A 144,179-nucleotide genomic window follows, 5' to 3' on the forward strand; every position below is an offset into this window, starting at 1 on the left:
ATTCTCATGGGTGATTGCCTTTGGGACCCTTGAAGATCGAAACTTTATGTGTCCCAAGGTTTGCTAGACTATTCTCATGTTTCGCAAACCTTGTCTAAATTCACTTGTTCGAATATCAAAGCTCTGTGTTCGCTTTATGAATTGATATTTGAGATGATGAATTAATCATTATCAAACCCTCCGCGTTCGCTTCCACAGTTTGATAATAATTAATTCATGTTAAAGCGGTGAATTTAGATTAGGAATTAAGGTAACATATAATTAGGGTTTAAGGCTTGGATTGATTCGGATTACGTCATTAGACTTATCCAACAATCCTAAGACAAAGAAGTCTACTCACTCATGTTCATCGTAGACATGGGGGAAGAAGAGAGAAAACGGTAAAGTAAATTGCAAGGAAGGAAGTAAATAAAATAAAGACTTTTATTGAAATAATACTTAAAATATTCAAAGGAAAGGTGAATTGTTTATGATGGAATGCTGCTCTATTTATAGCTTTACAATTGACTTAGAAACTAAGCAACTACAAAGGCAAAATAGTAAAGCTGCAACGGAGTAACTTGGGCTTGAAGAAAAGCAGCAAAAGTGGCTTCTGGAGGTGGCACGGCCGTGCCACATGTTGGCACGGGCCGTGCCAAGCTTCTGACTTGGTGGAATATATTTTTGCACCATATTTTCGTATTTTCGCACTGTATTTGCTCCAGTCCTCTTTCTTTTGCTCCAAGACACCTTCCACCATATATTCGTTCCTAAAATATAATAAAAAGCAATTTGAAGTAAAATATTCAAAAAGGAAATAAATATGCAATAAAATAAAATCAAATCTTTAATAAAACTAAACTAAATAATGCATTAAAATAGACTAATTAATGACTCATCACCTACTTAAGACAAATTTTATTCTCTGTGGTTGCCTCTTCGGAATGCTATGGTGATAAGTTTTCCATGGAGACTTTCAACCTCGTTTTCTTGCTCTTGTGCCTGCTTAACCGTGGTGTTGCAGGGGTGGTGGTGGTGGCGATGCGTAGTGGTGGTGGTGTTGAAATGTGGTGGTGGGCGGATTAGTAAAAGGGGCGGTTGGTGTTGCTTAGGTGAGGAGGTGGGTGCTTTTATGGTGGTTGTCGTTGTGGGTGATTCCTTTTGGAGACCGCCTCTGTTATTCGGGTCCATATTCATTCACGCTACCTCTTGTTTGAGTTTAGGGTGGTTAAGGTGTTTAGGGTGTTTTTGAGGGCGCGTGTCCTTTGAGCTGAGCATTTTGTTCCTTTTTGATTGATGTATGAACCACGACAATCTTACTTTGTGTGGGCCGATTACTTTTGCTTCGAGATCGGGAGTTTGCATCTAGCTGCAATCTTGTTTGGCTGACATTCTCTGGTGGACCGGGGGTAAGGGGTGCTCGTTTGTTTGGGTTATGAAGTCTGGTGGGCCGATCACTTTTGAGTCGAGATCGGGAGTCAGTTCTTTGTCTCAAGTTTAGTTTTGGGCTTTTATGGTGTTCTTTCAGTGGTCCGGAGGTTGTGAGGTGGTGGAAGCTGGTTGATATTTAGAATAATGTCTCAGGTTAGGGGATGCGGCTGGAGTGTTTCATTTAGAGGGGGTTATTTTGGGTTGAGTAGTGATGATGGGTAGTTATGTTTTTTTTTCCCTTCTTCAGTGGTGGTTTCGTGAAGGGGTCTGCTTTTAGGTGGTGATGTTGTAGGGGTTTTTATTGTGTTTATTTTTCGGGTGTTCCGCCTATTTACGGAGCCTTTCGTTTGTATTTAATGTTTTTATAAATTAAAGAACAATAGTTAATTTAATATTTTTTCCTCAAATTGAGCATCAAAATTTTAAATGCTTTATATTTGTCTTGAAGCATAATGACCCTGGGGTTCTTTTTTCCTCAAATTGAGCATCAAAATTATTTCCTACAAAGGTCCATCACGGAAACTACCGACTAAGGCCTTACGGTTTTGAACCTTGTCTTGGCTATAGTAAAATAATATCACAAGAAAGGGGGTTTGTATTGTGACCTATTAAAATTTAGCAATAAAAATTTATCAAGTAGATACTTGAATTATATTAGACTGTTTGTAGTACAATAAAAATGTCATGGGTGTGAAATTGAAAATAAAATGAGATATATGAAAGAAAATCAGACACAAACACTTAGATTACTCCTGGACCTATACAGTCACTTTCTTTTCACCACTTTGAGAAACACAATAGTCTTAACTAATTTTTACAACTATTATTATACTAAGTGATCCTTGAAGCCTTTTGTTGCTGCTTTAGATCTGTTTGTCGCCTTTATAAATAACATAAGAAATAGAGGTGCTGCTGCATTTTTGCTTTTGTTACACAAGGTGAGAAATTCTCAAGTTGATGAAAGAGTCGCTAAATTTTTTTCCTAGCTTAAAATCCAGTGACAGGATTTTTGCTCAATGGATAAATGGCTTTCCTTCTTTGCATTCCCTTGTTTTCATACACTCTTGAGGGTCATATTGGAAGAGAATAGTTGTCAACATAAAATATGTAAAATGTAAGACAACTTGCTATTGAATGATGTCATGAATAGTGTCATGCAAATTTTGTTAAGAGTCGTAGCAATATAAACTCTACTTCTTTGATGTGTTGTCTACTTCTCGTAAGCCCAAGCTTTGTTTAGCATAGGTTGTTTGACAGCATCTATGATTTAATTATTTTTCTACTTTGTAAAATATATTGTATTATTTATGATCTTTTTGTAGCAGCGTCTCTGGAATCTTAATTGTACTTTAGTTTCTCAATGATCTTGATAAGTTAATTCTTCCATTAATTGCAAACTCTTTGCACCTAGGACTAATGATTAATTTTTCCACTTTGTCTTTGGTGGGTTGACATTTGCGAGATTCTTTTCAAGGATGAAAATGAATATGATCCTGAGAAATCTGATAATTGTGTTTGCTTTGTAACATGTCTTATAGAATTCACTCAAGAGCATAAGTTATATACTCGATAATATTTTTTTTGACAGTCAGAAAACTTCATTCATTCAAAGGCAAAAAATAATACAATCGATTAAGAGTTGGGACATTCCCCACACCCATAAATAATTGAGATTAGACCTAACAATCAAGATAGTAGGATACATCCTAACGATACATCTATAAAGTTCAGAAAACAAAAGGGCAACAATACTCCAAAAACAATACCCTAACAACCAGACTAATTCCTTCCACCTATGGTCCAAGATCACCAAACTTTTGAGATCCATAGTCTTTGATGTCATCCAACTCCGGAAAAATGATTGTGCTGTTGTTCGCGCATATTGACTATAATTGGTCTCTGTGATAACCAATACAACCATACGTTGAAAAGTCCTATGTGAGGCTGAGAGGATGATGAGTTTGCTGATTTTTAAGAATCATGGACATAGCTAGTGTAGTTTTATCAAATATAGAAGGGATTCAATCATATTCTCGTATATTTTTTTTTTTTTTTTGAGATTATAGTTTTATCAAGTATGCTTGTGGTTAAATATAATATAGAAGGGATCCAATCATTCATTTATATTCTTTTTCTAATATTGTTTTCCTTGTTTCATCATTGTCTAAATTTGATGAAAGATACATGGGAGTTGAAATGAATTCTGAATCATTTTCGTTTTGCTTTATATGGAAACCAAGAAAAAAATCTAAGTTCTCACAATATACTCATACTCATTTCAAATTCACTTTGCATGAGTTTTGAAATTCCTCAAACATTTTTTCATTGGTGGCTCGAGAATTGATGTCATCAAAATATACTTGCAAAATTATTAAAAAACAATTATTTATTTTTCTGAAAAATGCAATTTCAATATTTCCTCTTGAGAAACCATTTTTTATTAAGAACATACTTAATATCTCATACTAACCTCTTGGAGGTTTATGTAAGTACACCTCCTCATATAGATAACCATTCAAAAAGTCACTTTTTCCTTCCATTTGAAAAAGTTTGACACATTTATGGGATGCATATACAAGTGATTATGGAATTCTTGAATCCCCCCTTAGTCTTTGTTGGAAATTAAATTGAGAAATTATTAGTTTATAACTAGTCTCATTTTCTTTAGGATTTAATAAAGTAGAACATAACCCCATGATGAATCACTTGAAGTTTATTTTAATGTCCCCACAATTCAACCGTTTACAGCTGCATGATTCACTTATTAAGATGAGTTATAGCCCTAAATTCATATGTAGATTCAATTATATTGAAAAAGAAATTCGCAACTTCCTTCCTCCAATGGAATTAGGGTCGTCAATCCTAATATGCTATAGAGACGGATATGGCAACCATAATCAAAGAGGTTTAGTTGCACATGACATGGTAACCAACTACATTACAAAACAATAGAAAAACATACCCTAGAAAGAACAAGAGGAGAACAGAGATCCTCTTCCTTGAAGCTCCTGATGCTTGACCATTGCCTTGTACCGCTAGCTTTCTGAATGAATAAAAGAGTGTGCAAGGGTCTCAGTTTATAGTGCATGACTACATAGAGGTTAAGAGAGTAAAAATAGAGTTTTTCCACCTAAAAAGGCTTGGAAAAAAAATCTTCCTCGTCGGGCCCATGTGCAGGGAGCATGGTCTTGTGTAGGGTGCATACTGGATTTCTTTTCATTTGACTCATAGTAATTCACTTTTATCCTAAATCATGCAACTTCATAGCTGTTTTGACTCTTTTTAGTAAGAAATCATGTAAATCAGCAAAGCAAGACGTCTCATGAAGTATGAAGGATATGAATAATAAAGATCAATGGTTGTTATAAGTTTTTTTGAAGGCAATACAAGTTGGGAAAATTCATCTCAACTTCCAAGGCATTTCAAGACGAAAGAACGCTCAAAAATGGACGAAAATTGAAAAATCCACACTTAGTTTACTGCCTCACGCTCCCCTGTAAATTGGACAGCCTTGGGGTCTGCCTCATGTGCCCCTGTGACACAGTCAATGCACCCATTTTCTTTTCTATGGGTAAAATGCTTATTTTGCTTGTTTTCCAAGTTAGATCAGAGGAAAAAGCCAAATTATTATCTCTTAACTTCTAAGCAATGCTGCACTATAAATAGAGACCCTTGTACACATTTTTATTCATTTGGAAATTTGGAGGTTAAAAGCAATGGTCAAGCATCCGGAGCTTCACAGAAGGGTTCCTTCCTCCTCTTGTTCTCTAGTATATATTTCTTTTCTTTTCTTCTTCCTCCTCTTGTTCTCTAAAATGTTGATATTAGGGTTGTAAAATGAACATCTATTTATTTGTTGGATTAAATTAATTTAATTTTTGTATTCATTATAATTAGAGTTACATTTTCTTTTCATATGTTTCACCGTTTGAGTCTTTTATAAACTAGGTTAAGGTTCTTCTACTAAGTCTTGTGCTTCAACTGAAACGATACATAAGATTTTTTCTCAATAGTCTTTAATTTATTAGGTACCCCTAGGTTTTGAGGTTAGACATCATCATTGAATGTATTTCTTCATCTGACAATGTAGAAAACACACAAGAAGTTGACATCAAAGGATATGTTCATGGTTTTCGTAATTGAGTTATGGAGAAATCCAACATTTGTAGGAATTAGAATATTCTTCCTACAAATTAACCATTGTTTATATAATCCTTAGTTCTTAAGTAAGGTGTACTTTGAATTAATCCAACGAAGAAGATAGAGGGGATTCAAAGAAACTCTAATCCTTGCCACTCATCAGAATCAACCAAACCTATCGCATTGTGCAAGATAATTCAAAACTTGAAAACCCCTTATTCTCTTTTAACTAGTGTAGTGATCCATTCTAAGCACATGATGGCTCGTCGTGACTCAAATAATGACTTTCATATTTCAATATATATATATATATATATATATATATATAGGGGAGGGATATTTTGACTCCAAGAGTAAGTTTAAAATCTTACTCCAAATCATGACTCTCTATTTTCTTTTCATCTAACGGTTGAAACCATTCATTTATTTCCTTGGCGTGAGCAAAAACTACTGTAGTTTTCTGAAAAAACAAAATGTTCTTCTCTATCATCATCTTCCTTGTAGAAAAAACTGTCCGTTAATTTATCAAAAAATAATTGGCTTAAGCCTTTGAAATTTTTAAGGGATTATTAATTTATTGATGAAATTTTTATGGGATTGTTTACTAAATCTATCCATTGCATCTTTGATATCTTCCAATTCAAAATAAAAAATCACAAATCAATTGTATGCTAAAACATCCTTTCCATCCCACACGACAAAGATGTACATCAGCGATTAATGTACCATATTGTGAAAAATAGATTGAATGTTAGTGCTTGTGGTGGCGGTGGTTTTTGGATCTATAGATTTATAACAGATTTAGTTCAAGTGTGGTATTTTGTTCATAAAATCGTGCCAATACTACTGCTTTGTTCATTAACTAGATTAGCTAGAGAGGTGAATTCCCTATAATATTGAGCAACAAAATTGGTTTGATACAATTTAAACACAGAGCACCATAAAACTTTCGATTCAAAGGAGTTTGTATGAATATATCTATGGCTATTTCCAAAACCTAATCTGCTGCACTTGTGAAGGCGCACCAAAACCTAATCTGCTGCACTTGTGAAGGCGCTCACCGGGTTTCAGTAAATGGAGGGGGAAAAAATTCCATACATGAGCAATAATTACTTATTAATCACTACTTAATCATAGCCATTAACTAATAACAACATCAAGGGTCATGATTTGGAGTAAGTTTTTAAACTTACTCTTGGAGTCAAAATATCCCTCCCCATATATATATATATATATATATATATATATATATATATATATATATATAACTAACATGTAGTTTGATGAATAATAGTTAATATGAATATTGAGATTCATTTTGTCAAAAAAAAAATGAATATTGAGATTCTTAAATATTTTTCAAGACGATTTTTTAAAATACAAACCAATTATAAAAAATAAAATAGTACAATGTACCAAGATATCTGTGCCATTTTTATAAATAAAAGCGTTAAATATGTTTTTGATCCCTATAAATATACCATCTTTTTGTTTGAGGCCCCCTAAATTTTTTGTTAGACCTTTAGTCCCTCAAATGTTTTCCATCACTACTTTTGGTCGCTACTATTTAGTCCACTTGTATCTACCCGACATATTTTTTAATGAAATTTTCTAGAAATGTGTAGAATATTATGACAATTCCAAAAAAATTGATTTTTTTTAACATAACATGAATTAAATATGAATTTTTTAACACCAAAAACATAAAATTCATATTTAGTTCATTTTTTGTTAGAAATTCTAATTTATTTGGCATAAAGTTTTATAATATTCTACCAATTTTGGGAATGTTTCATTAAAAAATATGAAGTCTAAATATGAGTTGACTAAAATGTAGGGATCAAAAGTAGTAATGAGATCATTTAGTTCGTTGTTAATAAAATATAACTTTTTTTAAAAGAAAAATATAACATGTTATTATTCGGTTAATTATAATTAGCATGTTTGTAGAGTGCATTGAACTACTTTATGAAATTACATGGAAGCATAGATTTAGAATGGCTAAGAGATATTCCAGCAAAGGAAGCAAAATAAGTCTATACATCTATGTTCGTTTGCAACTTTTCTTTTTGCAAGTGTTTTGCCAACTTCATAACCATTCACCATAAACATCATAATCATTCATCATCTTAAACATCATAATCATTCATCATCTTAAACATCATAACTTAACGACTTGACTCGACTATGCAACTCTTCGTCTTAAATCATCTTGACTCGACTATGCAACTCTTAATGTCTTAAACCATCTTTGATCATCATGAAAATGCAAATGCATGTGATGCCAATCTAGGGCATAAGCCCTCATCGTCGTTGAGCATAAATATACTCCTAGGGCATAAGCCTTCATCGTCGTTGAGCAAAAGCTCCTAGGGCATGATCCCTCATCGTCGTTGAGCAAAAGCTCCTAGGGCATGAGCCCTCATCGTCGTTGAGCAAAAGCTCCTAGGGCATGAGCCCTCATCTTTAAATGAGTATGCATGGACTCAACATCTTACGTCTTAAGAACTTCATGAACATCTATGACATTTTAACATCTTAACATCTTGACAACATAACATCTTAACAACTTGATGACTTCATAACGAACGACTCGACGACTTAACAACTTCATATCATCTTAACGTCTTAACATCTTAACATATTAGCATCTTTAAACATCATATATAATTCACATTAATACTCATATAACAATATCACATTGATAATATTAACAACAACATGACAGCACGCAATTAATTCATATCATATCAGCATATAATCTATTCACAACATTTCATCATTAATGAATGAGCAACAACAACTTAAACATCTTAAATATTCCACATAATACATATATATTAACATCATATTAATAATAACATTAATCATCTCAATTCAATAATAACAGCAGCATGGCAGCACAGGAAACAACATCATAGTATAGCAAGATGAAACAATAATCAACAACATCTCAAACATCTCATATAGTTCACAAAAGCATATATATATATATATATATATATATATATATATATATATATATATATCATTATCTCATTACTAATAATCTCATTTCCAAAAATTCACCTAATCTCATGGTTCTAACCTCAAAACTGATTCTAATTATCATCCTAATGATTATCTAAGGTCTGTACTGTAACAACCATATTTGAAAATATCTAGAATATTCAAAAGAGTGCTAATATTGATATTGGATACATTAATTATACAATAATTGATACAACGTTAAGTCTTGAGTCTAATTACACCAACATTCCAAAGTTCTTATGTTACATTATTACACCAAATTTTTCTTTTGTCACAACGGAGTACAATTACAACATAAATATATCAACACGACTCATAATGTAACATATGCATCCTTAATCCACACCATAATAGCTCCAAAAGAACGCGATCACTCCAAGACCTTTTCTTTACCTTTACCTCGTGAAACCTGTGAACCTGAACAAAATAAGGAGTTGGATGAGACATAATGCCTCAGTGAGTTCTTCCTAGCCCTAGGCTAGTGATAACCTTGGGGACAACCTACGGTTACCACGTGTCTAAAATACAACATGTCGGTTGATTATACGTGTGTGGACATTTTGTCTAGACGGATGTGCACACTAGAATCCATCTTAGATTCCTTGTAACATGTTATAGGCTTTACTAATATCATACGTGTCATGGCAGTGAAGGGAACCTAATTCCACTTTGCTAAGATACGCTAAATGCACCGAAGCCTACACTTAAAATTCATGACACAACCTATACCGGACGAATAGGGAACCTAAGTTCGTCTTTGACATAATATTCATTTCATATTCTAATCCAATACTTGCTCATGTCTAACATAATCATAATCATGCATGGTCATATTCGTTAAATCATTATGTTAGCGTGAATCAAACAAACATTATCTTGGTTCTTTTCACGGAGAGCCCAGGGTGGAGTAACCCCGAGAACTATCCCATACATGACCGATGTATGTACATCAGACTCCCTCGGTGTCGTGCGGGTCCCTTACGGCTTGAATCGTTCCCCTTAGATCGAGAACCTCTTGCATCCCCCTAACGTGGATAACAAGAGACACGAGCACCTACATCTTGTATTAATCATGTTCATATGCATACATATTCATACTTGTTCATAGGCGTAGAAAATATTCTTCGCTTCATATCATACATAAGTATCTATTCATAATAATACTCGCTAGGTTCTTGCAAAGCTTCTATCTATTCTCTTGACCTCTAGGTCAAGTCTCTATGTTTCCCATGTACACTTACTTCTGCCCATTCTATCCAATAATGCCTTTCCTAGAGTTTAGAACGTTACATGAAGTTAAATATAACATCTACCTTTCCATTATCATTCAACCAAGGAGGTCTAGGGTTTCTTGATAACTGTCCAAGCATAAGAGAGTTCTCTTTGATTGTAAAGAAATTTGAGTATGCAAACAAATGGATTAATAATGCCCCATTAAGAACAAATCAAAGTGGCAAAAGTGAAGGTTATAATGTTGTTTTAAAACTGCAGAAAAGTTCACACTTCCCGCAAGCTACGCTATTAGCGAAGAAATTTCCAGCCATGCCAGAATTTCGCTATTAGCGTGTGCCTCTGGAAGGTGCTGCAGATTTTCGCTATTAGCGTGGCTCAAGCTATTAGCGTATTTCTTGAATGTTTTCTGCAGATTTTCGCTATTAGCGTGGCACAAGCTATTAGCGTAGATTTTCTGCAGATTGTTTTCGAACTTCATGTCAATCCTTATGCTTGAACCTGTTATGATTTCTAAACTGCCAGTGAACATAATAGACATGGTATATTGCCAGGCATAACATAAAAACACCATAAACAAACTTAATCTCTTGATTGAATCATAAGGGTAAACTTTCATGTACCATCTAGACTTAAATCAAATATAAGCTATCACAAACATACACCCATAGGATGGAAATCTATCTAAGAACTCACTTGAAGTGTTGAGGTTGGTTTCAAGTCTTCCTATAACAAAACCCTAGATCCACTACTCTTGATTGAGGAAGAGAATAGGATGAAGATGCTTGCTCCTATACACCCAAAGTTCACTTGATTACTTGCTCATGAATCTTGAACAACTTTGAGCAAAAGATTGAAGGAATGGATCGGCTTTCTAGAGAGGGAAGAGAGCAAGAAAAATGTTTGCAAAGAGAATCTTGAATAAAAAATGAAGATTTTGAGCCTAAATCCTTTATATAGTCCTTAAACTCCAATGACTAATATACCCTTCTGCTTAAACGTACACATTATTCGTTTTCAGATAATTCGTTAGCTTCCAATACGCGGGATGTTACATTCTACCCCCCTTAAAAAAATTTCGTCCTCGAAATTTAGAATATACCTGAAAACAGATGCGGATACTGGTTCAGCATTTCTGATTCAAGTTCCCAAGTAGCTTCTCCGTCTGGCGACCCCTTCCAAACCACTTTCACTATAGGAATCTCTTTGTTCCTAAGAGACTTGACATCACGGTCAACTATTCTTTCTGGTTCCGGCTGGAACGTCAAATCTGATCTTAACTCAATAGAGTCTATCCAATTGGCTGAAAAGGATCCTGAATAAACTTCTTCAATTGAGATACATGAAACACATCATGCAAGCCCGACATAGCTGGGGGTAAAGCTAACTGGTAAGCTACTGGCCCGATACGTTTGAGTATTAAAAATGGTCCTATATACCTAGGACACATCTTCTTGGTTCTAAAAACACCTCTCAAACCCAGTTTAGGCGTAACTTTTAGGAACACATGATCACCTTCTTCAAACTCTAAAGGTCTTCGCCTATTGTCCGCATAACTTTTCTGATGACTTTGAGCTATTCTCATCTTCTCTTGTATTGACTTAATCTTCAAAGTCGTTTCTTGAATGATTTCTGGTCCAATGATGCTCTTATCTCCAACCTCGGCCCAACACAAAGAGGTTCTACATTTCCTACCATACAACGCTTCATATGGTGTCATCCCAATACTTGAGTGATAGCTATTGTTGTAGGAAAATTCTATCAAAGGTAAGTGATGGTTCCAACTCCCTCCATCTTCCAAAACACAAGCAGGTAACATGTCTTCTAAAGTTTGGATAGTCCTCTCTGACTGTCCATCCGTCTGTGGGTGATGCGACGTGCTCAACTTCAAACGAGTCCCTAAGGCCTTTTGAAAAGCCTTCCAAAAATGTGAAGTGAAGATAGGATCCCTGTATGACACAATGCTCACCGGAACCCCGTGTAACTTGACAATTTCTGAAATAAATAATTCGGCATACTGCGATGCTTTGTAGGTAGATTTAACTGGTAAGAAATGAGCTGACTTGGTTAATCTATCTACAATCACCCATATCAAGTCATGACCTTTCTGAGTACGAGGCAATCCTCCTGCAAAGTCCATAGTAATGTGTTCCCATTTCCACTAAGGTATCTCTAATGATTGTAGCATACCAGCTGGTCTCTGGTGTTCTATTTTGACTTGTTGACAAACAATACACCTCGCTACAAATTCAGCAATATCCGTTTTCATGCCAGGCCACCAGTACTCCTTTCTTAAATCTTGATACATCTTGGTAGCTCCGGGATGAATTGAAAAACTACTCTTGTGTGCTTCATCCAAAATCAATCTTCTAAGCTCTTGATCATTTGGAAGAAATAACCTTCCTTCAAACAACACTACTCCATCTGAAGCTATAGAGAATTCTGGGTGAACACTTCTTTTCTGAAGTTCTGAGTCAACAATCTGAGGCTGTACGATTTTGGACCGCAAATCACATGAAACTTCCAATCTATGTAACCATATACCATCATCATCCTCTGTGACCTCAAGATTAAGGTCTCAAACCTTCTCATACATGTTACAAGTGTGCATCATTACTTCGGCTTGAGCCATGGCTTTACGACACAAAGCATCCGCCACAACGTTGGCCTTTCCTGGATGATATTTCAAATCAAAGTCGAAGTCTTTTAGATACTCCATCCAATGTCGTTGCCTCATATTCAAATACCTTTGATCAAACAAGTACTTTAGGCTCTTGTGGTCACTAAAAAACTCAAAACGTACTCCATACAAATGATGCCTCCATATTTTCAAAACAAAGATTATGGCTGCCAACTCTAAGTCATGAGTAGGATTGTTTTCTTCATGCGTCTTGAGCTGTCTAGATGCATAAGCTATCACATTATTTTCTTGCATAAGTACACCACCTAGTCTCTTAGACGATGCATCACAAAATACAACATATTTCTTTTCCGGGTCAGGTATGGTCAAGACTGGGGCCTGAGTCAACTTCTTCTTCAGAGTTCTAAAACTCTTCTCACATTCTTCATCCCACACAAATGGCACATCTTTCCTCATGAGTCGGGTTAAGGGTAGAGCAATCTGAGAAAACTTCATGATGAACCGTCGGTAATATCCGGCTAATCCCAAAAAGCTACGAACTTCCGAAACATTCTTCGGTCTTGTCCAATTTTGAACAGCTTCAACTTTTGACTGATCAACTGCCATACCTCCTTGAGAAATTACATGACCAAGGAACTTGACCTCTGACAACCAAAACTCACACTTGCTAAACTTTGCATATAACTATTTTTCCTGAAGGATTTCCAACACTATCCTCAAATGTTGTGCATGCTCTTGCGGATTCTTAGAATAAACCAATATGTCATCAATGAAAATAATAACAAATTGATCTAAATAGGGCTGAAAAATCCGATTCATGTAATCCATAAAAACTGCTGGAGCATTGGATACACCAAAAGGCATTACCATCCAGACCTGAGATCAATTTTAGAGAACACAGATGCCCCCTTAAGTTGATCAAGTAAATCATCAATCCTTGGAAAAGGATACTTATTCTTGATAGTCACCTTGTTCAGTTGACGATAATCAATACACAGCCGCATGCTGCCATCTTTCTTCTTAACTAACAAAACCGGTGCACCCCATGGAGACACACTAGGCCTGATGAAATGCTTCTGAATAAGCTCCTCCAATTGAGTTTTCAATTCCTTGAGTTCTAGGGGAGACATTCTGTAAGGTGCTACCGACACTGGTTCGGCTCCCGGAATCAAATCAATCGAAAACTCAATTTCTCTTTCCGGTGGCAAAGTAGTAATATCAGCTGGAAAAACATCCAGTTACTCACTTACAATAGGAATATCACTTGGACTCAAGTCTGACTCGGAAGTCACAGTGAGCATGACATAAAAACCCTTATCTTGTGCACAAATAAACTGAGCCATCTCGTATGTGTGCTTAATTAATTCTGACAAGGATACTCCTTCCACCGTATTACTGGTTGGCATGTAGATACTCTTCTCGGCACATCCTATATATACATGATTTGCTGACAACCAGTCCATACCTAATATAACATCAAGTTGTTTCATCGGAAGACATATTAAATCTATATAGTACGTCTTGCTAGATACGATGATGGGACAATTCTCACAAACATAATTTGCTACTATACTTCCGTCTGTGGCCATGGTTACCTTCATAGGGGGATTTAATAACGAAACAGACAACTGAAGAGCTTCAACACATTGAAATGAAATGAAAGAACATGATGCACCAGAATTAAATAAAACATTAACAGGATTCTGACCAAGAAAACACGTACCACCAATCAAGTCTTCATTTGCCTGTGCCTTCTTACCATCAAGGGAATACACTCTACCTTTACTCATTGTAGTACTTACACCCTTGCCCTTATTTCCTCTAGTTGGACAATCCGCCACATAGTGCCCTGACTGGCCGCATGCAAAACAATTACCAGAGCCTACCCTACATTCTCCCTGATGAGCCTTACCACACTTCCTGCAAGTTGGATAAGTTCTAGGTGGAGCTGTATACTTTCCTCTAGTTGGAGAACCCTTGGGTTTCAGCTTATCATGATACTTGTCAACAAAGTTACCTTTATTCCTCCCACTTGGCCCAGAACTTTCTCTAGCTGCCTTATCGAAACCTCTTTCGGCCTCCAAGCTGTTATGCACCATCTCGTCATAATCTGTTACCCTTTGCTGACTTACTATAGCATAGAGTTCTCCCCGCAAAGCATGCTTATATTGGTTAATTTTCCACATCTCATTACTCGCATACTCGTTGTGAGTAGAGTAATAAGATAACTCCTCAAACTTCTTCGTAAAATCTGTCACCGACATATGACCTTGCTTCAAGTGGAGAAATTCATGTTCCTTCCTGACCTTGTATGACAAAGAAAGATACTTCTCTTTCATCACTTGTTTGAAATTCTCCCAGTTTAAATCTAACCCATTAGTCTCCATCCTACGCCGAGCAGTTTCCCACCAATCAAGCGCTGCACCTCGGAATTGATTCGTTGCAAAAACCACCTTTTCTGCCTTGGTACAATTAACCATCAGAAAAATCTTTTCCATCTGCTTGATCCACCTCTTAGCTTCAGGTGGCTCACCGCTACCATCGAACTCCGGGGGATGGTTCCGGTTAAATTCTCGAAAAGTTTGATTTCCCACAATGGGAGGTGGTGGAGGGGCTGATGATAAACACCTGGACCTTGCTGCATAGTTGCAGCCCACTGCTGCTGAGTCTGAGCATTCTGCTGCATCTGCTGCTGCATCATATGCATCATCTGATGGTTTTGTTGCATCAACTGCGCCCACATCTGAGCATCAGGGTTAACATTATCCTCCTCATTCCGATTAACTCTTGGCCGACCTCGTGCCCTTCGCGCTCCAGACATTATCGCTCTAACTGTCATATTTAAGTCAAAGTGATCAGTTTCAACCAAATATAACAATGAGGACAAATATCCAAAGCTCAAAAAGAACAACTACTTGAATTGTACTCTTAATGACCCAAGGCACGATCTGAATCGACCTGCTCTGATACCAATTGTAACACCCATATTTGAAAATATCTAGAATATTCAATAGAGTGCTAATATTGATATTGGATACATTAATTATACAATAATTGATACGACGTTAAGTCTTGAGTCTAATTACACCAACATTCCAAAGTTCTTATGTTACATTATTACACCAAATTTTTCTTTTGTGACAACGGAGTACAATTACAACATAAATATATCAACACGACTCATAATGTAACATATGCATCCTTAATCCACACCATAATAGCTCCAAAAGAACGAGATCACTCCAAGACCTTTTCTTTACCTTTACCTCGTGAAACCTGTGAACCTGAACAAAATAAGGAGTTGGATGAGACATAATGCCTCAGTGAGTTCTTCCTAGCCCTAGGCTAGTGATAACCTTGGGGACAACCTACGGTTACCACGTATCTAAAATACAACATGTCGGTTTATTATACGTGTGTGGACATTTTGTCTAGACGGATGTGCACACTAGAATCCGTCTTAGATTCCTTGTAACATGTTATAGGCTTTACTAATATCATACGTGTCATGGCGGTGAAGGGAACCTAATTCCGCTTTGCTAAGATACGCTAAATGCACCGAAGCCTACACTTAAAATTCATGACACAACCTATACCGGACGAATAGGGAACCTAAGTTCGTCTTCGGCATAATATTCATTTCGTATTCTAATCCAATACTTGCTCATGTCTAACATAATCATTATCATGCATGGTCATATTCGTTAAATCATTATGTTAGCGTGAATCAAACAAACATTATCTTGGTTCTTTTTACGGAAAGCCCGGGGTGGAGTAACCCCGAGAACTATCCCATACATGACCGATGTACGTATATCGGACTCCCTCGGTGTCGTGCGGGTCCCTTACGGCTTGAATCGGTCCCCTTAGATCGAGAACCTCTTGCATCCCCCTAACGTGGATAACAAGAGACACGAGCACCTACATCTTGTATTAATCATGTTCATATGCATACATATTCATACTTGTTCATAGGCGTAGAAAATATTCTTCGCTTCATATCATACATAAGTATCTATTCATAATAATACTCGCTAGGTTCTTGCAAAGCTTCTATCTATTCTCTTGACCTCTAGGTCAAGTCTCTATGTTTCCCATGTACACTTACTTCTGCCCATTCTATCCAATAATGCCTTTCCTAGAGTTTAGCACTTTACATGAAGTTAAATATAACATCTACCTTTCCATTATCATTCAACCAAGGAGGTCTAGGGTTTCTTGATAACTGTCCAAGCATAAGAGAGTTCTCTTTGATTGTAAAGAAATTTGAGTATGCAAACAAATGGATTAATAATGTCCCATTAAGAACAGATCAAAGTGGCAAGAGTGAAGGTTATAATGTTGTTTTAAAAATGCAGAAAAGTTCACACTTCCCGCAAGCTACGCTATTAGCGAAGAAATTTCCAGCTATGCCAGAATTTCGCTATTAGCGTGTGCCTCTGGAAGGTGCTGCAAATTTTCGCTATTATCATGGCTCAAGCTATTAGCGTATTTCTTGAATGTTTTCTGCAGATTTTCGCTATTAGCGTGGCACAAGCTATTAGCATAGATTTTCTGCATATTGTTTTCGAACTTCATGTCAATCCTTATGCTTGAACCTGTTATCATTTCTAGACTGCCAGTGAACATAATAGACAAGGTATATTGCCAGGCATAACATAAAAACACCATAAACAAACTTAATCTCTTGATTGAATCATAAGGGTAAACTTTCATATACCATATAGACTTAAATCAAATATAAGCTATCACAGACATACACCCATAGGATGGAAATCTATCTAAGAAATCACTTGAAGTGTTGAGGTTGGTTTCAAGTCTTCCTATAACAAAACCCTAGATCCACTACTCTTGATTGAGGAAGAGAATAGGATGAAGATGCTTGCTCCTATACACCCAGAGTTCACTTCATTACTTGCTCCTGAATCTTGAACAAGTTTGAGCAAAAGATTGAAGGAATGGATCGACTTTCTAGAGAGGGAAGAGAGCAAGAAAAATGTTTGCAAACCTAGAGAGAGAAGCTTGAATAAAAAATGAAGATTTTGAGCCTAAATCCTTTATATAGTCCTTAAACTCCAATGACTAATATACCCTTCTGCTTAAACATACACATTATTCGTTTTCAGATAATTCGTTAGCTTCCAATACGCGGGATGTTACATGTACACAATTTCTACATCAATCTAACAACTTTTCATCAATTAATCCTCAATTCTCACTCAAAACCCTAATTCTTCAATCTCTCAAAAACTCTTCCTACAACTTGTTAAATCTAATCGTTAGAATCATACACATAATAAAATTGAATGCTAGTCTCACCCTTACCTTAACAATCGATGCAGCCTCTTCTCTCTTCTCTTTGTCTTCTCTTCTCTTCTCTTCTCTTCTCTTCTCTCTAAACCTTGTTTTCTCCAAAAACTGATCGTACGTTCTATGTCTTTCTAAACCTAATTTCTCTTATTTATAACTCCTCATCTAATTTCTCTTACACCTCAAAATTACTCTTTTCCTCATAATCTTATTTATTTCTAAATTAAATATATATCTCTCCCACTTAATAATATTAATACACCTAATAACACATAATAGCATATTTCATCAAAATATATATGTATATAATATTTTAACACCAAATAACAAATATATCTCTTCACTGAATAACAAATATATTTTTACACCAGATAACATATATATTTCCACACAAAATAACAAATATATTTCTACACCAAATAACATATATATTTCTTCTCAAAATAACAAATATATTTCTACACCATATAACACATATATTTCTTCACAAAATAACAAATATATCTCTACATCAAATAAGATATATATTTCTTCACAAAATAACAAATATATTTCTACACCAAATAACATATATATTTCTTCACAAAATAACAAATATATCTCTACATCAAATAAGAAATATATTTCTACACATAATAACCCCACAATTTAATATTTATTTTATTTTCGAATCTTATTTTATTAAACAATAAATAAAGTCACAACGTCTCATAAATTTCTCTAAAATCATATAAATCACATAAATCACATCGATTATATAAATATAATCTAAAAACTCATATAAATCACGTCAATCATATAAATATATCTTAAAACTAATTTAAAATAATTAAATAATCGAAATGAGCGTTACAGTTCAAGGAGTCTTTTTTATAATTTTCTTTTTATTATTTATTATTATTTTTCATTTAACTTTATCCAACACACACAATATTCATTTCAACGTTATTTTTCTCTCTCTTCACCAAAGAAGTTCTGGAAAACTCTCCCAACCCTCTATCAAACCCTAGCCGCCGTAACAAATTTTATGGCATCCCTCAATGTGTTTTCTATCCACTGTGGGGATTACCTTTGGAGGTGGTACAACTATAACTGAACTATTTTGTTACAAACGAGTAGAAGTTAAAAACACATATATAACTACATAGAAAACTTCATAATCAAACTCTTCAGGTTGTTTTTCATCTTTTAGTTATCCATATATTTCTTTGATGTTTGTTGGAGAGATAAGAACATTGTTCAACTTTCCTGGAAAAAAAAAACATTTCCATGATCACAAAAATGAAGTTGAAGATGAAAATGACAAATAATGAGATTAACAAAAAAGAAAAGGTGCAGTAAGGAATTTGTGTGTCTGCGTATTATTGATTTGGTTTTTTAACACAAGAAAGTATGTATATGAAAGAAAGTAGAAATATGTCAAAACATGTATTTTGTGTAGATTTTCTTTCAAAAAATATTTTTTGACAAATTAGTTGTTATATATTTTTGAAAACAGCAAGTATTGCTTGAATCCAATAGAAATGAAAACAAATAAAATAAAAGGATCATTCACTTACCCGTGTATTTTCATCAATAGAAATGAATAATTTAAAAAGTCAATTATTTCTCTTTTCAAAAGAGCAAGTATTTATTTGTGTAAAAAAAAAAACAGCAAGTATTTCTCTTCATTTACTTACCCGTATTTTTTGTTATTTTTTTGTAGTTTGATGGAGATATTAGAAGATCATTCAACATTCCTGCAAAATAACATAAGTTGAGATGGAGACAAAAGCTAAACAATAATTATGAGAAGAAGAAAAAATGTAGATGATAATAAGAAAGAGAAAGGACAAGGAAAATGAGAGAAAGATGAGACAGAGAGTTTTGAATGATAAATATAAAGTGTATTTGAAATTTGAAATTCAGAATTTGGCTCCAATAATATGTATGAATCAAAATCTAATTTATTGGGTTCCGTGTCAAGATTTTGGAATAGTGTAATCTGACAAAAAGGAGATTTGAACCAAAACTTTGGTATCTCTTTTTCCTCTCAAAGTACACGGTAACCTATAGTTAGGATGTAATGTGAATCACTTTTTTTGTGTGCAACTTTACGGAACCAAACCTTTTCTTTAGTTACATGACATCATCTTAGCTAATTTTGGTAATTTGGTAGGTTAAAGACAGATTTTACCCTTACTTTGGTGATTTGTCAAATAACCAGGCTGGGGCAGTAATAGGATTTCCACAACATCTTCTCTTCTTATATTAAGAGAGAAGAGAAGAGATGCATCATGACTCCGGTCCAGAAGATGGATCTGTTAACATGAATATCCTTATAACAAGCATCTAAAGTAACTTTCTCACGTAATCAACTTTCTCAACTGATTTACTAATTTAAAAATAAAATAAAAATATTTTCATCAAGGATTAATTAATCTGTAGGTCCCTAAACTATTTGGGAATGCTTAAATAAGTCCCTAAATTAAAGAACGTTGTAATTAGGTCCTTAAACTATTTTAATTTTTTAATTAGATCCTTACATTAGAGGACTATTAGTCAACTGTTAGTCAAAATATATTTCTCTGCCATTTGATAAATTCAAAATACAACAAGCCAAAATATAATTGTCTTACAAAATAAAGTTTAAGCATCCCATCCAACCAGATAACAAACAATGTGACCAACTTGGTTACATCTTGAACACCTCATTATTGTTCCAACTTTTGAAGATCTTGATGGGTTTGGATTTTCATCATGTTCCTTCCTTCTTAATTTTATTGGTCGTCCAGGTTTCACTCTATATGATGGGGGGATAATTTTGTCCATGTTTAAAGTTGGCCATAAATTCTCCCCATTAATTGGATTAATCATTGGTCTATAATAACATGCCAAGTAAGCTGCAGGTGTGTAATAGTTGTGATGAAATCCGATGGGTCAAGTTCTTTGTAAAAGATAGTAGCTGCATATGCATGCCTACATGGTAGTCCGCTAAGTTCCCAAAGTCTACAACTACAACTACCAATGTCCAAATCAAGGTGAGAACTACGTTACCCTCTCTTGTTTAGGGGGTAATTACCCTCTCATGATATCAACCAATTAAAATGTAATATGCATAGACAACATTAAATGTCAAATAAATGAATCAATTTTTTCTAAAAATAAAAAAGTTAATCTTAATCATAAGGTAACTTTTAATACTTTTAACTTTTATTTAGAGTAAATTACACTCTCCTCCCCTCTTATGTTAAAATATACACTTCCCTCCCTTTAAAAATAAAATCTACACTTCTCTCCCTATAAGATGCTTGAATTACAACTCTCTCCCTTAATAATTAAATATGCACTACACTTTAATCTATTTTAACATAAATAAATATTTTTATGATATATACTAATTTTGAACCACCATTTAAGAAAAATAAAGTCATTTCTTTATAATTTAAATATCAATGGTAATTAAACTTAAATATTTTGCTATTAAGTTTATAATTTATAGTATAAAACTAATTTTTAAATAACCATATTTTACTGTATTTAGTAATTATTGTAATTTTATTTTTTGGTTGTTTCATATTTTATAATAGGGTTTAAAACTATATGTTAATGTAATTGTGAATAAAAAATAGCGAAAAATATGTATTCAAATTTTGATTATGTTAAAATAGACCCGCAGTACTTTTTTTAGTGTGTTAGATTATTTTTATTTTTTGCTAGATTATTAAAAAAAATATTGAGGAAGTAAAGTGTAGATTTTAACATAAGAAGAGAGACAAATGTAATTCAAGCTTCTCTTAAGGGAGGGAAATGAAATGTTTTATAATATGTTTGGAATAAGGGGGAGCGGAGTGTATATTTTAACATAAGAGGGGAGGGGAGGTAATTCAAGAATCTTTGAGGGGAGAAGAGTGTAATTTACTCTTTTATTTAATTATATTAAGGTGTTCAATCTTAATTAATTTACACTACAAGACTTATAACAAATAAAAAGTTTACATCAAATTTCTTTAATCTGGATGTCCTTAAATTCATCACTTACATTCATAAAATTTTTTCCATTCCACAACCCCGAACGTGAGAAAAAAAAAACATCTCCTTCATTCAAATTTCTTCTTTATTCTTCCCTATTGATCAATTCTTGTTTCTTTTTCGTTTTCTTCCCATTTTGATTGTTCAATTTTGTCGTTCCAAACTGCTACAGTTTCAAATTATAGTGAGAATTGTAGTTGTTTCTAGAACCGCGTCAGGTATCGTGACTTTTTTTTTTATCTAAGCAGCCAACCTAATAAAATCTGCTAACACGCATAGACCTGCCTCACTATCAGCCAAAGCCTTTAAGTCCAAACAAAAGAACAAAAGCCTTATGACATAACCATTTCAGCAGCAACCGAAAAAAATGCTAGCAAACTCCCAAAACATCACAGCGGCAACACCTGCTAGCAATCCTTAAAGTATAACGGATGACTTACTCAATTGTTATAATTAACTACCTCACAACCATGAAAAATCAAATCAAAAAGAAAAATCAACTCATCATACCTGACGTGGATATGGAAATAACGGTAATTCTCACGATATTTGGAATCAAACGAACGACGACGATTCTCACGAAAATTGAAAAATGCGGCAGTTTAGAACGACAAAATTGAACAATCAAAATGGGAAGAAGAAATTTTATGAATGTAACCGATAAATTTAAGGACATTCAGATGAAAGAAATTTGATGTGAAATTTTAATTGTTCTAAGCGAGTCTTGTAGTGTAAATTAATTAAGATTGAACACTTAGATATAATTAAGGCAAGATTACATTAGGGGTCCTTTATCTTATTTTTTTTAACAATTTGGTCATTTATCTTTATTTTTTCCCGTTTAGATCCTTTATCTCTCTTAAAAGCACATATACATCTTTTTTCTCATTTTTTATTAAAACATACATAATTTTATTTTTAAAAATATATTTTTATTGAAAATGAAAAAAAAATCCAGAAATATGATGAAGATGTTCATCATCTTCGTCTTCTTCTTTTGAATCTTCATCATCTTCTTTAAATAAAAAAAATTCTACTAAAATATATCTCCAAATATCGTGAATTAATGTTATATTCACCTCAAATCTTCTTTTAAACACAAAAATCAAAACCTTAATTTCACAAATGTTGCAAGGCGGATGGTGGAGGCTTAGTCACTGGCGGAAGGGTTAGGCTTTACAAAAGTTAAGATTGTTCTGGAAACAACAAAATTGATGTGCAAAGCTGCTCTCAATTTTGGGGTTATTTTTATGCCGGGTTTGAATATTGAGTTAGAAAATAATAATAATAATAATAATATACGGTGTGACAATTTATATAACTATTTTTTTTTTTTGTGATGAAACTAAATCTCTTTTCTATAGGGTTTTGATTTTTGTGTTTAAAAGAAGATTTGAGGTGAACATAACATTAATTCATTGATTTTTCTGATTCAATGAAGATGATGAAGATTCAAAGAAAGAAGATGGAGATTATGAACATCTTCATCATATTTCTGGATTTTTTTTCATTTTTAATAAAAATATATTTTAAAAAATAAAATTATGTATTTTTTTAATAAAAAAAAGAGAAAAAGGATGTATATGTGCTTTTATGAGAGATAAAAGACCTAAACGGAAAAAAATAAAGATAAAGGACCAAAGTGTTACAAATAAATAAGATAAAGGATCTATAATGTAATCTTGTCTATAATTAAATAAAAATTAAAAGTATTAAAAGTTACCTAAAATTGATTTTTTTTTTTTATAGAAAAAATTTACTCATTTATTTGACATTTAATGTTGCCATTGTATATAACATTTTGATTGGTTGATATTATGAGAGGGTAAATACCCTCTAAACAAGAGAGGGTAATCTAGAAAAAACCCCAAATCAATGGTAAATTTCTCATAGTTACCATTGTAAATATGTTCCACCTGAAAATTTATTCCCTCCTGACCACTTTTGTTTCCAAAACCTTGAATTAATAACATCTGTATCTAGTTCTTAGGTTTTCGCAAAATCTTTCTTGTGTACTTATCCCCTTTAACTCTTTTCTCAGCAAACCCTTCCATCTAGTAACATCTAATCCTTTCCATCATAGTTAGAATTGGTTTGTCTCTGGTCTCCAATATTCTTCCATTAAAAGCTCCAAATATGTTATTTGCGAACATATCACCCATCGGGTAAAAACTGAAATGCGACCGAGTCCACAGCTTCGAATCCAATGTCATGAGAATCTGGTGCTACTCAACAGTTGAAGGGGTGTAAAACCCCACAAACTCATAACTTAAATGAGTACCATAACCAAACTCTGAATGACTTGACTGTTACTTAATTCCAACAAATAGATAGAGTGGATTCCTACCCCCAGTTGTAACATACTGATCTCTGCCATACTGATGTTCTTTTACCATATTGTTTGTTACTAGATTCTGAAATGAACTTCATGATATTTTGACATTAACCTATATGAGACCTTCTAATCCACACGACACCATACTCTCCAAATTAAAGAAAGAAAAAATGGATCAAACACATAAACCGTCCGTAAATATTCTGATATATAAATCCCCTGAAATTAAAATACATGAAATAAAATAGGAAAAAATATAGTAAAATTCAAGAAAATAAATATGTCTAGCAAGTACAGCAAACCACAACAACCTAGCAAGTAACAACGTTCCAAATTTATCGGATGTCCGCGAAGGGCAATCTATCAAGTAGAAATAAGAAAAGGTATTCTTGTATTGACGCATCGAAACTATGAGGACTCTCTTGATTTCAATAATCTTTGAAAAACTTTTGTATCCTTCACCATGTTTTTTCTGCAACCGAACATCCTGTGTTCACCTATGCAGTAGGTCTTTGAATAGAACTAGTTTCAATTGAAAACACACACTGTTAAGTTAATTCCAGGATCTTGTATTAACCTTTCCAACACATTCACATTATTGGCCTTGCATGAACTCAAACAAGCTGTTCATTTTTAGTTTACCAGACAAATAAATCATCAAGAAAAAAGAAAGTTAATCGTTCAGACAATTTCTTCAATAATTTAAGGACAGATGCCACTAAAAAGGAAATAAGAAGCAATAAATTCACTTCTAGAATTAATTCACCTATTCTGTCAAACAGACAGACAGGGACGAGGGAAAAATGCAAAGGAATTAGACACGAGATTAGAATTCTATCTATCGAAACAGTAAGGGGAACAGAAATATAATAGGAACAATAATATAGTAAAATGCAAGAAAATAAATAAGTTTAGCAAGTACAAAAAACAACAACAAAACCATATCCCTCTAAGTGGGGGCCTGTTACATGGATCTATGACACCATAAATAAGTCTAACAAGTAGTAATAAGCAATAGTGTTTCCTTGTTATAATAGTCTGCGACTCTTGATTAACATCCTGCAATCACCTATGCAGTAGGTCTTCAATAAAATGAATAATATCTTTGAAGCAAAACAACTATAAAACGCCTGCAAATGAAACACCAAAATATAAAAAATTCATTTTCAGATTAATCATTCAACAAGAATAAAAACAGTTATATTGTCAATAATTGATTTTCGGGTTAATTATGTTTCTAGTCCCTATAAAATAGCGACCTTGTAAGTTTAGTCCCTACTTAATTTTAATAGCATTTTTAGTCCCTAATTTTGTTTTTCTGCACTGAGTATTAGTCCCTACTCAATTCAAATTTGTTTAATTTATGCTTAAACTCTTAAATTTTTGAACAATTTTTTGCAGACATGTTTAGAACATTACTAAAAGTTCGTCCGCAAAAACTTATCGCAAAATTTGATTTCTACATCCAGATTTTATTACTTTTTATCTTTAACTTTTGTCGTTTTAAAAAATTCATATTTAATTCATTTCATGTCATAAAATTCTAAATTTTAGTAAACGAACCTTTCATAGTGTTTTAATCTTGTCTCAAAAAAATCGTTCAAAAATTTAAGAGTTTAAGGATAATTAATCAAACTTTGTTTTAGCAGGGACTAAAATTATAAGTAATTTTTTTTTATAGGGACTAAAAATGCTATTAAAATTAAGTAGGGACTAAACTTACAAGGTCGCTATTTTATAGGGACTAGAAACATAATTAACCCTTGATTTTCTTGGCTATAATATCATTGTATTCTTCTGATAAGGTATTTGGCTTGAAAAATACTTAGTAACATGTAGTAGGTGTTCTTTAGACCTAAGATATCAGGTGCAGGATTAAATGTCCTCTTGCTTCATGCTTATTATTTCATCTAGACTAACAACAATTCAAGTAACGTCATTGCTTCTGGAGGCATAAATATTAATAGTTTCATCTTTTTAATTCCACAAAAAATAAATCACTTATAAGATTAATGATATGATGATTAAGTAGAAATGTAAACTAGTCTAAATGAGTAAAGCATAAAATCTGCCACCAAAATTATAGTGAGGTAACTAACTAAGTTTAAAAGAGTAATGCATATACCGCTTCTTTGGATATGATTGCAAGCTCCCTAGACTTAACGCCTTGTTTAACAAACTCCCATGCTCCTGCAATTTCAAAAACAACTCAATTTTTCAATATGCCGCGAACGTGTAAAAGATTTCTTACACGGTCAAGCAATCACATTTGTTGAATCATTGCAAATATCTACTTTAATAGTTGCGTAGTGTCAAAAGCATAACGAGTATACTAATTTTTCATATGAATATCAATCATCACAGTTTTCACACGGCCTTGAGAATTCCATTTTCCACAATAGTACAATTCAACTTAAATACTACACCAAGGTCCAAGCATCTCATACTACCAGATGTGACTTAGGCCTCACGTCTCATACGAGTATACTAAACTAATTTTACTACTTGAATTGATAAATAAGCCACACATAAATATTATTAAGTGAGTGTTTGAAAGAGCTTATTTACAATTTACAACTTATTTGAATTTATATAAGCCCTTGTCGAAGTGTTCGGAACATGACAGAACTTATAAAAATAGCTTATAACATGTTTAACAAGTTCAACAATGTTATCAAGATCAACAAAAATGGCACATGAAAACACAGAATCAACAACACTCATTCACCTAACTCAAAAACAAAATCAGATTGCAAAGGTAACAGGAAAACAAAACACCCACATTTGCATGTATCATCTCAAACCCTTTCACAAACAACCACAAAATGACGGTTAACATTCCAACAACAAAACTAAAACAAACACATGCAAAAAACAAACACACCCATTATCAAAAAACACAATCTTTTTCAAAGGGGTATCCAAATATACTCCCATTTTACGATTTTGAGAGTGAAAAAGAAAACCCTATTTGAGAGGGTATAAAAAAGAAACAAAAACAGAGAAGGGTTAGAAAAATGAAATTATGAAACCAAGACAATCTATATCTATCTTTAAAAAGTTTCACCTTTCGATGAAGCAAAACTTTGCCGAGGGTGAGTTTTGACGCAAAAAGTCCACCATTTCAGTAATTATCCATGAAGATCGGAGCGCTTCTATATTCAACGACTTCAAGTTACGCATGGAAGGGAACTCAACCTCAAATAAACTATGAAAGCGGGAAAGAACCTAAGCAATCAGGCAGGAAGTATTAGGATCAGAGTTGCAACAAGTCATATTCTTGATAAAATTTAAAATTACAATAAAAAAAAAGTAGCATTGAGTATAAAGTACCTTAAGAACGCAATAAGTGACGGTCAAAGATTCAATATTAGCAAGCTCAACCAGCAAGTTGAATAGATTTTTCGGGTTCTCCTCGAAACAAGTGCAATACCGTAGATGAATATTTAGATGTTTGATAGAAGAGAGAACGGTCTTGGTCTTGCTCCCAACAAATTTTGGAATATAATCAGCACCGTTAAAAACAAAGGAATGAAGTATTGGAGCACATAACTCGAGTCCGAAAAAGATTTTGAAATCGGGTTTGGTGATGGTAGAATAGCAACCAGACATACGAGGATACATATGTATAGTTAAATTGACAAGCTTGGTACATGAAATGCGAAGGTTTTGTGCATTACCCCTAAGTACACAGCGTTCAATGGTCAAAGTATTCAACATGTTAAATGTGGAAAAGGGGTCGACGACAGAACCATCATCGTTACAACAAAAGGAAATGTGCTTTAGAGAGAGAGTGGTTAATGCTGGAAAATTGAAAGATTGAGAATGAGAACATGGAAATATTTGATTCCAACCATAGGGAACCGTTAGATCGTTACCAGTAAGACTAAGAGAGGTTAAAGTGTGAGATGAAAAGAAACTGGACGGAAGAAGATTAATATGGGTGTAATGGATTTGTAAGTGTTGGATGTTGTGTGAAAAGGCGTATTCGATAATCTTTTGGTATAGATTATGATCGATCATTTCGTGCAAAACAAGAGAATGGATATCGGTAGAGTGATCGCGAAGAGACAACAACATAGATAGAAACTGTTCAAAACTTTCGTCGGTACTAAATTGATCAACACTTAACGTAAGAGTGGAAAGAGTCTTCCAGAGATTGATCCATCTTTTGGATAAAATGCAAGTTTGAACTGCCTCTTTAGCATTCAAAAAGGAGAGTATGTGAACAAGAAGACAGTCGGTCAATTCACTGATTCTGTCCTGAATTTGGATGTCGTCCCTACGTTGCCTCTTACTTTGCCTTCGTGTCTCGGCCATTGTTGTCTGACAAAAAATATGAATTGTACAAGAAAATAAAATTAATAAAATTAAAGAGACGAAATTGAAAAATAAAAACTATATAAAAAGAAAGATGATGGGAGGCCAAGTTGGATGGATGGATACCTTGCACGCTATAAAGCCTAACGAGTGACTTCTAGGAAAAGAATCGTCTCGATCGATTGATTAGTTGAGGGAGGAAGTGAGAATAGACAAATGTGTTTGCGCAATTGAATTTTGATTGATTTATAATACTTTTAGTGGGCTTGGGCCTTGTTCAACTTTTGTTGGTTGGAAGGATAGTTTTTTCCATAAATTAAATTGCTTTACATGCCCCTCCTTTATTACTATTTTTTACGACAATCTTTAAAACATATATGGTTATTAAGTTAACCCAAACTCAACTAATCTTTAACTTTTATCATTAAAAAATATGAGAATACTTGCTGTGTTTAGGATATATTTGATTTTTACTCATATATTATTATTCTTATACTTGGTTTTTGGTGGGTTAGCAATCTGATAGTATAAAACTATCAAACTCGTATTGTATTCTCTATTTCCAACAAGACCTTCGACACCCACTATTTTGTTTTTTTTTATTTATTTATTTTCAATTTTCTTCCCTATCTTCCAAGGAGAAATTTGTTTCTTGTTATATTTTTTTTTGGTTCCCTAATGATATTTTCCCAACTTGATGGAATAATTTGCACTCTTGTTTCTTGTTGTTTCTTGATCTTCACGGTCAATTTTCTTCATGTTATTTTTCGTTTGTCGTTTCTTATTCCCAATTCATTGAAATCAAGTTAATTACTAACAATAACATAACAGTTTGATCACAATTTTTTTTAGTAAACGATATGCCATATAATTTCCTGCACTTGACTCTTCTAAAGAAAACAATTTAATTTAAAGTAATTCACTAACCACCAATTTTTCGATGTTCAAATATACATTCAATCTATTAATCATCCAAATTGTGTTCTAATGTACATGATTTTCAATTGTTCAAATATACATCATATCAATTAATCAATTAGTGTTCAACCTTACACCTAATAACCGTATATAATAACGTTCAAGAATGTTTTTTATTTTTCGGTGGATGGCTAATGAGTTGTGACAAGTTGTTGTATTCTTTAATCATCCATTGAACGAAATAAATCACATTTGAATTGCATTAACCATATAAATTGTTATCAAAATAACACAGTAACGTTCTTATACTTAAGTTTACTTGTGTAAGGTTTTTTCGCTGCACTTGTTACCTGTCCTTATTTCTTCCCATATATCTCTAGTTAGTGATATCTCTCTCTCTCTCTCTCTCTCTCTCTCTCTCTCTCTCTCTCTCTCTCTCTCTCTCTCTCTCTCGGTGTGTGTGTGTGTGTGTGTGTGTGTGTGTGTGTGTGCTTGTGTGTGTCTATATACACACACACACACAACACGCGCGTTCATATTTGTTAAAGTGGTTCTTTCCATTATCGAAGTTGTTGAAGAAGAGAGCAGAAATTAATGGTAACATTTTTAGCAGAATTTGAGGGATAGACATCATCATTGAATGTATTTCTTCATCTGACAATTTAGAAAACACACAAGATGTTGACATCAAAGGATATGCTCATGGCTTTCGTAATTGAGTTATGGAGAAATCCAACATTTGTAGGAATTAGAATATTCTTCCTACAAATTAACCATTGTTTATATAATCCTTAGTTCGTAAGTAAGGTGTACTTTGAATTAATCCAACAAAGAAGATAGAGGGGATTCAAAGAAACTCTAATCCGTGCCACTCATCAGAATCAACCAAACCTATCGCATTGTGCAAGATAATTCAAAACTTGAAAACCCCTTATTCTCTTTTAACTAGTGTAGTGACCCATGCTAAGCACATGATGGCTCGTCGTGACTCAAATAATGACTTTCATATTTCAATATACATATATATACATATACATACATATATATATATATATATATATATATATATATATATATATATATATAACTAACATGTAGTTTGATGAATAATAGTTAATATGAATATTGAGATTCTTAAATATTTTTCAAGACAATTTTTTAAAATACAAACCAACTATAGAAAATAAAATAGTACAATGTACCAAGATATATGTGCCGTTTTTATAAATAAAAGGGTTAAATATGTTTTTTGGTCCCTATAAATATACCATCTTTTTGTTTGAGGCCCCCTAAATTTTTTGTTAGACCTTTAGTCCCTCAAATGTTTTCCATCACTACTTTTGGTCGCTACTATTTAGTCTACTCGTATCTACCCGTCATATTTTTTAATGAAATTTTCTAGAAATGTATAGAATATTATGACATTCTCTCCAAAAAAAAAAGATTTTTTTAAAATAACATGAATTAAATATGAATTTTTTAACACCAAAAACATAAAATTCATATTTAGTTCATTTTTTGTTAAAAATTCTAATTTATTTGGCATAAAGTTTTATAATGTTCTACCAATTTTGGGAATGTTTCATTAAAAAATATGAAGTATAAACTTGAGTTGACTAAAATGTAGGGATCAAAAGTGGTAATGAGAAATTGTTAGGGGACTAAAATTCTAGAGTGATATATGCATATAGACCTACTCGTTGTTTCAATGACATAAGGTCAGATATTTATACATGAATATAGACATAGTTTGGGCTACATAAACGCCGATTGTTATTTGTTTTTATTTTTTACAAAACTAATGGTCTAAAGTAAATATTGTATTTTTGGGTAACAACGATGTAAAAAAAAAAAAGTTCCGCGTATTGTTATACCTGAAAAGCGCATCAATAAAATACGCAACTTTAGTTTTCTAAATTATAGGAACAACAATTCTAAAACATAGCCAATTATAAAAATTAATAAAATAATTATTTTAAATTAAATTGAAAATTAGTTTACATGAAAAAATACATCTCACAATATTTTTATATTTAAGTTATTTGACATATAAGTAGGCATAAATTTAATGTAATTTTAGTATGTATTGTAAAGTTTTGGTTATGCCGGCTCTCGATGGCCATTGTGCTGGTGGATTTTGAATTTTTAAATTTAGAATCTGGTAACGACACTGCTTGCTTACGTTGTGGTTCGATCTGAATTGTTTTAAGATAAATCTCATTGTTGTTGTTCCTTTTTGTGCCGGTGATTCCTTAAGATCTAGTTTTTGTTGCATAGATCGGCAACGACCGCCTTGTTGGTCGTCGTCATCGGTTTTGTTGTAAAACATGTTCTCGTGTTTTGTGTTGTTTGTTTTGAAACCCAAAGGGACATGTTGTTTGTTCTAGAGCTTATTGGTCCAATTGACTAGAAATTGTTATGAGTTTGCTATTATTTTTATTAGTGATCTATAGGTTTGTGGATTTGTTTTTTGTTGGCGGCCAGATACTTTTTTGTATAAAAATATTAGACCGGTGCTAGTTTCAACTATGAAATTGAAAAGCTCAACTACCTGACTTATTTTGCCTATTTGGAGTTTCTTTCTTATTTCTCTTGATGATTTATTGTTGGAGTTTTTCTCTTGATGATTTATTGATCTTGACGGGACTTAATTGTATTGATATTAACTTATTTAGGATCATAACAATACATATATTAAGTAAGATCTTGTTAGCACTGCAATTTAATAACAAATATTGTATTTACTAAGAGAGATATCTTAAAAACATTGGTCATTTGCTATTTATCATTGGCATAGAAATCTTGGAACCAACATTAACACTAAACTATTTGAAGGTTCTAAACATATGCATATCAACTAGGATAGTAAAATTTATGCAGAATAGTCTCATCTATGAAATGCACATCTAATGCACTATGTGTTTGCTCTATTAGTTCCTACCAATGTTGGTAATATTTCTTCAGTTCATTAATAAGTACACAATTTAGTTGTAAAGCTTTGGAAATGAAAATTATACTGGAAGAGTTCAATACTAGCCATCTGTATGTAATTATAAATATTAATTTCTACGCTATATTAACTCACTCGTCAACAAGCTGAACGAACCTTGGATACAATTGTTCATCACGTAATCGGTTAATTTCTGAGACTGTTAGTGTTGAATCCAATGACAGATGATAAACATTGGATAGTCAGAAATTCAAATACAAGGAAGGGGGAGAAAGAAATGAGATAGGAAAAGATGATATAAATTCTGAAACATTTTGTGAGAAAACGTTCTAGCAAATCCTGATAACCTATCATAGTAGTGTATTATGAGGTTTGAAAATTCTAACTTCATAGGTAATGAACATATATTATTCCCTCCAAACTTTCATATGACAATAATTAAAGGCTTTCTTCAACTAGTTATGGTTGATTAGATGAATTAAGAATCACAATTGTATTCTTTCTATCACAAACCAACTCTTCAACAAGTTCATATTAATATCTTTATTGAAGATTATATTAGACATAAGCTTAAGCAACACTGTACTAGGATATTACAAATGTAAACAAGGAACATCTGATACATAGTTGGGTTTGGAATCTGAATACGAACACATTATTAGATTGATTAAGTTAAACAGGAAATGGACCAACAAATTATTTTCACATGACATAATAATCTTTCACTTCTAGTATCAAATATAACACACATTCCATGTGGTTCTTTTATCATTGCAACAAGTTTGTTATCTTCTATAAATGTGTTGTGACCACGTCGATGTCTATAAAAGCTTTCCTTGTCTTTAATAAGAACCACATGCATGATAAGTTTGATTTTACCGGTTCATAATGGTATGGATCAAGATTTGAGCTAAACATTATAAAATTTGTGCAGCAATTATCAGGGATTTTAATAAATATACTAGTGACTTGGTTTAAAAGCTTAAGATTAATTCTAATTTTAGAAATTCAAATCAAAAACCATTCAGACCAGGCTGCCCATATTTGTGAACTCTATAAAATGTAATGCTTGAAGAGAGAATCAACAACTATATCTATGTAATAAATGAGAATATCATATCAATTTCTCTTGTTATAAATACAATCAACCATTAATTAACAAAGAACAGTAAAGTCACCAATAAATAGAACAATCATAAAATGTACTCCCTCCGTTTCACAATACTTGTCCATTTTGAAGAAATTACACATACCAAGGAATCAAATAAATGTTGTCATTTTTGATGAAATTCTTTGTGTTTTTTCTATAATACCCTTACTCATTTATTATTTCATTCTATTATTTCTCTCTCTACAATAAATAAGTAAGGGTATTATTGATAAACCAATAATTAATGTTGCATTGAAACTTGAAAGGGACAAGTAAAATGAAACAAAATAATTCTCCAAAATGGACAAGTATTGTGAAACGGAGGAAGTATTAGAAAGGGCTTAGGCCATCAACGTTATAAAAAAAATAATATTAGAAATAGAAATTAACATAAAATTGAAATTGAATCTTAAGTTTAAGTGACAAAGCACCACATCTACATCCTTACATTAAAAACAAGGTGATACCAAACTCTCATGGTAGACTCCAGGGTTAATCCAACCATTCATGTTTTGTGTATTGGACTCTTAAAAGTACCATTTTTAAAACTATAAACAACCAAATACATTTTTCGGTTACCCATTGACTTACATTCCATCAACATTTGGTCATCCTCGGAAATTCATATTGGCTTGGTACAGGGATAGAAGAAAGGATCTTCCATGTATGAAACACAAAACAATTTAATCCAAGACTTTTCATTTCCATACTCTTTCCTCAGCCAAATACTATAAAACACACGACTACTTGAAGAGATACACAAACAACCCCTCAACACACCCAAAATCACATGATATACATCTTTCCCTCCAAAATTAGGAGGCAAAAGCTTTCGATGAGACTCGTTCACCAAATCAACAGAAACAACACGACAATAACCATCCGTATACACTAACCAATTAAGTGCACCACTAACGAATTTCAATTCATGCGATCCATCTATCGGAACATGGAAATTCAAATCTCCCTTAATCATTCTCCAAGAATTAGTACCCACAGTGTGAACCTTTGTTTTAATTTCGAGAAAGGCATTACCACCATCATAGCCAAAAACAACAACCACCTTATAATTATCAATTAAAGGGTCATAACCAAAGCCATATGCAATATAAAAGAACTTTATTGAACTTTTTAAAGAAGGTAATTTTGAGAATTTTCTAATGGAAGGGTTCCACAAAATAACAGAGCTTCGGTTGATAACCAAACAAAGGATTCTGTGGCAAGAGCCGACAAAAGAATAACATTGTTGTTTGAAAGGGAGATGGAGTTGGGTGGCGTTAATGGTAACAGAGTTGAAGATAGAATGAAGTGGATAAGACAATACATGACATTCATCTATGGAGGTGGTTAAGATGAAGTGGTGGATGGTGGTCGACAAGCGAAGGTGTTTCTTAGCAAATTTGGAATCCAAGATAAGGATATTGAAGTATTTACAGAGGCATCGAAGTTGAAGGAGGAGCTTCACCGGTAGTCTACGTAGGATTTCAGTGATCAGATCAAACGAAAGATTGGGGCAGTGGCGGTAATGTATGGGTTCAAATTAGGGTGGTCAGTTGTCGTATGACAATTAGGTCACACGACTTTTTTTTTTTTTTTTGGTTTCAAGGTCACTCGATATTTGATTTGGGGATTATGATTTACGCTGAAAAATAAATATAGGAAATGATCAAAACGGGCTCAAACCCATGCAACAAAAAACAAGGAATTCTGCTCTTCTCCCACTATTCAGGAGGGGGTAAGACTGGAAGCATTCACTTCGTCCCAAAACTATTGGTTTTGTCCCGGCTGAGGCAATATCAAGGTATTAAGGCTCAACTTCTTCCTATGAGCGACACCTTTCACCCTATGATTTTTTCGAAACTGAAATATCGGTTCAGTCTGTCGATGTGTGTCGATAGTCTACACCATCCACCCTCCTTGTGTCTTTGCGGTTGAGTTGGCAGTTGATTTGATCCAGTTGGTCCTTTAACCCGGAGAGCGTGACATCAGTGCAAATCCTTAACATATAGGGTGGTATTCCCCTGTTGTGGTAAACGGCAGATAGCATGATGTTCGGATCAATGAGAGAAATTTTCATGGTTTTTTTGGTATGGTTCACTGCTTATGAAAACAGACACACTTACTTAAAGAAGTTTTTGAGAGTCGTGGACCACAGGAACAGTCGGTGCAATGTGAATCACACAAAAAAGTCTTGTACATAAGATTTTCGGATTATATAACCCAAAATATCGTTCATCCTACAAAGTGTGATGTTACGTCATTTTCACCCAATATTGAAGCATTTCGGATTCTATAATCCGAAAACTTTGGAAATTTTTCGGATTATAGAATCCAAAACATGTCAAAGTTTTGGACGGTTACTTGCTCAGCAAGAGTAACTCATGGAACATGTGTTTTAAAGAGTTTTACCAGCTTTAATGGCTGGTAAAACCCTTTGAACATGTTTTTTGACCCATAATTAAGAGTAGTTACACTCTATGCAACCAATTCTTCACAAATTTCCCCTATAAATACCCTTCAATCCTTCACAATTTCTCACTTCGTCATCTCACACTCTCTCCTTCTCTTCCTTCTATAACAATGTGTTTTCATCGTTGGCGTTCATACAAAAAATAAGCGCGGTTCATCTGGGTGCGAGGTTGATCTTCTTGGGTGTAAGGTTGACCTTCAAGGTCTCTTTCGCCCTCGAAAGGAAACAAAACTTAACCCACACACACACACCATCTTTTTCTCCTACCCCCTCCATCTTCATGCACCATAGCTTTTCCTTTAGATTATAAATAGATTAGCATTAGGTGTTTGAATATTTTATGTAATAATCTTTAAGCTTAAGCTTTATTTTATTGTAAATGTATTGATATATTCAAAAAATGAGATTTAGTTTGTATCATTTTGTCCTTTTAAGTTTGTTTATATTTACATTTATTTTATGTTTTTGTCCTATATATTTATGTCATTGAAATAATATAAACTAGTGTCTATTTAAAAATCTTTACAAAGGTATTTTTAGAAGAAAAAAATAGGACGCATGAGAAACTGATAGGGTGGAAAAAAGGTATAGTATTCTCTTATAACCTTTTGTAATATTAAGCTATTGATATTATATGATACATTAACCATTTTTATGTTATTCTCTCTTTCTTTATTTCTATTTGTGTTTATATGAAATCCCATGACCGCTAATGGCTGATTGCGTGAATGCATGAATTTGTTACAAACTCGTAAAAGATATTCTAGAATTAAATCAATTAAGTTAGCAAATCAAAGAGCTTATTCCATCATCTATACTATATATAAAGAAAATAACCCCTTTCAGCACTTTTGGATTGACTTTTTCTCTTTCCAAAAATGTCCCCAATTTTCAATACAAATAACACATGTAACAAAGAGAAAAGAATAAAATTAAATATTAGAAAAAAATATAACAAACACGATATGAATATATATATATATATATATATATATATATATATATATGTTTTTTTTTCTTTATCATTTAAAAAGTGTAACAAACTAGATGAGTATATTTATACTTACTTTTTTATTATCCCAATTATACCCTTAAAAAACTTTTTTTTTGGTCTATTAGCCTAGTGACTGGAGCTCACACAATTAAATGTGGAGAAGTGGGGTGTCCGGGTTCGAACCCCGACCCCTGCATAAATTATGCAATGTCCCTACCAACTGAGCTAAGTTCACGGGGACAACAACTTTTCCTATACTAAAGATGGTTGTTGGTGTCATTAAAAAATAGAATTTAGATTATATTTTTTTTGTTATATTGTTGGTGTCATTGAAATAGATAATCATGGTTATTTTTGGTTTGTTAAAACTTGAACGTTACCACAATAAAAGAACAGAAAGATAGAAAATTAACTCTTTTTTTTTGGGTCAAGTAGCCTAGTGGCTAGAGCTCACACATTTTTGGGTCAAGTAGCCTAGTGGCTAGAGCTCACACACATTTATATTTTTAGTTTTAATCAAAATCTCATAAAAAAAAACATTGTTCATACTTTTCAAACGTTACCACAATAAAAGAACAGAAAGATAGAAAATTAACTCTTTTTTTTTGGGTCAAGTAGCCTAGTGGCTAGAGCTCACACATTTTTGGGTCAAGTAGCCTAGTGGCTAGAGCTCACACATTTGGGTCAAGTAGCCTAGTGGCTAGAGCTCACACATTTTTGGATCAAGTAGCCTAGTGGCTAGAGCTCACACATTTAAATGTGGAGAAGTGGGGTGTCCGGGGTTCGAACCCCGGCCCCTGCATATAATATGCAATATCCCTACCAACTGAGCTAAGCTCACGGGGGATAGATAGAAAATTAACTCTATCGAAATAAATACATGTCTAAAGCATCCTATCGAGACATATTTATTCATTTGGATCAGTTCTTGGAACTAATATATTAATATATTATTAATAGATAGAAAAATTTCGTGGTAAATACAATATTAAGAAGAATTTTTTTTGTGTTACCTCTTTTTTTAGTATGCCTAAGAGACAAACGCAAGACTTGAATATTTTTTAAAATTTATAACTAGTTACAAACCCGTGCTTCGCACGGGGTGGATTGCTTTTTTCGGTTAATTTTGTTGGCAAACACATATTTGTTAATACGCTTAAAAGTAAACTGATTCCAAATATAGATATTACATGCATATAAATATAATAAACCATGATCCATAACATATCAAATCCTAGATAGGTCTACCATAAACCATGATCCACCCCCTACTTTCAATATGTAATATTTTGTTCTCATGAATGATTGCTTATAATGTTTATGCTTTTGGGAAAAATATTATATTGGATGGATAAACTGCGAAATAACAGATATTTATAGACTATAATAGATGAAGACGACTTGTCACGAGTAATAAATGGAAAATGGGAAACTATCACCATGTTAACATAAAATTGTCTAAGTCATTTAACTTTAAATTGTAACCGAAATAACAAAATATTGCTTTTGCAGCATGCATTCATGAGATTATAGCTAAAACAACTTCATAATCGGAAAATTTCATTTACAAAAAACTTGCTAGTGGATGCGTACATGCTCAACCCACATCTTTGTTGGTGGATTCTCCAAGTCAAAAATCAATTTGTCATCTTTTTTCAAACCCCTATCGATGACAAATTTATGCCATTCACCACACATAGACTTTTCAGTATTCCTTCTTCCGGCAGTCCTTATTTTACATTTGTAAATCTTGTGAGTTTCGACATCTTCGAGTTTCATGCGAAGATACTTTCTTTTCAATATGCTCTTTGAGATGTGATTAGGGAAATGCTACAAAATATAATAGAAAAATTATAAAATTTAACATCATGCATAATTTTTCTAATAACACAACCTATTCTAACTTTGAGAATATGATTTGATTTGCAATATGTTATACCTAATGACCCAATTGAATTCAGAAATAGATGCCAGCAATTATTCCAAATACTAAAAGTATGAAATCATATTCCAAAATAAAATAGATATAGATTTTTAAGACGGGAATGACTGAAGCAAAAACAGTAATTGTGTTAGACCTTTAGCACCACCCAAAACTCAATCACCAAAATAATGAATTTGTTCTTCTCAACTATAATAGCAGAAACCAAAACAACATCTGTGTTAGAGCTTTAGCAAAAAACAAAATTCAACAATCTTAATATACAGTATATAAGTCTAGTTATCTTGGTGCACATTTTGTTCGTCATCTCTATATTTTAATCATACACACATTTTTGCACAAAAGAGATTGAAACAAATTAAGTGGAGCTTAATTTCCCTATAACTTGATTTGCTAACCCTTGGAACGTGTACTAAAGCATTTTAAAATGATTAGAATTAGAGCCTTTTTCATAGTACAGGACTCCTTATGAGAAGAAAAGCGTCCAATATTTTATGAACAGTATGCCAAGTTTCATGTTGTCAATTTTAAATTGCTTCTATAACATGCAAGTGTATTCTAGTTCATGTCACGACTACATATCATAGCTCCACAACTCAATGTCTCTTGTGTTTTCATTATGTTGTGTCACGAGAGGATTCCGAGGGACCACCCACATTAGATAAGAGCAACCAGACAAATGAGATAGACACACAGTTATCTAAAACCTTAAGACGATGGGTTTAATCGCACTTATAAAGTGTTCAACCTACACTTTTTAAACCGATGTAGGACTTCTAACTCACACTTGATATACAATTGATTAACTTATATTAACCAATTAAAAGATTTTTTGTGTTGAGAAAAACCTATTAAAAGGTTAGTAAGATGAGTGGAACAAAAATTGGAAACACAAAGAGCATAGACAGATGAGTGCATAATGTGAAAATATACAAAAATTGGATATTCTGCACACAACAATAAAAGAAGACCATTTTTAGGGAACAAAACAATGAATCTTGTGTTTAACTCTAAATAAAAGAACCAGCATATTGTAAACGGAATGAGCTGGTAAAATGAAGTTATATAGTATTGTAAAAAAACACCATTAAAATCATTAAAGAGGCAAACCTAAGATCATCTACAAAGAAACAAAATGCAACGAAATAAACCAAAAAATAATAGAAGCTAACCTGGATATGTAAGTTGCCCTCATAACACAACCCACTCATATAATCTCGCAACCTGCAAAAATGATGTAAAGAAATCAGGAAAATGAAGGAAGATAGCCAAAGCAAGACATTTTACAACCACATCTAAACTCATAAATATCACCTTTGAAATTTTACCATAGTTTCAACTTCTTCAGGTCATAATGTAGAGTCCACATCAGCAACAAAGGAAGATTCAACACTCTGTACACATGAACAATCAGACCTATTTGACTTGACAATAACTTTATGATTATTTTCACTCATGGCCTTTAAATGAGATTTGTTTCCCTTGATTCTTAATCCCTGAAAATTTGCAAGAGATCACTATTTAATGTAATAATAGACATTATAATTATTATATAAAAGATCTCCCTTCAATACAAACCTGAGTTTTTTTTCTTGGTGTAAGGCACTGCACTGTTTCCTGCAAAATACATAACCACTGAATTTCAAAATTTGTTCAATGGCATTTTTATGCAATAGCATTCCTACCTAAATACATAGGTCTATATCTATCTATTTTACTATACAAATAATACTATATATTTTTAAACATAAAGTGTTTTATTTTTCAGATTTTCAGTGTTAAATTTTCCCTCAAATTTGACAGAAAATGCCTTTTATGCACATAATACATAGTTTTCAGCAGTCTGACTCACATTCAAAATTGTCCCATGGTTTCACTTATTTAGTGGGATTGAAAGTGGAACAGCTGCATCTGAACTCGCATAGCTGGTCATACTAACTATGGCCTCTCTTTATAATGCTTCGGTTTCAGTTACTTCTTGCGCTTCAATGACATTGTGAATTTCGCCATAATCAGCTCCAAGGCATTTCAATATCATAAAACTCACAATCATGAAAAGTCCTTCAAAATGAAAAAGGTAAAAGTCACATAGATAAAAAAAAATGTAACGTAGGAAACAAAGTTTTCATAAAACAATAATAGTTTATTTTAAGGTACCTAATAGAATTATGCAGGAAAAAACACGAGCCATAAAAGAAATTTCAACAAACCATGCATCATTATCATCATCATTTCCCTGTAATCAATTCATAGGAACCATAATGAATATACATTGAAAAAAATATACAATAAGATGATATGAATTATAGCAATAATTACTTAATCATACATTTTTTGGTGCTGTTAGTATCTTCATTTAAAAACCATAAGAAATTTGGAAAGGTTAATTCACAACAGAGCCAAGTCGTTTCTAGCTATCAATAAGGGCATGGTTTGGAATCATATACATTATTAATATTCTGCATAAATGTAAAAGCTAAGCTACTTCTAATTTCTCGAAAAAGATTGCAATTATTCAAATCAAATTTTAAGCATACCACTGAGAACCCTGTATAAAAATTTACCAATTCATCATAAGACCAACTTGTAATACTTCAGTCATATATACCAATTCATAATCTAGCTATAGAATATGAAGAAAGTACTCCAAATATAATTTATAGAGTTTACATTAATTTTTCCACCTAATGCATATAGTTTTACATAAACCAAATGACATGCACACACTGCGGGAAGAGATCCTAGAAGCTCTACCCGGAACAGGACTAAATATCATTTTAAAAGGGGATCAACCATATAAAAGGAGGACATGTAACATAAAAAATAGTAAAAATTGAGATTGACATTCTAGGCAAGAGAAGTAACCTCAAGCTTATTTGTAGAAATCTCTGATGAAGATGTTATTCCACAGATAACTATCGTCAATAAACTCAACTTCTGAGTCCAATTCAAAGCCTTCCATGCTCTGATGCTACAAAACATATTATATAGACTCCATCATCCTAAGATCATACATAATACCTCAGCTGTTTCCAAAGAACATACATAATACTTCAGCTGTTTCCCATTGTTTCAAAATTTCACTAAGTGCAATACTCATTACAATCCCTTATTCCCCCACAAAAATATCGAGACGATAGAATACTACCACGTGAATGTCGAATCTCTTAGATGCAGCATGTAATTGAGGTGCTAAAAATATATCCGCCTACAAATGATAATGAACGTGTTAGGTTATATATAACTATGACAGACAAAAATTCAGCGCAAAACTTCAGTTTGGTTAAAAAAATCAATGTATAATTACACATTTCCATTTATGAATATCATGAGAACTTACTGTGAATAAAAAATAATAAATAAGCGTAAAATTTCTGAATTCTTTACAAAGAATAGTTTCAATAGCAGCTTGTAAGAACCCTCTTTAATAAAGGGCCAACCTTTGGTTTCCTTCATAAACCTGAAAAACAAATAAAATCAAAACTTTTTTTCAATGTAAAGCAAAACAATGGAAAAATCAAAACTTTTTTATTCAAAGTATTTGAAGAAAAGAAAACTAACACCAAGAAGCTCCTCAGCAGTTTCTTTAACCCTCTTCATACCTACACAATAAAAATCACAGAATTAAATCAAACTTTACATGGTTAAAAGAGTTTACTTTTTAGGTTGAAATGGTTCAAAAACTTCCCTAGAATGAGTTGTAAACAGGCATGAAAATTTAAACTAACTAATACTTCATCAATTCAAAAGTATCATAATTTTAAGTTGATTTTTTTTTTTAAAATTCTATTTAAAAGGTAACTTGCTTTAAACTAAGTAATACTTTAAGGTAATTTCAAAAACTTAAGATTAAAAAGATTAAATTTTTTTTGTATTTGAGCATATATTCAAATCAGAATTCATTTTATAAGAACAAAAGTAACAATAACGGCATTATATTCATAAAGTTAGAAAATCAATCATTTTTGCAGGCAAAACCTGAAAAGATATTGTTAGACTTTGTAAAGCCCCAAGAAAAATCTCAAACCATAGGTTGTTGAATTGACAGACTCACCATGAGAAGTAAACTCTGCCACTGAAATGGACGAATCAACAGTATAAGACAAAGCACTACTACAAATAGAACACCCTGCATTGTGTCAAAAATTGCCAAAATGAAAGCATCCCTAAAGCAATCAGAACTAATCCACATCAACAAAAAATGACCATTGATGTTGTCCATACTGATAATGAAAAGGCTTTCTCAGTAGCTGCCAACTTCGGATTGACCTCTTTACCAAGTAGAGTTGTAAAGAAAGCACATATTTATGGATAATAGTTGTGTTAAAAATGACTTAAGAATTACCTCAGTTGGTTCAGAACAATCTAAAAAGTTTTATTTGAAGCCAAGAGAATCAATTGAATGTCATATATATTGAATAACTTGTAAATCTTCAAGAGGGTGGAACATAAAGTCAAAATTTGGAAGTGATTTACCTCAAACATGAATTTTTATATATTAAAACTTAAGCGAGGTTTGCTCAAGAACATGAAATAAAGTCCATTGCACATATATTTTCAACCAAAATGAAAACCAAGTAACTTATTCTTTAAAAAATGTAAAATGAAGCAATAAAACAAAAACATGAGCACGCTGTTAAAATTGTTGAAGGGGTTTCTCAGTTTCTTACCACAACCTTGTGCTCAAAGTATAGTCCAGAATTTGAAACAATTAAATTCAACAATAAAACAAATAGCATGATATACCAGAATTTGAATCAACAAATGAATTCAACAATTTTTGACTAAATATAATCACACACATATATATATAAGATAGAAGAGAGATAAAATACCTAATTGTGTCGAAACTGTCAGTTGCGTTTCAGAGGAAAGAGCATGCACAGCCATAGTTGACAGTCACTAAAATGCAACCAGTCCCATATTGTTCTTCTCATGTTCTACGCAAAAAATATTAAAAACATACGTTGAAACTTAATCTCGTGTTCCTCTCATATGTTGAACGGAATGGAATGATTGTTATTTATAATACTATGATGTACTAATTAGTTGGAAACCATATCATTTTCTTCTCATACTGATTTGGACAAACATATATATTTCGTACTGAAACTTCAATAAATGCAGGAAATAACCCTTGAATCAAAATTACAGATTATGATGCTAAGTAGGGATAGAGATTGGGATGAGTTTTAAGAATCTATTTCAGTAAATTATAATTTTCTCTCATATATAGTTATAGGTGTATGACAGAAATAAAATATGAAAGCTTGGCAAAGAAGTTTCAAATGATCTGCAAACCTTAGAGAAAGCCAACCCTTTCAGCTTTTTACACCGACGATCAGCATTGTCCAAAGTGAGGATTTCATCAGGTTTAAAATTTTTGAGAAAATTCACAGTGATATCATCCTCAACATATCCTGAAATTGTCAAATTCACACACATCACAGCAATTACGGGAACTATTTTCCCCTGTGTCTGTTTTCTTTTCAGGCTGAAGCAAAGTTACAGAAAAAGGTTCTTCCAAAAAGAAAGTCTGGAACGGAGATTAACAAACATTTCAATCAGTTGAAACATCGACTGTTAAACTTAAGCGCTTAATTATATCTGGAAATTCAAACGGTAGAAAATGCCTACTAATTCCAAGTGCTTGGAAGTTGCAAACACAATTGCATTGAAAAATCACACATATCATGATATATCAACAGATGTAAATTAATTACAGTTCCTGATGCATAATTAGTACATCACAGAAAATTACCTTGCATATTGAAAATTTTCACGCAGCTTAAACACTTATTATTTCCTGAAATTCAAACCGCACAAAATGTCTTATATTTCAAAGTTTCATATATAGCACTTCATAAAAGACCATCCATTAGAGATATCCTTCTAATCCAGAACTTGTAAAGGGTGAATCAGAAGTGAATTACCTTCTGCAGAATTTGGCAGATGCAGGGCTGTTGTATTTGGGTCACCTTCATATGGTTTCAGCTATCCGCCTGACCAGCTTATACGGACCATAAAAACGCTTGGCAAGCTTCTGTATCAGATGCCAAAATTAAATACGGCCGCAGCAAGACAAAAACTCCAATATAAAGAACAAATAACCATACCTACAACAACTTGTATTCCAACTTAAGCTTCTGCAAAACAAATTAATTGACAACTTATTGCTTCTAAAGACTTCAATTTTAACCCAAACACTAAAACATCAATTCAAACATACCCCACAACAACTTAACTGCTACTTTCTAAACAATCTGATAACAATAGTTCAAAACTATACAAATTGAGAAATTTTATTTCACATATTGAGACATTACCTCAAACACTTGGTGAGCGCCTCTCCCAACCCATTTATTTTTTACATCAATTCACTTTTTACATCAAACAAAAGTCATAACTGATAACTTATAAAGCAAAAATCTGAAATAAATAATTTATTTAAATAAAATCACATGATTGAGAACATAACAATTACCAGCTTTGAACAATGCATTCCCTTCTTCCTTCTTCTTTCCATCTGCATCAATCTTCTCTTAAAATAAAACCCTTAAAATAATAAGAACAACTTTCTCAAAACATGCAAACAGAATCAATGTTGAATAAAAAAGAAAAAACAATTTCACAAATTCATCCCACAAACAGCTTATGGTTTCTAGCTTTTCATCCCAAACAGCACAACAACAATTTCACAAATTGATTTCAATAACAGGACCATAAAATGGGGAAGAAATCATAAAAGAAACAATAAATACAAAATCACTAAACAACAAACCCAGAAACTTCAATTTGGAACCCTAATCACCGTCTGACTGAATTTTTTTTTCAAAAATCAAAACCTTTAACATACAATCTCATATCCAAAGCAAGAATAGAACAGAAAATAAAAAAAAATACAGTTGATCATGATTTTAGATTCATCAGAGATAAGGAAATTACCTTCAATGAAGAAGAACCAATGAGACAGAAACCAACAAACAATAAACCAAACCCACAAAATCAAACCCTTAAAATCATAAAAAAAACTTTTTGGAGACATGCATGCAATTAGATTGATGAAATTTGATGGAAAAGAAAGAAGAGAGGGTGAGGCCGTGTTTGAGAAGAGAGAAGGAGAAGGAGATGAAATTTGATGCAATTAGTCCACCCTTCTTTCTCTGTTCCTGTTTCCTCTCCCCTTCTTCCTCTCCCGTTCCCGTTTCTCTCGTCCCCCTTCTTTTGTTTTTTTTTTCTTTTCACATATATATAGGCAAGGGGAGTCCATTTACTAATTGACGAAAATGCCCTTATTAAGGGCAAAAGGGTAATTTCCACGGACATTGATTTTCATATTTGGTTTAGTAGATGTTAAGAAGAAGACGAGCTTTATAATTATAAAATGATAAATAATATATTAATATGTTAATATATTATAAATAGATAAGAAAATTTTGTAATTTAAATATAATATTAAGAAGTTTTTTTTGTGTGACCTCTTTTCAGTATGCTGAAGAGACAAACACAACACATGAATATTTTTTTAATATTTATAATGTTAAGAATAGGATGAGGTTTATAAATTATAAACTTATACATACAAAAATAACAAACAAAGGAGGGAAATATGGCTAAAATTGTCAATTTTGTTTATAGTAAGTCATTCTCTACTTAATATTGTATTTAGATATATGGACGTAAGTCCATATATCTGGTCAATTCTTCTTAATAAAAAGTGTTACTAAAATTAGATAATATATTATATATGAAGTAGAGAAGAAAATTTTAAATGGTTAGAAATGGTTAGATAATCTCTTACCACGAAATCATTTCTGGACGTAAGTCATTTCTAACCATTTAAAATTTTCTTCTCTACTTCATATATAATATATTATCTAATTTTAGTAACACTTTTTATTCTCTTTTTTTTATTACAGGAGGTTATCGATGTACTACTGATTCTGATTGTCCACCAAATATGTGCCCCCCTGGGATGGAACCAAACTGTGTGCGTTATGTGTGTAAATGTTTACCAATCGGGTGGCTCACATGATTCTTCATTTAAGGTCAGACCCAAGAGAGTACATAAATGCTCTGCTACAATATTCCACAAGCTGTCATTTAGTTATTTTCTTCCCAACCAATAAATTAATTTTTTTTCTTTTTATAATTTCAAGAACTTTTTAGTTATATATTTTTACTCTAAAATAATGATAATGAAATGAAATTATAAGACGACAACAAATATTATTTAGATTAACTTCTTTTCTCTATATTTTAGATATATCCCCATAATCTTCAATTTTGGCATCTCACATTTTCTTTCCCATCATCCTACTTAAATAATATCTTTAATAGTTAAGTTTACAAAATAGTTTTGTTACTTCTAAGCCTATGATTTTATATATAGTTCATAATACTATTACATTTGCGAATTTCCTCATACTTCAATATATATTTCATTTATATTTAATTTTTGGAATAGGCTTTTAGACATTGTTCGCTTTTAAGGGATATGAAAATATAGATCACTACAAACTTGTAATGATCTAATGTTGATCTGGGAACAGAGCTTAAGGATGATGCGGTTCTAGTGCTCGTGCTGCAGCAAACCAATCCAGTGGATGAGGAACTTCAGTGCGGCTGAGGCTTTCTCTGCGACGGTTGACCACTGTACCTGCAAAATAGACACACGCTTTGATGCCCAAGTAAGTATCTGAGAGAGAGAGAGAGAGAGAGAGAGAGAGAGAGATCGTGTAACCTGTTATTCTGAGATCACACATGGGAGTGGGGTACAAAATACGGTTGAATTTCTAACTAACATCCACTATCATGTTAAGGTCGTATTCCTGTGCAGTCAGGTGCACATGTTACCTTGCATAAGAATTTTTGAAGCGGTGTATCTTTCAGTTGGGATTTCATTAATATATTGTTGTTGGGCCGAGGTTCGGTTCGAAACTGTTTCCTCTGAATCCCTTATCGTCTTTATGACGTAATTAGCTTGTAATACGTTTGACAATCAAGGGATGACCTTGATATTTTAGAGATGCTTTCTTGCCAGGCTTGCAATGCAATAACGGTTGTCGGGGAGCACCAATGTTACAACTGAAGAGTTTTGAGTGGGTTTCAGATGCACCATTTATTGCTGGTAGACTGAAACCACACTTTTTTTGATAGATTTGTCGTGTGAGGCTACATTCTCGATGTCTTATCTGGAGCATTGAATCTTGATTTTTCACCCTCCAACGAATTCAATCGTTGATAAAGATTTTTTTTTATAGTTATAAAAGTTGGAGCTTTAAAAAATTCAAAGGTTTTCACATCCCGCCATACTATATTTGTCTTTGTTACCCCCATAAACTTTCTTTTCGTTGTTCTGTGGAGATGTTTGTCCATTCCCTTTTGTTTCTAGGATTTAATCACTGTATTTATGCCTAAGAGAAACCTTTCCTTTCTCTTCCCTCTTATATTTTTACTGCTTTTGTTGCTTTTTGGTTGAGAAGTTGGGTTGTTTTTGTGTAGTCAAACCCATTGATAAAGAGGATCTTACCTATGCTCGTACATTAGTAAGTATTATGTCGATTTTGTCAAAAATATATTGTATTGTACCACAAAGACAACACTTAGTTTCAATATCTCTCACATCCACATCATTCTAAATTAAGTTTATAAAAGTAGTTTTTGAAATTTTGATCACAAGTTGAATAAGACAAGATAGAGAAAGTTGTGTAAGATTAGGTTTCAATAGCTTTATATCTAATGTTTCCTCTTAATCGATTGTACACTTTTTAAGATTCAGATATAACTCAATCATACACTTTATATCTAATGTTTCCTCTTAATCTCATAGTGTACCTCTCCATCTCTAGACAACAACGCAAGATCAAATGAACTAACTCACTTCTGATGCTCGATAGCAAAATAGTCCATTGTTTCAATGGCATTAGCTCAAATAGTTATACATGAATATAGATCCACTCGTTGTATTTAAAGTGATAGTAGTTATAGATGATTTAAAAAATGTCACTTAGATAAAGGCAATATCTCGCTACATAATAAATCAAAAGTTCATTTGTCGAGTGCTCATCCAAAAAAGCCTTAAGAAAGGATTTAAACCAAAAATTATTTTGAATTCAAAAATCATATACAACCATCCAAATGAATAGTGCTACATAGAATCCTAGCTATTAATGTTTAATCTCGACGCAAAAGAGTGTTTAGTTACCAATGGAGAATATAACTAGCAAGAGAATGTTCATATGTATTAGATAAACATCAACAAGCTCCCTGGCCATCCTTTGGTTGCTTACGTCTCTCTCTCTCTCTCTCTCTCTCTCTCTCTCTCTCTCTCTCTCTATCTATCTATCTATCTATATATATATAGCAATTTGGCAAGTGTACCAAAAACTATCGAAGTGGTAAAAATATCGTTCCCACAAGGACTGTTTTTAATCTCAATAATTCAATTACGTTGCAAAATAGGATGTATAAAAGTTGTTTTGATTTGCCACTAGGTAGTTGATTGGTTTGAGTGCATAAAAGTAATGACAGAAAATAAAGTTTGTTTTAAGAATAAGAGAGAGATGAATTTAGGTCTTTCGAATCATCAATGTTTCCCTAATTAGTATATTACACTTATTCTTATGAATGATTTTCTAGTTCCACGATAGTTAACAAAATAGTCCTAATCAATCCCTTGAGTTAGGACCCTCTTTAGCTATAGCCCCTAATTCCTTAGGTGGTCTAATAATCTTCGAATGTTTAAGCATGTTAACCTAATATCACTAACATATGATTATCCATTCCTAGACTAACCATGTTTATTAGAACAATTCAATTAGTTCTAAGTAGAAAGCTATGGTCAGTAGTCATTCATTCTCACTAAATCATATTTATGTTTGATCAGGATATTAAAAGCATTAAGAACAATTGAATTGAATAAAAACTAGATTGTCATTCACAATAAATAGAGTTTCACAACAACATGGTTCAATTAGGGTTACAAAGAATCATCTCAGACCTAATTTCTAAGAGATTTAGCTACTCATAATCGAGATTGCATATAGCATAATCAATAACGGAATCAAAACACACATGAACAGATAGAAGGTTGAAGAATTCGCCCTCCTAGCTGTCTTTAGGTCTCTGATGACGGTGCATCAACATTAGTTTTTAGTCATATTTATGTCTTTGTGATAGCAATTAGAGAGTCAATTACATGAAATCCAAGGTGAAATCAGACTAGAACAGGAACAATAGCTCAAGAGAAGAAACTTTGAGAAAACAAAGAAAATTGCCCAAGTATGAAGCATTGTGCCATGTTTATGAACTTCGTAGCACGATTGATGATCGTGGGACAAAGGATCTGCTTCTGGAAATTTCGTGGCACGAAGCAATATGCAACGTGCCACGATGTTAGGTTTTGTCTGCTGCCACGTAAGATTAATAAAGCCATCGTGCCACGACCAACCCGTAACGTGGCACGATGATGGGCTTTTCTGAAACCCTAAAATTCTTTCTATTTATAGCTAGCTGCAAGCAAGGATTAGGGTACCGATTATTATTATGATTTTGAGCATAGACGACTGTAGGAGACCAAAGAACAAGCCCTGAATCTCGTACCAACTCTCTATTGGTTAGATTTATGTATGTTTTCTCTTGTTTATGTTTATGATTGTTTAGTTATGAGTAGCTAAACTCTTAGTTTGATTGAGCCATGATGAAACTATTATAATATATGAATTTGTAGTTGAACTCTCTTATTATCAATGATATTCAGTCTTTATTCAGAATTACTTATGTTCATTGCTTTTCAATGTTATTGTTTAGTATGACTACTAGCCCTAGCTTCTTGCAATTACATGAATTGATCTTAGGAATTGAATAACTACTAGCCCTAGCTTTTAATCCTGATATAGTAATTTTGTTTAACTCAACACTAGGAACCTAGAGATAGGAAATTGAGAGTTATGATATATGAATTAACGTTCGACATCGCTTCCGCAGTTATTCAATCTAGTTAAGAGATTAATATGGTTATAACTTAGGAAAGGGTTTTGAGTCAAGATATTGATCAAAACCACTTAGTTAATTTATCGTAAAGATTGAGTAGTAATTGAGAGTAAAGAGAGGTGGACTATTCATATAAAGCAATAGCGGATTCACCGGCTTAATCATTCATCTCAATATAATTTTCTCTCGCACTTTGTCCACTTAATTAATTCTTATAAAACCAAACTTTTCTGCCTAGGGCAACCAATATATCCTTTACATATCCTAGCGTATAACGCGCATTGCTAGAATTGAAATTAACACAGTCCTTGTGGATCGATATTTATTACTACTTCGATAGTTTTTGGTACACTTGCCAGATATCTATCAAGTTTTAACCACCGTTTCCGGAGACTGTTGATTTATTTCAACAAGGCAATTACGTTATAATTTAGGATTTCTGCAATTTAAATTTCTGTTTTAAAATTTTCTCGGTTTCAGTATTCATTAATTACTTTGAATTGTGCAGTGCTACTAAGGTATTTTGCTGTTTATGCGAGGTAAAGTAAGCTCCGACGATCTAAAGTATGATCCAAAATTAAAAAGAACTGCTAGAGAACTTCGGAAAGCTGTCCGGTTGCAAAGGTTGTCTCAATCAGTCCCACCGGGTGTTAGAGAACCGATATCGGGGCCGATACTTACTGAATCTGAAACAATCTCTTCTCCTAAATCTACAACTATGGGAGTACCTGAACCAATGGCCAGACCAAAATTGGGAGACTATGGGTTAGCTACTCACTGTGGTCAACTGACCCACACTTTTCAACCTGTAAACCCCGTTGCGTTTGACATCAAAACCACCGTTCTGAATGGGTTGAGAGACAAACAGTTTGATGGGTCCGAGAGTATGAGCCCACATGAACACTTAAGCCGCTTCACTGAAACATGTGAGTTTTGTGTACAACCAGCCACTGTGACCGATGCACAAAAGAAACTTAGGTTGTTTCCCTTCACTTTGACAGGTAGAGCAAAAGATTTGTTGTTAACTATACCCAATGGGACTGTCCAAACATGGGAAGAGCTAGAGTTTAAGTTCCTAGAGAAGTATTTCCCTATGTTTAAATATTAGGATAAGAAAATGGAGATTTCTAACTTCAAGCAAGGGGAGAGTGAGTCATTATATGATGCTTGGGAGCGATTCAATTTGCTTCTTAAGAGATGCCCTAACCATGAGTTCGCTGAGAAACAATATCTCCAAATCTTCACTGAGGGAGTGACACCCAACACTAGAATGTTCTTGGACGCATCCGCGAGAGGTAGTCTTAAGAGTAAAACCGATCATGAGGTTCAAGCTCTAATCGAAAACATGGCCAACAATGAATATCGTACTGATGTGAAAAAGAAAGAAAGAGGAATGTTTGGGGTGAGTGATCAAACTGCAATCTTAGCTAACCAAGTAGTCATGAACAAACAATTGGAGACTCCAACTAAGGAGTTTCAGGGTTTCACTTCGGCTCAAAAGCAACAACAGGTGGTTGTAATCATGTGTGATTTATGTGGGGAGGAACATGCAAATGGTGAATGTGTACCTAAAGGGTCTAGTGAGGAAGCCAATTACATGGGGAGTTACCAAAGGCAAAATCAATACTACAATCCAGGTATCAACAAACACCCAAACTTAAGCTACTCAAATAACAACACCTTGAACCCTCTAATGCCTAATCCTCAACAACAGCAACAACGAAAGCCTTCAGCTCTTGAAGAAACTATGATTAACTTCATGAAGATGACTCAAGGAAACTTTGAAGAGATGAACAAAAGTCAAGAAGCTGAAAGGAAGAATAATGAAGCCTCCAGAAAGATGCTTGAAACTCAACTGGGGCAATTAGCTAAACAGTTGGTTGAACAAAACAAAGGCGGATTCTCAGGTAACACTAAAGAGAAACCTAAGAATGAGTCTTGTAATGCTATTAAATTGAGGAGCAAAAAGGTCTTGACACCTTTAGTTCCAAAGATTCCAAAGAAAGTTGATGAAGTAGTAGTGAAGGTAGAAAAAGATGGTGAAGTTGAAAAGAATATTGAGGATGTAGTTGAAAAAGAAAATGATCAAGGAGTAGTTGAAAATGAAAGGAAGAAAAAAATAGAGGGAGAAAAAAGTGAGAAATTAGTAGATGACGACTCAATCTTGAGGAAGTCTAAGAGTCAAATATTAAAATATGGAGATCAGCCACAAGTTGTTCCATCATATGTGAAGCTTCCATCAAATGTGAAGCTTCCCTACCCTCACTTAGCCAAAAAGAAGAAGAAGGAGGAAGGTCAATTCAGAAAGTTCATGCAACTTTTCTAGCAACTTCAGGTGAATATTCCTTTCGGTATGCTAAGTTCATGAAAGACTTGTTGACTAGAAGAAGAAAGCCAAAAGATGATGAGAACATTGCACTTTCAGAAAATTGTAGTGCGATTCTTCAAAAGAAAATTCCACCCAAACTAAAAGATCCAAGTGCTTTCACTATCCCTTGTTCCATTGGGCCGGTAGACATTCGTAGAGCTTTATATGATTTAAAGGCAAGTATCAACTTGATGCCCCTTTCAATGATGAATAAGCTTGGATGTGGTGAGCCAAAGCCAACAAGAATGACCCTCACTCTAGCTGATCGGTCAATCTCTCACCCTTTTGGTGTGCTTGAAGATGTGCTAGTTAAAGTAAATGAGCTAGTATTTCCTGCTGATTTTGTGATCTTAGATATGGCTGAAGATGAAGACATGCAACTCATTCTAGGAAGACCCTTCCTTGCAACAGACCGTGCTTTGATTGATGTTGAAATGAGCCAGCTTATGTTGAGATTCCACAACGAGCAAGTGGTGTTTAATATCTCTGAAGCCATGAAGCATCAAGCTAAAAATCCTAAGTGTTACCGAATTGATGTTATTGATGAAATAGTTGAAGATGATTCCCGTGAACCTCAACCAACACAACCTATGGAGAGAAAAATTGTTAATTCTATAGAGAGTGATGAAGATGTTGAAGACGTTGAGGTGAAGGAATGTATTAAGCAACTTGAGGCAAACGAACAACAAGTAACCGCCACCACTTCAAGACATTCTTGGTGAAAAGTATGGGGGATCACAAGTTGTGAGTAGTGAGAAAGGGAAAAATCCAGAATTGAAAGAACTCCCCTCTCATTTGAAGTATGTCTTTCTTAGCAAGGATTCTTCAAAACCAGCAATCATCAGTAATACATTGACACCTCTAGAAGAAGAGAAACTAATGAGGGTGTTAAAAAGCAACCAAGGAGCTTTGGGGTGGAGCATTTCTAATTTGAAGGGTATTAGTCCAGCTTATTTCATGCACGAAATACACATGGAGGCTGAATACAAACCTGTGGTTCAACCTCAAATAAGACTAAAACCGACAATGAAAGAAGTGGTTAAGAAGGAAGTGTTAAAGTTGCTAGATGCAAGTATGATTTACCCTATCTCTAATAGTTCTTGGGTAAGTTCGGTTCATGTGGTACCTAAAAAAGGAGGAATGAGGGTGGTGGCTAATGAAAAGAATGAATTGATACCCACACGCACCGTCTTCGGTTGGAGAATGTGCATAGATTACCGGAGATTGAATTCCGCAACAAGGAAATACCACTTTCCATTACCATTCATGGATCAAATGTTAGAGAGGTTGGCAAGCCAAGCCTTTTACTGTTTCTTGGATGGGTATTTGGGGTATAATCAGATTGCGGCGACTCCAGAAGATCAAGAAAAGACTGTTTTCACTTGCCCTTTTGGTATATTTGCTTATAGGAGAATGCCCTTTGGGTTGTGTGATAGATGTTTGGCAAATACACCAAATACTATCGAAGTAGTAAAAATATTGATCCCACGAGGGTTGTGTTAATCTCAATTCAGCAATAAGGTTAATATTTAGGATGTGTAAAATATTTTGTTTGCCACTAGGCAGTAGATTTGATTTGATTGCATAAAATTAAATAACATAAAATAAAGATTCGGTTAGAAAATAAGAGAGAGATGAGATCAGGTCTTTCGAATCATCTATGTTCCCCTAACTGGTATACTGCACCTATTCTTATGAATGATTTTCTAGTTCCACGATAGTTAACAAAATAGTCCTAATGAATCCCTTGAGTTAGGAACTTCTTCTCAAACTACAGCCCCTAATTCCTTATGTGGTCTAATAATCTTTGAAGGTTTAAGCACGTTAACCTAATATCACTAACAAAGTTTATTAGAACAATTCAATTAGGTCTAAGTAGAGAGCTATGGTCAGTAGTCATTCATTCTCACCAAATCATGTTCATATTTGATGAGGATATAAAAAGCATTAAGAACAATTGAATTGAATAAAAACTAGATTGTCATTCACAATAAATAGAGTTTCACAGCAACATGGATCAATTAGGGTTACAAAGAATCATCTCAGACCTAATCTCTAAGAGATTTAGCTACTCATAACTGAGTTTACAAATAGCATAATCAATAGTGGAATCAAAACATACATGAACTGATAGAAGGTTGAAGAAATTGCCCTCCTATCCGTCTTTAAGTCTCAAAATCGCACTTTTCTGTCTCCAATTCGTAACACTTATGTTTGGTACTGACTTCAGCTTAAATAGGCAAGTCTGGCTGCGCCCGAAATCGCGCTACGGTTGTGAACATCGCGCCACGATTTCACTGCTTCAAAACATGCATTCTGCCAAGGAAAATAGTATTATGGTAGTGTAAATCGTGGTACGATTTATGATTTTCCAGAACTTCCAGATTTTCTGCTTTTCACACCCCCAGGCTGTCTAAAATTGCTACAAACTCAATAAAAACATCAGCACAACTGTTTCTTCAAAATCTTCTATTTTCCTTGTTTTTTTTGCTCTTGTTGCTGCTTAAACTTGCTTGTGAACTCAAAAATATCATGGAAAAGACTCTAAAAATGTGGAATGACGGACTGTCATCACAACCCCAAACTTGAACCATTCCTTGTCCTCAAGGAATCTACTTGCAATATTGACAATCGACAGTAAAATAACAATTACCTGATCAAGCGATAGTACCCAAAAAGTTCAACACCTTACTAGCTAAAGATGAGCTAGTTTGACTTGTTCGCATCCACCAATTCACAACTCCACGCAACAAATTGAATAGGGTTCACAGTCGACATGCAATCTACATATTATCATACGCTTGAAAAGTTTCTAAACGTCAATCAAAATCAATGTCAATGCACACTTTGAGGTCTTTAAGGGTTATAACGGGGCTTAGGTGAAGGTGGGATAATATTTGGATAAGTAGGCTACACAAAATTTGAGTTAGGCATTCCTACGGAAGTTAAAGCACAACATTCAATCCATCATTCATTCACCTTGTGGAACAACAATTAATTTAAAGGTACTAGAGAATACTTGTAACTATTGGGACAATCGAGTTTAAAGTTACTCGGATTTTCAATGTTTTGTCCCTTTTTTCATCATTATTTTATTTTATACACCTTTATTGTGTGTATTTTGCATGACAAATTCTTTATTTTGTTCTCTTTATTCTCTAGTACCCCCACCCCAAAATTAATTGGTTGCAAATTCCAATAGCAACCCCAAACTTAATCTTTAGCAACATTCTACAATGCCTAACTCAGAAAAACAATATGGGATAAGTCCTAAAAGTCTCTAAGCTTGTAATGTAGTTTGTCACCGAACAAAAAGTTCTAATCCTACCGGCTCAAAGTGGTTAAGAAAAAGATAAAATATAACAATTAACAATCAGGGTAGGCTTCAAAAGGCTCACAGGACCAAGCACTTTTGGCTCAGTGTACTAATGACAAAGATCAATCAACAGTAGAGAAAAATCGCAAGTTCTATCTTTAACTGTCGTACACTTTGCCTTTGAAATCACAAGTCACTCCTCCTTTTGAACTTTTGGAATACCACTTGAACAAATATTTGTTACTAAACTGGAAAAAGTCAACAAACAAGCAAATTCATCAATAATAAACAAGTGCAGGAATAATTACATAAACAGGGGGTATAACCGAGTTAAACCAAAATAAAAATTAAATACAAATTGTTTGACTCAAAAATAGAAATAAAATACTGAAAATAAAGACATAATAAAAAGGATGGGTTGCCTCCCACCAAGCGCTTTCTTTTACGTCATTGGGCTTGACTCTTCAACCACTGTTAGGGTGGCAAATATGTCAGAAAGAATATATCATCCTTCTTCTTCCTCTTGTTTGGTAGGAATTCCATGAATTTGTAGCAAAGAAGTAGATGCTCCCATGCTCTCACCGTTAAACCTTTGGAATTTAAGCTCTCCCGCCATAGAGAAGGACATGCATCCATTTGCACACGAGTGATTTCCTTAACCCCTGTTTGTTCAGACTTTGGGAAAATGTCAGCACTCCTCACTTTTGAATTTTCTTCCACCACAACATTGTGACACTCAATCTCCATCTGAACCAATTTCCTCTGAGACTCATGTGCTTTCTCAACAAGATCACCACACCGAACATCAAATTTCTCAAATGAAATTTGATTTGACACCAAGAAATCATCTAAAATATTCTGAAGTTGAGTATTGTAATCGTTGTTGATCACCTCTTTCTTCCCTTCACAATCACTACCTGGTTGATTCGCCTCATAATGACCACAACTCGAGATTTTGTTGTCCAAAATTTTGATCTTAAAAGATAGCATATATTTTTCATACTGCAACTTAGCAATCTCTTATGTGTCATAGAGGAGTACCCTGTCAATCATCGCTGCAAAACTTGGATAAACTTTTCAGTAGCACAGTACAATGAGAAGAAAACAAAGAGCATAATATTTTTTTTAATATATATATACAAAAATATAAATGACAGAAATCCTAAATAAAAACAAAATTGCCAAATTGAAATGACTCAACAGTCCCCGGCAACGGCGCCAAAAACTTGATAGATGTTTGGCAAGCGCACCAAATACTAGCGAAATAGTAAAAATATCGATCCCACGAGGACTGTGTTAATCTCAATTCAGCAATAAGGTTAATATTTAGGATGTGTAAAATATTTTGTTTGCCACTAGGCAGTAGATTTGATTTGATTGCATAAAATTAAATAACATAAAATAAAGATTCGGTTAGAAAATAAGAGAGAGATGAGATCAGGTCTTTCGAATCATCTATGTTCCCCTAACTGGTATACTGCACCTATTCTTATGAATGATTTTCTAGTTCCACGATAGTTAACAAAATAGTCCTAATCAATCCCTTGAGTTAGGACCCTCTTCTCAAACTACAGCCCCTAATTCCTTAGGTGGTCTAATAATCTTTGAAAGTTTAAGCACGTTAACCTAATATCACTAACAAACGATTATCCATTCCTAGACTAACCCTGTTTATTAGAACAATTCAATTAGGTCTAAGTAGAGAGCTATGGTCAGTAGTCATTCATTCTCACCAAATCATGTTCATATTTGATCAGGATATAAAAAGCATTAAGAACAATTGAATTGAATAAAAACTAGATTGTCATTCACAATAAATAGAGTTTCACAGCAACATGGATCAATTAGGGTTACAAAGAATCATCTCAGACCTAATCTCTAAGAGATTTAGCTACTCATAATTGAGTTTACAAATAGCATAATCAATAGTGGAATCAAAATCTTTTATTTTCCTTGTTTTTCTTGCTCTTTTTGCTGCTTAAACTTGCTTGTGAACTCAAAAATATCATGGAAAATACTCTAAAAATTGTGGAATGACGGACTGTCATCATTGTGTAATGCGTCGGCGACCTTTCAAAGGTGTATGCTCTCCATCTTCTCTGACATGATAGAGAAGAACATTGAGGTATTTATGGACGACTTTTCTGTGTTTGGTAAGTCTTTTGATCAATGCTTGTTTCACTTAAATGTTGTACTTAAAAGATGCACCGAAACTAACCTTGTTTTGAATTGGGAAAAATGTCATTTTATGGTCACCGAAGATATAGTTTTGGGGAATAAGATAAGTGCTAAAGGCATAGAGGTGGCTTAAGCCAAGATAGAGGTTATAGAGAAACTTCCTCCACCTATTAATGTTAAATGAGTGAGGAGTTTCATGGGGCATGCCGGTTTCTATCGGCGTTTCATAAAAGATTTTTCTAAAATTTCCAAGCCCCTTTGTAACCTCTTGATCAAAGAAAATGATTTTGATTTTGATTCTGAATGCTTAAATGCTTTTTCTTTGATTAAAACCAAATTGTTGACTGCACCAATAATCATTGCACCCGATTGGGAATTACCGTTTGAACTTATGTGCGACACAAGTGATTATGTTGTTGGTGCAGTCCTAGGCCAACGAAAGAACAAATTTTTCCATGAAATTTACTATGCAAGCAAAGTTTTAAATGAAAATTAAGTTAACTATTCCATTACTGAAAAAGAATTGCTTGCAGTATTCTTTGCCTTGGAGATATTTTGTTCTTATATAATAGGCTCCAAAGTCATTGTTTTTACAGATCATGCAGCTCTTAAATATCTTTTGACGAAAGGGGATTCGAAACCTCGGCTGTTGAGGTGGATCCTTTTGTTGCAAGAATTTGATCTTGAGATTCGTGACAAGAAAGGAGTGGAAAATGAGGATGTGACAAGGAAAGAGAAGGCCATCACGACCGAATTCCCAGATGAAAAGCTGATGGCTATTGGAGAAAGGCCTTGTTTTGCTGACATGGCAAATTTTGAGGATGGTAACATAATTCCGGATGACATGGAGCAGCATCAGAGGAAAACGTTCTTCAAGGATGCAAACCACTATCTGTGGGATGATCCTTATCTCTTTAAGGTAAGTGATGACGGTTTGATTAGACGTTGTGTTGCAGGAATATAAGCAAATAGTATCATGTGGCACTTCCATAGCTCAGCTTATGGGGGCCACCATAGTGGAGAAATAACCGCTGCAAAAATCTAGCAAAGTGGCTTCTGGTGGCCCACTCTCTTCAAGGATTTCTAGGAGTTCGTAAAGCGATGTGATGAATGCCAAAGAACAGGTAGCATCTCTAAGAGGAATGAAATGCCCCTAACTGGAATCATTTAAGTTAAACATTTTGATTGTTGGGGAATAGATTTTATGGGACCATTTCCCTCCTCTTACTCTTATCTCCATATACTTGTGTGTGTTGACTATGTTACCAACTGGGTTGAAGCGATACCATGTGTTGCTAATGATGCCAAAACTATGGTTAATTTCTTGAAAAAGAATATTTTCACTAGGTTTGGAACCCCTAGAGTTTTGATCAGTGATGGGGGGAAGCACTTTTGCAACAATCTTCTTGAAAATGTGCTTAAAAAGTTTAACATCAAACATAAAGTTGCAATTCCCTACCACCCTCAAACTAGTGGTCAAGTAGATGTTTCAAACCGTCAGTTGAAGCTAGGAAAGATTGGTCTAGGAAGTTAGATGACGCTCTTTGGGCATATAGGACTGCGTTTAAGATTCATCTTGGGTTGTCACCCTATCAGTTGGTCTATGGAAAGGCTTGTCATCTCCCTGTTGAATTAGAACATAAAGCATATTGGGTTATCGAGGCCCTAAATTTTGATCAAACTTTAACTGGAAAGAAGAGGCTTTTGAAACTTAATGAGCTAGAGGAGATGAGGTTGCGTGCGTACGAGAACGCCGTAATTTACAAAGAGAGAACCAAGAGGTATCATGACAAAGGTCTAGTGAGGAGAGAGTTTTATATTGGACAACTTGTTTTGCTGTTTAATTCCAGGTTGAAGTTATTCTCCAAGAAGTTAAAATCCAAGTTGTCCGGGCCATTCATGATTGTAAGCATCTCACCCTATGAAGTTGTGGAGCTGAGTAAGCCTGGAGAACAGGAAACCTTCAAGGTTAATGCTCAAAGGTTAAAACCGTACCTTGGAAGTGAACTCCCAAAGAATAGAGCGGGATTGGTGTTCAATGATCCTTAGGAGTCATCGTAAGTCAAGTTAGTGACGGTAAAGAAGCGCTAGATGGGAGGCAACCCATCAGATTTAGATCCACTCAGGTATTGTTCATATTTATTTATTGCATTTTTACTTACAAAAACAACAAAAATTTTCAAGTCATGACCAACGTGGCACGATGGTTCATCATCGTGGCACGATTTGAGAGCAAATACAATGAGATTCACCACTGAAATTTTCGTGGCACGTCAAATCGTGGCACGTTTGCTGGAAGAACCATGATCGTGCCATGAAGGTTAATGATCGTGGTGGATGCAAACCCAAAACTAAGATCGTGGCACGTTTACTTGCTTCGTGGCACGTTAGTGGGCAGTTTCAAAATTAGATGATTGTTACAAGTCGCATCGTGGCACGATCCTACTCAAACGTGGCACGATGGATGCTTTTCTATATACACCAACACCCCATTTCTCATTTCTCTTAACAAAACTCTGCCCAAATTTCGCCCCACTCATCTTCAACCTCGAAATTTCATCCCCAACCACTAGATTTTCATCTTCATCATCGTTACAAACACCCTAGCCCATCAATTTCACAAACCTAACACATCCACCATCAAATTTTTCTCCACAAATTCAACCAAACCCAATCTTCATCCATCCAACCCATTTAACCTAACTCCACAAATGGCCTCATCATCCCACAAACGTGCTAAATCAACCCGCAACACTCAATCAACCCAACCACCATAAAAACCTACCTATGAGAAATTTGAGGATGACGAGCATGTCGAGCGGTTTGAAAAGACAAAGGGTTCAAGTTTTTTGGCGAAAGAAAATTTGATTTCATCAATCTTCAGAGATATCCCCAATTTGAAACAACAATCAGGACACTTGGGTGGAAGAAATTGAATGACATGGTGACAAAAGAGAGCAATCGCACAATCGCTCTCGATCGAGTTCTTTGCAAATGCTTTCGGAAAGGATAGTGATGTGTCTTTTGTCCGTGGAAAGCAGGTTGATTACAGCCTTAGAGCCATCAATGCATTTCTATGGCTAAAGCCACCGAGACAATGTCATGTGGAGTTGAGGAGGCAGAGAAGCACGCATAATTTTCCGTCTGATGATGATCTTCAGCAAATATTGCAGGAAATTGGGGAAGAAGGTACTGATTATGTGAGGTCTAGAGCCACTGGACTCCCTACTAGGATGGATGTGGTGGACCTCAAGCCACAATACAAAGCTTGGGCTTCATTCATTCATTCTACATTGGAGAGTGTTTCTGCAACATCTGAGTTGCCTATGGAGAGGCTGTATATTTTGGAGGCCATTATCTTTGGCTATGGGATTAATGTTGGGCGACTGCTCAACTTGAGTATTCAACAAATGGAAAATTGTGGGACTTCAGTGACTTTGGGGCATAGTTGTCTGATTAATGCTTTATGTAAGAAAGAAGGTGTTCTGGAGGAGCTAGGGGACATCGTTTTTAAGTCAAAGTGGGAGGGCAGCTAGTGTGCAGAGCGCTAATGAATTTTATGCCGTCTTGCAAGAGGATCCAGAGGCTACTGATGAGGATGAGCAGTGACGAACTTGGTGTCCAAAACATTTTATTTTCAGCTTTCTATTTTATATTTCTTTATTTTGATGTACTTTTGGTTTGTGTCGAACATTGTGTTGGTGTGTCTCTTGTTTAACTTTATGTGCCCTCGTTTGTAATGTTTTCCTTTGTTTATTATTGATGAATCTGTTTGTTTGTGAAAACTTATCAGTCTCATAACAGTGCTATACCAATGATATTTCAAAGAGTTCAAAGGAGGATGATGCCTAATTGATTCAAAGGGAAGTGTTCCGCGAAGGAAGTAGGTAGCCACAACTCCCAGATATCTCAACTTGTAAGGTCCATAGCCAAAAATTTTATTTTTCCAATTTTTCATATATGAGTGTTCCATGCAACTGTTGTTTCTAGAACTTGCGATATTTCTCTATTTGTTGATTGGTCTTGTTTTGTACACACTAAGGCAAAGTGCTTGGTACCTTGAGCCTTTTTGAGTCTACCCAGATTTATTCATTATTTATCCTTTGTAAAGCCAAATTGAGCCATTAGGTATAGATCCTTTGTTCGGTGACGAGCCATGTTACAAACCTAGAAAGCCTTAGGAATGAATGTCCCAAATAATTGTTTGAAGTTAAGCTAACTAGGTTGTGTGAAATGTTCAAGTTTGGGGTTGCTTCTGGAATTAGCAACTTATTAAGTTTGGGTGGGGGTACTAGAGAACCAAGAGAAGAGAAAGCGTTAAATTTTATATTTTATCTCTTGAAAACAGAGCAAAAAGCACTTAAAAATGTGCAGAAAAAAAAAATGAATGAAAAGAAAAGAATTTTGTGTATGAGACCAATAATGTTTATATGTCTCGAAAGAATAAGTTCTCTATTACTCTTTTGTTTTAAATTTGGAAGGAAGGAGTTGGTTTACTGTGATGTTACCAAATATACCCAAGTAGTATGAGCTTAACTTCATTGTTATATAACACTACTTCCCAAAATATATCCACCTTTCACCTAAGCCCCGTTATAACCCTGACAGACCTTAAAAGTGTGTGCTTAACTCTGACTTTGATTGATAGTTTAGAAATTTTTCAAGCTTATGGTAATACAGCAGACATGCATGATGATTGTGTGACCCTATTCAAACATATGCGTGGAGTTATGGATTCGGAGGTAAGAGCTAGGCATCCGGTATATCATACACCGGAAAGGAGTAAACTTTTTGAGCATATCATTGGTTGGTAATTTGTTATCTTACTGCGATTTTTCCATTTGCAAATTGGATTCCTTGAGGACAAGGAATTGTTTAAGTTCGGGGTTGTGATAACGGTGCATCAACATTAGTTTTTAGTCGTATTTATGTCTTTATTATAGCATTTAGAGAGTCAATTACATGAAATCCATGGTGAAATCAGACTAGAATAGAAACAAGAGCTCAAGAGAAGAAACTTTGAGAAAATAAAGAAAATTGCCCAAGTATGAAGCATCGTGCCACGTTTATGACCTTCGTGGCACGATTGATGAGCGTGGGACAAAGGATCTGCTTCTGGAAATTGCGTGGCACGAAGCAATATGCAACGTGCCACGATGCTAGGTTTTGTCTGCTGCCACATAGGATTAATGAAGCCATCGTGCCACGACCAACCCGTAACGTGGCACGATGATGGGCTTTTCTGAAACCCTAAAATTCTTTCTATTTATAGCCAGCTGCAAGCAAGGATTAGGGTACCGATTATTATTGTGATTTTGAGCATAGAAGACTGCAGGAGACCGAAGAACAAGCCCTAAATCTCATACCAACTCTCCGTTGGTTAGATTTATGTATGTTTTCTCTTGTTTATGTTTATGATTGTTTAGTTATAAGTAGCTAAACTCTTAGTTTGATTGAGCCATGATGAAACTATTGTAATATATGAATTTGTGGTTGAACTCTCTTACTATCAATGATATTCAGTCTTTATTCAGAATTACTTATGTTCATTGATTTTCAATGTTATTGTTTTGTATGACTACTAGCCCTAGCTTCTTGCAATTACATGAATTGATCTTAGGAATTGAATGACTACTAGCCCTAACTTTTAATCCTGATATAGTAATTTTGTTTAACTCAACACTAGGAACCTGGAGATAGGAAATTGAGAGTTATGACATATGAATTAATGTTCGACATCACTTCCGCAGTTATTCAATCTAGTTAAGAGATTAATAGGGTTATAACTTAGGAAAGGGTTTTAAGTCAAGAGATTGATCAAAACCACTTAGTTAATTTATCGTAAAGATTGAAAAGTAATTGAGAGTAAAGAGAGGTGGACTATTCATATAAAGCAATAGCGGATTCACCGGCTTAATCATTCTTCTCAATATAATTTTCTCTCACACTTTGTCCACTTAATTAAGTCTTATAAAACCAAACTTTTCTACCTAGGGCAACCAATATATCCTTTACATATCCTAACGTATAACGCGCATTGCTAGAATTGAAATTAACACAGTCCTTGTGGATCGATATTTATTACTACTTCGATAGTTTTTGGTACCCTTGCCAGATATCTATCAGTCTCAAAATTGCTCTTTGCTCTCTCCCATTCCTAACCCTTGTCTTTGGAATAGACTTCAGCTTAAATAGGCACAAAAATTCGCCTAAAATCATGTCACGTTTTAAGTAAATCGTGACACATTTTTATCTGAATAACAAACAGCTGAATTAGGGTTTCCTCAAATCGTGTCACGTTTTTGCCATCGTGACACGTTTTCCTCAATGTCGAAAGCATGTTTTTGGTCTTCTCAAATTGTGTCACGTTTTTAACCAATCGTGACACGTTTTGCTTCTTTGCATATTTCTTCAATTTTTCTGCTTTTCTTGCTGCATGAGTTACCTTTTGAATTCCAAATTGTGATAAAAAATACATAAAAATTACGGAATGACGAGATGTCATCAATATATATATAGTGAGTGATGACCTCAGATTGGAATACGACCAGGAACCACAGTAACAGGGGTTGCATCAGTGATGACCTCTGATGAACCTTCCTTTGTACTAGAGCTCGTAGCACGAGGCTTATAAGGAGTTTGGGCCTTTTTGGTGTTGATTTTGAGGCTTTGGACATCTTGATATCTTGATCCTTAACAAACTTCATCTTTGGAAAGTAAGAAAAATTTAAAATGTGCGAGTGAGTTGGTTGAAGGAAGAGAGAAGAACAATGAAGGTCAGTTTTACGTGATTTGAGAGAGAGGGCGTGATTAAGTGTGTTATGAGGATTTGATAGCGTGTTGTTGGATGGTTAAGGGAAGTTACTAATGATTTCCCTAAATTAGCGTGCACCACTAAATGGAGGGAAGAGAAAATAATTGTTGCACGCCTCCTTTCCTGTAAGAGAAATGATAACTGGACACACTTTTTTTGACACAATACGGACACCACAATATAATTATATGGTATTTTATTTTAGGGTTAATTAAGTAAATGGTCCCCGTAAATATTCAGAATTTTGTTTTTAGTCCCTACAAAATAAAATCACACTTTTTAGTCCCTATAAAATTTTCATCAGCATTTTTAGTCCTCTAAAATTTTTCCATCAACATTTTTAGTCCCTATAAAATTTTTTCATTAACATTTTTAGTTCCTAAAATGGTTAAGGAAAACTAGACCCCCTACCCGTGCTCCCGCACGGGTCATATATAGTGTGTAATAAAAGAAATCAGAAAATGACATATAATATCTGTAGATGTCGAAAAAAGTCAAGATGCAATCATATCGATGCAATCACGATCCTCATCAGTTAACAAAAATTTAAGACCATTTTTTGATATTACAACATGCGGTTGACCATGTGCTAACACTTGTATGACATGTATATTATATTTGCAATAAGACAATCAAATATAGTGATATGAACCAAAATAAATTTATCACAACTTTCATTCATCTTATATATTTTAATAATTAACTAAAATATAAGACTTGATCATTTTTTAAATAACAGAAGTAGCCTAAGTTTGGATTAAGTTTCCGCTGGATGCAGTATTACGAACATTGCATAATGATGAATCGCAACTTGATCATTTTTATAGACAACTATTAAGGTTCTCCACATATTTGATTGTTTCCTCCATGATCCAATTCATTTCACTGTCTATAGAGTCAATAGCTTATCAGCAAAAGTGTGTTCAAAAAGCTTATTAATGCATTGTTCAATATCAATGATTTAGGATTTTTAAGATTGAATAAATAATGTGACAATAATAGTTTAACATTTGAAATAATTAAAAAATCCAGAACACAATATAGTCAAATTTAAACTTCAATACACTTCAAGCAATTTCTTTCCTTGGGGAAGAGTGTCAATAACACTCACAAAGTTATCAAAACCCTTTAGATTATATTTTACTTCATGTAAGTTCACCTGCAATTAAAAACAAAGACGACCAATTATTAACACATACTTCACCCCCACAAAGAACTTTATTTTTTCTTATGTTCATATTGATACAAACTCTTAGTATTCAGAACACTCGCTCCAAATTTTATGAAAATTGTACCCAACTCAGATTTAGGTTGAACCAATTACCAAATAATAAGTATTCTTCACACAAAAAATAGTAGTATGATTATGAAACAAAAATTATTAAGTATGATGCCGAGGATGAGGGCAAGGGCAAAATATTTTTGCTCTGCCTCCTAAAGCCATTTAAAAAATGTTTCAAAAACTAAAGAACATTATAAAAATTCTACATAAAAGAGAAATTATAGAAGAGTGGAATATTTCTAGATATTCTTCCACACAAAACTTTATTCATAAACTATCAAAAGTTTATGTAATGTAGTGCATTGTCAAATAAAAAATAAACAAAATAAAAGGCACCAAGAAACAGATTGATCCATATGACAATATGGACATATTTTTTTAGATACAATATGACATTATACTCACACCAATAAGTAATGATGTAATGATGTTTTTAATCTAAGTTCCCAGGATTAATCACTACTGCATGATTGCCACTATAATGGTATAATATAGTGGTGTTTGGATGAACTTGTCAAATATAACTTTATTAATGTAATTTACCAATTCCAAGTAAAAACTATTTTTATCACTTATAATCAAATTAAAGTTTAGAAATAAAATCAATTGAATTCTTCTTATCTGTGAACTAATTTCAATAACAGATAGAAACAAATAATAAAGCTATCAGACCCTTATGCTATTTCATGAACCAATTAGTATAAGTGAACAAACACGAAGAAAAAAGCACACAGAACTTGATAGACAAAATAAAAGCTAAAAGAATGTTATTCCTATGGGGAGTTAAAAGACAATTATACAGAATTCAAATCTGAAAAACCTGTTACCATACAAACAGCCCCAAACAATGGTCTTGCACTGTATCGTCTTCTCTCATGGAGCTTCCACTTCAGCTCACCAATGACATAGGAGAGGAGAACATTGTGAGCTGGATGTGGCAAGAAAAAAACAATTATTTTATCTATGGGCAATGGATCGAAACAATGTCAAAAAGAAAACAAAATGCAGTACTTGGAGATGTGATCATCAGCATGATTGGAAGAGCAGTTCAAATATAAAGTTGTGTTGTGCATAACCTTTAATTTAAAATGAGGGAACTTTGTTAAAAGTATCAGATTTAAAGATCAGAGATATAATCTAATTCTAACGCATGGACTAAGACACAATGCTATTAATCAAAAGAGAAAAACCTTTTAAATTAAGCAAAGTAGTTGCAGCCTCTTTTCATGGTTGAACACCGTAACAACTGATAAAAGCTTCATATTTTAGTATATTTTCTTATGTTTGTATTGTATTTTAGTTCAACAAAGTTCCACTACTTATATAGTCCCATGTGTAAAAATGCAATGCAAAGCATGTTAAATATGTCTTATTGCTTGATATTATCCACAGCAAAATCTTGGTCCATAAATCAAACATGTGAAGCTTATTGCTTAGGCTTTTAGAGAAAAAATCATACTAAATCACAATCATGAAAGTATCTTGGTAGAACAACCATGACAACAACTGCTACTACAACACCTTACTTTGTAGATTTGAAGAGTGAGTGCGCTTATCCCTCCATGAGAAATCAAGTTTCCCCTGTTCTGCAGTCGTCTCAAGTGTAAATGCACGTGTCATTCATTAATCAACACAAACCACAATCAATTTTAGGTCCACATAAAATTAAGGCTTGGTTTTGTTTTGCAGAAAATTAACTTCGAATAATAACAATTGAAAGCATAATATATATTTTTAATTCAAAGAATGTAAATATATCATATTAATATGTGAATAGTGTCAATTTTCTGCAAGATTTTCATTACATTATCTTTGCAACCAGTACATATGTTCACTTTAAGCACAAAATCAAATGAGCATGGAATCAAACGGTTAGAATGGAAAGTACTAAATGAGCATAAAATCAAATTAATCAAGATTATTACATAACCAACCATTAAACAAAACTCACCATGTTGTTCACAATTCAATCTTCTACCATCTACCTTAGAACACACAAAAGCACCCGTTGAAAACACAAATTTCGATTATAAGTAACATTGACACAAAATCAAGACCTTCAACCCCAAAATATACTAATCAATTTTTTCCTAAACTATAAATAGATCGTGATTATTTCTTCAAATACCCTACAAACAAATAAAAAAACGAAATTTAAGTGATACCGTGCAGAATGCGCCCACACCGATAATATGAATCAATGAAAGGAAAGAGTAGAGGAATCGATATGATTAAATTGATCACAAAGCTCAATGAACCAAAAAATAAACACATCGATCTGAGGAAGAAGGGGTTCTAATGGCTTCTTTCTCTTTCACGGGCGATGCATGTTGCGGAATGAGAGAGAGAGAGAGAGAGAGAGGGGTGTCGAACGTTTGATCTGGTGTAGTGTAGCGTTGTCACAAAAATATGATTACATGTGAATGAGGAAGAGAGATGATGGAGGATGAAGTAGAACACAAATGGATGTGGCATCAACGATGGAAGCAAGAAAGAAGATATGCAGTGACCATAAAGAAGAAAGAGATATGTTTAGATGAATGAATTTGGGTATTGGAAATGTTTGCCTCTTGCATTTCTTGAAAATTGAACAAAAATTAAAACCTCCTTGAGCTTTTAAATTTTTGCATTGGAAAGAAGCCTACGTGATCTTCTAAGCATGGATTGATCAAGGGCTGAAATGTTAACTGCGCCTAATGACATAGATCCAACGGCCTGAATTGTTTGGCGCCAAAATAATTAGGATTAGGGTTGGCACATTTTCTTAACTTAGTTATTAGTATTATAAATAAGTAAGATGTGACGGGGACTAAAAATTGTGATTTACTTTGAATATTTATACTCCATTTTCCTTTCTATTTTTTTTCTTTCTTTTTCATTTCCCTGCACCTTGTCCGTTATTTCTTTTCTCTTTCACACCACTACCTCCGCCGTCTCTACAACTCTCCTCTTCGCTTGTCCCTCGCCTTTGTAAACTGTGAGATAGAACAAACTTATTATTCTGTCCCTTCTCACACCCACTGCCACTCTCTCTATCCTTCTCTTTCTCTCTCCTCATCTCAGTCTCATCTCTCTCGCAACAGTTACTCGTCGTCATCACTAAACTCGTTGTCGCAACGAAACTGTCGTTGCCTGCGGTGGAGATCTAGAACAAAAGAAGATGGGTCTCGAACGGAGGCTGAACGGATCTCCGGTGACGTGATGGAGAAGAGGATGTCGTCGGCGACGTGAGATCTAGATCTGAGAGAGAAGAGATAAATGGTGGTTAGTGTTTGACGGAGGTGAGGAGGATGGCGGTGGTCAGTGTTGAGGAGGATGGTGGTAGTAAGAAGATGATGAGAGAAGAGAGGGTTTGTAATCGTAGAGAAGAGAGGAAGAAGTAGAGTGTGGTGTATTTACAACAATGCCCCTGCTTTAAGGTTGAAAAGTCTAAATTATCCATGGTATTTGTATTGTGTCCATAAAAATGTGTTCACTTATCATTGTAATTGCTACTAGATCTTTGACCCGTGCGACGCACGGGTCTGATATGCAAGGAAATTATTATTTATAAGCATTATATCTCAGAAGGTATAATCTAGTAGTTAAAGGGTTGATATGTTAAATAAGTTTAAGAAAGAGGTCATGTGTTCGATCCCCGTAAATCACACCAATTATTGCAAATAAAAGGGTAAAAGTAATTGAGTAGCGTTTTTTATTTATACTTATACCGAAACTGTGTACTTATACTGGAGTAACCTTGTAGTTGCGTAAGATAATTGTGATTATTTTTGCCTTTGGCAGCATTATATTTATATAGCACATCAGCTCACAGTCATTCAAGTATACATTGTTAGAACTTACTGAAATTTGCAACGTCTCAAGGAATCTGTTTAATACTGATGTACTCAAATGAAAGAGGTGCATACATACTATCTATAATGGTGTATCAGTAATACTACTACTAATAATGAGTCACTCTATACGTTTAGTTCCAATGCTTTCTATATATTAATTGAAGGATGAAAAGTCTCATATGTTGGAATACATAGTCATGCGTCATCGATATCAGAATAAAACATTTTATGAAATGTATTTAGTAGTCAAAAGAGCAATGTCCACCCAAGAAAAATTAAGACATGGATGTCCTCACATGGTCGTGTGCCGGACTAATGACGGAGAACAACCATTTTCGTCCCATTTGACGCATAGAAAAAAAAAAGTGATAGCTTTGCTAGTTAGCCTAACACGGTAAAGCAAATACATTATTGAATAGGCTAAATATTTTTAAACCATACAATATTATACAAAATCAAAACTAAAATATATCTCCAACATTCACCTTACCAAAAAAAGAATTTAAAATATATTTTACATCATAGTGGTCCAAAATCAATTGACATGGACTTACAGAGTTTACAATCAACAAATGATTCCAAACATTTACTCAAAAGATAAACATGCTTTTGACAGCACCAAGAAATCCTTCAATGACAATGTACAAAGCCTTTATTTGCTTCCATGATATGTATGAATTCTACATTCGTTCGTTATGTTACTATTAATTACATTGTGAAAAGGTCATAATTGTAACGCAACCTAAACTATGTCAACAATCGATACAAAATCACCCATAGTCCACCAAGATGAATTGAGAAAAAAAAAAGTGAGTCAATCATTAAACCACATTGCAGAACCCGTCTCTAATCTTGAATGCATAACAAAGATGGATTCAGAACCCAGGGGCCGAAGAAACGCCGCTGCATACCAAGTGCAGTACCGAAAAACCTTTGTGGCACAACAACAGTCCACAGGCCAAAAACCAGCTCATAATATGCAGAAAATTGCCTCAAACTCAATCCAAATATGTGGAAAATAACCTTGAACCTGTTGAATGATGCAGAAAAACACCCAATTCAGTCACCAAGATGTATTTGGAGGAAGGTAATGCATTTGGTGAGGTTTGATTCATGGAACTCCATAATGCTGTGGCAAAACACGCTCAGATATTTAATACACGAAAGTGTCATGGGAAAACAAAGGCAAACAATTTCAATGCGTAGGAAATAAGACAGTACCTCAACTTTCCAGGATCAACAGAAGTAATATATTACCTTGTCATCCAGAATAGGCATATGAGTGCTTCCTTCCGCTGAGGAGTTGGTGCTGTATCAGAAAAGGCCAAATAAAGATAGCTCATCACGTTGTCAGAAAATGTTGAGTGATTTTTTAATGCTTGAAACTGCCAAAAGTTCATCACTGGAATGCTTTTCACTGAACACATCTCTTCCCTTAGTTGCAATCTTCAATCTCTCTTCAACTGTATGACATTCTAAAACTTAGCTACAATGGATAGAAATATAAAAAATAATCTATAATAAATGCATATATTGATGTCAAAAGTTCAACAAATATGTAAATTAAGAAAATGCATAGAGAAGAAATTAAGAATGAGACTTCCCATCAAGAAAACCTTAACTGGGTTCTAGTAATCCTTTTACCAGACACTTCAGATGCAAAGTAGCTTTCGTAAAAAGGAATGACTTTGTCTCTTATACTAAATTTTACAAAGCTAAAAACATTGAAATAGTACTAAAAAAAATGAAATTGAAGTACAAAAATTGTAATAGCATTGATAATGAACCATAAAGTATGAAAGAAAAAAAACTCCCAACTGGTCTATGCTTTATTGGTTCTGTGACAGCAATCTTGAGTCTTTTTTTTCAGCTGTTATGCTGTTTTTTTCCTTGTGCAGCAGACTGTTATTTTGTCACTCGCTTCGGTGTGTTATGTTTGTGTGGTGCCGCTTATATACGGCATCTTGTATCATTGTTCTGAGTTTCCTCGCCCGTCTTATGCAAGAAACTCTTATAATATATATGTTGTTTCAACCAAAAAAACGGTTATAAGGAAAAAGGGAAATGAACATATAATTTTTCTAATCAAACAAAAAGTCATGATAGTAAATGGTTCTTTTATATGTCGTCTATATTATTCACCAAACAGAAAAAATAGAGTAACTAAGCTCTCAAAATGTTTGAAATTTCATACACACATGGTCAGAGAGAAATTAAACTTTTAGCGATTCATTTAACATCAAGAACAAGATCGTAAATAACTATCCCATATGAAGCATACCAAAACTCCAGCAAATGAATTAAATAAAGAACTAAAAGTTGTGAAATTTAAAATCCAAACAAACAAAACCAATGAACTTTATTTGCAGTAGTTTTTTTTTAATCACTTGATTGTTGTACTCTATATAAAGAAACAATAGTAAAACTGATAGCAATGCAATTCAAAAGCTCATTCAATCACAAAAAACCAAAATTAAACCATAATTGCATTCATTCTAATCTATATCTATTAGAAAGGTTTGGAGTTGAAAATTTGTTTATCAATTGTATCGGACAAACTATATCGAAGATACATTGAAACAAAGTATGCTACATAAATTCACCAATAAAATGGTATTGAAAAGGACATTCGAAAAGGCAAACCACATTTAGTCAATTTTTATGTATACCAAATCAATGGAATATAAAGAATAATTCCCCTCACTCTAAAACTGAATAGCTGTATGTGCACCTATGATTATCAATTAAAACAAAATTAAGAATTAAAAAATTATGAGAAAATGCAAATGATCTCCAAAACACAACATATATAATAGGAAGAATCACTACTAATAGAAATTATTATTTCAAAACAACCATGGACTACAGAACAAACATATATCAAAGGAATACAAATCTGAGATGAAGAATTCAAGTAATGATAGTTAGTAGTTACCAACAGAACAATCAGGGAGTACGATGTTGTGAAGAGAGAAAGAGTGAGAGACCCAATTGAAGACAACAACAACAACATCCTTAAATTCAATGAAGCCAGTGAGAGGCCAAGCTTGAACAACCTTGTACGGGGCATCACTCCGTCGCTGAATTCATCTCTAATTCTGATACAAAAGGTTGAAAAAATTCCAATCTCATCTCTAATAGCAATACAAACTAATCAACTGTTAATCAACTGGAGGATAACAATGAATTTTTGCTGCAACTGCAAACCTAATAACTTTGTCATTGAAGAAGATACTTAGGTTTTGATTTTTTTTTGTTGGTCCTTGTACTCTCTTTGATTTCTGTGGAGAGAGAAAGAAAAGAAAAGAGAAGAAAAGAAGAAGTTGCCGAGCCATAGGAGATTGGGGAGAGAAAGAGAAAGATGAGTGGAGATATTGAACAGTGTGCACCTCTATTTTTTCCAAGTGATATTAATGACTTGGCTAAGCCATGCGTTGGAAACAACTTAGTATATCATTCTATATATAAAAGTTAACCCAAAGCTAATGTTAGCCCTAATTTTAACCTAAATCCTAGAGCTAAAATTTACTGTTTTATCCCTATTGCCCTATTCCTTTCCATCCTTCCTAAACCCAAACGCATGTTTTCACCTCCAAACCTATTCCTTTCCATCGTTCCTTTCTTCTTTCAGAAAAAAAAAACTATCGCTCCATCCCATATTCTCTCTTCACTTCCTGTCTCTCTCTCTCTCTCTCTCTCTGCATGAAATCTGCTCCATCTATCCATCTATCCCTCACCGATCCGATTCGAGTTCGGATCTCTGATACCTCACCGCTGCCGCGAACCACCGCCTCCGGCGAAAATGATAGCAATTTCGAGTGAGCGGCAAGGAGATTTCACGGAGCGAGGGTGATAGGATCCTCCCTTCGTTCATCAGGAAAAGAGTGTTTTGTGGTAGAGAGGGTTTTCTGTTTCCAGAAGCTTCTAACAGAGTTTTTGTTACCTCATTAACACATGGTAATTTTTAATTTTACATTCCATTTAGTTTTTTATTTTGATTTGTCTCCAATATTTATTTTGATTTGTTTTTAGATTACAAAGTCTTTATAGTTCAAAGAATGTTTCTCTCTGAAATTTAATTGATTGTTGTTTGTTTGTTGCAAAAATACAGAACATATCCTTTAGAGTTAAACACTATAGAACAGGTAACGATGTTGTTTCAACGATTAGTGATGGTTTGGAAAACAGTCATGATTCCGTGGAGTCTAAAATTGTTTGGATAACGAAATCCTTCCAATGATTGTGACACTGCTTCTGTTTCAGAGGTCAATGTATCCGAGTCTCATGTAACTGGTATGGTATTTGTTGTATTGAACTTTCAATTAAAAGATATCATTGTGCAGTGCTAATTTTTGATATGCGAATATTTCCTCTGCCATTGCATAAAACTTTGGTGTGTGTGTATTTCCTTAATAAAACTCATATAACTCTCAACCTCGGAGCGATGATGAAAATGAAGAAGGTTGACTTATTATTGATCGAGTTTATAATCCTTTATTGAAATTTATATTTGGTACTTGATTGAGTTGTTTAGTTGGAAAGTGATTGAAATTAGAATAAAAAGTGAACGAGTTCACATACAATTGTTTTTGTTCAATTTCCAAGTAAAAAATACTATTTTTGTCTTCTCTCATTTTTCCACATATCTCTTTAATCTCCACCATATACTCATTTGTTTCTTCAATTCATTTGATATTAATTTTGATTTCCCCCTTCATTTTTTGTGATGTTCGATTGCGAAAAAGTTGTTACCATGGTGGACATGACGAACACTTGATGCCGATGGCCATGCTCCATAACCTACCTCGCTGACATGCTTTATGAGAAGCACAAAAAAAATCTCACAAGGTTTTGTTCGCTCTCTCTCTCATCTTGATTTTTATGTTTGTTTTTACTGATTATTGCAATTTGTTTATTTTCATTAATGTTGCAGTTCATCGGAAGGGCGAAGAGGGTGTGGCTTCAACTGGATCCTCCTAATTTTCCTTCCTTCCAATTCGGTATATACTCTTTGTTACTTCCTCTGCCCTCTCTTTCTGTCTCTCTCTAACTAATAGGTTTCCTCTGATATATGTGTTAGGCATGGTTGGTGCAATATTCGTCAAGGGTGTTGCAGAACAAAGTATAAAAGGTGAGACCATGGAGTATCCTTAACTAATTTCTACTGATTCATAATCAATATACATGTATTTTATGATTTGTTTAACTCCTCACTTTGTCCTCATTATTAAACTAATTGGTACTCCTTAGTATATTGAAGATCACATTCTATAACATTTGTAAAATTGCTAACTCCTTAATTTGATTGTGTACTACATTACATAAACTTTTGACAGTATCCTGAATAAAGTTCAGTTGAAAAATACTTGCAATTCCTATTTTTCTTTTATTATGCTGTATTTTTATCATGCTAATGATTTTATTTTGTTGCACTTCCTGCTATTGTCAGAATCCCACTTTCAAAAATTGCTATTGCCACTAGGTACTTCTCTCTTTCATCCATTTCTTTACAATGAAACCCCATGATCTTTTAGTTGATCATTTGGTGTGTGAATCGTTACGTCCTTCAAGTAATTACATAATTATGGCTCTTATGTTAATACTGATTCATAATCAAAATTCCTAAAAAGTAAAGATAAAGTGAGATTCTGCAACTAATTGAAAGGCTATCAGAAGCAGAACTTATTCTGCAAGTCAATCATGATTCTTCTAAAAAAATTGTATGCCATGATTTCTCTTATGAATCATGATTCTGCAAGTCAATCATGATACATTTATTTTGGTTAATCATGTTGCTAATAGACAAGAATTGCTTTTTGTTTATTTGTTTTTGAAATTTAAGTGTAAATTCATGATTTTTCACCATCATCTTCGACATTGATGGCCATGTGTGTATTAGCTGCTTATTTATGGTTGTAAAATGCATTACTTCCAGAATCACATATGCTTCTAATAGCCTTTCAAGTTAATCACGATTCTTCTAAAAAATGGTTTGCATATGGTTCTAAAATAGTTGTGAAGATTTAGTGTTCCTTTGTGCATTGAACCTCTTGCTTTGTTTGATAGGGTGGAACCTGTTTTGTATAAATAGTTTTTCTTTTCTAAAAATTCTCCTTCGCCATTTTGTCGAGGCAGCTTCCTACACTTAATAAATTCTATGCTTGAATACTTGATCGTATGCTTCAGTTAGATATTTGTTTAGACGTTACTTTCAATGGTTGCTCCATGAATATTTTAAGTATTTTGAACTTTTGATTGGCTCATGAAATACAAATATCTCTCTCTGTTACATTTAATTTCATTAGTGTTGAGTATTTGTATGAAGCACATATGAAGGTAAGCAAGATCATGTTCCTTATTGTGATTAAGTTGAATTTGGTGAAATGAAGTATGGCTAGCAAAGTTCTTTTATGTTATGAGGTGCTTATAGTTTTTGAAAGGCAGTCTTGATGATAAGCTGACTCATATGAAGCCTTAGAGGAGAACTTTAAGGATTACTTTTGTGTGTAAAAAAAAACTACTTTTTAGTGTGTGTGTGTGTGTGTGTGTGTGTATATATATATATATATATATATATATTCTGTATTGGTATTTGGTTACAAACTTTTTCAGTTCTATTCTAATTCATTTAGGGTCTGTTTGATAGTAATTTCAATGGATGCAATGTTTGTAATATGATTTCAATGAGATTTGTGATTTATAGCAAAAATAATCATTGTGCAGCCCTGCCCTAACCAGTTGGCTTACATAGTGAATCGTGTTTAAATTCTTTCTTAATTGTCTCTTTGCATGCTCAGGTACAACTACTTCACTAACTAAACACATATCTCAATGAAGGTATGGATATTAAGCTAACTATTTGATTGGATATAGAAGAAAGCATTGAGAACGCATGGGGTAGGTCTGACCATCCTTTTAAGCATGCTTTGCAACTTAGCAGTATATGCAAGTTTTGGGATTTGGATTCATAATGATCATTATCAATACTTGAGTATGATGTTACTTATAAGGACTAAACAAATATAGCGGAAAAAATGTGATCCTATTAATAGGTTGTGTGCTCGAGATAAGCTAATTATAATTTCTGGTGTGTTGTCCTGCAGTTGGGGTTTTTCTTTGTCCGAGACTGAACTGTCGAGGCTTTGTAGTTGTGGCTTGCAGCTTTGGCAGCTGCCTGGTGGCTGGTTGTGTAGCTGGCAGTAGCTGCTACTACCTTGCGGCTCATCTGTTTTCGGCCTCAGCTGGTTTTCTGCGATGCCTGTTGCTGCTGGTGCAGTTGGTTGCGGTTGTTGCTTCCTGGTTCCTCCCTGTTTCGGCCTCAGTTTTGGCTTTTTTGGAGTGCTCCTCTTGGGCTGTGTTTTATGTGATCATAGGGGCAGAGCTTTGGGTCTGAAATCTGATGACTTTTATTGGATTGCAGGGTCAAAGCTTTCGCGTTTTTGGTTGGGTTGTTTTTGGTTGTTTTGTGGTGTTTTTTTTCCAATGATACGCCTATATGCAGCAACTTTGTGTTTTTTCACCGCCTCTTAGTGTCTTGCTAGAGTTTCGGTCTTAATAATATTTGTTGATTAAAAAAAGAAAATATGATTGGCCATATGTCATTAGCTAGCTGTAGGTTTGTTAGGTTGATGAAGTGACAATATTACTTGAAGAACCCAATGTATGCATGCTTATACTAAGTGATAAGCAAAATATTCATCCAGATATTTAACACGTCCAATGTAATCCAAAAAATGTGATACAAGCTTCTTCTGCATTGTCCAGATATTTGGCTGCAACTTACTGCACTGTTACTTAACTTGCACACTTATCAAACCTTGGTATAACCAATGGTGTGCTCTTATGCATGCATAATAGACATACTTCATTAACTAGCTTGATTAAGGAAAGAAGCCATGATCAGACTTCATTGTTTGAGTTTAATTCAAAGTTATACTGAATTAATTAAGTTGCAATTTGTGACATTATGTAAGTGATCAAACATAATTCCTGCTGCTATAATTCCTTCTACTATAATTCTTGCTACTGAAATATAATTAATAATTTACTAATATTTTCCTCTAAAGACACAAATAAATAGTCATACAAAACAAAAACAAAACTATTTCAATCTAATGTAACTAAGTCAAATTAGTTCCTGATACTATAATTCATCGTTCCTAATAAGACACATATTTTGTTGAAAGCACTTACCCAAATTTGTTAGGAAACATTGGTAAATCAGAATATTTTCAAAGTAGAGCAATATTGGCACCAAAGAATACAATTGTTGATCAGGTTAATGATTATATGTTAGACTTTATTCCTGGTGAGGAGAAAATTTATTTGAGTTATGATACACCTTATCATAAAAACCTAGGCGGTGACGCACTAGACGACATCCACACGCCTGAATTTCTCAACACCATTGTTGCCTCCGGATTGCCAAACCATAGGATTCGATTGAAAGTAGGAGTACCTGTGATGTTATTGAGGACCATAGATCAAAATTTGGGCTTATGTAACGGTACAATATTGATTATTACAAAGATGGGTAAATTTGTGCTCGAGGCAGAGATAATATCTGGGTCTAATATAGGTGAAAAGGTGTTTATTCCAAGGTTATCGCTAGAACCGTCTGATACTAGAATTCCGTTCAAGTTTAAACGAAGGCAGTTTCCGTTGTCCGTCTCATTTGCAATGACTATTAACAAGAGTCAGGGTCAGTCTTTGAAAAATGTTGGTGTCTATCTACCGTCTCCTGTTTTTTCACATGGACAATTGTACGTCGCAGTATCGAGGGTTACTTCGAGGGATGGTTTAAAGATGTTGATCAATGACGAGGACGGTCAAGATACTGATGTGACATCAAATGTGGTCTACAAAGAAGTTTTCCGTAATGTGTAGCACTTGGTTTTGTAGTAATGTTTTTATTGCATTTTGGTACTATTTTTATGTCGACGGACGTTGGATTTTCTTTTTTTCAATAAACTATGTCATTAAATTTATATGTCATGTTACCGTAACAGGGTCGATGTCGTGGAAATTGTTTAATATGGTGCATTACAAAGGTTTCTGACAATTTATTTTATGAATTGAATTATACTATTTTTTAGTTTCAAGTAAAATGATCACTTTCACATTTGCGCTATAATTTTTCTTTCGTATGACCCGTGCGGTAGCACGGGTCAATGGTCTAGTCACGGTTAACAATCCTTTATATCTAATCCTAGCAAACATGCTTACCCTAATTCCCTAACCCTAATCCTAATTTTTTGGCTCCAAATCATTTCAGCCATTAGATTAATCTATGTTGCTTAATTCAAATAATAATTTCCCTAATTCCAATACCGGCATATTCCCAACAAAGCACTCCACCGTCTTCTAACATTGGAAAAAGAAAGCATGGGTATTGGTAACATGTCTAGAACTGCACTTTTCCATCAAACCCTCTCCCTCTCAAACCTTCATCCTTCCTTCTTCTTCTTCTTCTTCAAAAAACAAATTCTTCATCCTTCTTTACTGTAATTTTTTCCCCTTCTCAATTTCCCAATCCACCTTTCCTTCCCATCTACTCTCTTTGAACCCCATATGCACTCTTCATTCCCCAAAATGTCATCGTTTCCAAACCTTCTCCCGTCAATCTCCAGAAACTTCCTCAGCTAGCAGGAAGAACTCTTATATTCATCCTTTATTTCACTTCTCTCATTGATATGCTCTTTCTTCTCTCCGCCTTCTCTCCCTCGCCACCTTCTCTGTTTTCGCCGTCTTTTCCTTGCAGTACTTTTCCATCTTATTTTCTCTTTTTCTTCTCCTTCATCCTTCCACACTATTTTTCTACAATTTCTTCTCAACGTTGCATTGAGTTTTGATATGGAAAAGGTTCCTTTTTAAGGCCGCTGAAGAAGATCAGGAATCTGCAGAGAGGTATTATTCTTACAATCACCCTTCCAATTAGGTTTTCTTTTTATTGAATTTTAAATTCATGTTTCTTTTAAATCATAAATTTGTAATTAAAATATCTTCTATTCGTGACCCAGAATTGAAATCGTCCTACCTAGCCGTCTTGAAATCGCGTCACCGAAGAGAAGAACGACCATCAGAAATGGGTTGTATCGTGATTAGCTTATAAAGAACATGTAACTCAGAAATTAATCTCGAAGGAGAAATATAATGGTATGGCGGCACTACGGTGGAGTGTAGGAACTGTGTGCCTTTAAAGCCGCGGAGCGGTGGATCAAGGTGACAACTTTTTTTTTTCTGGAGTGAAAACTGCAACGTGTTTTCTGTTATTTAATTTTTAATTTTAAAAATATTTATTTTAAACTTTTAATCTGAGCCATTGAAAATTTATTTGCTAGATGTCAAAAAATTGTTAGAACAATCGAGCATTACATTGTTCATTGAATGTTTTAAATTTTTAGACTATATAGATGTTGTGGATTCGTGGTTTGTTTCTGCAAATAGATGTTGTTGGTGGTTTTTTTAGCTCTTAACTCAATCTTAAATCTTTAATGACTGTTTTCACTCCGGCTATCAAGTAAAACGCTTTCAATTTGCTGAAGCAATTGGATCATGTTGAATACATTTTCCTAAAATCTTGCTTGCTTTGGATCGAATAGCTTCTTACGAAAGACTTTTCCAAAAGGACTAAACATTTTTACAACACCGCATATTCTATTCCAATGCTATTAAGGTTTGCAATTGCAGCAAAAATTCAGCATTATCCTCCAATCGATTGAAAATCCTTTATATCTAATCCTAGCAAACATGCTTACCCTAATTCCCTAACCCTAATCCTAATTTTTTGGCTCCAAATCATTTCAGCCATTAGATTAATCTATGTTGCTTAATTCAAATAATAATTTCCCTAATTCCAATACCGGCATATTCCCAACAAAGCACTCCACCGTCTTCTAACATTGGAAAAAGAAAGCATGGGTATTGGTAACATGTCTAGAACTGCACTTTTCCATCAAACCCTCTCCCTCTCAAACCTTCATCCTTCCTTCTTCTTCTTCTTCTTCAAAAAACAAATTCTTCATCCTTCTTTACTGTAATTTTTTCCCCTTCTCAATTTCCCAATCCACCTTTCCTTCCCATCTACTCTCTTTGAACCCCATATGCACTCTTCATTCCCCAAAATGTCATCGTTTCCAAACCTTCTCCCGTCAATCTCCAGAAACTTCCTCAGCTAGCAGGAAGAACTCTTATATTCATCCTTTATTTCACTTCTCTCATTGATATGCTCTTTCTTCTCTCCGCCTTCTCTCCCTCGCCACCTTCTCTGTTTTCGCCGTCTTTTCCTTGCAGTACTTTTCCATCTTATTTTCTCTTTTTCTTCTCCTTCATCCTTCCACACTATTTTTCTACAATTTCTTCTCAACGTTGCATTGAGTTTTGATATGGAAAAGGTTCCTTTTTAAGGCCGCTGAAGAAGATCAGGAATCTGCAGAGAGGTATTATTCTTACAATCACCCTTCCAATTAGGTTTTCTTTTTATTGAATTTTAAATTCATGTTTCTTTTAAATCATAAATTTGTAATTAAAATATCTTCTATTCGTGACCCAGAATTGAAATCGTCCTACCTAGCCGTCTTGAAATCGCGTCACCGAAGAGAAGAACGACCATCAGAAATGGGTTGTATCGTGATTAGCTTATAAAGAACATGTAACTCAGAAATTAATCTCGAAGGAGAAATATAATGGTATGGCGGCACTACGGTGGAGTGTAGGAACTGTGTGCCTTTAAAGCCGCGGAGCGGTGGATCAAGGTGACAACTTTTTTTTTTCTGGAGTGAAAACTGCAACGTGTTTTCTGTTATTTAATTTTTAATTTTAAAAATATTTATTTTAAACTTTTAATCTGAGCCATTGAAAATTTATTTGCTAGATGTCAAAAAATTGTTAGAACAATCGAGCATTACATTGTTCATTGAATGTTTTAAATTTTTAGACTATATAGATGTTGTGGATTCGTGGTTTGTTTCTGCAAATAGATGTTGTTGGTGGTTTTTTTAGCTCTTAACTCAATCTTAAATCTTTAATGACTGTTTTCACTCCGGCTATCAAGTAAAACGCTTTCAATTTGCTGAAGCAATTGGATCATGTTGAATACATTTTCCTAAAATCTTGCTTGCTTTGGATCGAATAGCTTCTTACGAAAGACTTTTCCAAAAGGACTAAACATTTTTACAACACCGCATATTCTATTCCAATGCTATTAAGGTTTGCAATTGCAGCAAAAATTCAGCATTATCCTCCAATCGATTGAAAATTGATCAGTTTGTATCAATATTAGGGATGATATCAGAATTATATGAATCTTTCATATGAGTAAGCAAATGCATGTTTATTTTATTCAATTTTTGTAGTATTCAATGCTAAACCCAAGGTTTAGAAGGTTTCTTTTACATAAGCTATCAATGGTGATTTTCCTAACGTTTTTATTTTTGGTTTTGAATTTTGAACAAGCTACGGCTCTAAGATGCTTCTGGGGTTCGATTTGAAGAAAGGAAGATTAAGGGGAAGTTTTTTTTCTTTTTCTCTTTTCTTTGTTGTGCGACTCTTGCTTTATATTTATTTATTTTTGGTTTCGTTGGAAACTTATTTTGACAATAACATCTACAACATATAAGTAGAAGGATCACAATAACATCTACTATATATAGGTACTATAATTCTTGCTCTTTAAGATCATTCTATTGGTTTGTCTTGAACATGAATTTGAGCTATATCTGCTTTGAGGTGTTGGGTTGCTAATGCTTAATGTTTATATGTAAAATAAATTTTACAAGAGGACTTTTATTTTCATATTATGGTTTTTTGATAATGTTGGCCGAGTAAAAGAGCATTTCCTTTAATGAGACCTTTGCAAGTTCAGTTTTTTTCCTTTTTCTTTTTTAAACTTAGTTCTGGGTTACGCTGATAAGAGTTTCATTTGGTCTATATGACTTGATTCTTGATTTTTTTTTTGTAGGAGGATTTACCTTTTTCAAAGCATTTGTTATGGCAAATGCAATGCTTGACCTACATTTTAGAGTGCAAAAATAAAGCCATATCTAATACATAATATTAAGCAAGAAAATTTTCCAGCCCATAAGCAAGTCTGTCTTCTCTGACATAACCATGTTTAATGCCTATAGATCAGGTTGCTAAGAAATTGTAAGAAAAAATAACAGGTCATTATTGCAATTTTAACAGTTAGAGGATATCAATGACAAAGCAATTAAACCATAATTTAACATATCCAAATTTTTGGTTGTAGGTTCTGTTGCATTCATAGTATTTGAGTTAGCTATATATAATTTTGTGATAAGTGATTTAAAATAGTACTTATAGAACATTGTACCTCCTTTCAGCGTGCTTGGATGTTGTGCCTCCCTGACTTAATAGTTACCAACATATTCATTTTTTTTTTAAATGTGATGAAATCCTGTTTTGTGCGTATCAGCTGGATATTATCTTAGAATTTTCTGTTTTTTATACGTTTATTGATGGTTTGGTGCAGGCTTGGAAGTTTGTTGTAGATGTTGTTGCCTCTTCTGCTGATTACAGAGGTGCCTTTGCTTATTTGTTTTGTCTGATTTGGCAGTGACTGTTTTTTGAAGTATATTATTTTTGGTGGAGCTGGAGTGAAGGTTTTGTGATTGGAATGTAGTATAGTTTTTGGTATTAATAATTGGAATTAATATTGATGGAGCTGTCATTCAAGAATAGAGGTTGTAATGAAAGAGCTGTCATGAGAAGAAATAAAGTGTTGTTGAGTACACCTATAGGTTGTAGTGTCCTGATTTGAATAGTTTTAAAAAAAAATCCATCTGACTATATAATGATTTATTATCTGGTTTATTGCTTAAGTTGTGCAAAGTCAAGGGTGCTAGGAATATCCGAATAGTATCCTGTAATAAAATGGTTCACTCAGTACATATGGCTGATGGCTTTTTTTCTTTGTGAATGAAAATTAAAGACAAACTTTTTTGTGTATAGCTGTTAGTTAAGTTTCATCCACAATTCCAAAAGCTCTTTTGTTTGATCAATCATATACCTGGAAGATGAAAGTAGTCACAATTCCAACACTTTATGGTTACAAAATCTCACTAACTATATTTACAATTCCTGACAGTTTGATAGTAACATATTTCAACAAAGGATCTTTTTATTTGGGCTTAAAAAATTTGTAACTGATATAGTCATCTATGGATAATTTCTATCATTTGTTTAAGCACACCTGCACAAAGATCATAAGTGTGCAGATCTACAATTATCAATTCCTTAAAAATAAAAGAGTATCATTATTTGTCCCCTGATTAAAATATCTATGGTGAGAATTATTTCATTATTATGCTAAAAACATGCTCCTATTTTACCTAAACATCGTTCAAACAAAAAAAAAACTCATGATATAGATTTCAAAAAAAAAAAAAAACTCATGATATAGATTTCTTTGTCAATGATATGGATATTCGTGTAAAGGATGTCTGTCCTTTCAAAAAAAATGTAAAGGATGTTTGTGTTCACCATGGGAGGCTTACTTTGTTTATTACAAAGATTATTTATTTCATTAAGTGTGTGATCCAATCTAACTGAGAAGACTCATAATTAGTTTGTTGCAGCATTAGAGATAAAAGGTTTTCTTCAATAGTCACAATTTCTTCGTATTTCTATATTTGCTTTCACTCACCCAATTGATTTGTTTTGGTAGCTTCTTGGTGGTTTAATATTCAATACCATAAGCTTTTAGAAACAGTCATGGCACATGTCTCTGAAATCAACAAGCACGACTTTGAATGGAAGCTGGAGATTTATAATTGTCTAATGGGTGACATGCATATGCTATTATTTGACGCTACTATAATTTTAAAAATTTCTTAATATTCTTATCCAAAAGATAATCTTAATGTCTTATTTCCACTTAAAAATTATAGTACATTGCATAAGTCCACGAGACAGACATCTGTGCTTCTAAGAATTATTGCAAGCTTATTCTTTTTATGAATTTTTTAAACATATTTTTGATATATAGAAGAGAATGTAAGCACCACTTGAAGCCGACACACATAATTGTAAGATACTGGGTTTGAAATCGACTCAATATGTTCAATATGATTGCCAGTTGAGTTAGACTTCTGAATTCCTTCAAATAATGAGGATTTATGTTTATCATATAAACAAGTTTTCAAAATGCAACAAGTATTATACTTCAAGTATACCGAGGTTACCTCTAATACCTATTACGTAAGAATTCCTTTCAAGTGTCAATAGAGACAATTTTCTTTAGACGTTTAATTTGCAATGCATATTAATAGGAGTCAAGGGTAAGCACTTAAACATGTTAGAATATACTATCCGACAACGTCTGTGTTTTCGAAAGGTGGATTATTATTTATGCATGTTAACGCCTCCGCTAATAGCTTACAGTTGCTTACATATTTATGATTTGGAAGCTAAGTCGGCAAACTTTGTTGTGATCATTCTATCAATACCTAATAGGAACAACATGGATGTCGAATTGATATCATTAGATGGAAGTTGCAGTAGGATGTGTTTCCAAAATGTATACGTATGTATAATATTTTCCAATTGCAATTAACCTTATAGACAACGAAATACTTTTATTTAAAAAACCCATTAAGATACAATCGTATTTAATGAGGCGAGACATTGCTTTGTCACAATGTTTCTAATAGTTTCATGTGTGATATTTTAATGAATTAATGTTTTAAACTATATATGACCCGTGCGACAGCACGGGTAGACGATCTAGTATACTCTAGTAAATGCAACCAAAATAATTTTGAAATTCAAACTAAAAGGCAATTGGGAGGGAAATTTTTTTAGGGTTAAAGTGATTAGTAATTAATGCAATAGAATTAGAGGGAAAAATTAGGTTAAATGATGGCAAGACCTAATAAGCTTTAAGAGTAAGTGATAATTCAAATAAGCAAATTCCCAAATCACCCTTTAACTTCTCAAACTGACTTGCATCTAAGAGAAAATACTGTATTGAAGAAAGTCGCAACATCATGAATTTTAGAACAATAGTTGTGACAACATGGTTATATTGCAGCCGCAATTGGAGTTGCGAACCAAATTTTAGAACTATGTGTGACAGATTAATGATCATGATGCAATTATGAGAACAAAAAATAACCAGAAGGGATAAAGCTAGAGTCAGAACTGAAAGAAACGAATGAAAATATGAATCATAACGAGTTTACCTTTGAACACTAATATGAATTTGAATTTTGTATAATCCAATGATTAATGAAACGATTCTACGATTTACACTTTTCATTCCCCTTGCCGATTCTATGTAAAATCATGATTTTGGCAACGTGAACTTACATCTTGACTCATTGTCTATTCTAAAAGTCTTCTAACTTAACTTATTTAGCTTGAATAACAATGACAACAAAGAAAATTTAAATATTTAGAAACACTAAGCAGTGAGAAGTTTCCAAAAGATGGAAGTTCCCTCTTTGGCATTCCTCCCCTTTCTAATATGTATAGGGGCACAAAAGAGACTCCTTACTCTGTACACAATTAAACCCAAGAAAGAAAAACAGAAAAAAAAAACACCCACAATAGCAAACTAATGCACAAACCAGAATTGTGACGAAATTCAATTAGTGCTAAAACTGAAACTGTAGCAGTGTAACACTGTGTAAACCAGACTTCAAAACAAGTAAAACCATGCATAAAATTCTGTGGTGAAAACCAAAATTTACCCCAGTTCAGAATTAAAAACATGCATGCAGAAATATAACTGCAAAACAATCAGAAACGTGGAAGCAAAGACAAACCCTACTTGAGTGTTTTGCTAAATTCAGTATTACACTTCTAATAATTAAACTAGGCAAGTGATTGATTTAAAAATAATTATTTAAAGATTCCTCTTACTGCAATAAATTGACAAGAATTGGTACAAAGTGCAATGTTGCATGATGTTGGATACTTTGAGCTTGAAGAATGGCCACAACCTGTGTTGAACTTGGCATAAGAATGACATTTATAGTAATGTTGATGCCAAAAGAAGCCAACGACACAGTACCCATATTTGATGTTGTTCTTTAGAAGTTCTTTGGTAAGTTTCTAGTATCCAACATTTGAAGTAGCCACACCATGCATAATCATCTTTTTTGGTGGTGGACACCATGCACCATTGTTGTCAAAATCCCGACTTAAATCCTAAAATTCAGGATTTTGCGACTTTCTTCACCTTCAACGACCTAAACCCATAGTAGAATCCTAAAATAGGCAAAATCCATCGTTTTTTATTGCAATTTTACGATTTCTTATAAACGAAGTCATTTATGACTATATACCATTTATAACATATATTTAGTATTATTATTTTTTGGTAAAGTCCATCGATTTTGATTGCGATTTCACGAGTCCCAATTTTGCTATTTCCTTTCGACCTGAAGTAAAGTTCAAATTTTGATAACCTTGTCATGCATAATCATCTAGAGGTACTTAATAATTTCCCTTGTTTAGAAATTTACATAAATGCAAGTGCCATCATTGTAGCTAGTTGTCAAATATATAGTGATACAAATGTGCATTCAAAGACATTGTCATCCACCATATTAACAGTGTCTTCAACGGGATTATGGCAAACACAATCAACAGAATTAGTCCCAATAATTTCAAAATCAAATTGATTAAGACGATGGTGGTAACAATCCAAGGATAAACGATACAAGTAACTAACAATGATATGCTTCCCAGACTTCAAGACCAACCCTATATAATTTTTTTCCAAAATGAACTGTTAAGGAACAACTACCATATTGTTCTATCTTTTATGTTTTCAGACATTAAGAAATTGTCGCCGCATTAAGAACATTATAACATCTAAATCGTAACTCAAATCTTAAAAAATCAAATGACAAGCCCTCCAATGTGAAGATCCAACTATTTAAAAATTAAAAAGTACCCTACGATGAGAGAACAAACAATTCAAACTTACAAACAATTAAAAATAACCAAAAAATTTCAACTTAAAGATTCCATCAACCATTACATCCAATGATCCAACAATAAATGCATAAAATAAATAACATAAAGAAAAATTAATCATATATATTTTGAAGTTGAATCTCAAACACAAGTGACATAACATAGCATCAATAACTTGACATCAAGAACAAGGTGATATCAAACTCTCAACATAGACTTTTGAGTCCAAGTAACTGCTACTAGAATGTTGAAACTCAGGCGTATTAAAAGTACCATTTTTGGAATCATAAACAAACAACTTCATTGTCAACAACTCTTCAAAATCCATTAGCACTTGGTCATCCTTTGAAATAGCATAGCAATGACTCTTGGAATAGTGATAGAAAACTTGATCTCCCATGTAAGGAATATTGTACAATTTTGTCCAAGGCTCTTTATTTCCATATTCCTTCATAATCCAAACCTCCACAAGCATATCACTGCTGCTACTGGTGAGGCACAAGCAATCTCTCAACTTTCCCAAGAAACAATGACGCTTATTCGTATCTGGCAGCAAAAGATTTTGATACGACTCGTTCTCCAAATCAAGAGAAACAATGGCATTCAAATATCTACTCGAAATATCATATGACAACCAATTAATGGTGCCACTCACAAATACACCTGGATTAACAATGATGTCAGAATATGGGAAGTCTTGGATCCTCCTCCAAGTATCGGTACCCAAACTATAAACACTAACTCTATGTTGGTTCTTAAAGAAAGAAACAGCAACAATCTTATAATTGTGAGTCGAAGGATTATATCCAAAGCTAAATATGGAAGAGAGAAATTTATTTACTCTTCCCGGATATTTCAAAGGGGGAAACGTATTGAATCTCCTAATGGAAGGGTTCCACAGAAGAGGGAAATGATCCTCAATGGTGTAACAAAGGATGCCATCGCAAGAGCAAACACGCAAATCAGAAACGTGAACATTGTTCAAAACATCAGGATAATCAAGTTGGGTCTGCGTGACGGCGCTAGAGGTTGATAATGCGCTGAAAACAGAAGGAATTGGTGAATCCCGGAGAAGTATATATCTTGAGCCAGTCGGAGTGCCTATGATTATGTGGTGGAGGTCCTGGGAAGCCTTTGATATGCTAAGGTGTTTCTCTGCGAATTTTCTATGGGAGATCAGAGAATTCCATGACTTGCAAACGCACCGGAGTTGAAGGAGGAGCTTGACGGGAAGCCTGCATAGAATCTCTTGCACCAGATCGAAGGGAAGAGTTGGAAGCAACGGCGTGTAAGACGACAACAATGTTAGGGTTCCGGTGGAGGTGGCTGTGAATTGGCACCTCTTAGCAGTGATTGCTTCATCCACGAGTGAACGGGAAGAAACGACGTCGTTTGGGTTGTCGGCCTCGTTACTAATCGTCATTCTTCGAATGGGGTGAGATTCAGACGCGAGAGAAAAATCACGGTAAGTCACGGATGTGTGACTACACTGAATTACGAATGGGTTTTGCTACTATATAAGGCTATATATAAGCTTGAGTTTTTCACTTGGACTTGGATCAGTGACGTGGACAATTTAGTATCATTGGATTTCATGGATTGGTATAATAATATGAATGAATGAATGAGATCATTTAACTTTGTGTTTTCCCTAAAAAAAAATAAAAAAAAATAAAAAAAAAACTGTGTTTTTTTTTTCTTTAGCTAGTTCAACTTTGTGTTTCTCTACTAAAGCAAATTTTTTTTTTTTATGTATATATATGACTTCTAGAACAATTTTTTTTTTTTAACAAACTAAAATCATATATTAACACAAACAAAAGTAGGCTTATTTGACTCCTAAAAAAAAGTTTTTTTTTTCGACCACAAAAAAGAGATAAGCTTAATCTTGCTCGACAATTGATGCAAATGATTTTCCTTGTGATTAAAAAGCATGATATCATTCTATATATAAAAGTTAATTCTATATATAAAAGTTAACCCAAAGCTAATGTTAGCCCTAATTTTAACCTAAATCCTAGAGCTAAAATTTACTGTTTTATCCCTATTGCCCTATTCCTTTCCATCCTTCCTAAACCCAAACGCATGTTTTCACCTCCAAACCTATTCCTTTCCATCGTTCCTTTCTTCTTTCAGAAAAAAAAAACTATCGCTCCATCCCATATTCTCTCTTCACTTCCTGTCTCTCTCTCTCTCTCTCTCTCTCTCTGCATGAAATCTGCTCCATCTATCCATCTATCCCTCACCGATCCGATTCGAGTTCGGATCTCTGATACCTCACCGCTGCCGCGAACCACCGCCTCCGGCGAAAATCATAGCAATTTCGAGTGAGCGGCAAGGAGATTTCAGGGAGCGAGGGTGATAGGATCCTCCCTTCGTTCATCAGGAAAAGAGTGTTTTGTGGTAGAGAGGGTTTTCTGTTTCCAGAAGCTTCTAACAGAGTTTTTGTTACCTCATTAACACATGGTAATTTTTAATTTTACATTCCATTTAGTTTTTTATTTTGATTTGTCTCCAATATTTATTTTGATTTGTTTTTAGATTACAAAGTCTTTATAGTTCAAAGAATGTTTCTCTCTGAAATTTAATTGATTGTTGTTTGTTTGTTGCAAAAATACAGAACATATCCTTTAGAGTTAAACACTATAGAACAGGTAACGATGTTGTTTCAACGATTAGTGATGGTTTGGAAAACAGTCATGATTCCGTGGAGTCTAAAATTGTTTGGATAACGAAATCCTTCCAATGATTGTGACACTGCTTCTGTTTCAGAGGTCAATGTATCCGAGTCTCATGTAACTGGTATGGTATTTGTTGTATTGAACTTTCAATTAAAAGATATCATTGTGCAGTGCTAATTTTTGATATGCGAATATTTCCTCTGCCATTGCATAAAACTTTGGTGTGTGTGTATTTCCTTAATAAAACTCATATAACTCTCAACCTCGGAGCGATGATGAAAATGAAGAAGGTTGACTGATTATTGATCGAGTTTATAATCCTTTATTGAAATTTATATTTGGTACTTGATTGAGTTGTTTAGTTGGAAAGTGATTGAAATTAGAATAAAAAGTGAACGAGTTCACATACAATTGTTTTTGTTCAATTTCCAAGTAAAAAATACTATTTTTGTCTTCTCTCATTTTTCCACATATCTCTTTAATCTCCACCATATACTCATTTGTTTCTTCAATTCATTTGATATTAATTTTGATTTCCCCCTTCATTTTTTGTGATGTTCGATTGCGAAAAAGTTGTTAGCATGGTGGACATGACGAACACTTGATGCCGATGGCCATGCTCCATAACCTACCTCGCTGACATGCTTTATGAGAAGCACAAAAAAAATCTCACAAGGTTTTGTTCGCTCTCTCTCTCATCTTGATTTTTATGTTTGTTTTTACTGATTATTGCAATTTGTTTATTTTCATTAATGTTGCAGTTCATCGGAAGGGCGAAGAGGGTGTGGCTTCAACTGGATCCTCCTAATTTTCCTTCCTTCCAATTCGGTATATACTCTTTGTTACTTCCTCTGCCCTCTCTTTCTGTCTCTCTCTAACTAATAGGTTTCCTCTGATATATGTGTTAGGCATGGTTGGTGCAATATTCGTCAAGGGTGTTGCAGAACAAAGTATAAAAGGTGAGACCATGGAGTATCCTTAACTAATTTCTACTGATTCATAATCAATATACATGTATTTTATGATTTGTTTAACTCCTCACTTTGTCCTCATTATTAAACTAATTGGTACTCCTTAGTATATTGAAGATCACATTCTATAACATTTGTAAAATTGCTAACTCCTTAATTTGATTGTGTACTACATTACATAAACTTTTGACAGTATCCTGAATAAAGTTCAGTTGAAAAATACTTGCAATTCCTATTTTTCTTTTATTATGCTGTATTTTTATCATGCTAATGATTTTATTTTGTTGCACTTCCTGCTATTGTCAGAATCCCACTTCCAAAAATTGCTATTGCCACTAGGTACTTCTCTCTTTCATCCATTTCTTTACAATGAAACCCCATGATCTTTTAGTTGATCATTTGGTGTGTGAATCGTTACGTCCTTCAAGTAATTACATAATTATGGCTCTTATGTTAATACTGATTCATAATCAAAATTCCTAAAAAGTAAAGATAAAGTGAGATTCTGCAACTAATTGAAAGGCTATCAGAAGCAGAACTTATTCTGCAAGTCAATCATGATTCTTCTAAAAAAATTGTATGCCATGATTTCTCTTATGAATCATGATTCTGCAAGTCAATCATGATACATTTATTTTGGTTAATCATGTTGCTAATAGACAAGAATTGCTTTTTGTTTATTTGTTTTTGAAATTTAAGTGTAAATTCATGATTTTTCACCATCATCTTCGACATTGATGGCCATGTGTGTATTAGCTGCTTATTTATGGTTGTAAAATGCATTACTTCCAGAATCACATATGCTTCTAATAGCCTTTCAAGTTAATCACGATTCTTCTAAAAAATGGTTTGCATATGGTTCTAAAATAGTTGTGAAGATTTAGTGTTCCTTTGTGCATTGAACCTCTTGCTTTGTTTGATAGGGTGGAACCTGTTTTGTATAAATAGTTTTTCTTTTCTAAAAATTCTCCTTCGCCATTTTGTCGAGGCAGCTTCCTACACTTAATAAATTCTATGCTTGAATACTTGATCGTATGCTTCAGTTAGATATTTGTTTAGACGTTACTTTCAATGGTTGCTCCATGAATATTTTAAGTATTTTGAACTTTTGATTGGCTCATGAAATACAAATATCTCTCTCTGTTACATTTAATTTCATTAGTGTTGAGTATTTGTATGAAGCACATATGAAGGTAAGCAAGATCATGTTCCTTATTGTGATTAAGTTGAATTTGGTGAAATGAAGTATGGCTAGCAAAGTTCTTTTATGTTATGAGGTGCTTATAGTTTTTGAAAGGCAGTCTTGATGATAAGCTGACTCATATGAAGCCTTAGAGGAGAACTTTAAGGATTACTTTTGTGTGTAAAAAAAAACTACTTTTTAGTGTGTGTGTGTGTGTGTGTGTGTGTGTATATATATATATATATATATATATATATATATATATATATATATATATATTCTGTATTGGTATTTGGTTACAAACTTTTTCAGTTCTATTCTAATTCATTTAGGGTCTGTTTGATAGTAATTTCAATGGATGCAATGTTTGTAATATGATTTCAATGAGATTTGTGATTTATAGCAAAAATAATCATTGTGCAGCCCTGCCCTAACCAGTTGGCTTACATAGTGAATCGTGTTTAAATTCTTTCTTAATTGTCTCTTTGCATGCTCAGGTACAACTACTTCACTAACTAAACACATATCTCAATGAAGGTATGGATATTAAGCTAACTATTTGATTGGATATAGAAGAAAGCATTGAGAACGCATGGGGTAGGTCTGACCATCCTTTTAAGCATGCTTTGCAACTTAGCAGTATATGCAAGTTTTGGGATTTGGATTCATAATGATCATTATCAATACTTGAGTATGATGTTACTTATAAGGACTAAACAAATATAGCGGAAAAAATGTGATCCTATTAATAGGTTGTGTGCTCGAGATAAGCTAATTATAATTTCTGGTGTGTTGTCCTGCAGTTGGGGTTTTTCTTTGTCCGAGACTGAACTGTCGAGGCTTTGTAGTTGTGGCCTGCAGCTTTGGCAGCTGCCTGGTGGCTGGTTGTGTAGCTGGCAGTAGCTGCTACTACCTTGCGGCTCATCTGTTTTCGGCCTCAGCTGGTTTTCTGCGATGCCTGTTGCTGCTGGTGCAGTTGGTTGCAGTTGTTGCTTCCTGGTTCCTCCCTGTTTCGGCCTCAGTTTTGGCTTTTTTGGAGTGCTCCTCTTGGGCTGTGTTTTATGTGATCATAGGGGCAGAGCTTTGGGTCTGAAATCTGATGACTTTTATTGGATTGCAGGGTCAAAGCTTTCGCGTTTTTGGTTGGGTTGTTTTTGGTTGTTTTGTGGTGTTTTTTTTCCAATGATACGCCTATATGCAGCAACTTTGTGTTTTTTCACCGCCTCTTAGTGTCTTGCTAGAGTTTCGGTCTTAATAATATTTGTTGATTAAAAAAAGAAAATATGATTGGCCATATGTCATTAGCTAGCTGTAGGTTTGTTAGGTTGATGAAGTGACAATATTACTTGAAGAACCCAATGTATGCATGCTTATACTAAGTGATAAGCAAAATATTCATCCAGATATTTAACACGTCCAATGTAATCCAAAAAATGTGATACAAGCTTCTTCTGCATTGTCCAGATATTTGGCTGCAACTTACTGCACTGTTACTTAACTTGCACACTTATCAAACCTTGGTATAACCAATGGTGTGCTCTTATGCATGCATAATAGACATACTTCATTAACTAGCTTGATTAAGGAAAGAAGCCATGATCAGACTTCATTGTTTGAGTTTAATTCAAAGTTATACTGAATTAATTAAGTTGCAATTTGTGACATTATGTAAGTGATCAAACATAATTCCTGCTGCTATAATTCCTTCTACTATAATTCTTGCTACTGAAATATAATTAATAATTTACTAATATTTTCCTCTAAAGATACAAATAAATAGTCATACAAAACAAAAACAAAACTATTTCAATCTAATGTAACTAAGTCAAATTAGTTCCTGATACTATAATTCATCGTTCCTAATAAGACACATATTTTGTTGAAAGCACTTACCCAAATTTGTTAGGAAACATTGGTAAATCAGAATATTTTCAAAGTAGAGCAATATTGGCACCAAAGAATACAATTGTTGATCAGGTTAATGATTATATGTTAGACTTTATTCCTGGTGAGGAGAAAATTTATTTGAGTTATGATACACCTTATCATAAAAACCTAGGCGGTGACGCACTAGACGACATCCACACGCCTGAATTTCTCAACACCATTGTTGCCTCCGGATTGCCAAACCATAGGATTCGATTGAAAGTAGGAGTACCTGTGATGTTATTGAGGACCATAGATCAAAATTTGGGCTTATGTAACGGTACAATATTGATTATTACAAAGATGGGTAAATTTGTGCTCGAGGCAGAGATAATATCTGGGTCTAATATAGGTGAAAAGGTGTTTATTCCAAGGTTATCGCTAGAACCGTCTGATACTAGAATTCCGTTCAAGTTTAAACGAAGGCAGTTTCCGTTGTCCGTCTCATTTGCAATGACTATTAACAAGAGTCAGGGTCAGTCTTTGAAAAATGTTGGTGTCTATCTACCGTCTCCTGTTTTTTCACATGGACAATTGTACGTCGCAGTATCGAGGGTTACTTCGAGGGATGGTTTAAAGATGTTGATCAATGACGAGGACGGTCAAGATACTGATGTGACATCAAATGTGGTCTACAAAGAAGTTTTCCGTAATGTGTAGCACTTGGTTTTGTAGTAATGTTTTTATTGCATTTTGGTACTATTTTTATGTCGACGGACGTTGGATTTTCTTTTTTTCAATAAACTATGTCATTAAATTTATATGTCATGTTACCGTAACAGGGTCGATGTCGTGGAAATTGTTTAATATGGTGCATTACAAAGGTTTCTGACAATTTATTTTATGAATTGAATTATACTATTTTTTAGTTTCAAGTAAAATGATCACTTTCACATTTGCGCTATAATTTTTCTTTCGTATGACCCGTGCGGTAGCACGGGTCAATGGTCTAGTTCCTTTCTAATTCCAACTCACTCAAACACATGCAAACCAAACAAGTTGCAGCAAAGACCAAGGAGATATGAAGTAACCACCAAACTAAACTTATTGTAACAAATGATCCAAAGAGCAAGAGGAATCAGATGAGAAGAACCTTATCCAATTCCGAATAAGAGACCAACCATTTCAAAATAATTGCACCGCATGAACAAGATGATCTACAGTTCAGCCATCTGTTGACACAGATTAGAATCTACCTGAAAAATTCCACATTAAATTAAGTTTTTTTTAAGAACATGTTGAATTAAGTTATCCCTCGATGCTAGCCGATTGCGTAAGAGGCTCAACAAATCATTAGCGGGTGCTTAATTGGACTCTGTTGGTGGTGATGAAAAAGTGAGGAGTTGTTGTTAGCGGGTTTTGGCATGTATGATGGTGTTGATGGTTTTTTGGAGGGTTTGGCGTGAGTAGTGTGTGATAGATGTGTGTATTTTGATTTTGTGGTCATTCACGATGGAGTTGAAGGCTTTAGCATATTATTTGGTATATGGGGGTTTCGTTGGGTGTTTTGGTGTTGCTTTTACCCTTGGATTTGGAGTTTTATTTTTATTGGTGTTGATGTTAGCCTTTGGTGGAGTTGTGTCTGTATTGGTGTTTATGTTGTACGGGGTATGTTTTTTCCTTTAGGTGTTTCGCCTATATATGCTACTTTTGATGTAGTTTCTATGTTGCTGGTCTCTGTTTGTCTTGTACATATATCTTCTTATTAATAAATTTTGTTGTTAAAAATAAAAAAAAAAACCAAACAAGTTGCAACGAAGGCCAAAGAGATATGAAGTAACCACCTAACTAAAGTTATTGTAGCAAATGATCCAAAAACCAAGATGAATCAGATAAGAAAAAACTTATCCAATTCCGAATAAGAGACCAACTATTTCAAAATAATTGTACCGCATGAACAAGATGATCTACGGTTTCATCCATGCCGCACCTGTTGACACAAAGATTAGAATCTACTTGATGGTAGCCGATTACGTAAGGTACACAATACAAAAACTAAAACCTTCAAAGGGACCTTCTTATGCCTTATGCAATAGGTTCATCACGGACTTCTGTCATGACCCAAAACACTAATTGTGACTGGCGCACGAACTAATACCTCATAGTTCTGCAAGCCTCATGCTAACAATAAATGAGCAATTTTCCAAACTAACTTTTGATTCAAAATAATATTTACTGAAATTTTGAATGAGTAACCTTGGTATTTTCAATATACTAATAAACATTGGACAATTTTATGGTGCACAAGTGAGACAATTCTTACATTCTAAGCAAGTTAAAAATGATAGTTGTGGATGGTGGAAGACCATTTTGGTTGAGCATTTTATATTATTTTTGAACGTTGTTTAAGCACTTTTTTTAAGGATTGTTCGAGAATTTTTATTCAGTCAAGTATGCATTTAAAAAAAATACTCATCCAAAATTTTCGAAAAACATTGGTAAAATATATAATAATGAATATCTAAATTACTGAATTGTACATTTTCTCTTTTAATTTAGAAAAAGTGTGTTGGAAATAATTGTTGCTATTTTTCAGTAAGTTCTCAAAAATATTTTTTAAAATATACAGCTTAAATCACTTTTTATAATCTACAGGTGGACTTATTTTAGATTTTGTTAGATTAAGTGTGAAGAATTATTCATGACGCGCAGATGTGTGTGAACGGGTGTGAAGAAGTCGAAATGGCTCATCATTTATTCTATTCTTGCACAATTTTCAGACATTTAGTCTGAGATTGGATATGTGTTTCCATGACTGATTCTTCTAGTATTATTTCTGATCATTTTTTTCAGTTTACTCACTCGACAGGTGGATTGTTAGTGCCGCGTTCTTTTATATATGCAGCTAATTTGACTTTTATATATCCAGCTAATTTGACTTTTATGTGTTTGGGTTGGGTTTTTTTGGAATTTACGTAATAATATACTTTTTAATCACAAGGAAAACTCGATTGATCAGTTGCTGGATAAAGTAAAATCCATTCATTTTGATGGATGAAGGCAGCTAATGCTAATTTTGTGATAGGCGTTCATAGATGGTTGTCGTGCCTGCTTGCTTATTTGGGCACCGTCTAATTTAGTATTTCTGTTCTTTGTGTGTTTGAACCTTTATTGTAAATTTTAGTTGTCTTCTTTGGCACATCTTGTGCTAGGGAAGCTTCTACTTTTGTTAATGTATTCTATTTTTGCGTGTTAAATAAGAGTGAAGAATTATTTTGGTCCATAAAATATCCTTAAGAGTAAAGAACCAAAATGGTCCTAAAAAACAATGTTTATTTTTCGAGAAATAAACTCATGCAATTTTTTTTAAGGAATAAACTCATACAACTTAGTTTTTACTTGATTTATCATTAGAAATTTGCTATGTTCTTGTTCAAAAAAGAAATTTTTTATGTTCATGTGTATACTAATGTGTTCATGTATGCATGTATGGAGTTTACCTCTTGAGAAGGGTGTATCCTCCTCACGCCGGTGAAGGGGAAGGGGAAGGTTTGGAGCGATGTTAGAATTGACAAGCAACATGCAGCTAAGAGGTTGGTGAGAATGTATAGGTCTCGGGAGGAGGACGTGAAGTGGGCACCATGAGGTTTGGTTGGTACGGTGATCAATGGGGAACCGGTTACGCTTATTCAGAATAGAGCGGAAGACGCGGGTTCCAAGGATCTAGACATTATTCCTCTTGGTGCTGACAAGGTTTTTATTCATTCTTTATTTGGTTCGAATGTTTCTGACATTGTTGGGGAAGTGTTGGAACATGTGTGGAAATTGAGTAAAAAGACTAAAAACAAATTCTCATGTTGGGGAGAACTAGTGTTGTGTGAATTGAAAAAAGTGGAAGTCCCACGTCGGATGGAACACACACATTAGTAGTGTTTATAGTGGGGGTGTACCTCTAATAGGGGCACATAATTATGTGAACGAAGTAAGCACTAGAGAAAAAATATATATTGATATATATTTTATTACTTGGAAATGATAAATTAAATAATTAATTTAATCATTATTAGAAAATGTTGTCATAGTCCCCAAGTTTGACTAGAATATTTTTGGAACGCAATCTAGAATATTTTGGAACACAATCTGATATATTTTAGTAGGCAATCTAATATATTTTAGAGCATAATATGAAATCATATTTTAGTAGTCAATAATATATTTATGTACTGAAAAATATATTATTGTCTTCAATATGACATATTTTGGTACTCAATTGAGATATTTTTGTACTAGATCTAATATGTGGATTACTTAACCACAAAGTAGTGTATTACTTGTTCCCAAAGTTTCTCACTTATTAGTTGTGAATTTTCTCTATAAATAGAGAGCTCACACAATGCATTCTACACACCGAAATTCACAGTTGATGCTTCCTGTGTCTTTCATCTCTTCTCCCTCCTTCGACTTGTGTTGACAAGTCCTTCTCCTTTTTCTACTTCTTTTTGTCCCTTCGGAATTAAGAGTGTTCTTATGACCATATAGTCCCTTTTCGGTATATTGTCCATTCGGAATCAAGAATGGTCTTAAGAGCATAGTCCCTTCAATTATTTATGTCTTTTTTAGAATAAATAATATTTTAAGATCATAGTCCCTTTTTCGGTATAATAAGAATGATCTTAAACATATATATATATATTCTTCTTCAATTCATTGAGAAGTTAGATGTCAGAATGGTCGTAGCACCATATTTGAGTGGTTGAAAAACCATATTGATATTTGGAGATGTTAAAAATTAGAATGGTGGTTACACCATATTTGAGTGGTCTCAGCACCATAATAGAGTGGTCACAGCACCGTATCGGTTTCAGTATTAAAAGAGTGGTCTTAGTACCATATTGTAGCTGGGCTTGTTTTATCCTGGAGGCGGCGTGGTTGATAGTCTGCCTTGCCCTGGAGGCGGCGTGGTTGATAGTCTACCTTGCACAATTTTGGGCAGTGCCACGAAACGTCTTTAAGAGAGTGACCTGGTCGTGACTCAACCTAGTAATAACTTCAGTAGAAAATAGAATTTGGAAAACCAAAATACAACAGTTTGGGAATCCAAAAAACAACAGGAAGCAAAACAATTTTTATCTAATATTCTCCCACTTGGTATGTTGGGATAAAGCGGTGTTGCCATTTCAGAGGGGTGCATGGCTTCGTGTGTATGGGATTCCGATGGAATGAAAGTTTTTTTAAGTTATGTGTTCTTGATTGTGGAAGATAGTTATGATCGGATAATAGTTCTTTAGGTTGAGAAAGGTTTGATTTTACTAGAGTATTGATATCAACTTCATCATTAGAGGTGGTGAATGTGACCAAACAAATTTTAGTAGATGGAGTTCTTGTGGAAATTAAAATCATTGAGGAATGGGGTCTTAACATAGGGAGAGGGCGCTTGTTTGTTTGAGGAGGATGAGAAATCTGTAATGTCATGCCCGGAGAATGCAGAGCTACATGATGATCTAGAAACAAATAATAATGTGGATGTTTTGGTAGATAAGATTGTTAAAGATTTAGAAGAAGCAAATGACAATGATTTGCACATTGATAATGAGGATCGGTGTGAGTTGGTGAACTTGGAGACTACGGCGCCAGTTGAGAAACATGCATCTGAAGTGCCTCAACTGGGTTCTTCGGATAGTCCAAAGAGCGTTAGTCAGGCGGATGGTTCTCTATCTACTGAAGCGGATTTTGGAGAAATTGATGGTTCAAATAAGGCGATGGAAGAAAAGGGTTCGGCACAAGTTCCATTGGTGGGGGGTGCGACGGGTTTGGTTGGTGATGGTTTGGTTTAACCTTCGGCTGTTCATAAAAATAAGATGGTGGTGTTATCTAGGAAACGAAGAGTAAAACCGACTTCATGTTCCCAAGAAAATGCTCGATCTTCATGATCTGGTTCGTGGAGTGTGGAGTGGTTACACAATATTTAACATGGTGATGTGGGTCTTATTTCCTCTAAAAAGAAGCGGTTGAAGAAGGTTATGAGGGATGATGAAGGTACCATTATGGGAAACATTCTTCTTGCTAGTAATAAGAAAGCGGAGGAGGGAGGGTGCTTCGTCATCTGGTTCTTACTCTGAAGAAGGTGGCAAGGTTACCTAGAAAAGATCGAGCGGAGGTTATGAAAGTGTTGAAAAATTTGGAAGTTGTGAAAGTCTTGAAACAAAAAATTCGCAAATGACAACGTCTAAGAGAGAAAGCAAAAAAATCAACGGAGGTGGTTAGTCTTGGTTCCTCTAATGAATCTTCTTCGGCTTCAGTGAACAATGATTGGAAAAATTGGGTGGTGTTACATAGGAATGAAGTGGTGGTAGCGGATGATGTTCAAGGTATAGGAAAGGAGATTGGAGTGAAAGGTGACACTAAGAATATGTTTAATGTGTTGTCTCGTTCTAAGCAGGTTTCAAAAGGGTCGGTCTTGATGTTGGCGGACGTATGAGGTGCGGTTGGGGGGATGTAGGTTTGGCAATTAGGTGTGGGGAAGGGGCAGGGAGGGTGTGTGAGATGAAGTTTTTATCTTGGAATGTGCGGGGGTTAGGGGGTGGAGAAGAGGAGGGAAGTGTCGTTTTTGGTGGGAGAAAAACAACCTCATATTCTTTGTTTACAAGAAACTAAGTTATCAGGTTGTGATGATTCTGTGTGTTCTACATTGTGGAGCAATATGAGTCATGCATTTTCCTTTCGCCCTTCAGTGGGGGCTTTGGGGGGTTGTTAACGATGTGGGATTGTGCAGAGTTGGAGGTGTGGTCTTCTGTCCGTCAAGAACATGTTCTCATTATTCATGGCAGGTTTATTAAGACGAATGAAGTGTTTTATTTGTTTAATGTGTATGCTCCTTGTGATTTTCGAGTGAAGCAAGAGTTGTGGGTATCTCAAACGGCCCGGTTACTTTAGTTGAGAGGCCAGAAGGTGTGTATGTGTGAGGATTTCAATGCAGTTCATGGTGTGGAGGAAAGACGTTTGGTTTGGGGTGGCGGTATTCCACCTGTTGATAATTTGTTAATTGATATGTCGTTATGTGGTCGTAGATACACGTAGTTTAAGGGTGATGGCATGTCTACGAGTAGGATTGACCGATTTTTGTTAATGGATGAGTGATGTATATGATGGCCTAATTGTCTTCATATTGCCATTCTTCGTGGTGTTTCAGATCATTGCCCATTACAGTTGTCTGTGGATGAGGAAAATTGGGTTCCGTGTCCCTCTCGAATGTTGAAATGCTAACAGGACATGCCTGGTTATAAGCAGTTTGTGTATAATAAGTGGAAATTGTTTAAAGTTGAAGGGTGGGGAGGTTATGTTCTTAAGGAGAAACTTAAATAGATAAAAGCAGCTTTGAAGGATTAGGATTTGTCTCATTCTAATAATATTCTAGCAAAGCTTGATTCTTTAATAGCTCGGTTGTCTTGGTCAGATGGCAGAGGTGAAGATGATTTGTTGTCTCCGATTGAAATAGAGGAAATGCGTTGTATTACTTCTGAGATTCGTTCTTTGTCTCGTGTTAATAGTAGCATTTTTTGGCAGCAGTCCAGATTCATTTGGCTTAAGGATGGTGATGTTAATTCTAAATTTTTTCACACAGTATTATCCAGTCGTCGAAGATGCAATTGCATTGTCTCATTTGTGGAGGATGGTCATATTGTGGACGGTTTTCAAACAATTTGGATTGCCATTTTTTTCGTATTTTACTAACTATTTTAAGGCGCGTCATATAGAGCGGCCAGGTGTGAGGAATTTCACTTTCAAGACTTTATCGTTCGTGGATGGGGGTGGTTTGGTTAAACCATTTACAGTTGATGAAGTTAAGGTCGTGGTGTGGGATTGTGGTAGTTATAAGAGTCCTGGACCAGATGGTATTAATTTTGGTTTCATTAAAGAGTTCTGCTATGTTTTGCAGGAAGATATTATGCGCTTGATTATGGAGTTTCGCCGAAATATCAAATTGGCTCGAGGTATTAATTCTACTATTATAGCTCTCATTCCAAAATTCAAGAGCCCTCTGAAGTTAAATGGTTTTCGGCCTATTTCCTTGGTGGGTTGTTTGTATAAAATTCTGGATAAGGTTTTAGCAAACCGGCTGAGAATGGTGGTGGGGAAGGTTATCTTAGAGACTCAAATGGCGTTTGTAAAAGGTAGACAAATTCTACATGGGGTTCTTGTTGCTAATGAGGGGGTTAACGAAGCTCGAAAGTTGAAAAAGGAGCTTCTATTATTTAAAGTGGATTTCAAAAAGGCCTATGACTCGGTGGAGTGGGAATATTTGGATGCGGTTATGCGTAAAATGTCATTTTCGGTTTTGTGGCGGAAGTGGATAAAAGAATGTGTGTCTATATCTACTACTTCTGTGTTAGTGAATGGTAGTCCTACATATGAGTTTCCGTTGGAGAGTGGCCTTTGTCACGGTGATTCGCTCTCTCCTTTTCTTTTACTTTTGGCCGCTGAGGGTCTGAATATTATGATGATTGAGATGGTGAACGCTGATATTTTTTAGGGGTATGTGGTGTGATCGAATAATGATATGGTTGTTTCCCACCTTCAATTTGCTGATGACACTTTGTTTTTGGGTGTCAAGAGTTGGGTCAATGTTCGTGCTATGCGAGCGATGTTGTTACTGTTAGAGGCAATGTCTGAGCTGAAGGTAAACTTTAATAAAAGTATGCTGGTTGGGGGTCAATATTTCTGAGTCCTGGCTAGTTGAGGAAGCTTCAATTCTGAATTGTAAAGGGGGACATGTGTCATTTTTGTATTTGGGTCTCTCTATTGGGGGTGATCGTAGGTTAGCGTTTCGGGACCCTGTGTTGCATATCATAAAGTCTAGACTATCGGTGTGTAAAAGTCGTTTTCTTTCTTTTCGGAGCCGCATAACTCTGCTAAAATCCGTCATGACCTCTCTTCTTGTCTATGCTCTTTTTTCTTCAAAGCTACGTCAGGTATAATCTTTTCCATTGAATCTTTACTTAATTTTTTTTTTTTGGGTGGTGGGTGAGAATCACAAGAAAATACCTTGATTTTGGTTGGAACATTGTATGCCTTCGAAAGGAGTATGGAGGATTGGGGATAGGAATTTGAGAGAGTTTAATTTATCTATGTTAGGCAAGTGGTGTTGGAGAATGCTAGTTGATAGAGGATGCTTTTGGTATAGGGTGTTGGCTTCTATGTATGGTGAGGAGGTAGGAAGGTTGGGGGCCGGAGTGGTTCTTATTGGTGGAGGGAGGTGGCGAGGATTAGGGACGGTGTAGGTCAGGAGGGGGAGGGTTGGTTTTCAGAAAGGTGGGGGATTGGGCAGCTACTTTATTTTGGTATGATCGGTGGTTAGGGGAGGTTCCTCTTTGTCAGCGTTTCATTCGGTTGTTTGACTTAGCAGAGAACAAGTCGTTTTTTAGTTGCAACTATGTTCTCTCTAGGTTGGGATGAGGGGGTGAGGTGTGGCAGTGGAGGAGGATGTTGTGGGCGTGGGAGGAAGAGTTGGTAGCGAGTGTAGGGTCTTACTTGCTAATGTTACTTTGCAGTCTAATGTTTCAGATCACTAGCAGTTGCACCCGGACATTTCAGAGGGATATTCGGTGCGTTCAGGTTATCAGTTGCTCACTACTCGGGATTCATCTTTGTTGGATGATTCAGAGAATCTTATTTGGCACTCTCGGGTCCCCTTAAAAGGTTTCTATTTTAGATTGGCGGTTGCTTCGTGATAAGTTGCCACCAAAAATCAATCTTCTTAATCGTGGTATAATGGTCGCCGATGACATTTCTTGTGTGGCGGGATGCGGACATTTCGAAAGTGCGGAACATTTGTTTCTTCATTGTGATACTTTCGTCTCCCTTTGACAGCAAGTTCGGTTGTGGCTTGATTTTTCAGGTGTTGATCATCACAGTCTCAATGCTCACTTTACACAATTTACTAACTATTTAGGTCGCTCGAGGACTCATCGATCATTCCTTCAGTTATTGTGGCTACTTTGTGTTTGGCTCATATGGAAAGAACATTAACAATAAAATTGTTAATAATATTTGCACTTCCATTGCGGAGCTTATGGAAAAGGTAAAATTTCATTCATACTGTGGTTGAGGGCTAATAATGCCTCTTTTGTGTATGGTTGTCAGCAGTGGCGGTCGGACCCGTTGTTTTATCTGGTATTGGATAATGCCTGCTTTTGTAACTATCTGACAGACTCTCTGTATTTTGAGCGATATCTTTAGTACGCCTTGTGCCAAAGAGCCGTCTATGTTATTATACCATTTTTGCTTCAAAAAAATGTATATTAATATGCAATCCTTATATTTTTCTCTTATGTATTTTTTTAATCATCCATACATGAAGATTGCACACCAATATTCCAAAACTCAATTCGCAATTGGAGGTGTAATAGGTGGAATAAATTTAATACATCGCAGGTGTGCTGTTCATTACAGGTGGGAATATAGTATGATCCATCATCTTTATATTAACATACACAACAATCCCCACATTTTGGATATGATTCACAAGATTTGGGACAATCTGCATGACAATACTGACAATACGTATTTGTCAAAAAATACTGACAATACGTATTAGTTTTGGGAGGATGTTATCACACTACTGATTTCTTTTGCTTCAGATTTAATCCACATAGCTGCATACATAAACAACTGATGAACATGAGATTTGATAACATTGTTTTATTCAACAGCCAACATGTGAATCTAAGAATTGATTAAATTGATTGAAGTAAAAAAAATCACATCATGATGTGTATATGTAGAAAATTTGCTCATTTGTTCATTTTTAGAGTGGTTTACATGTATACAAGGGTCAAACACGTGTACTTTAAAAATACAATACAATTTTTATTTTTTATTTTTTGATGGAGTCTTGGAAATATAAGTTTTCGAAATTTTGAAAATACAAGTTTAAAACCTAAAATAAAGCCTCGAGTCTTATCTATAAATCTAATAAAGCCTCGAGTCTTATCTATAAACAAAGATTTTATTGTTATATTTATTGAATAACTAGTTTAAAGACCCGGCGTTGTCCGGGTTAGATATTAAATAAGTTTTATAAGTTTGTGTGCACGAATACACGTGTCAGTATATTAGATTGAATTTATTTAAATTTAAAATTATAATAATATCATAAAAATAAATATAAATGATGAAATGAATGTCCAATGCAAGAATAAAAAGTGTAACAAAATCAATAATGAATTAGTCCAAGTGGTAAGAGTTTTGGGTCCTTTTAAACATGTGCTCATGGGTTTGTTTCGTGGTCCATGCGTATGAGAGAGAAAAATCGATTGAAAGGAAAGAAAGTGGTTGAAATATATATATATATATATATATATATATATATATATATATATATATATCAAAGTATATGTATGAGAAATAATAAAATTGGTGTTTGGCAAACCTGAAGAAGAAAAAATGTTAGATGAAAAGAAGGTTTGAGGTTTCTGCTTGTGCTCAAAATATGTAAATATGTGATTAACGAAAATTTATTTATTTATAGTTAACATTTGCATTAGAATATGCTGCTAAAAGATAACATAATAACTTCCTTAAAAAAAAAAAAAGATAACATAATAACTAATCGAACCTTTTTTTTATCAAAAAAAAAACTAATCGAACCATTTTTTTGCTCAAACATAAAAACTAATTGAATGATATAGTGCTAAAAGATTAGTAATAACTAATTGAAGCTTCTTTTCCTAAAAATAAATAAACAAATTGGAGTCTTTTAATCATAAAATAAGATCGTATATGTAAACTTTGTTGAAAGTATTATGTGTAGTTTGTTGAGATATTTCTGCTACATAAAATATTAGAATTTCAATAAAAATTTAAAGAAAATATTGAGTGGATAAGATCAAAATGTTGTTGAGATATTTATGTTAAATAAAATATTGGTTTTCAAAAATAGGAAAAATAATAAAAATATTGAGAATGAATGTGGAAGTGACACGTGCAATAAAAAACCTTACTTATATATATATATATATATATATATATATATATATATATATATATATATATATATATATATATATACACACACACTATTGATTGATTGATATTGATTGATTGATTGATTGATGTGTAGTTTGTTGAGATATTTCTGCTACATAAAAACTCTTAATGTATCAATAGCACATGTGCATAAAAAATAAATTAAAAAATAAATTTAAAAGTTCAACCTCTGTTAAAAATTTGGTATAATATTTTAAAATCAATTACAATATGTATTAACTTTAAAATTCTAACTAAATTATAATATTTTTGGTAGAATGAATTTTTTAGTTGATATGATGAAAATTCAAAGAAATATTTGAAAATTCGAAGAAAAAAATCAGTTTTAAAAAAATAGCAATTTTATAAATTTGAAAACTGATAAAAAAATTAAATTTATTGGAAAAAAATTCTAAAATTGAAGTAGATATTAACTAATTAAAATAAATATTTAAAAAGTAAAGTGAAGTATTTAATTCCCTAAAAAAAAGTGAAAATTCAAGGGACATGATTGAAAGTATTATATTTTTTTCTTTGAAAGGACGATTGAAAGTATTATATGTAGTTTGTTGAGATATTTTTGTTACAGAAAATATTTGGAATTCGTTTAAAAAAAATAAAAATATTAAGAATTCAATAAAAATTTAAATAAAATATTTAGTGGATAAGATCAAAAATTTGTTGAGATATTTATGTCAAATAAAATATTAGTTTTAAAAAATAAAAAAATAATAAAAATATTGAGAATAAACGTGGAAGCGACACGTGGCATAAAAAACCTTACTTTATATATATACTATTGATTATTATATATGTTTAGATGGGCACCAAAAGAAAAGATACAAAAGATACAAAATAGTAAACTTCGTAAGTTTTCTCAACAAAGACTAAGCTGCAAAGTGTCTACCCTCATATCTCAACAATTTCATAAAACTCCTTGGTATATAAAGACTCAAAACTCTCTTAACTTTCCTATGTGGGACTCGTAGAACAAGAGAATTTTTAAACACTCTAAAAACACTAAAATCAAAACACTAGCTTCTTTCAGCAAATTGACAATTTACTTTCTCAAAGATGAATATTTGTGATTTGTGAGAGAGAGGAGGCGTGGAGGGACAGGAATTCACAATGCACTGATCATGAAACTTTCCCTCTACATAAAATGCTTTCCGTTGTCGTTACTTAAAATTAGCATGAGCTTTATGAATGGTTTCCTTAGTGATAGAGTTCTTACTTAGCATGAGTTTATGAAAGAGGCCACCATCATTAATATCGATGAAAGTAATATTAGCAATGGTTTTGGAATCATTATACATGTTTGTTGGGCGCTTAACGGTAACAACCACATCAATGGTTTTGGAATCATTATCTTGTGTGTATCTACAGTCATAACATTTTACACTTAGATAAACATGAGGAAGGCTACTGGATCAATGAAAAAAAGCAAAGAGAAAAATATACTACTATTAGACTTTACGGACCCAACCTTGGTAGGCATGGCAACAAGCCCCGCCCCTGCCTAGACCCGGCCGCGCTCCGACCCGAACTTAATGGGGAAAAGCCGATTAAGTGATCACCGTTAAATTATATATCGTCTTCTATAAATCCTAGATCTTTAACTCAACAATTCTGTTAGTCGTTAAGATCAAACTAATTGAACTACCCAAACAATGGTGATAATTATTAGTAGTGATCACCGTTTTATTGTCACTTTTGAAATTGATTTTTTTTTTTTTTTTGACATGTCACTTTTGAAATTGATATGATGGAATTTGTGAATATGATCAATTTGGAAGGACTCAAGGAGCACTAATGCTTTGGGTGGAAGAAGAAAATAGAGGGCGTAATAGAGAAAAAGAGAAGTTTGGTGTTGTAGCTATACACAAATAAATGAAATTTGATTTTCTAAGTTTTTTATGGAAATTTGGTTTTTATTATGAGTTTTCTAAGTTTTTTTATGTAAGAAAGATAATAATTATAAAAGATTGAATCGTTATTTGAATATAAGTTAATGGAACGTGGAATCCATTTTGCCTAAAACAAAAATCATTACTACACTTACAAGTATGTTTTTATAAGTGTGAGATTTTAGTTAAAAAGACTATGACCAAATTCATGTGGAGTTTCAAATGTGCCTAATGTACTCATCATTTTGGGTATATAATGCAATGCTTAATCCTTATGAGCTTAGGTTAATTGGTAGGGATATTGCATATTATATACAAGGATAGGGGTTCAAACTCCGAGCACCTCACTTCTCCACATTTATAATGTGTGAGCTCTAGACAATAATCTACTTGACAAATATATATATATAGACACACACACATACATACATATATTATTGTACATCGGTGAACATAAAAATAACAATTTTTAATCTTTCCAAAATCATGTTGCAAGCAGTTTCAGTATTTCCTACTAAGTCAAGATATGTTTTTAAGAGTAAAGGTCCAATTTGATCCATTATAATTTTTCCGCGATCCAGTCATTTAGGAAAAAAAAAAAAAAAAATATATATATATATATATATATATATATATATATATAACAAATTAATTTCTTACTCATTATAAATTCTCTTCAATTTAAAAATAGCAGGGTAAGGGTAATAACCCTTTCTTCCTCTCTCTTTCTTCTCTCCTTCTCAAACCCTAGCCGTCACCCCTTTCTTCTTCTTCTTTTTGTCAGAGGGTTGATTTAGGGTCAATTTTGACCCAAAATCACCCCTCCGAGTTGTTTTTCCTTTCTATCCTAATTGAATAAGTGATTTCACAAATTTTCTGTTTTCTTTCGTTTGTTTTTGTGATTTCGTCGTCTCTGAACGACTCTGTTTGTTTTGATTTCCCGTCTTTGTGCGGTGTGTTTTTGATTTTTCGTCTTTGTGCGGTGTTTATTTGATTCAGGTTGAAAGATTAGCTTTGAGCAAGTGTAGATCCAATCAATGATAATGACTTTGGCGTCGTCAACGTTGCAGATCCGGAGGCATGAGTATTCCGGAGACTTAAATATAGTCGTATTAGTCATATTTGCAGGCATAGATACTTTGCCGTTTTATGCTATTAACATGGATGTTGTGAGTTTGTTCACAGATTCATCCTTTTTGTTTTTAGTGAATTTGGATTTGTATTGTATCGATGTACTCTATCACTTTGAATGAATGAATATCGTTTACTTTTGTCAAAAAAAAAATAGCACGGTCTTGTTTGATAGGATTAATTTTGTTAAAGAGTAAATTAGGTTGTGAAAATTTGAAAGGAGCCTTATTCGGTTTTCATTCCATTTTAATGATTTTTTGGAGACATATTTAAACCTTATAGTAAAAAGTTTTCTCACAGTTTTTAGTTCTCTCAAAATCCGTATATAACGTCGGAGTTTATATGTAGTGTACGTACTAGGCTATTTTTTATTTATTAAAAAATATTTATATTAGAACCCATCTTTAAGACTAAAAGAGCTCGAACTTCGAACATTTATATTTAAGGTCTGTCATTTTATGGCTAAATCAAAGCATTGAGGGTGGTAGTATGATATTGTGAAAGAGTCTCACATCAGTTGAGCTATGATCTGATAAGTGTTTATAAGTGATGGTCTGCTAAGTGTTTGTGTTAAACTATAATTTTAAAAATGATCTCAAAATATATTTCAAGATCCATTGAGTAATTTTCTATCATGTTTCTGTTATTTGGCAACCTACCATTCATATACATGCATCAAGCTCAAGAGTGTTGAACATTAAAATGTGTGTTAAAGAGTCTTATATTGATTAAAAGATGATCAAATAATGTTTATAAGCGAAGACAAGTCTAATTCACAATGTTATGTTAGGTCCAACCACAATTATTAAAAGATGTCTAATTTAGTGATCTAAAGCAATGTGTTATATTTAGGATCAATTAAGTAAATGGTCCTTATAAATATTCAGAATTTTGTTTTTAGTCCATATAAAATAAAATCACACTTTTTAGTCCTTATAAAATTTTCCAACAGCATTTTAGTCCCTATAAAATTTTTCCATCGCCTTTTTTAGTCCCAGTAAAAAATTCCGTCAACATTTTTTGTCTCTAAAATGCTTAAGGAAAATGTCACATGGACTAAAAAGTGTGATTCTATTTTGTAGGGACTAAAAACAAAATTGTGAATATTTATAGAAACTAAAAACTTAATTAACCCTTATATATATATATATATATATATATATATATATATAATTAAATCAAGCATAATCTAGAAGATTTTAGAAGTATGATGTGTCTTATGAGATAAGATTGCCACTTAAGTTGCAAAGTTTGAATTGAACATTATTACTTAACTACTAAGATAGAAATTAAATTAAGAAACATTTAGAAGAGTATATAAACTTGGAGCACTCTTAGTCATCAAGTAAAGCAGAAAAATCTAGCACCCACCTTATCCATTAAGAAGCACCACCTATGTCATTATCTTAGTCATTAAGTTTATCTATTATGAAGGGTGCCTTGTAGTACCATGATGTATTAAGTTTTATGAATGAAATATAAGAGTTCAAAATACAAAGTCTCTCCTCAGTTCTCTCCATGTTAGTGTGCTTGTGTTAATTTGCTTATATGTCCCAAAACATATATATATATATATATATATATATATATATATATATATATATATATATATATATATATATGTTGACGCAAATGTAATGCGAAGTCATCGATGGGTCCGACTCTAACCAAAGTAAATTACGCTAACAGTGCTAGAAAAGGAGGTCACTCACGCTCGTACCCTACCTCTTGCTGTGCAAAAGATGAAAATATGAGCTGATGTATATGCGTGGTGGAAATTGGACCATATATAGTGCTCAATACATTTTAATTTTACTGGCATGGCGTGGAACACGGGATCATTATTTAACCTACTTTTTATAAAGATGGTACCCAACATATTTTTGTCATTGATAACGACCAGTTCTTTTAATATGGCATATGACTAAAAAAAGTGTCAACTATAAAAGACTAAATTGAGAAAAGAAAAAGATAAGAGATGAAAATGTTATCTGATAATAATTATTATGTCTATAAAATGAATATGGCCTTAGTATTGCTTCTAATAACTTTCATTCCAATATGTCTTCTTCTTCTTCTTCTACCACCAAAGTGTCACTGAAACTTCTTATAGATACAAAGAATGAGAGAGTTCTCTTTGCTGAAGCTTCAAAATCTGTAATAGACTTTCTGTTCAATTTGCTATGCTTGCCAATTGGCACCGTGGTTAAGCTCCTAAGCACAAATGGAATGGTTGGTAGTTTAGGAAATCTGTATGAGAGTGTTGAAAACCTCGACCAGAATCACATGCAACCAAACCAAACTAAGGATGTCCTGCTAAACCCAAGAGCTCAAAGCTCTTCCACTGAAATCTCAGGCTTCCTTACCCAGAATGAAGACATTGATGATGAAGATGAAGGAACTAAGTTATACATGTGTCCAGATAAGTGTGACTTTGAGGTGACAAATGATAACACCACTCGTTGTACTGCCAGGTCTGCCAATGTCCGTGGTTCTCTTGGTGGTTTTGGGGCTAGTCCTGCTTTTGGGCCTAGTCCAGTATACTGCTCGAAGACTATGTACTGCTCGAAGACTATGAACAGTGAAGTTCGTTATGTCGGAAAAAGGAAGGTTGCTAAAAAGAGAGTTTCCGATATTAAGAGTGGGTTTGTGAAAGATGTTATCACATTTATGGTGATGGATGATTTGGTGATTCAGCCAATGTCAACCATATCAAGCATCACACTGTTGAACAAGTTCAAAGTGAAAGAGATTGAAACCTTGCAAGAAAAGGTTGTTGAGATGGGAATGGATGAGGTAAATTAAAAGTAAACTTAGTCTTGTGTAAACTTAGTTTTTTTTTTTTTTTAGATATTTTACATTTTTTTTTTCTTTCTATTTTTGTAACAGGGTATCAAGTTGCTAAAGGCTTCTCTGCAATCCAAGATGGTATTGACAAGTGTTTTCCTCAAGAAGGAAAATTGATATGCAAGGAATAATGTGTCATTTATCTTCAAAATTAATGTTATGAAGTTAGCTAATGAAGTTAGGTAACAGAGAACATGGATTTTGGTTTTTTCCTTCTTCTAGTTTATTATTATTACTGCTTAAAAATCAGTTGGTAAGGAACGGGCCACTTCCCCTCAGAAGGTTGTGTGTTCGATTCCCGCTGCCGATGTGAGGACGGTGTTGGCGCGTGATCTGTAAATACCTCTGTAAATGCTCTTTGGGTCCGGAGGCCTGTCCTGACCCTGGTGGTGACCGGAGCCGAATCCACCTAAACTTCTTGTAAAAAAAAAAAAAAAAATGTGCTTGCAATGTTGTCTAGTTCATTTCCAAATGATCAAATCCATGAACTTGTATTCTTTGATTATTGTACTATTTCTACTTTCAATGCAGACTTCATTATACTAATCGGTGTTTCATCCACATACTCTCCCTTTGACTAAAATTTTTAGAATGAGGAGTGCTAGCCACACTCTCTGTTGAATACTTTCTCTAATACTCACTCTCTTATTGGTTTAAATCATTGTAGGTCTACACATTGAAAATAGAACACACACAAAATAGTGGGACATACATTGATTTCATCCAATAGAAGTGTGGGTGCTAGAGAGTGTTCAAAAATGAGTGTTGCTAGCATTCCTCTTTCTATAATATACTATAAAAGTTAACTAGAGTTTCATTTAATTTTGCTACTAAAAAAACAAGTTAATTGTTTTCTGAGACTATAGTCTACTTTCCCAACTTTCCCTTTTTGATCCATCTATGGGTTTAAAATCTGAGGTGTGAATCACAATTTCTGACTACTTGTTCTTCCACATTCCAATTTCTAATCACTTCACGAAAATTTGCAAGAACTATTTGATCTCTGTCATCCAGAATGAAGCATTGCAACAACACAAATTAACAACAAAGGCTGCATACAATGGACAAAATATTAGAGAAAGTACAATGCCTAACATATACTTTAAAAAGGAGGATTCAAAGAAATGTTTGTTAGGCTTGTTATGCATGTTTGCAATGTAATGTATAAACGACTTTATCCCATATTTGCAATGGGTACAACCCCTTAAGATCAGAAATTTTCAATCCAAAGGTTCTTTAACGGAGAAAGTCTGTGTTTAGAGAAAGAATGTGCTATTATTGATTGATTTAAATCATTTATTTAGACTAAAATGTCTCTTTACAATTATTAAGAGACCCTCCAATGATATGACACATATCCATTTAAACTTCTTAGTGGATGTTCACCTCTTTCCCCTTCCACATTCCTATAACTCTTATTTGTAAGTGAAGCTATTATTTCTTGGTGGTCTTCAATTTTCATTATTCATCATGTAAAGTACACACCTAAAGAGAATAATACAAAGGTCATATTTTCTTCACTCTTACTCTTTTTCATCCTTCTGACAGCTATCGTTCATGAATCCTAAATCTTAAAGGTACACAATCTCTTATTCCTTCTTTGTTGTCTATGATATGCTATATATCTAATGATGCATGGCTAAACACTAAACTTTTATCATTAACTTGTGCCCTTAGCACACATGTTAAGAAAACCAAAAGAAGAAATATTGTCTAAAATTAATATTGTGTGCATTCAACTCATTAAAAATTAAAAATTAAATACTTCCTCCGGTCTCAAATGTAAGAAACTTTTCACTTTTTAGGTTAATTCAATAATTGTTGTATGTGGTCTATAATATGGACTACATACATCAATTATTGAATGAACCTAAAAAGTGAAAAGTTTCTTACATTTGAGACCGGATGGAGTATAATGCACATCTTTCAATAATGCACATCTTTCAATAAATCATTTCCATATTTGATTCATTAACTTGTGTCTTAAGGGCACAAGTTAACATTTCCCTATAAATAAAAATTTCTGTTTTGCACTTTTATTTTCTAATTTAATTCTATTTGTTGATTTTTTTTTATTCTAATAGTGTGTTGAGTTGCTAAAGACTTCGTTGCAGTCAAAGATGGTTTTGACAAGTGTTTTTATCAAGAACAAGAATAAGAAGAACTTCACGATGTTACGAAGAATTTGGTATTTTCCTTTTGCAGTTTTGGGCTACATAGTTTATTTCGATTGTCTTCTACCACATTCCAAAACAAGTATTTCTGTAAGTTATCACTACAATTTGTTCTTGTGACTTGTTTTTACGAGTTTGTGAATGGTTTTCCTTGAATAGTATTATAGCTTTATTTAGAAATGCTCTTTTTTGGAGACAGAATCTGAGTCTTATAACAAACTTCTTTTTTGAAAACTTAGAAACTTCATACTCAGGACATTTTTTTTTTTTGAAGGAACAAGGGACATGTGCTCTAATTTTGTTTTTTAATTTTTACTTGAAATGTGACACAATTCAAACTCGTTTGTGTTAATTTTGGGCAAAGGTTCTAGTATATCGAAATTTGGTTGGGAGGTAAATAAAGTTTGACAATAAATTATTCTACCAGAAATTGAACTTGGGTCTTTCGGTGAATATCATTAACCTTGAACTCAATCAATCACTTGTGTTAATTTCCCTTAAGCCTTATTTATGGATTCTTCTGTGTTATAAAAAATATATATTTTGCTCTTTCATTTTCTAAATATTTTAGTGATAAATTGTTTAATCGATATTTTTTTTTTTTTGTAGATCTGATTGTTGCTTCTCTGCAATCAAAACTAGACCTATTGTATTCTTACTAGATCTCCTACCCGTGCTGTCGCACGGGTCATTTATAGTGTGTAATAAAATAAAGCAGAATATAACTTATAATAAATTTCATGTATAATAATAAAAACATTGAAGAAACAAACATTGAAGAAATAATAAAAACTCAATATCATATATAAGACACCAAAAAAAAAAATTTGTCAAAGATGACATTACTTTTACATCTTTATCATTTTCAATGTTCATAAATTTACTAGATCTCCTACCCGTGCTGTCGCACGGGTCATTTATAGTGTGTAATAAAATAAAGCAGAATATAACTTATAATAAATTTCATGTATAATAATAAAAACATTGAAGAAACAAACATTGAAGAAATAATAAAAACTCAATATCATATATAAGACACCAAAAAAAAAAATTTGTCAAAGATGACATTACTTTTACATCTTTATCATTTTCAATGTTCATAAATTTTAGATTAGGTACGTAACAGATTATTTTTAGAACCAAATAGGTGTGTGTATTCTTATAATTTTAATGAAATTTATGCCTTTTAAAAGTCTATTTATCATTATATGCAAGCCTAATATTATTATTTTTTCTAAATATATTTGTCATAAGTTGATAAACCAACTTGATATAGATGAAAGTAATTTACAAAGATAATAGGACACTGGTTTAGTCAAAACATTCTTGACTTGAGAATTATCATTATACAATCCAAGAAACACCATTTCAATAATTTGAGAAAAGCAAGTAACAAATATTAACTCAGAATGCAAATTATCTTGGCATTTCAACGGTAAGTTAAACTTCCCAACACAACGATTAAGCTATAAGATCTCAAACATCCTTAGATCCCAACGTAACTATTAAGCTATAAGATCTCAAACATCCTTAGAACCAAGTAAGCGCAATATTTGAAATTATAATAAGTGATCAGATTATGGTTTAAACCTTATATGATAAACTCAAAGTGTGTATCAAATATTGCAAAAAATACATAGTTTTTTACATAGTCACATCTCATTGCACAATTCAGTTTTCCAGCTTTATATCTGGTCCTGGCCAAGCGATGCCGATAGATTATGTTGACTGCCTTTAGATTCCACTTAGAGACCTCAACCTTAATTAACCATTCTATGATCTCATCTTCAGAACCCTCAAGTACTTGAATTAGTAAAAGATCACATGGATAATCAATTTGGCAGACTGCATAAATTGCCTGCTGCTACACCTGATAAAGCCAAATTGTGCAAAATGAACAAAATATAAACTCCATATTTTGCCAATGTCATTGATTGCTTATAATAGTTGAAAATTCATTAAACAACAACAAATGGAAACTCATCTACAACTGCTACAATAATATTTATCTTCTTTAATTACTAAGAAGCTATGTGTGTTACAGAAACCTAAAGTAATGATATCTATAATCTACATCAATACAATGTTAATTCAAGCTTTAGCACAGGGAATAGAGGTTGCAGATAATTCTCAATGGAGTTAAAATCTTAAAAGTATAATGTGTCATGTATCCTCTTGCGACATCTGTGAAATCTACGTTCGACTTAAACAAATTAATTAACACTATTGCACGGAAACTTGCTGGTAGCTTAGACATCACTTCTTAGAACAAATGAAACTCAGAAGTTTGGTGACATACCTCTTTCTCATTGCACATTGGAATTTGAACCAAAACCATTGGATAAATGCATACATATCCTTCAACATCATCAACCTTGAATGGATCCCTGTTAATCCTTGGCTTAACCTTCTTAAATTTGACACCCCAAACAAAGAAGCATACAGTCCACAAATTGGATAAGAAACAAAACAATACAAAATCCAAGCAATATAAGCCATTTTGAAAGACCCTGAATGGGTGGAGCAATGTAGTCAGCATGACACTGACTTCTCCCTCCAGCGAGAATTTTCTGAACCAATGCCAACGATTTAAATTCAGTTCAATTATAAATTTAGCTGAGAATAAGATTGTAGACTGCAACAAAGCTATAAATAGAATACATAAGCCTACTCAGATGCAAAGTAAAATAACAAAACATGTTCCTTACACTATACATAAAACTTTTTAGAACATCCTTTTAGAGAGAATTTTTTTTAGGTGGCTTGAATAAATGAATTTGCAAAGTAAATATAGATTTTTAACAAACCAGAAAAGTCTTCAATCAATTTCACATGAGCCAACATAGAATAAACTTATGGAGATAAAGATCAATGACATTGAAAAATGTTAGCGGCTATAAAAAGCCTAAAGGAGTATGGTTCAATGACATTCAAAATTTCTAATGATGGCTATTTTATGTATAAAGGCACCATTGTATAACCTTATCTTAAACATACATGCCACTTGTTAGAATATATTGTAGCATTTGTTTGAACCGAAGACACACAACTTTGAAACACTCTACAACAAAAACATCCCTTAATTGCTTTCGGTGCTACAACTTTCCCAAAGGAACTCCATATAGTCACATTGCAATCTATCTTAATTCTCATTAGGAATTTAGTATATAAAACAAATAGAAGAATATTAACTTTACCATCAGTATTAGCATCCATTCCAAAGACCAGAAAAAACTCAAATCAACAAATATTTGATTTACATTCTACAAAATAAAAAATAGAAAAGGAAGAGTAAGGTGAGAAATTATAATCTGTCAAATGCATCAAATACGTCGATTTGAATAAAGAGAACTCGTCAGTATTGGTATCCATTCAAAAGACCAGAAATAACTCAAATTAACTTATTGCTTTCTATTCTACAAAATAAAAAATAGAAGAGGAAGAGTAAGAGTAAGAAATTAAAATCTGTCAAAAGCATCAAATAAGCCTACATAGCTTAATGCAATCTAAATCATTAGGCCATGTTTGCCAGAGTAATTTTTTATAATCATTAGTAGATTAAATATAAAATGAGGCTAAGTAAGAAGAGTTTACCCGCATCAATATTTGATTCAAGAACAATAGGACAATTTATAACAAAGATTTAACAATTACTACCCACAATTATTGTTCACACTTCACATAGTTATGATAAATGTCTAGAAAATTACATCCAATACCTTTGTATTTTAGTTAAAGGCTTTCACTGAATATCTCTTATATTTTTAAATTTTAATGATAGAACATATGCAATAACAGGACATATTAAGCACATATTGTTGTCTGCTTGAGAAACCTGTGTTGATAGTAGAGATCAAATGTAGAATGATATAAAATTTAAAATGAACACGTGAGCATTATGTTTTAAAAGAAACCTTCTCAACCTTATGTTTAGCTTTGAATGCTAAAAACTAAATAAACATGCATCTGCATACTCATATAAAAGCTTCATATAATTTTTGCTGCAATTGCAAACCTTAATAGCTTTGGAATAGCATATGTACAATTGAATAAGAGTTATTTCAAGATCATTAGCTCCCTAAGATTATCTTCAAAATTTTACAAAATCATAACAGATGCAGTTTCCAAAAACGGGAATAAAGTTGTAAATATATAAAGTAGACGTATATACTTTTTTATTTAATTTTTGTTGGAGTTGCAAGTTGCAACCAACACTACTGCATGTAATTATACAAAATAGCAAATCTAAAAGTATTAAAACCTTTCTAGTCAGAGAATTCAAATAGAAGTTTAACCTCAAATACAAACATAATATGATAGTTATCATCACACAAAAAAAACGTAAAGAAATAAAACCAATTATTGAGAGATTCCAAAGGAAAGAACTTCACTACTTGGCTCTCTACAACACTCACCTATCAACTGTTGTAGCACTGCCACAATGTCCCCATCTCCCAAATACATATCAGCTACTAAGAATCTAAAAAGAATCACTACATAATTAGTGTCCAATTCTTTACAACTAAGAAGCATCTAAAATGAATGAAACTAAGAAGAAGAAAAATCAATTATTTACATAATTAGTGTCTCAACCCCTAATTTGAAAATTCATAAACTGTAAAATCAACAAACCAATCAAAAACAAATAATTCAGTTACTCTCAATTTCACAACAAACCATTTAATACCATAAGAGAAGCAGATTTAAGCATTACCTTAATGGTCGAAATCGAATCATCACCGAAATGGGTCGCCACTACAACTTTGAGTTATTAATCTGCCACCAAGTTCAAAGCCAGTGAAGTTACAGAAGCAAAACAGAAGGAAAACCCGCTACAACTTAGGTACTCCAAAAAGTCATGATGGCAAATGCTTCTCTACACTGCAATCAGACATCGGAAGATCGGAAGAAGAGGATGGGTCACGAAACGTCCAAAAGTGGGGAACATTAGTAGTTTGATGAAATTCCACCATGCTATAGCGCCACTATAATGTGTAAGCCGTGCACTCTTATGAACCTCGCCACTACTTTTCTAATAAGTTAGTTTCTAACAATATTGATAGTGTAGGCTAAACTAACATTTCAATTTCAATTGATATTGTAGCATTATTAATGATTAATTAATATAGTTAACAATGTAGGCTAAGCTAACATTTCAATTTCAATGTTTGATGTTGATTCATATAGAGGGAGAAACCCCCAGATAGGCACATATAAATCAGAAACCAAAAAAATTCTACAATCATCACTAATTTTAGCTTAAAAATAAAATGAAGAAGCTATAACTCAAAATTCCAATTAGATATTATGAAAAACATCTTGATGCAATGGGAGTGTTCCTGATGTGTTGTGTGTTCTTTTTAACATAAAATTTCCAAATTACTTCAAATGTATTTTAGTTTAACTTCACATTCAGCTAAAAGTTTGGTTGAAGCATTTTATCAAACAGAAAACATGCAATGTATCATTAGGCACAAAAAAGCAAAATCAAAACGAAACAAAAACAACACAATTCAATACATAAAATCACTTCAACTCAACCATTTTTTTCAACATGAAAAGCCAAGGTTAAAGAAAGAAAGCAAGCATTTTAACGGCGGGTTTACCTTTGACAGCGACGGAGGACGAAGATGCGAAACCGGTGAGACAATCAACGGTGATCGATCAGAGCAAACCAAATGAAGGTAGGTGATTCACCGAATCGAGTTAGGGTTTTGAGAGAAAACTGAATGGAGGTAAAATTGAAGGAGAGAAGACGTTAGAATAGATGCCTATGACGCTGCCGGAAGACGGAGGTGATACCATCGGAGGAAGGTGGCGAGATTACCTGTGAGGAGGAAAACAGCAGTGCATGAATGGGAAATAAGAGTTTCAATGACGAAATCAGAGTTTACTGGAATAGGATTGTTAGTTTACACGTTCTTTCTTCTCCAATGCGGTTGGGAAGATGTTTATCGGTAATAGGAACTGTGTGTATATATGTTACCAATGCAGTTGTGAGTTAAATTTGAAAGACTATGTTTATTGGGAACAGATGGATTGTGTGGAGTTCAACACAGATGCATCTAACGGCCAGAATAGTTTGGAGCCAAAACCATCAGGATTAGGGTTGGCACAAATTGTTAGCAATGTTATTCATACTAGACTCTTGACCCGTGCTATCGCACGAGTCTGTTATAATGTTTGACAGCGTAAAGTGAAATAAAAACTTCACGTTAGAATATCAACAAAGCAAGCAAATTACATTTGAAATAAAACTAATAGTACAAAAAACACAATAATAATGTCACAGGAACCAACTAAAATACATTTTAGAATATTTCTTTGTAGACCACATTTTTGATGTTACATTTAAATATATTTTCTACTAAGACATATTTATCTAATGGTAGAAATAAGTTGGTGTAGGTGCAAGACTTACCTCATTTTTCATAAATCAGACCATTTCAGTTTATTTTTCCATAGCTCAATTAAACTGAGTAATCAAACTTGTTTTTATCGTGTATTTTAATACTTGGCTTATATTTCAATGAATAATCCTTGTTTAGGCACATTATATAGTGCAATTTTTCTGCACTATAACAGTCACATGAAATTGAGTAATTCCAACACTGTTTAAATGAATGGCTAAGGTTCAAAAATAGCCGGTTACACGAAGCATATAGGTTGCTAACTATTCTATCTACTGCTTATTATTACGGTGCATTTGGGAGGGTTAATGCTTCTATTCTAATAGTGGTAATTTTTTTTTATTTGAGAGATAAAAGTGGTAAATTTGTAAAGTTGTTTGTAATATAAATGCAGCTGTCATCTACCAGAAGGTACTAAGATTGAAACTAATACTTATTGTTATTTGATATACTATTCTATCTAATGTTTTCAGAAGGTGCTAAGATTGAAACATGCAGACCATTGTTTACGTCTAGGCGTCTAGCAGACCGTATATAATGCTTTCAAAAAAATATATATATATATATATATAAATACGCATTAATATTTAAGCGCATGAAACAAAGTGCCTATGGATCATACTACTTTCAAAACACGTTAGATAATTCAAGTCTTCAGTTAAAGCAAAAAAGCCATTGACGCAAACCAAAAACAACATTACAGAATGTCAAACATAAAAACGAAATAAGTATGGCAACAAAATGCAACCGAAGATTTCAATGCGACAATTAAAAACCAAAACAAAACAGAATGAAAGGACAACGGACTTGGACATCAGCAACACTACTGGTAGTTGAAAATTTTGCAAAAGACTTCACTTCTCTGCTTCGATCTTCACACGGACCAGTTTTGGCTCTCGGTGTGGATCCATCAAATTAAGCGACATCGACATCAACAACTGGAACCACACTCTCAGCTGCTCTCTTTCCCAAGGAGTTTGGAGTGTTCGGAGTCACAACAGGAGCAACTGCAGCTACCTTTGAAGCAGACACCAATTTTGGTTCTTTTGTGCTCGATGCTTCACATCCACCCACATCAATGTCATCCAAAGACTTGCTAATCGGTGTTACATCTGAATCGGCTGCACCAACTTTGTCCTTATTATTGGAATCAACTCCTTCAATAGTTAGAACAAACTTTGAACGATATAAATGGTTAGAACAAACTGATTTGAATAAACTATAGTTAACACAAATAAATAGCATGATACCTCTCAAGTAATGCCATGCCAACAAATAACATCAAGTCCAGCCATCAGTTCAAAATTTGAACGAATGGATGATTGCTGCAGTGATAAAAACGCATGGGCAGACCACTATTTATACATGTAGTTGATGCAGAAGGAATTTGAACCATTTTGACAATTGTCCACATTGAGATTAGGGAGTTGAAGAGTCTTTTGGGGGAATGGAAATTCAACTGCCCATGCGTGATAGATCTTATATGCATACATGTAACCAATCTCATGTATAAAATGGTTCAAATTCCCCCAAAAAGAATACAATCAAACAAAGAATTCAAATTAGTAGTTGCAATTCTGATGTGCTATGGAACCATCAGTTAATGCTTACATCAGTTGGTTTATGCTCATTCATGGTGGCTCTATGTATTTTTTGGCTAAGTGCATTGAGCAGTACTAATGTGCTTAGAGTTTGATAATGAAATTAATTACACGTATCATTGTAACAACTGCCAAAAAAATGATGTCCCAAAAAATAGATCTTATATGCATACAAATGGAACAAAATGGGCATATATTTATGTTAATATAAAAATGGCAGTTCAGAAAACAACAACCCCATATTTTTTAAGTTGAATACAAACAAAACTTGTTTAATTTTTTAAATAGAAACGTCATTAAGGTACATATAGAGGCATGAGTTGCAATATTTTTTTCTGAAACTGATTTGAATGTCAATAAAACTAATTCTATACTCGAATATGAATTAAATACTAACTCAAACAACAATAATCAATTTAGTTTTACAACTATTATCCTCTAGCAAAAATCCCATCATTTCAATTGATAATCTTGTTGCTTTTACAAACCTTGCACAACATCACATGTAACATATTCGACATAAAATCTGAATCAACAGAAAACACATCTTGCGTCAAACAAAACATAAAAAGATAGGTACGCCAGTTAAGCCTTAAGAGCTACATATAAGCAGGATCTGTTATGACATGTTCCCATAGTGCAACATATGTGAAAGCCTGATTCAAACGAAATACATTATAAACAAATAGCAAACCCATGTGTGATAGATACACAAACCAGCAAAAAGAATAAATGATTAGATTCGGATCCAATGGAACCGTGCAAAAAGAATTAACAAAATCCATTACAACAAAATTTGTTTAAACAGGAATTGAATATAATAGAAACAGACCCAAAAATGTACCTTTCAAGCAATTCAACACAAATAGGGCTTCAACGTCACATTCCACTATTAGATGATAATTTATGAGTGAGCCAAAATTTAAAAATTTGCATCAGAATTGCAAACATATGGAAAACCTCACGAACTTATCCAAATCAGTGATTGGATTTGGATCCAATGGAGCTGTGAACAAAGATAAAAACAAAAAAGTTATGAGTGCAATATTTTAAAAGAAGCATGCTGATGGAACGATTAAAAAAAAGGAGGAACGGGCATCGAATGGAACAGGTACAAATTCAATATGTTGCCATGAGTTGAAACCAACATATGGAGATGCAAATGATTTCCAGATTTTGATTTTGAGAGAGGGAAATAATCTTACGATTCATCCTCATGTGGTGGCTGGAAGTGGTGGCTATGAGTGTGAGTAAACTATTGTTCTATGAGGGAGATGAAGATGAAAAGAGATAAAAAAAAAATTGGGAGAGGAGATGATGAAGAGAAGAGAAGTTCTATGAGGGAGAAAGAATTGTTGTTCTCTTTCACAACTTCTGCGGTTCATTCTGTTTGAGGACTTCTGATGTTCTCAACAGTTTATTCCTTGATCTGCTCCATCACTCGGTTACCAATAAAAAGGGCACGTTTTTAGCAGTAAGTTAATTGGTCATTGTACATTTATTGGGCTGTGAAGGAGAAGTGGGAAAGAAAAGGATTTGATTGGTTGAAAGATGTACATGAAAGGTCACGATAAATGAGCCCAAGAGGAAGTGGGTGGTTGGGAGATAAGCCTTGCAATTAATGACGGTTTAGGAGGGAAAAACTTGATTGATTAGGGCTAAAGTGCCAGCACATCAAGTTAGGCTTTTATAATAAAGGATTAGTAATAAGTATGATATGATTTCTCTATTTTAACTTCTTAGTTCTGTTTATGTCTTCTTCTAAAGGCTGAAATCCGTCATGGTCTTGTCTCTTGTGCTTAATATTCGACGGCTTATATACTTGTACAGATTAAAGCCTATATGAACCAGCCAAATATTATTGCAAAATTATTTTGAATTTCTAAGACACTCTTTCTGAGTTTAGAGATGAATGGAAGGAAGGGCTTTTGGGAGAAAAAAATAGAGATTTTTTTTTTTTTTTTTTTTTTTGTATATTTTGAGTGTTTTTTTAGAAAATGATAAATGAATGTTTATCACATATATTTTTTTCTAAAATGTATTATAACATGAATTGGATTAAAAGAATTTATCTAAGCCCTGCAAAATTCTCCAACAAGACAATTTTCAAGTTCCTCCATGATTATGAAGAAAAAACAACTCCCTATTCAATTTCAAACACAATATTGTCATTTTGTAATAATAATTTTTAATATGTCATACAATAAATTTTGTATCAAAAAGATTAATTTACTGTGTCCACATTAAATTGGATCGGATCACATTTTTTAAACTATAGTCATCCAAAATCGAAACGAGTTTATGCCTCAAAATCGATTCAATCGCAACGCAACCTTAGGGCTGAGCATCGGGCGAGTACGGCCGGTTTCGGGCCGAAAATGCTCAACCCGACAAAAGCCGAAACTCCAATATCAAGGCCCGTGTCTCTGACCATATCTCACATAGGTTTGTTCGGGTTTCGGGTAAAACAGTTTACGGGTATCTCGGTTGGGTGGCTACGGTTTGAAGCTTTTAAAAAAAAATATGAACATCATGTTTGGACTTAGATGGTTAACAGAAGAAGAAGAAGAAGAAGAAGAAGAAGAAGAAGAAGAAGAAGAAGAAGAAGAATATTGCAGTACAAAGCAAAATAAAAGTGGTAGAAACTAGAAACCTATTCTAGTGTATGAAGATATCACAATGAAGGAGAAAGCTTCAGCAAAAACAGAGTGGGATAAAAACTCGACGAGATGATGCACGAGTTTGAGAAGAGACATGGATATTGAGAACCAACATCCTTGGTTGTTGCTAAAATAGAGAAAGTATATTTCCTTTTGAGTATGGGAAGATACGAAACTAGTACAATAATATTTACAGTTTTTAATAATGCTAATATTTATTGGTTTTATTAATTTGTTGTTCTTATCCTTAAGCTTTTAGTTAGGGCTGGCAATGAATCGAACCAACTCGATAATAGTTTGGAACTCGATTCGACTATTAACTCGTTGAACGTGGTTCATAAACCAAATGAGCTGAACTTGAGCTGAAAATTAAGTTCGTTAAATAAATGAGCTGAACTTGATCTGTATATAGTTCGACTCGGTTGTTTCATGAGTTGGCTCGATTATATATATTAAAATTTTGTATATATTGAAATTTAGAAGTGGGTTATTATTTTGAATGAATGCTAAAATGTCGTAACATAGTACTCCCTTAGTTTAAGCTTATAAACCAACATCTTAGTCCCACATCGGTTATTTCAAAACAATAGAGAGGAAAGTTAGCAAGGAGTAGTTGAAAATGAAATGAAGAAAAAAATAGAGGGAGAAAAAAGTGCTTGAAGATGTGCTAGTTAAGGTTAATGAGCTAGTATTTTCAGCAAATTTTGTGATCTTGGACATGGCTGAAGATGAAGACATGTCACTCATTCTAGGAAGGCCTTTCCTTGCAACAGTCACTCATTCTAGGAAGGCCTTTCCTTGCAACAGGTCGTGCTTTGATTGAATTATTGAGATTAAAAACAGTCCTCGTGGGATCGATATTTTTACTACTTTGATAGTATTTGGTGCACTTGCCAAACATCTATCAAGTGTTTGGCGCCGTTGCCGGGGAGAAAATTAGAGATTTACGGAAAGAAAATTATTTTTCACTCATATGTGATTAATACATAACTTAAACTTCAAATCTCAAAGCATGAACTCGCGAAAATATATATAAGGGTTAAGTATGTTTTTGGTCCCTACAAAATTGCGACCTTGTAAGTTTAGTCCTTACTTAATTTTAATAACTTTTTTAATTCCTACAAAAAATTTCTGCACTCAATATTAGTCCTTACTCAATCCAAATTTGTTTAATTTATGCTTAAACTCTTAAGTTTTTTAACAATTTTTTACATGCGTGTTAAGAACGTTATTAAAAGGTCCTCCAAAAAAAATATCGCAAAAATTTGATTTCTACGTCCATATTTTTTTTTGAGGGATTTACGTCCATATTTTTGTTACTTATATCTTAAACTTTTGTCGTTTTAAAAAATTCATATTTAATTTATTTCATGTTAAAAAATTATAGATTTTAGTAAATGAACCTTTCATAGTGTTATAAACTTGTATAAAAAGAATCGTTAAAAAATTTAAGAGGTTAAGGATAATTAAACAAAATTTATTTTAGCAGGGACTAAAATTATAAGTAATTTTTTTTTTTGTAGGGATTAAAAAAGCTTATATATAAGTAAACTTAGAAGGTCGCAATTTTATAGGGACCAAAAACATATTTAACCCTATATATAATGCAACTTTCAGATAATGTGTAAACATGTTTTAAATCTGAAAAAAGTTGGTCACCGTATGAGGTAATTTCCATTGTATGGCGGAGAATTATATTGTATTCTCACAGGGAAAAAAATAAAAAATATCAGAGAAGAAATATATCCATTTCTCACAGGAGAAAAATTCCATATCCATATCTAGGTAATAGGCATGTAGCATAACCATGCTTGAGAATTATATTGTTTTCCAAGTGATTTTCTTAGGCCTTCAAAAACTTTTGCCAAGGAGAAAAATTGCGTATCAGAAAAGAACAGAGACTGCAAGAGTGAAAAAGTACGTAAATTTCATTTATAAGACAGTATCAAGTTCATGACATATTTCATGCATTTGCGATAAGGAAAGTTAAACCCAAGTTCTGTCAAGTTCTTATTAGAACATGAATGGCAGCCAATATAGTGTCCATCTCATGGTCCATCAAACTATGAATTTTACTATCCCTAGGCACAACAGCGAGGAAGACAAAGCTCAGATACAAAGACTGGATATAAATCCGTGACGAAGGGAATCAAATAACATATAGCACAAAACCAAAATTAATACTGCATGCTGTGTTTTTGCTCAATTTAGAAATAAGGTTAGTGACAGAGAACAAGTTCCATGCATATTGACAAGTTCAATGCCAAGAAGTTCTGCTCATCATTTTTTTGATTCTGCCAACTTGATATTCATTGAGGAAGACATGCACACAATGATAAAATTACAAGAAGATGAAGAATCAAACCATAAACAATACCAGATAACCGTAAATTAAAGAAGAAAAAAATATATTTGCGCAACAGTCACAATTAAAACATGGAGAAAATACCAACCACAGTATCCAGTGCCTTCTACTGCATCAAATGCATTTGACGAAAGATAAAAATACAACATCCAAATGCATTTTGCAATTAAAAAACCCTCCAATTATTATCCATTTCAATATGCTTCACAATCACACAACCTGCATTGTTCCATCAAGGCAAACAACATACAACAATAAAGTAGACAAAAGTTTACAGTATCTATTCAGAACATATAGTTTTTTACACCTCATCTAGTTTAACTCCATAAGAAATAATCAAACAGAACTTTGGAAGTTCCAGAACCATCTTCAGCAAACTTCCAGACCACAAAATGAACTCGAGCAATTCAGACAGTGAATAACCCTTCTATTGAAACGAACAGACACGACCAACCTGAAAAAGAGACATTTCAACTATAATGTTACAAGTCTATAAGGGTTATTTTGAGGTTTCAGGTGCGTTTAAAATATTTGAGAACAAATATGGAAGGGAACTTCATTACAATCTCAAACCATACTATTTCAATCATATTCAGGTCATTTCACCGATGTTATGAGTCGTAAAATGTGTTAGATGTGCATAAGAATTTATTCCTCACTAAAATTTACAGAATAATATGATGATGATATATCTTTGGTTGTAAGTTGTTTTGCTGCAAAGAAATATGATCATCATATTATTCTGTAAATTTTAGTGAGGATTAAATTCTTATGCACATCTAACACATTTTACAACTCATAACATCGATGAAATAAAAGACCAAAATATACAAAACATCCATGGTTCGTGATTGAATTACGGTCTAAATCATAAGATGCTCATTGTCAAATTGAATTATTGGATACTATCATGGTTCGTGATTTAGACCGTAAGATTGTGCAGTTTCACGATCTGACACGTCCCGCACAATTGCAGTTTCACGATCTGACTCGTCCCGCACAATATCTTGAAATTGCATAATCGCAGCTAAGATCGTAAAAACAAATTGGTTTTTTGTGCAAGGCACAAGTGCAACCTCAGTCGGGCGCAACAGAACACATTATTATATCAACAAAAACCAAAATGTTTTCAAATAATAATCACCATCAAAACCAACTTAGTGGTAATAGTAACCCTTAATTGAAAACTGAATGTACTATATGATTAAGTCAGCACCAACAAGTCGTAACAACAAATAAAGTTACTGAGAAATTAATAACATGTCAATTTCTTTAGAAAATTGATGACTAACATGTGTGGAGGGAAGCTCTACAACGAGGGCAGTGAGGATGAGAACTAAGCCACATATCAAAATACACATAATGATGAACATGTTGCCATTCTGTTAATAACCTCATCTTTTCCTTATTTTGAATATACTCGAACATATGCAACATTCCTTCTTATTCTCTATACCAGAGAAATAAATGAGGCATAGAATTGCATTACAACTTCACTATAAGTTTCATAAAGCTAAAGAACAACCATTTATATAATAAATGTGAAGTATATCATATAGTGTATATGATAATCAAAAGAGAAAGTGGTATTAGAACCTGTTGCTCACAAAAACAAAGTGTGATCAAAACTGCAGGGTCTAGAGAAATGAATTGCTACAGCTTTTAGGGTACGATAAAGCAACCTATGACGAGTTTCATATATATATATATATATATATATATATATATATATATATATATATATATATATATATAGACACACAACACACACACACACACACACACACAAGAGAAGACGGACGTGCTTTAATGGGAATTGCAGAGGTTAGAACTATATATGAGAGAGCACAACAATGAGCCAATTCCATGGCAAAGGTGTTTCTAAGAGTGAGCCAAAAATTAAGCTAGTATTGCTAAAAGTTAATTAAGATTGAAATAAAATCTTGTAATAAGAATTCAGAAAAAAGGACTCTAAAATCTACGAAAATGAATATTTGATTCCTATCATTTGGGTCTCTCTATCCACAATTAAACCCAACGACCAAACACTCACTGTCCAAAGTATAGACGCAACTCACCTGTACTATGAGCCATATATGTATTAATTATTTAATAATTACTTTGCACTAATCAGTATCACACTATCAACTAGACTAGTTATAAATCAATTAAGTCAATTAAGCTAATAACAAACACATAGAATGACCATATCAATCCCAAACTGTCATCTAGTCGTAGACGTAGGTACAATTGGCCGAATTTCGCCATTCAGCATTGTGTATTCCTTGTTTGTGTTTATCGTTTGATTAGCCTTTTGTACCGAGTTGCTACACTAACAGTACAGAAATCATACATCAGTCTTTGACTTTTGCTTTTCTTGTTTAAAGTTTAACTTTTTCTCTTTTTGTTTTTTCTTGAGCTGAATAATGATTTTTTACTAAGATGATTTTCAGCAATTGAAGAAAAAATTAAGTTTTCAACATTAGCTGAAATTGTGGCCTATTTCTCTTATACATAGATATAGTGACTGCTGCAGTATATAGTGATTGAAATTTAATTAGAGCACCAAAGTATCCTAATTGATAAGAGTCAAGTAACTTGAATCCACTAAAAACAAATGGTGAATATAAAAGAACATAAGATCTACGTGATTCTCTGATAGAAACCCGATTTCACACAGAAATAAACTGTATTATTGAATTTGAAAATAGATGTATTACAGAAGAAAACCCCTGTAACCCCAGAGCAAAAAGCTCCTCAGAGAAGAGACATTTCTCTCTCTGCCTAAACCCTAGGGTTCTAACTGAACAAAATGATCAAAGATAACCCTCACTCTCTATTCTCATTCCTTTATATAACCAACTCCACTTTCTCTCTCTCATGTAACTAACTCTCCCTCTAAGTGGGCCCATGTGTAATATTAGATCCTATCAATACCACCCCCTTAAAATCTGGCTTGTTCTCAAGGCAGAGAAAAAATAATTCCCAATTGCTTGCTTTATACTGTTTAACTCAATGGAGTCCATGAAAAGTCTAGTCCATGCATGAAGAGCAAATAATCACTGAGATAATGTGGAATGGAAGAGCATGTGATCACTAAAATATTTAAGAGCTTCAAGGCTGAAATATGCATCCCTTGCTGCAACATCTTTCCTTTGCACCAAAACTTGCCTCTGTCAAATACGAAGTTGAGCAATCCATTCAAGGTGAAGAACATTATCCAACAACTTTCATTAACAGCAACTACCATAGAAAAACTGAATTCTTTTGAGTCTTGTTGGCTCATAAAAAAGGATGAACACCAGAATATCATGTTGAAAGAAGGTACATAGTGTACTTTACTTTCATACCCACGCAACAATGCATTCCACACAAAGTCATGTAATTTTGCTCCAATCTGAATACAAGCTCGTGTCCGAGAAACATGCTCATATTTTCTATCTTTCTCAATCAATGTAGTTTCCCTAAAAGCACTCTCATCATCATAAAATCCCACCATGTACACATGCATCTTTTCCCCAATTGGCAGTACCAATGAATCATCACATGATAAAAAACTAAGGAGAACTTTCAGACTTGAAACCGCAACAAAGTATTTAAAAACGTTCATAAGTGTCCATTGTTGTGTAATCTCACTCATCAAGGAGTTCCCATCTTTCCCTTTGTGTTTCATGACAAGAATTATAGTAAGCATAGCTAATCTTATTACCAAGGAGGGACATAAAAACTTATTTGGTGCATCAAGTAGACTTTTAACCCACGGTATAAGCTTGCTACTCTTGTCCATGCTATATCCCCAAGAATATTTTGCTTGAGAAGAATTAACCGCATTGGTTAAAACAAAAGTTGAGAAGTGAGTAACATTAATTACAGTTGCATACACGCCACTGGTCAACATTATCACTATACTCATACCATTTGGCACCAAGGTATATCTAAGACAAGTAAGATTTGCTAGTATCAATGAGTAAACTAGTGAATCAACCAGTTTGTGCTCAAACAAGGATTTTGCAGCATTGGATCTATCAACACCAAGTTGTTTTTGTTTTGTGAACAAGATCATAAGGTTTGAAAATTCATGTGTGCGCACCTCTTGCCAAGTTGACCTTCGGTGGTGTGGGGTTTCACTAATTGCATGATCTAACACTAGACAATAGTGTACTCCATGGAGTTGATACATGTCATTACCTGTGGCCATAGTCTTTGTTGTACTCCAAATTTGAGCAGCTGATACATTAGAACTAATAACCATCCAACTAAACTCATTTTTTAGTAACCCAATATTAGTTTGGGACCAACCCTTTTGGTTATAAAATTGACCCAACTCACATTGCATTGTGTCAGCGTGACACATAACAGATAAGAAATGTGCATTAAGTGACCCATGAGAGAGAAGAGGGGTTGAGTGTTGACCTGATGAAGACACGTGTAACAAGTGAAAAATGGGAGGCAGAGATTTGTGCATGTGGCCCATTAGATTTAAAGTGATACACAACTCACCAATTTTCCTTTTTGTCCCTGCCTTCTCTAGAACCTTCCCACCTTCAGCAACGATTCCAAACTCGTGAACGGAATTGCAACCGGTGTACGGTGGTTCCAGCGACATTGATGGCGGTCCACCCAGTCTCCTTTGTACATTCCCTCTCTTCTTAACTCTCAATATCGCATAGACTACTCTGTCAACGGAATCCTGTAGATCTGGTGGTCTCGGCGGTGGTGCTCACCGTGGAACTGTTGTTCACGGGCTGACCGGAGTCCGGAGGTGGTTCCGGCAAAGGCGGATCTGGACAGATCCAGCGGTGGTTTTGGATTGATTATAGTTCTGTGTGAATGTTTTCCGGCGGTGATTGAAAATTTATCAATCGTGAAAACAGTGCCCCAGTCAACAATGAAACTTCTTCCTTCTCCTCTGTCGACGAGTTCAGGTCGAAGTCCAATTTCATCTTCTCCTCTGTTTCTTCAATTTCGTTCTGAACTGAATCCCCATCAGAGGTTTCGCCCTCCTGAGTCACCCCCTTAGAACCAAGCTTTTTGCTCAATTCCGTCAGAATCACACTCTGTTGAAGCATCTGTTGAGCAAGTTGCTACATCTGAGAAGCAAGACTTTGCAGTGTGCTTGTCACAGTTTCCATCTGAGTCTCTAATGCATCAACAAATCGCCGGTGGTGGTGAGAGTTGATCCGCTAGGTCGGACCAATTGATAGAAACCCGATTTCACACAAAGAAATAAACTGTATTATTGAATTTGAAAATAGATGTATTACAGAAGAAAACCCCTGTAACCCCAGATCAAAAAGGTCCTCAGAGAAGAGACATTTCTCTCTCTGCCTAAACCCTAGGGTTCTAACTGAACAAAATGATCAAAGATAACCCTCACTCTCTATTCTCATTCCTTTATATAACCAACTCCACTTTCTCTCTCTCATGTAACAAACTCTCCCTCTAAGTGGGCCCATGTGTAATATTAGATCCTATCAATTCAGCATGGAAAAACTAAACCGAGTCAAAGCAAACTGGCTGGCAATTCTGACAAATCAAAGCAGTTGCGAATCAACCCGATTCGGTCTGATTTTGTGATTTAATGCACCATGTTTTGTGTTTTTTTGATCGACAAGGTTTAAAATTCGAGAACAAAATTGTGATTTCAAACTGAGCTGGTTGAAAAAACATTTTTAAAACTAGTTATGAATTGGTTAACATAGTTGAATAAACAAATTTTCTGATTCTGAACCAGTTTTCCATAGTTCAAAAACTAGTAAACAGAGTTGAGTACAGGATTTCTCAAACCTTTTTAACATCATGACATCAAAATCATAACAAAAATCTTAGAAAATCAAACGATAAACCATTTAATGCAATTCATGATTATTAATTATTTAAAATATAATGCAAGATGAGATAGAATCAACAACTCAAATTAACCAGACTATTGAAAATAAAAGCAGACATAAAATTGGCACTTAGGTGATTAACAATGATCCAACAAGTCTTGGGTTGTCCATAGTTCAACCTATAGATTTCATCAACTATTGATTAACAATGATCCAACAAGTCAGTAATAACCAAAGCAGACATAAAATAAATAACACAAACAAAAACTAACCATGTATATGTTGCAGTTGAATCCCAACTTAAGGTGATATCCAACTCTCAATGTAGACATGTGGGTATGTCCGTTTATAATTGTTTTGAAACTCAGGAATATTCGATGTACCAGTTTTGGAATCGTAAACAACCAACTTCCTATTATTATAACTTCCCATCTCACAACACTCAAGCAACATTTGGTCATCCTCAGAAATATATAAAGCATTATAGGCATTGAAACCGCGATCTTGCATGTTAGGAACACTGTACAATTTAGTCCAAGACTCTTTATTTCCATACTCGTTCATGATCCAAACAACCAAAAACCCATGACAACTTGCAAAGAAGCACAAGCAATCCTTCAACACACTCAAGTCCCGCATATCAATATCGTTCACGAAATCAGGTAACAAAAGTTGTTGATATGACTCCTTCTTTAAATCAAGAGAAAGAATATATGAATCATCGGTTACCAACCAATTAGCAGTGCCACTCACAAATACTCCCGGTCCACAAATGCAGTAAGAATATGGGATGTCATCGATTCTTGTCCAATAATCGCATAACGTGGCCTAACCTTATCGAATCGAAGCATGTAATAGTTCTTAGGAATTCTAACAAGCATATCTACGACTTCCATGGTTGATTTTAGAAATTTAAAAAACGGACAAAATGGTGGTAAAGTGAATTTCCTTGTTAATTTACGGATTTTACTCGATTTTGATCCTTTTTCTTTCACTAAAAAGGGCATAACGTGGCCTAGCCTTATCGAATCGAACCATGTAATAGTTCCTAGGAATTCTAACAAGCATATCTACGACTTCCATGGTCAAAAACGAATTTTACTTGTTTTTGACCATTTTTCTTTCACTAAAAAGGTCATAAAGTGGCCTAGCCTTATCGAATCGAAGCATGTAATAGTTCCTTGGAAATCTAACGAGCATATCTACGACTTTCAGGGTTGATTTTAGAAATTTCAAAAACGGCCAAAATGGTGGTAAAGTGATATTCCTTGTTAATTTACGGATTTTACTCGTTTTTGATCCGTTTTCTTTCACTAAAAAGGGCATAATGTGGCCTAGCTTTGTCGAATCGAAGCATGTAATAGTTCCTAGGAATTCTAACGAGCTTATCTATGACTTCCATGGTTGATTTTAGAATTTTCAAAAACGGCCAAAATGGGGGTTAGGTGAATTTCCTTGTTAATTTACGGATTTTACTCGTTTTTGACCTTTTTTCTTTCACTAAAAAGAGCATAAAGTGGCCTAACCTTATCGAATCGAAGCATGTAATAGTTCCTAGCAAATCTAACGAGCATATCTAAAACTTCCATGGTTGATTTTAGAAATTTAAAAAACGGCCAAAATGGTGGTAAAGTGAATTTCCTTGTTAATTTACGGATTTTACTCGATTTTGATCCTTTTTCTTTCACTAAAAAGGGCATAACGTGGCCTAGCCATATCGAATCGAATCATGTAATAGTTCCTAGGAATTCTAACAAGCATATCTACGACATCCACGGTTGATTTTAGAATTTTCAAAAATTGCCAAAATGGGGGTTAAGTTAATTTCCTTGTAAATTTACGAATTTTACTCGTTTTTGACCATTTTTCTTTCACTAAAAAGGTCATAAAGTGCCGTTGCCTTATCGAATTGAAGCATGTAATAGTTCTTAGGAATTCTAACGAGCTTATCTATGACTTCCATGGTTGATTTTAGAATTTTCAAAAACAGCCAAAATGGGGGTTAAGTTAATTTCCTTGTTAATTTACGGATTTTACTCGATTTTGATCCTTTTTCTTTCACTAAAAAGGGCATAACGTGGCCTAGCCTCATCGAATCGAAGCATGTAATAGTTCCTAGGAAATCTAACGAGCATATCTATGACTTCCATGACTGATTTTAGAATTTTCAAAAACGGCCAAAATGGAGGTTAAATTAATTTCCTTGTAAATTTACAAATTTTACTCGTTTTTGATCCTTTTTCTTTCACTAAAAAAGGCATAAAGTGGTCTAGCCTTATCGAATCGAAGCATGTAATAGTTCCTAGGAATTATAACGAGCATATCTATGACTTCCATGGTTGATCTTAGAATTTTCAAAAATGGCCAAAATGGGGGTTAAGTTAATTTCCTTTTAAATTTACGAATTTTACTCGTTTTTGACCATTTTTCTTTCACTAAAAAGGTCATAAAGTGGCCTAGCCTTATCGAATCGAAGCATGTAATAGTTCCTAGGAATTATAACGAGCATATCTATGACTTCCATGGTTGATTTTAGAATTTTCAAAAACGGCCAAAATGGGGGTTAAGTTCATTTCCTTGTTAATTTACGGATTTTACTCGATTTTGATCCTTTTTCTTTCACTAAAAAGGGCATAACGTGGCCTAGCCTTATCGAATCGAAGAATGTAATAGTTCCTAGGAAATCTAACGAGCATATCTATGACTTCCATGGCTGATTTTAGAATTTTCAAAAACGGCCAAAATGGAGGTTAAATTAATTTCCTTGTAAATTTACGAATTTTACTCGTTTTTGATCCTTTTTCTTTCACTAAAAAAGGCATAAAGTGGCATAGCCTTATCGAATCGAAGCATGTAATAGTTCCTAGGAATTATAACGAGCATATCTATGACTTCCATGGTTGATTTTAGAATTTTCAAAAATGGCCAAAATGGGGGTTAAGTTAATTTCCTTTTAAATTTACGAATTTTACTCGTTTTTGACCATTTTTCTTTCACTAAAAAGGTCATAAAGTGGCCTAGCCTTATCGAATCGAAGCATGTAATAGTTCCTAGGAAATCTAACGAGCATATCTACGACTTTCAGGGTTGGTTTTAGAAATTTCAAAAACGGCCAAAATGGTGGTAAAGTGATATTCCTTGTTAATTTACGGATTTTACACGTTTTTGATCCTTTTTCTTTCACTAAAAAGGGCATAACGTGGCCTAGCTTTATCGAATCGAATCATGTAATAGTTCCTAGGAATTCTAACAAGCATATCTACGACATCCACGGTTGATTTTAGAATTTTCAAAAATTGCCAAAATGGGGGTTAAGTTAATTTCCTTGTAAATTTACGAATTTTACTCGTTTTTGACCATTTTCCTTTCACTAAAAAGGTCATAAAGAGGCGTTGCCTTATCGAATCGAAGCATGTAATAGTTCTTAGGAATTCTAACGAGCTTATCTATGACTTCCATGGTTGATTTTAGAATTTTCAAAAACAGCCAAAATGGGGGTTAAGTTAATTTCCTTGTTAATTTACGGATTTTACTCGATTTTGATCCTTTTTCTTTCACTAAAAAGGGCATAACGTGGCCTAGCCTCATCGAATCGAAGCATGTAATAGTTCCTAGGAAATCTAACGAGCATATATATGACTTCCATATGGCTGATTTTAGAATTTTCAAAAACGGCCAAAATGGAGGTTAAATTAATTTCCTTGTAAATTTACGAATTTTACTCGTTTTTGATCCTTTTTCTTTCACTAAAAAAGGCATAAAGTGGTCTAGCCTTATCGAATCGAAGCATGTAATAGTTTCTAGGAATTATAACGAGCATATCTATGACTTCCATGGTTGATTTTAGAATTTTCAAAAATGGCCAAAATGGGGGTTAAGTTAATTTCCTTTTAAATTTACGAATTTTACTCGTTTTTGACCATTTTTCTTTCACTAAAAAGGTCATAAAGTGGCCTAGCCTTATCGAATCGAAGCATGTAATAGTTCCTAGGAAATCTAACGAGCATATCTACGACTTTCAGGGTTGGTTTTAGAAATTTCAAAAACGGCCAAAATGGTGGTAAAGTGATATTCCTTGTTAATTTACGGATTTTACACGTTTTTGATCCTTTTTCTTTCACTAAAAAGGGCATAACGTGGCCTAGCTTTATCGAATCGAATCATGTAATAGTTCCTAGGAATTCTAACAAGCATATCTACGACATCCACGGTTGATTTTAGAATTTTCAAAAATTGCCAAAATGGGGGTTAAGTTAATTTCCTTGTAAATTTACGAATTTTACTCGTTTTTGACCATATGCCTTTCACTAAAAAGGTCATAAAGAGGCGTTGCCTTATCGAATCGAAGCATGTAATAGTTCTTAGGAATTCTAACGAGCTTATCTATGACTTCCATGGTTGATTTTAGAATTTTCAAAAACAGCCAAAATGGGGGTTAAGTTAATTTCCTTGTTAATTTACGGATTTTACTCGATTTTGATCCTTTTTCTTTCACTAAAAAGGGCATAACGTGGCCTAGCCTCATCGAATCGAAGCATGTAATAGTTCCTAGGAAATCTAACGAGCATATCTATGACTTCCATGGCTGATTTTAGAATTTTCAAAAACGGCCAAAATGGAGGTTAAATTAATTTCCTTGTAAATTTACGAATTTTACTCGTTTTTGATCCTTTTTCTTTCACTAAAAAAGGCATAAAGTGGCATAGCCTTATCGAATCGAAGCATGTAATAGTTCCTAGGAATTATAACGAGCATATCTATGACTTCCATGGTTGATTTTAGAATTTTCAAAAATGGCCAAAATGGGGGTTAAGTTAATTTCCTTTTAAATTTACGAATTTTACTCGTTTTTGACCATTTTTCTTTCACTAAAAAGGTCATAAAGTGGCCTAGCCTTATCGAATCGAAGCATGTAATAGTTCCTAGGAATTATAACGAGCATATCTATGACTTCCATGGTTGAATTTAGAATTTTCAAAAACGGCCAAAATGGGGGTTAAGTTAATTTCCTTGTTAATTTACGGATTTTACTCGATTTTGATCCTTTTTCTTTCACTAAAAAGGGCATAACGTGGCCTAGCCTTATCGAATCGAAGAATGTAATAGTTCCTAGGAAATCTAACGAGCATATCTATGACTTCCATGGCTGATTTTAGAATTTTCAAAAACGGCCAAAATGGAGGTTAAATTAATTTCCTTGTAAATTTAAGAATTTTACTCGTTTTTGATCCTTTTTCTTTCACTAAAAAAGGCATAAAGTGGCATAGCCTTATCGAATCGAAGCATGTAATAGTTCCTAGGAATTATAACGAGCATATCTATGACTTCCATGGTTGATTTTAGAATTTTCAAAAATGGCCAAAATGGGGGTTAAGTTAATTTCCTTTTAAATTTACGAATTTTACTCGTTTTTGACCATTTTTCTTTCACTAAAAAGGTCATAAAGTGGCCTAGCCTTATCGAATCGAAGCATGTAATAGTTCCTAGGAAATCTAACGAGCATATCTACGACTTTCAGGGTTGGTTTTAGAAATTTCAAAAACGGCCAAAATGGTGGTAAAGTGATATTCCTTGTTAATTTACGGATTTTACATGTTTTTGATCCTTTTTCTTTCACTAAAAAGGGCATAACGTGGCCTAGCTTTATCGAATCGAATCATGTAATAGTTCCTAGGAATTCTAACAAGCATATCTACGACATCCACGGTTGATTTTAGAATTTTCAAAAATTGCCAAAATGGGGGTTAAGTTAATTTCCTTGTAAATTTCCGAATTTTACTCGTTTTTGACCATATGCCTTTCACTAAAAAGGTCATAAAGAGGCGTTGCCTTATCGAATCGAAGCATGTAATAGTTCTTAGGAATTCTAACGAGCTTATCTATGACTTCCATGGTTGATTTTAGAATTTTCAAAAACAGCCAAAATGGGGGTTAAGTTAATTTCCTTGTTAATTTACGGATTTTACTCGATTTTGATCCTTTTTCTTTCACTAAAAAGGGCATAACGTGGCCTAGCCTCATCGAATCGAAGCATGTAATAGTTCCTAGGAAATCTAACGAGCATATCTATGACTTCCATGGCTGATTTTAGAATTTTCAAAAACGGCCAAAATGGAGGTTAAATTAATTTCCTTGTAAATTTACGAATTTTATTCGTTTTTGATCCTTTTTCTTTCACTAAAAAAGGCATAAAGTGGCATAGCCTTATCGAATCGAAGCATGTAATAGTTCCTAGGAATTATAACGAGCATATCTATGACTTCCATGGTTGATTTTAGAATTTTCAAAAATGGCCAAAATGGGGGTTAAGTTAATTTCCTTTTAAATTTACGAATTTTACTCGTTTTTGACCATTTTTCTTTCACTAAAAAGGTCATAAAGTGGCCTAGCCTTATCGAATCGAAGCATGTAATAGTTCCTAGGAAATCTAACGAGCATATCTACGACTTTCAGGGTTGGTTTTAGAAATTTCAAAAACGGCCAAAATGGTGGTAAAGTGATATTCCTTGTTAATTTACGGATTTTACACGTTTTTGATCCTTTTTCTTTCACTAAAAAGGGCATAACGTGGCCTAGCTTTATCGAATCGAATCATGTAATAGTTCCTAGGAATTCTAACAAGCATATCTACGACATCCACGGTTGATTTTAGAATTTTCAAAAATTGCCAAAATGGGGGTTAAGTTAATTTCCTTGTAAATTTACGAATTTTACTCGTTTTTGACCATATGCCTTTCACTAAAAAGGTCATAAAGAGGCGTTGCCTTATCGAATCGAAGCATGTAATAGTTCTTAGGAATTCTAACGAGCTTATCTATGACTTCCATGGTTGATTTTAGAATTTTCAAAAACAGCCAAAATGGGGGTTAAGTTAATTTCCTTGTTAATTTACGGATTTTACTCGATTTTGATCCTTTTTCTTTCACTAAAAAGGGCATAACGTGGCCTAGCCTCATCGAATCGAAGCATGTAATAGTTCCTAGGAAATCTAACGAGCATATCTATGACTTCCATGGCTGATTTTAGAATTTTCAAAAACGGCCAAAATGGAGGTTAAATTAATTTCCTTGTAAATTTACGAATTTTACTCGTTTTTGATCCTTTTTCTTTCACTAAAAAAGGCATAAAGTGGCATAGCCTTATCGAATCGAAGCATGTAATAGTTCCTAGGAATTATAACGAGCATATCTATGACTTCCATGGTTGATTTTAGAATTTTCAAAAATGGCCAAAATGGGGGTTAAGTTAATTTCCTTTTAAATTTACGAATTTTACTCGTTTTTGACCATTTTTCTTTCACTAAAAAGGTCATAAAGTGGCCTAGCCTTATCGAATCGAAGCATGTAATAGTTCCTAGGAATTATAACGAGCATATCTATGACTTCCATGGTTGAATTTAGAATTTTCAAAAACGGCCAAAATGGGGGTTAAGTTAATTTCCTTGTTAATTTACGGATTTTACTCGATTTTGATCCTTTTTCTTTCACTAAAAAGGGCATAACGTGGCCTAGCCTTATCGAATCGAAGAATGTAATAGTTCCTAGGAAATCTAACGAGCATATCTATGACTTCCATGGCTGATTTTAGAATTTTCAAAAACGGCCAAAATGGAGGTTAAATTAATTTCCTTGTAAATTTAAGAATTTTACTCGTTTTTGATCCTTTTTCTTTCACTAAAAAAGGCATAAAGTGGCATAGCCTTATCGAATCGAAGCATGTAATAGTTCCTAGGAATTATAACGAGCATATCTATGACTTCCATGGTTGATTTTAGAATTTTCAAAAATGGCCAAAATGGGGGTTAAGTTAATTTCCTTTTAAATTTACGAATTTTACTCGTTTTTGACCATTTTTCTTTCACTAAAAAGGTCATAAAGTGGCCTAGCCTTATCGAATCGAAGCATGTAATAGTTCCTAGGAAATCTAACGAGCATATCTACGACTTTCAGGGTTGGTTTTAGAAATTTCAAAAACGGCCAAAATGGTGGTAAAGTGATATTCCTTGTTAATTTACGGATTTTACATGTTTTTGATCCTTTTTCTTTCACTAAAAAGGGCATAACGTGGCCTAGCTTTATCGAATCGAATCATGTAATAGTTCCTAGGAATTCTAACAAGCATATCTACGACATCCACGGTTGATTTTAGAATTTTCAAAAATTGCCAAAATGGGGGTTAAGTTAATTTCCTTGTAAATTTCCGAATTTTACTCGTTTTTGACCATATGCCTTTCACTAAAAAGGTCATAAAGAGGCGTTGCCTTATCGAATCGAAGCATGTAATAGTTCTTAGGAATTCTAACGAGCTTATCTATGACTTCCATGGTTGATTTTAGAATTTTCAAAAACAGCCAAAATGGGGGTTAAGTTAATTTCCTTGTTAATTTACGGATTTTACTCGATTTTGATCCTTTTTCTTTCACTAAAAAGGGCATAACGTGGCCTAGCCTCATCGAATCGAAGCATGTAATAGTTCCTAGGAAATCTAACGAGCATATCTATGACTTCCATGGCTGATTTTAGAATTTTCAAAAACGGCCAAAATGGAGGTTAAATTAATTTCCTTGTAAATTTACGAATTTTATTCGTTTTTGATCCTTTTTCTTTCACTAAAAAAGGCATAAAGTGGCATAGCCTTATCGAATCGAAGCATGTAATAGTTCCTAGGAATTATAACGAGCATATCTATGACTTCCATGGTTGATTTTAGAATTTTCAAAAATGGCCAAAATGGGGGTTAAGTTAATTTCCTTTTAAATTTACGAATTTTACTCGTTTTTGACCATTTTTCTTTCACTAAAAAGGTCATAAAGTGGCCTAGCCTTATCGAATCGAAGCATGTAATAGTTCCTAGGAAATCTAACGAGCATATCTACGACTTTCAGGGTTGGTTTTAGAAATTTCAAAAACGGCCAAAATGGTGGTAAAGTGATATTCCTTGTTAATTTACGGATTTTACACGTTTTTGATCCTTTTTCTTTCACTAAAAAGGGCATAACGTGGCCTAGCTTTATCGAATCGAATCATGTAATAGTTCCTAGGAATTCTAACAAGCATATCTACGACATCCACGGTTGATTTTAGAATTTTCAAAAATTGCCAAAATGGGGGTTAAGTTAATTTCCTTGTAAATTTACGAATTTTACTCGTTTTTGACCATATGCCTTTCACTAAAAAGGTCATAAAGAGGCGTTGCCTTATCGAATCGAAGCATGTAATAGTTCTTAGGAATTCTAACGAGCTTATCTATGACTTCCATGGTTGATTTTAGAATTTTCAAAAACAGCCAAAATGGGGGTTAAGTTAATTTCCTTGTTAATTTACGGATTTTACTCGATTTTGATCCTTTTTCTTTCACTAAAAAGGGCATAACGTGGCCTAGCCTCATCGAATCGAAGCATGTAATAGTTCCTAGGAAATCTAACGAGCATATCTATGACTTCCATGGCTGATTTTAGAATTTTCAAAAACGGCCAAAATGGAGGTTAAATTAATTTCCTTGTAAATTTACGAATTTTACTCGTTTTTGATCCTTTTTCTTTCACTAAAAAAGGCATAAAGTGGCATAGCCTTATCGAATCGAAGCATGTAATAGTTCCTAGGAATTATAACGAGCATATCTATGACTTCCATGGTTGATTTTAGAATTTTCAAAAATGGCCAAAATGGGGGTTAAGTTAATTTCCTTTTAAATTTACGAATTTTACTCGTTTTTGACCATTTTTCTTTCACTAAAAAGGTCATAAAGTGGCCTAGCCTTATCGAATCGAAGCATGTAATAGTTCCTAGGAATTATAACGAGCATATCTATGACTTCCATGGTTGAATTTAGAATTTTCAAAAACGGCCAAAATGGGGGTTAAGTTAATTTCCTTGTTAATTTACGGATTTTACTCGATTTTGATCCTTTTTCTTTCACTAAAAAGGGCATAACGTGGCCTAGCCTT

The 144,179-nt window shown here is 33.8% G+C and overlaps 10 protein-coding genes and 6 long non-coding RNA genes across 57 annotated transcripts; 7 read left to right on the forward strand and 9 right to left on the reverse strand.

Moving 5' to 3' along the window:
- Positions 1–24,972: 24,972 nt before the first annotated feature.
- Positions 24,973–28,429, reverse strand: LOC146936155 (F-box/LRR-repeat protein At3g26922-like). Its single transcript, XM_085751141.1, has 4 exons — positions 27,441–28,429; positions 27,175–27,335; positions 26,233–26,297; positions 24,973–25,237 (listed from the first exon to the last, which is right to left on the reverse strand). The coding sequence occupies exons 1-3, from the start codon at positions 28,425–28,427 to the stop codon at positions 26,279–26,281; spliced, it is 1,167 nt and encodes a 388-aa protein (XP_085607267.1). The 5' UTR covers positions 28,428–28,429; the 3' UTR covers positions 24,973–25,237; positions 26,233–26,278.
- A 9,923-nt stretch (positions 28,430–38,352) lies between these two features.
- Positions 38,353–46,077, reverse strand: LOC146936156 (uncharacterized). 25 transcript variants are annotated; one of them, XM_085751149.1, is made up of 19 exons: positions 45,797–46,072; positions 45,336–45,406; positions 45,178–45,231; positions 44,968–44,997; positions 44,785–44,891; positions 44,613–44,657; positions 44,153–44,271; positions 43,687–43,791; positions 42,906–42,980; positions 42,413–42,453; positions 42,192–42,311; positions 42,000–42,059; positions 41,717–41,822; positions 41,009–41,087; positions 40,704–40,912; positions 40,430–40,468; positions 40,166–40,347; positions 40,024–40,075; positions 38,353–38,739 (listed from the first exon to the last, which is right to left on the reverse strand). In XM_085751149.1, exons 12-15 carry the CDS (start codon positions 42,029–42,031, stop codon positions 40,803–40,805), a joined length of 327 nt encoding a protein of 108 aa, XP_085607275.1. In that variant the 5' UTR covers positions 42,032–42,059; positions 42,192–42,311; positions 42,413–42,453; positions 42,906–42,980; positions 43,687–43,791; positions 44,153–44,271; positions 44,613–44,657; positions 44,785–44,891; positions 44,968–44,997; positions 45,178–45,231; positions 45,336–45,406; positions 45,797–46,072; the 3' UTR covers positions 38,353–38,739; positions 40,024–40,075; positions 40,166–40,347; positions 40,430–40,468; positions 40,704–40,802. The 25 variants fall into 25 exon arrangements, 21 of the variants coding, with proteins under 21 accessions (XP_085607275.1, XP_085607270.1, XP_085607276.1 ...); XM_085751144.1 differs by having other exon boundaries at positions 44,785–44,894; XM_085751150.1 differs by having other exon boundaries at positions 44,785–44,894; positions 45,336–45,377; positions 45,797–45,923.
- A 273-nt stretch (positions 46,078–46,350) lies between these two features.
- LOC146936157 (uncharacterized) lies at positions 46,351–64,246 on the forward strand. Of its 5 annotated transcripts, none has more exons than XR_015030475.1 (3): positions 46,436–46,488; positions 47,319–47,541; positions 47,895–48,655. XR_015030475.1 is itself a non-coding variant. In XM_085751164.1 (3 exons), the coding sequence occupies exon 3, from the start codon at positions 51,963–51,965 to the stop codon at positions 53,169–53,171; it is 1,209 nt and encodes a 402-aa protein (XP_085607290.1). In that variant the 5' UTR covers positions 46,436–46,488; positions 47,319–47,541; positions 51,354–51,962; the 3' UTR covers positions 53,172–64,246. The 5 variants fall into 5 exon arrangements, 2 of the variants coding, with proteins under 2 accessions (XP_085607290.1, XP_085607291.1); XM_085751164.1 differs by lacking the exon at positions 47,895–48,655 and adding an exon at positions 51,354–64,246; XM_085751165.1 differs by lacking the exon at positions 47,895–48,655 and adding an exon at positions 51,354–64,246 and having other exon boundaries at positions 46,444–46,488; positions 47,404–47,541.
- A 2,218-nt stretch (positions 64,247–66,464) lies between these two features.
- LOC146936158 (uncharacterized) lies at positions 66,465–69,398 on the reverse strand. 2 transcript variants are annotated; one of them, XM_085751166.1, is made up of 5 exons: positions 68,967–69,398; positions 68,755–68,806; positions 68,330–68,389; positions 67,631–67,731; positions 66,465–66,680 (listed from the first exon to the last, which is right to left on the reverse strand). In XM_085751166.1, the coding sequence occupies exons 1-5, from the start codon at positions 69,075–69,077 to the stop codon at positions 66,579–66,581; spliced, it is 426 nt and encodes a 141-aa protein (XP_085607292.1). In that variant the 5' UTR covers positions 69,078–69,398; the 3' UTR covers positions 66,465–66,578. The 2 variants fall into 2 exon arrangements, with proteins under 2 accessions (XP_085607292.1, XP_085607293.1); XM_085751167.1 differs by having other exon boundaries at positions 67,624–67,731.
- A 1,721-nt stretch (positions 69,399–71,119) lies between these two features.
- On the reverse strand, positions 71,120–74,063 carry LOC146936159 (uncharacterized). The gene is made up of 4 exons (XR_015030476.1): positions 73,847–74,063; positions 73,575–73,737; positions 71,897–72,102; positions 71,120–71,768 (listed from the first exon to the last, which is right to left on the reverse strand). It is a non-coding gene; the product is annotated as an uncharacterized LOC146936159 (long non-coding RNA).
- A 685-nt stretch (positions 74,064–74,748) lies between these two features.
- On the forward strand, positions 74,749–78,404 carry LOC146936160 (uncharacterized). Of its 3 annotated transcripts, XR_015030478.1 has the most exons (7): positions 74,749–74,932; positions 75,385–75,487; positions 75,573–75,639; positions 75,720–75,770; positions 76,089–76,121; positions 77,437–77,536; positions 77,743–78,404. It is a non-coding gene; the product is annotated as an uncharacterized LOC146936160 (long non-coding RNA). The 3 variants fall into 3 exon arrangements; XR_015030477.1 differs by lacking the exon at positions 74,749–74,932 and having other exon boundaries at positions 75,110–75,487; XR_015030479.1 differs by lacking the exons at positions 74,749–74,932; positions 76,089–76,121 and having other exon boundaries at positions 75,353–75,487.
- A 764-nt stretch (positions 78,405–79,168) lies between these two features.
- Positions 79,169–79,525, forward strand: LOC146936161 (uncharacterized). Its single transcript, XM_085749152.1, has one exon. It carries the CDS (start codon positions 79,169–79,171, stop codon positions 79,523–79,525), a length of 357 nt encoding a protein of 118 aa, XP_085605278.1.
- Positions 79,526–79,836: 311 nt separating this feature from the next.
- On the forward strand, positions 79,837–84,696 carry LOC146936162 (uncharacterized). Its single transcript, XR_015030472.1, has 4 exons — positions 79,837–80,545; positions 80,659–82,077; positions 82,191–83,289; positions 84,129–84,696. It is a non-coding gene; the product is annotated as an uncharacterized LOC146936162 (long non-coding RNA).
- Positions 84,697–88,696: 4,000 nt separating this feature from the next.
- On the reverse strand, positions 88,697–90,013 carry LOC146936163 (F-box/kelch-repeat protein At3g23880-like). Its single transcript, XM_085757682.1, has one exon. It carries the CDS (start codon positions 90,003–90,005, stop codon positions 88,764–88,766), a length of 1,242 nt encoding a protein of 413 aa, XP_085613808.1. The 5' UTR covers positions 90,006–90,013; the 3' UTR covers positions 88,697–88,763.
- Positions 90,014–90,544: 531 nt separating this feature from the next.
- On the forward strand, positions 90,545–94,882 carry LOC146936164 (uncharacterized). 4 transcript variants are annotated; one of them, XR_015030480.1, is made up of 6 exons: positions 91,551–91,939; positions 92,025–92,091; positions 92,172–92,222; positions 92,541–92,573; positions 93,915–94,014; positions 94,221–94,882. XR_015030480.1 is itself a non-coding variant. In XM_085751168.1 (5 exons), exons 3-5 carry the CDS (start codon positions 92,174–92,176, stop codon positions 94,508–94,510), a joined length of 372 nt encoding a protein of 123 aa, XP_085607294.1. In that variant the 5' UTR covers positions 90,545–91,939; positions 92,025–92,091; positions 92,172–92,173; the 3' UTR covers positions 94,511–94,882. The 4 variants fall into 4 exon arrangements, 1 of the variants encoding a protein (XP_085607294.1); XR_015030481.1 differs by having other exon boundaries at positions 91,830–91,939; positions 93,955–94,014; XM_085751168.1 differs by lacking the exon at positions 93,915–94,014 and having other exon boundaries at positions 90,545–91,939.
- Positions 94,883–95,646: 764 nt separating this feature from the next.
- On the forward strand, positions 95,647–96,003 carry LOC146936165 (uncharacterized). The gene has a single exon (XM_085749153.1). It carries the CDS (start codon positions 95,647–95,649, stop codon positions 96,001–96,003), a length of 357 nt encoding a protein of 118 aa, XP_085605279.1.
- A 15,982-nt stretch (positions 96,004–111,985) lies between these two features.
- On the forward strand, positions 111,986–113,738 carry LOC146936166 (uncharacterized). Its single transcript, XM_085751169.1, has 2 exons — positions 111,986–113,141; positions 113,235–113,738. Exons 1-2 carry the CDS (start codon positions 112,407–112,409, stop codon positions 113,307–113,309), a joined length of 810 nt encoding a protein of 269 aa, XP_085607295.1. The 5' UTR covers positions 111,986–112,406; the 3' UTR covers positions 113,310–113,738.
- Positions 113,739–116,741: 3,003 nt separating this feature from the next.
- On the reverse strand, positions 116,742–121,369 carry LOC146936167 (uncharacterized). Of its 8 annotated transcripts, XR_015030489.1 has the most exons (7): positions 121,194–121,369; positions 120,973–121,091; positions 120,081–120,247; positions 119,782–119,846; positions 118,564–118,629; positions 117,666–117,936; positions 116,742–117,236 (listed from the first exon to the last, which is right to left on the reverse strand). It is a non-coding gene; the product is annotated as an uncharacterized LOC146936167 (long non-coding RNA). The 8 variants fall into 8 exon arrangements; XR_015030483.1 differs by having other exon boundaries at positions 120,973–121,369; XR_015030484.1 differs by having other exon boundaries at positions 119,761–119,846; positions 120,973–121,369.
- A 993-nt stretch (positions 121,370–122,362) lies between these two features.
- Positions 122,363–125,080, reverse strand: LOC146936168 (uncharacterized). The gene is made up of 3 exons (XR_015030491.1): positions 124,583–125,080; positions 124,222–124,383; positions 122,363–124,033 (listed from the first exon to the last, which is right to left on the reverse strand). It is a non-coding gene; the product is annotated as an uncharacterized LOC146936168 (long non-coding RNA).
- A 3,480-nt stretch (positions 125,081–128,560) lies between these two features.
- Positions 128,561–131,005, reverse strand: LOC146936169 (uncharacterized). Its single transcript, XR_015030492.1, has 2 exons — positions 129,695–131,005; positions 128,561–128,856 (listed from the first exon to the last, which is right to left on the reverse strand). It is a non-coding gene; the product is annotated as an uncharacterized LOC146936169 (long non-coding RNA).
- Positions 131,006–134,533: 3,528 nt separating this feature from the next.
- Positions 134,534–134,872, reverse strand: LOC146936170 (F-box protein At3g07870-like). Its single transcript, XM_085749154.1, has one exon. It carries the CDS (start codon positions 134,870–134,872, stop codon positions 134,534–134,536), a length of 339 nt encoding a protein of 112 aa, XP_085605280.1.
- Positions 134,873–144,179: the final 9,307 nt, after the last annotated feature.

Source organism: Medicago sativa, chromosome 3 (genome assembly GCF_051527215.1).
Source record: "Medicago sativa cultivar Bolivia chromosome 3, Bolivia_mono, whole genome shotgun sequence".
NCBI lineage: Eukaryota > Viridiplantae > Streptophyta > Magnoliopsida > Fabales > Fabaceae > Medicago > Medicago sativa.

Bases quoted from the DNA above. Each gene is read 5' to 3' on its own strand.
- LOC146936155 (XM_085751141.1), bottom strand. From the start codon at position 28,427: ATGGCCGAGACACGAAGGCAAAGTAAGAGGCAACGTAGGGACGACATC. The intron at 27,336-27,440 runs GTACTTTATACT...CTGATTGCTTAG, and splicing joins TCACTTATTGCGTTCTTAAG to GTTCTTTCCCGCTTTCATAG.
- LOC146936165 (XM_085749153.1), top strand. From the start codon at position 95,647: ATGGGTAAATTTGTGCTCGAGGCAGAGATAATATCTGGGTCTAATATA.
- LOC146936157 (XM_085751164.1), top strand. From the start codon at position 51,963: ATGGAGATTTCTAACTTCAAGCAAGGGGAGAGTGAGTCATTATATGAT.
- LOC146936164 (XM_085751168.1), top strand. From the start codon at position 92,174: ATGGTTGGTGCAATATTCGTCAAGGGTGTTGCAGAACAAAGTATAAAA. The intron at 92,223-92,540 runs GTGAGACCATGG...TGCTATTGTCAG, and splicing joins TGCAGAACAAAGTATAAAAG to AATCCCACTTCCAAAAATTG. The intron at 92,574-94,220 runs GTACTTCTCTCT...GTTGTCCTGCAG, and splicing joins AAAATTGCTATTGCCACTAG to TTGGGGTTTTTCTTTGTCCG.
- LOC146936163 (XM_085757682.1), bottom strand. From the start codon at position 90,005: ATGACGATTAGTAACGAGGCCGACAACCCAAACGACGTCGTTTCTTCC.
- LOC146936170 (XM_085749154.1), bottom strand. From the start codon at position 134,872: ATGCGGGACTTGAGTGTGTTGAAGGATTGCTTGTGCTTCTTTGCAAGT.
- LOC146936158 (XM_085751166.1), bottom strand. From the start codon at position 69,077: ATGTGTTTATTTTTTGGTTCATTGAGCTTTGTGATCAATTTAATCATA. The intron at 68,807-68,966 runs ATCACTTAAATT...TTTTCAACGGGT, and splicing joins GTGGGCGCATTCTGCACGGT to GCTTTTGTGTGTTCTAAGGT. The intron at 66,681-67,630 runs GTAACAGGTTTT...TTTTAATTGCAG, and splicing joins TGTTTGGGGCTGTTTGTATG to GTGAACTTACATGAAGTAAA.
- LOC146936161 (XM_085749152.1), top strand. From the start codon at position 79,169: ATGGGTAAATTTGTGCTCGAGGCAGAGATAATATCTGGGTCTAATATA.
- LOC146936166 (XM_085751169.1), top strand. From the start codon at position 112,407: ATGTCTTCTTCTTCTTCTTCTACCACCAAAGTGTCACTGAAACTTCTT. The intron at 113,142-113,234 runs GTAAATTAAAAG...TTTTTGTAACAG, and splicing joins TTGAGATGGGAATGGATGAG to GGTATCAAGTTGCTAAAGGC.
- LOC146936156 (XM_085751151.1), bottom strand. From the start codon at position 42,031: ATGCTGCATCTAAGAGATTCGACATTCACGTG. The intron at 41,088-41,716 runs GTTACTTCTCTT...AATTGATTACAG, and splicing joins TTTCTACAAATAAGCTTGAG to GGAAATGATGATGATAATGA. The intron at 40,913-41,008 runs GTACCTTAAAAT...TTCATTTTGAAG, and splicing joins TTCCTGCATAATTCTATTAG to GACTTTTCATGATTGTGAGT.